Raw genomic sequence first — 135,473 nt, forward strand, 5'->3', positions numbered from 1 at the left:
CTTTACCACAGCTTTTCAGTAGTTTGCCACTACTTTTCAGCACTTTACCACAACTTTGCAGTACTTTGCCACACTTTTCAGTACTTTGCTACTGCTTTTCAGTACTTTGCCACACTTTTCACTACTTTGCCACTACTTTTCAGCACTTTGCCACACTTTTCAGTACTTTGCACTACTTTTCACCACTTTGCCACAACTTTTCAGTACTTTGCCACACTTTTGAGCACTTTGCCACTGCTTTTCAGTAGTTTGCCACTACTTTTCAGCACTTTGCCACACTTTTCAGTACTTTGCACTACTTTTCACCACTTTGCCACAACTTTTCAGTACTTTGCCACACTTTTGAGCACTTTGCCACTGCTTTTCAGTAGTTTGCCACTACTTTTCAGCACTTTGCCACAATTTTTCAGTACTTTGCCACACTTTTCAGTGCTTTGCCTCTACTTTGCCACAACTTGTCAGTACTTTGCCACACTTTTCAGCACTTTGACACTACGTTTCAGTACTTTGCCACAACTTTTCAGCACTTTGCCACAACTTTTCTGTACTTTGCCACTACTTTTCAGCACTTTGCCACAACTTTTCAGTACTTTGCCACATTTTTCAGTACACTGCCACAACTTTTCAGTACTGTGCCACACTTTTCTTCACTTTGCCACACTTTTCATTACTTTGCCACGACTTTGCCACAAGTTTTCAGTACTTTGCAACACATTCCAGTGCTTTGCCACTAATTTGGAACAACTTTTCAGTACTTTGCCACACTTTTCAGCACTTTGCCACAACTTTTTAGTACTTTGCCACACTTTTCAGTACTTTGCCACGACTTTGCCACAACTTTTCAGTACTTTGCCACACATTTCAGTGCTTTGCCACTACTTTGCAACAACTTTTCTGTACTTTGACACAATTCTCAGTACTTTGCCACCACTTTTCAGCACTTTGCCACAACTTTTCAGTACTTTGCCACACTTTTCAGTGCTTTGCCACCACTTTGCCACAATTTTTCAGTGCTTTGCCACACTTTTGAGCACTTTGCCACTGCTTTTCAGTAGTTTGCCAGTACTTTTCAGCACTTTGCCACAATTTTTCAGTACTTTGCCACACTTTTCAGTGCTTTGCCACTACTTTGCCACAACTTGTCAGTACTTTGCCACACTTTTCAGCACTTTGACACTACGTTTCAGTACTTTGCCACTACTTTTCAGCACTTTTCCACAACTTGTTTGTACTTTGCCACTACTTTTCAGTACTGTGCCACACTTTTCTTCACTTTGCCACTACTTTTCATTACTTTGCCACTACTTTTCAGCACTTTGCCGCACTTTTCAGTACTTTGCCACGACTTTGCCACAACGTTTCAGTACTTTGCCACACTTTTCAGCAATTTGCCACTGCTTTTCAGTAGTTTGCCACCACTTTTCAGCACTTTGCCTTAACTTTTCAGTACGGTAGTGGCAAATTACTGAAAAGTAGTGGCAAAGTGCTGAAGAGTGTGGCGAAGTACTGAAAAGTAGTGGCAAAGTAGTGGCAAAGTACTGAAAAGTGTGGCAAAGTACTGAAACGTTGTGGCAAAGTACTGAAAAGTAGTGGCAAAGTTCTGAAAAGTGCGGCAAAGTGCTGAAAAGTGTGGCAAAGAACTGGAAAGTAGTGGCAAAGTGCTGAAAAGTAGTGGCAAAGTACTGAAAAGTAGTGGCAAAGTGTGAAAAGTGTGGCAAAGTACTTAAAAGCAGTGGCAAAGTACTGAAAAGTGTGACAAAGTTCTGAAAAGTTGTGGCAAAGTGCTGAAAAGTAGTGGCAAAGTACTGAAAAGTAGTAGCAACGTGGTGAAAAGTGCGGCAAAGTGCTGAAAAGTAGTGGCAAATTACTGAAAAGTAGTGGCAAAGAACTGAAAAGTAGTGGCAAATTAGTGGCAAAGTGCTGAAAAGTAGTGGTAAAGCACTGAAAAGTAGTGGCAAAGTGCTGAAAAGTGTGGCAAAGTACTGAAAAGTAGTGGCAAAAAAGTGGCAAAGTACTGAAAAGTGTGGCAAATTACTGAAAGATTGTTGCAAAATTCTGAAAAGTAATGGCAAAGTGCTGAAAAGTGTGGCAAAGTACTGAAAAGTTGTGGCAAAGTGCTGAAAAGTAGTGGCAAAGTACTGAAAAGTAGTGGCAAAGTGTGAAAAGTGTGAAAAGTGTGAAAAGTGTGGCGAAGTACTGAAAAGTAGTGGCAAAGTACTGAAAAGTGTGACAACGTTCTGAAAAGTTGTGGCAAAGTGCTGAAAAGTAGTGGCAAAGTACTGAAAAGTAGTGGCAAAGTGGTGAAAAGTGTGGCAAAGTACTGAAAAGTAGTGGCAAAGTATTAGCAAAGTACTGAAAATTGTGGCAAAGTACTGAAAAGTTGTGTCAAAGAATTGAAAATTAGTGGCAAAGTGCTGAAGAGTGCGGCAAAGTGCTGAAAAGTAGTGGCAAATTACTGAAAAGTTGTGGCAAAGTGCTGAAAAGCAGTGGCAAAATAGTGGCAAAGAACTGAAAAGTTGTGGCAAAGTGCTGAAAAGTTGTGGCAAAGAAATGAAAATTAGTGGCAAAGTGCTGAAAAGTGCAGCAAAGTGCTGAAAAGTAGTGGCAAAGTACTGAAAAGTTGTGGCAAAGTGCTGGAAAGTAGTGATAAAGTACTGAAAAGTAGTGGCATAGTGCTGAAAAGTGTGGCAAAGTGCTGAAAAGTAGTGGTAAAGTACTGAAAGGTAGTGGCAAAATGCTGGAAAGTAGTGGCAAAATACTGAAAAGTAGTGGCAAACTGCTGAAAAGTATGGCAAAGTATTGAAAAATAGTGGCAAAGTAGTGGCAGATTACTGAAAAGTATGGCAAAGTACTGAAAAGTTGTGGCAAAGTGCTGAAAAGTGGTAGCAAATTATTGAAAATTAGTGGCAAAGTGCTGAAAAGTGTGGCAAAGTGTTGAAAAGTAGTGGCAAAGTAGTGGCAAAGTACTGAGAAATGTGGCAAAGTACTGAAAAGTTGTGGCAAAGTGCTGAAAAGTGGTGGCAAAGTGCTGAAAAGAGTGACAAAGTAGTGGGAAAGTACTGAAAAGTGCGGCAAAATACTGAAAAGTAGTGGCAAAGTGCTGAAAAATGTGGCAAAGCTCTGAAAAGTAGTGGCAAAGTACTGAAAAGTGTGCAAAGTACTGAAAAATTGTGGCAAAGTGCTGAAAAATAGTGGCAAAGTAGTGAAAAGTAGTGGCAAAGTACTGAAACGTTGTGGCGAAGTGCTGAAAAGTAGTGGCAAAGTACTGAAAAATAGTGGCAAAGTGCTGAAAAGTGTGGCAAAGTACTGAAAAGTTGTGGCAAAGTGCTGAAAAGGTGTAGCAAAATAGTGAAAAGTAGTGGCAAAGTGCTGAAAAGTAGTGGCAAAGTGCTGAATAGTGTGGCAAAGTACTGAAAAGAAGTGGCGAAATAGTGGCAAAGTACTGAAAAGTGTGGCAAAGTACTGACAAGTTGTGGCAAATTAGTGGCAAAGCAATTAAAAGTGTGGCAAAGTACTGAAAAGTTGTGGCAAAGTGCTGAAAAGGTGTAGCAAAATAGTGAAAAGTAGTGGCAAAGTGCTGAAAAGTAGTGGCAAAGTGCTGAAAAGTGTGGCAAAGTACTGAAAAGTAGTGGCAAAGTGCTGAAAAGTAGTGGCAAAGTGCTGAAAAGAGTGGCAAAGTAGTGGGAAAGTACTGAAAAGTGCGGCAAAATACTGAAAAGTAGTGGCAAAGTGCTGAAAAATGTGGCAAAGCGCTGGAAAGTAGTGGCAAAGTACTGAAAAGTGTGCAAAGTACTGAAAAATTGTGGCAAAGTACTGAAAAATAGTGGCAAAGTGCTGAAAAGTGTTGCAAAGTACTGAAAAGTAGTGGCAAAGTACTGAAAAGTGAGGCAAAGTACTGAAAAGTTGTGGCAAAGTGCTGAAAAGTATTGGCGAAATTGTGGCAAAGTACTGAAAAGTGTGGCAAAGTACTGACAAGTTGTGGCAAATTAGTGGCAAAGCAATTAAAAGTGTGGCAAAGTACTGAAAAGTTGTGGCAAAGTGCTGAAAAGGTGTAGCAAAATAGTGAAAAGTAGTGGCAAAGGGCTGAAAAGTAGTGGCAATGTGCTTAAAAGTGTGGCAAAGTACTGAAAAGTAGTGGCAAAATAGTGGCAAAGTACTGAAAAGTTGTGGCAAAGTGCTGAAAAGTATTGGCGAAATAGTGGCAAAGTACTGAAAAGTGTGGCAAAGTACTGACAAGTTGTGGCAAATTAGTGGCAAAGCAATTAAAAGTGTGGCAAAGTACTGAAAAGTTGTGGCAAAGTGCTGAAAAGGTGTAGCAAAATAGTGAAAAGTAGTGGCAAAGGGCTGAAAAGTAGTGGCAATGTGCTGAAAAGTATGGCAAAGTACTGAAAAGTAGTGGGAAAGTGCTGAAAAGTGTGGCAAAGTACTGACAAGTTGTGGCAAATTAGTGGCAAAGCAATTAAAAGTGTGGCAAAGTACTGAAAAGTTGTGGCAAAGTGCTGAAAAGGTGTAGCAAAATAGTGAAAAGTAGTGGCAAAGTGCTGAAAAGTAGTGGCAAAGTGCTGAAAAGTGTGGCAAAGTACTGAAAAGTAGTGGCAAAGTGCTGAAAAGTAGTGGCAAAGTGCTGAAAAGAGTGGCAAAGTAGTGGGAAAGTACTGAAAAGTGCGGCAAAATACTGAAAAGTAGTGGCAAAGTGCTGAAAAATGTGGCAAAGCGCTGGAAAGTAGTGGCAAAGTACTGAAAAGTGTGCAAAGTACTGAAAAATTGTGGCAAAGTACTGAAAAATAGTGGCAAAGTGCTGAAAAGTGTTGCAAAGTACTGAAAAGTAGTGGCAAAGTACTGAAAAGTGAGGCAAAGTACTGAAAAGTTGTGGCAAAGTGCTGAAAAGTATTGGCGAAATTGTGGCAAAGTACTGAAAAGTGTGGCAAAGTACTGACAAGTTGTGGCAAATTAGTGGCAAAGCAATTAAAAGTGTGGCAAAGTACTGAAAAGTTGTGGCAAAGTGCTGAAAAGGTGTAGCAAAATAGTGAAAAGTAGTGGCAAAGGGCTGAAAAGTAGTGGCAATGTGCTTAAAAGTGTGGCAAAGTACTGAAAAGTAGTGGCAAAATAGTGGCAAAGTACTGAAAAGTTGTGGCAAAGTGCTGAAAAGTATTGGCGAAATAGTGGCAAAGTACTGAAAAGTGTGGCAAAGTACTGACAAGTTGTGGCAAATTAGTGGCAAAGCAATTAAAAGTGTGGCAAAGTACTGAAAAGTTGTGGCAAAGTGCTGAAAAGGTGTAGCAAAATAGTGAAAAGTAGTGGCAAAGGGCTGAAAAGTAGTGGCAATGTGCTGAAAAGTATGGCAAAGTACTGAAAAGTAGTGGGAAAGTGCTGAAAAGTGTGGCAAAGTACTGAAAAGTAGTGGCAAAGTACTTAAAATTAGTGTCAAACTAGTGGCAAAGTACTGAAAAGTAGTGGCAAAATACTGAAAAGTAGTGGCAAACTGCTGTAAAGTAGTGGCAAAGTACTGAAAAGTAGTGGCAAACTGCTGAAAGGTATGGCAAAGTATTGAAAAATAGTGGCAAAGTAGTGGCAAAGTACTGAAAAGTTGTGGCAAAGTGCTGAAAAGTTGTGGCAAAGTGCTGAAAGTGGTAGCAAAGTATTGAAAATTAGTGGCAAAGTGCTGAAAAGTGTGGCAAAGTGCTGAAAAGTAGTGGCAAAGTAGTGGCAAAGTACTGAGAAATGTGGCAAAGTACTGAAAAGTTTTGGCAAAGTTCTGAAAAGTAGTGGCAAAGTGCTGAAAAGTGTGGCAAAGTGCTGAAAAATAGTGGCAAAGTAGTGGGAAAGTACTGAAAAGTGTGGCAAAGAACTGAAAAGTGTGCAAAGTACTGAAAAATTGTGGCAAAGTGCTGGAAAATAGTGGCAAAGTAGTGAAAAGTAGTGGCAAAGTACTGAAAAGTTGCGGCGAAGTGCAGAAAAGTAGTGGCAAAGTACTGAAAAGTAGTGGCAAAACGCTGAAAAGTAGTGGCAAAGTACTGAAAAGTGTGCAAAGTACTGAAAAATTGTGGCAAAGTGCTGAAAAAGAGTGGAAAAGTAGTGAAAAGTAATGGCAAAGTACTGAAAAGTTGTGGCGAAGTGCTGAAAAGTAGTGGCAAAGTACTGAAAAATAGTAGCAAAGTGCTGAAAAGTGTGGCAAAGTACTGAAAAGTAGTGGCAAAGTGCTGAAAAGTTGTGGCGAAATAGTGGCAAAGTACTAAAAAGTGTGGCAAAGTACTGACAAGTTGTGGCAAATTAGTGGCAAAGCAATTAAAAGTGTGGCAAAGTACTGAAAAGTTGTGGTAAAGTGCTGAAAAGTTGTAGCAAAGTAGTGAAAAGTAGCGGCAAAGTGCTGAAAAGTAGTGGCAAAGTGCTGAAAAGTGTGGCAAAGTACTGAAAAGTAGTGGCAAAATAGTGGCAAAGTACTGAAAAGTGAGGCAAAGTAATGAAACGTTGTGGCAAAGTGCTGAAAAGTAGTGGCAAAGTGCTGAAAAGTATGGCAAAGTCCTGAAAAGTAGTGGCAAAGTAGTGGCAAAGTACTGAAAAGTGTGGCAAAGTACTGAAAAGTGTGGCAAAGTACTGAAAATTTGTGGCGAAGTGCTGAAAAGTAGTGGCAAAGTGCTGAAAAGTGTGGCAAAGTACTGAAAAGTAGTGGGAAAGTGCTGAAAAGTGTGGCAAAGTACTGAAAAGTAGTGGCAAATTAAGGGCAAAGTACTTAAAATTAGTGGCAAACTAGTGGCAAAGTACTGAAAAGTAGTGGCAAAATACTGAAAAGTAGTGGCAAACTGCTGTAAAGTAGTGGCAAAGTACTGAAAAGTAGTGGCAAACTGCTGAAAGGTATGGCAAAGTATTGAAAAATAGTGGCAAAGTAGTGGCAAAGTACTGAAAAGTTGTGGCAAAGTGCTGAAAAGTTGTGGCAAAGTGCTGAAAAGTGGTAGCAAAGTATTGAAAATTAGTGGCAAAGTGCTGAAAAGTGTGGCAAAGTGCTGAAAAGTAGTGCCAAAGTAGTGGCAAAGTACTGAGAAATGTGGCAAAGTGCTGAAAAGTGTGGCAAAGTGCTGAAAAATAGTGGCAAAGTAGTGGGAAAGTACTGAAAAGTGTGGCAAAGTACTGAAAAGTGTGCAAAGTACTGAAAAATTGTGGCAAAGTGCTGAAAATTAGTGGCAAAGTAGTGAAACGTAGTGGCAAAGTACTGAAAAGTTGTGGCGAAGTGCAGAAAAGTAGTGGCAAAGTACTGAAAAGTAGTGGCAAAGTGCTGAAAAGTGCGGCAAAGCGCTGAAAAGTAGTGGCACAGTACTGAAAAGTGTGCAAAGTACTGAAAAATTGTGGCAAAGTGCTGAAAAATAGTGGCAAAGTAGTGAAAAGTAGTGGCAAAGTACTGAAAAGTTGTGGCGAAGTGCTGAAAAGTAGTGGCAAAGTACTGAAAAATAGTAGCAAAGTGCTGAAAAGTGTGGCAAAGTACTGAAAAGTAGTGGCAAAGTACTGAAAAGTGAGGCAAAGTACTGAAAAGTTGTGGCAAAGTGCTGAAAAGTTGTGGCGAAATAGTGGCAAAGTACTGAAAAGTGTGGCAAAGTACTGACAAGTTGTGGCAAATTAGTGGCAAAGCAATTAAAAGTGTGGCAAAGTACTGAAAAGTTGTGGTATAGTGCTGAAAAGTTGTAGCAAAGTAGTGAAAAGTAGCGGCAAATTAAGGGCAAAGTACTTAAAATTAGTGGCAAACTAGTGGCAAAGTACTGAAAAGTAGTGGCAAAATACTGAAAAGTAGTGGCAAAGTGCTGAAAAGTAGTGGCAAAGTACTGAAAAGTAGTGGTAAACTGCTGAAATTGTATGGCAAAGTATTGAAAAATAGTGGCAAAGTAGTGCAAAGTACTGAAAAGTATGGCAAAGTACTGAAAAGTTGTGGCAAAGTGCTGAAATGTGGTAGCAAAGTATTGAAAATTAGTGGCAAAGTGCTGAAAAGTGTGGCAAAGTGCTGAAAAGTAGTGGCAAAGTAGTGGCAAAGTAATGAGAAATGTGGCAAAGTACTGAAAAGTTGTGGCAAAGTGCTGAAAAATAGTGGCAAAGTAGTGGGAAAGTACGGAAAAGTGCGGCAAAGTACTGAAAAGTTGTGGCAAAGTGCTGAAAATTAGTGGCAAAATACTGAAAAGTAGTGGCAAAGTATTAGCAAAGTACTGAAAAGTTGTGGCAAAGTACTGAAAAGTTGTGGCAAAGAATTGAAAATTAGTGGCAAAGTGCTGAAAAGTGCGGCAAAGTGCTGAAAAGTAGTGGCAAATTACTGAAAAGTTGTGGCAAAGTGCTGAAAAGCAGTGGCAAAATAGTGGCAAAGAACTGAAAAGTTGTGGCAAAGTGCTGAAAAGTTGTGGCAAAGAAATGAAAATTAGTGGCAAAGTGCTGAAAAGTGCGGCAAAGTGCTGAAAAGTAGTGGCAAAGTACTGAAAAGTTGTGGCAAAGTGCTGAAAAGTAGTGATAAAGTACTGAAAAGTAGTGGCATAGTGCTGAAAAGTGTGGCAAAGTGCTGAAAAGTAGTGGTAAAGTACTGAAAGGTAATGGCAAAGTGCTGGAAAGTAGTGGCAAAATACTGAAAAGTAGTGGCAAACTGCTGAAAAGTATGGCAAAGTATTGAAAAATAGTGTCAAAGTAGTGGCAGATTACTGAAAAGTATGGCAAAGTACTGAAAAGTTGTGGCAAAGTAGTGGCAAAGTAATGAGAAATGTGGCAAAGTACTGAAAAGTTGTGGTAAAGTGCTGAAAAATAGTGGCAAAGTAGTGGGAAAGTACAGAAAAGTGCGGCAAAGTACTGAAAAGTTGTATCAAAGTGCTGAAAATTAGTGGCAAAATACTGAAAAGTAGTGGCAAAGTATTAGCAAAGTACTGAAAAGTGTGGCAAAGTACTGAAAAGTGTGGCAAAGTAGTGAAAAGTTGTGGCAAAGTACTGAAACGTTGTGGCGAAGTGCTGAAAAGTAGTGGCAAAGTACTGAAAAATAGTGGCAAAGTGCTGAAAAGTGTGGCAAAGTATTGAAAATTAGTGGCAAAGTGCTGAAAAGTGTGGCAAAGTGCTGAAAAGTAGTGGCAAAGTAGTGGCAAAGTAATGAGAAATGTGGCAAAGTACTGAAAAGTAGTGGCAAAGTACTGAAAAGTGAGGCAAAGTACTGAAAAATTGTGGCAAAGTGCTGAAAAGTTGTGGCGAAATAGTGGCAAAGTACTGAAAAGTGTGGCAAAGTACTGACAAGTTGTGGCAAATTAGTGGCAAAGCATTTAAAAGTGTGGCAAAGTACTGAAAAGTTGTGGTATAGTGCTGAAAAGTTGTAGCAAAGTAGTGAAAAGTAGCGGCAAATTAAGGGCAAAGTACTTAAAATTAGTGGCAAACTAGTGGCAAAGTACTGAAAAGTAGTGGCAAAATACTGAAAAGTAGTGGCAAAGTGCTGAAAAGTAGTGGCAAAGTACTGAAAAGTAGTGGTAAACTGCTGAAATTGTATGGCAAAGTATTGAAAAATAGTGGCAAAGTAGTGCAAAGTACTGAAAAGTATGGCAAAGTACTGAAAAGTTGTGGCAAAGTGCTGAAATGTGGTAGCAAAGTATTGAAAATTAGTGGCAAAGTGCTGAAAAGTGTGGCAAAGTGCTGAAAAGTAGTGGCAAGTAGTGGCAAAGTAATGAGAAATGTGGCAAAGTACTGAAAAGTTGTGGCAAAGTGCTGAAAAATAGTGGCAAAGTAGTGGGAAAGTACAGAAAAGTGCGGCAAAGTACTGAAAAGTTGTGGCAAAGTGCTGAAAATTAGTGGCAAAATACTGAAAAGTAGTGGCAAAGTATTAGCAAAGTACTGAAAAGTGTGGCAAAGTACTGAAAAGTTGTGGCAAAGAATTGAAAATTAGTGGCAAAGTGCTGAAAAGTGCGTCAAAGTGCTGAAAAGTAGTGGCAAATTACTGAAAAGTTGTGGCAAAGTGCTGAAAAGCAGTGGCAAAATAGTGGCAAAGAACTGAAAAGTTGTGGCAAAGTGCTGAAAAGTTGTGGCAAAGAAATGAAAATTAGTGGCAAAGTGCTGAAAAGTGCGGCAAAGTGCTGAAAAGTAGTGGCAAAGTACTGAAAAGTTGTGGCAAAGTGCTGAAAAGTAGTGATAAAGTACTGAAAAGTAGTGGCATAGTGCTGAAAAGTGTGGCAAAGTGCTGAAAAGTAGTGGTAAAGTACTGAAAGGTAATGGCAAAGTGCTGGAAAGTAGTGGCAAAATACTGAAAAGTAGTGGCAAACTGCTGAAAAGTATGGCAAAGTATTGAAAAATAGTGTCAAAGTAGTGGCAGATTACTGAAAAGTATGGCAAAGTACTGAAAAGTTGTGGCAAAGTAGTGGCAAAGTAATGAGAAATGTGGCAAAGTACTGAAAAGTTGTGGCAAAGTGCTGAAAAATAGTGGCAAAGTAGTGGGAAAGTACAGAAAAGTGCGGCAAAGTACTGAAAAGTTGTGGCAAAGTGCTGAAAATTAGTGGCAAAATATTGAAAAGTAGTGGCAAAGTATTAGCAAAGTACTGAAAAGTGTGGCAAAGTACTGAAAAGTTGTGGCAAAGAATTGAAAATTAGTGGCAAAGTGCTGAAAAGTGCGGCAAAGTGCTGAAAAGTAGTGGCAAATTACTGAAAAGTTGTGGCAAACTGCTGAAAAGCAGTGGCAAAATAGTGGCAAAGAACTGAAAAGTTGTGGCAAAGTGCTGAAAAGTTGTGGCAAAGAAATGAAAATTAGTGGCAAAGTGCTGAAAAGTGCGGCAAAGTGCTGAAAAGTAGTGGCAAAGTACTGAAAAGTTGTGGCAAAGTGCTGAAAAGTAGTGATAAAGTACTGAAAAGTAGTGGCATAGTGCTGAAAAGTGTGGCAAAGTGCTGAAAAGTAGTGGTAAAGTACTGAAAGATAGTGGCACAGTGCTGGAAAGTAGTGGCAAAATACTGAAAAGTAGTGGCAAACTGCTGAAAAGTATGCCAAAGTATTGAAAAATAGTGGCAAAGTAGTGGCAGATTACTGAAAAGTATGGCAAAGTACTGAAAAGTTGTGGCAAAGTGCTGAAATGTGGTAGCAAAGTATTGAAAATTAGTGGCAAAGTGCTGAAAAGTGTGGCAAAGTGCTGAAAAGTAGTGGCAAAGTAGTGGCAAAGTAATGAGAAATGTGGTAAAGTACTGAAAAGTTGTGGCAAAGTGCTGAAAAATAGTGGCAAAGTAGTGTGAAAGTACAGAAAAGTGCGGCAAAGTACTGAAAAGTTGTGGCAAAGTGCTGAAAATTAGTGGCAAAATACTGAAAAGTAGTGGCAAAGTATTAGCAAAGTACTGAAAAGTGTGGCAAAGTATTGAAAAGTTGTGGCAAAGTACTGAAACGTTGTGGCGAAGTGCTGAAAAGTAGTGGCAAAGTACTGAAAAATAGTGGCAAAGTGCTGAAAAGTGTGGCAAAGTACTGAAAAGTAGTGGCAAAGTACTGAAAAGTGAGGCAAAGTACTGAAAAGTTGTGGCAAATTAGTGGCAAAGCAATTAAAAGTGTGGCAAAGTACTGAAAAGTTGTGGTATAGTGCTGAAAAATTGTTGCAAAGTAGTGTAATGTAGCGGCAAATTAAGGGCAAAGTACTTAAAATTAGTGGCAAACTAGTGGCAAAGTACTGAAAAGTAGGGGCAAAATACTGAAAAGTAGTGGCAAAGTGCTGAAAAGTGTGGCAAAGTACTGAAAAGTAGTGGGAAAGTGCTGAAAAGTGTGGCAAAGTACTGAAAAGTAGTGGCACATTAAGGGCAAAGTACTTAAAATTAGTGGCAAACTAGTGGCAATGTACTGAAAAGTAGTGGCAAAATACTGAAAAGTAGTGGCAAAGTGCTGAAAAGTAGTGGCAAAGTACTGAAAAGTAGTGGTAAACTGCTGAAAGGTATGGCAAGGTATTGAAAAATAGTGGCAAAGTAGTGCAAAGTACTGAAAAGTATGGCAAAGTACTGAAAAGTTGTGGCAAAGTGCTGAAATGTGGTAGCAAAGTATTGAAAATTAGTGGCAAAGTGCTGAAAAGTGTGGCAAAGTGCTGAAAAGTAGTGGCAAAGTAGTGGCAAAGTAATGAGAAATGTGGCAAAGTACTGAAAAGTTGTGGCAAAGTGCTGAAAAATAGTGGCAAAGTAGTGGGAAAGTACAGAAAAGTGCGGCAAAGTACTGAAAAGTTGTGGCAAAGTGCTGAAAATTAGTGGCAAAATACTGAAAAGTAGTGGCAAAGTATTAGCAAAGTACTGAAAAGTGTGGCAAAGTACTGAAAAGTTGTGGTGAAGAATTGAAAATTAGTGGCATTGTGTGAAAAGTGCGGGCAAAGTGCAGAAAAGTAGTGGCAAATTACTGAAAAGTTGTGGCAAAGTGCTGAAAAGCAGTGGCAAAATAGTGGCAAAGAACTGAAAAGTTGTGGCAAAGTGCTGAAAAGTTGTGGCAAAGAAATGAAAATTAGTGGCAAAGTGCTGAAAAGTGCGGCAAAGTGCTGAAAAGTAGTGGCAAAGTCCTGAAAAGTTGTGGCAAAGTGCTGAAAAGTAGTGATAAAGTACTGAAAAGTAGTGGCATAGTGCTGAAAAGTGTGGCAAAGTGCTGAAAAGTAGTGGTAAAGTACTGAAAGGTAGTGGCAAAGTGCTGGAAAGTAGTGGCAAAACACTGAAAAGTAGTGGCAAACTGCTGAAAAGTATGGCAAAGTATTGAAAAATAGTGGCAAAGTAGTGGCAGATTACTGAAAAATATGGCAAAGTACTGAAAAGTTGTGGCAAAGTACTGAAAAGTGTGGCAAAGTACTGAAAAGTTGTGGCAAAGTGCGGAAAATTAGTGGCAAAGTGCTGAAAAGTGTGGCAAAGTACTGAAAAGTAGTGGGAAAGTGCTGAAAAGTGTGGCAAAGTACTGAAAAGTAGTGGCAAATTAAGGGCAAAGTACTTAAAATTAGTGGCAAACTAGTGGCAAAGTACTGAAAAGTAGTGGCAAAATACTGAAAAGTAGTGGCAAAGTGCTGAAAAGTAGTGGCAAAGTATTGAAAAGTAGTGGTAAACTGCTGAAAGGTATGGCAAAGTATTGAAAAATAGTGGCAAAGTAGTGCAAAGTACTGAAAAGTATGGCAAAGTACTGAAAAGTTGTGGCAAAGTGCTGAAATGTGGTAGCAAAGTATTGAAAATTAGTGCAAAGTGCTGAAAAGTGTGGCAAAGTGCTGAAAAGTAGTGGCAAAGTAGTGGCAAAGTAATGAGAAATGTGGCAAAGTACTGAAAAGTTGTGGCAAAGTGCTGAAAAATAGTGGCAAAGTAGTGGGAAAGTACAGAAAAGTGCGGCAAAGTACTGAAAAGTTGTGGCAAAGTGCTGAAAATTAGTGGCAAAATACTGAAAAGTAATGGCAAAGTATTAGCAAAGTACTGAAAAGTATGGCAAAGTACTGAAAAGTTGTGGCAAAGAATTGAAAATTAGTGGCAAAGTGCTGAAAAGTGCGGCAAAGTGCTGAAAAGTAGTGGCAAATTACTGAAAAGTTGTGGCAAAGTGCTGAAAAGCAGTGGCAAAATAGTGGCAAAGAACTGAAAAGTTGTGGCAAAGTGCTGAAAAGTTGTGGCAAAGAAATGAAAATTAGTGGCAAAGTGCTGAAAAGTGCGGCAAAGTGCTGAAAAGTAGTGGCAAAGTACTGAAAAGTTGTGGCAAAGTGCTGAAAAGTAGTGATAAAGTACTGAAAAGTAGTGGCATAGTGCTGAAAAGTGTGGCAAAGTGCTGAAAAGTAGTGGTAAAGTACTGAAAGGTAGAGGCAAAGTGCTGGAAAGTAGTGGCAAAATACTGAAAAGTAGTGGCAAACTGCTGAAAAGTATGGCAAAGTATTGAAAAATAGTGGCAAAGTAGTGGCAGATTACTGAAAAATATGGCAAAGTACTAAAAAGTTGTGGCAAAGTGCTGAAAAGTGGTAGCAAAGTATTGAAAATTAGTGGCAAAGTGCTGAAAAGTGTGGCAAAGTGTTGAAAAGTAGTGGCAAAGTACTGAGAAATGTGGCAAAGTACTGAAAAGTTGTGGCAAAGTGCTGAAAAGTGGTAGCAAAGTATTGAAAATTAGTGGCAAAGTGCTGAAAAGTTGTGGCAAAGTGCTGAAAAGGAGTGGCAAAGTGCTGAAAAGAGTGACAAAGTAGTGGGAAAGTACTGAAAAGTGCGGCAAAATACTGAAAAGTAGTGGCAAAGTGCTGAAAAATGTGGCAAAGCGCTGAAAAGTAGTGGCAAAGTACTGAAAAGTGTGCAAAGTACTGAAAAATTGTGGCAAAGTGCTGAAAAATAGTGGCAAAGTAGTGAAAAGTAGTGGCAAAGTACTGAAACGTTGTGGCGAAGTGCTGAAAAGTAGTGGCAAAGTACTGAAAAATAGTGGCAAAGTGCTGAAAAGTGTGGCAAAGTACTGAAAAGTAGTGGCAAAGTACTGATAAGTGAGGCAAAGTACTGAAAAGTTGTGGCAAATTAGTGGCAAAGCAATTAAAAGTGTGGCAAAATACTGAAAAGTTGTGGCAAAGTGCTGAAAAGTGGTAGCAAAGTATTGAAAATTAGTGGCAAAGTGCTGAAAAGTGTGGCAAAGTGCTGAAAAGTAGTGGCGAAATAGTGGCAAAGTACTGAAAAGTGTGGCAAAGTACTGACAAGTTGTGGCAAATTAGTGGCAAAGCATTTAAAAGTGTGGCAAAATACTGAAAAGTTGTGGCAAAGTGCTGAAAAGGTGTAGCAAAATAGTGAAAAGTAGTGGCAAAGTGCTGAAAAGTAGTGGCAATGTGCTGAAAAGTGTGGCAAAGTACTGAAAAGTAGTGGCAAAATAGTGGCAAAGTACTGAAAAGTGAGGCAAAGTAATGAAACGTTGTGGCAAAGTGCTGAAAAGTAGTGGCAAAGTGCTGAAAAGTATGGCAAAGTACTGAAAAGTAGTGGGAAAGTACTGAAAAGTTGTGGCAAAGTGCTGAAAAGGTGTAGCAAAATAGTGAAAAGTAGTGGCAAAGTGCTGAAAAGTAGTGGCAATGTGCTGAAAAGTGTGGCAAAGTACTAAAAAGTAGTGGCAAAATAGTGGCAAAGTAATGAAAAGTGAGGCAAAGTAATGAAACGTTGTGGCAAAGTGCTGAAAAGTAGTGGCAAAGTGCTGAAAAGTATGGCAAAGTACTGAAAAGTAGTGGGAAAGTGCTGAAAAGTGTGGCAAAGTACTGACAAGTTGTGGCAAATTAGTGGCAAAGCAATTAAAAGTGTGGCAAAGTACTGAAAAGTTGTGGCAAAGTGCTGAAAAGGTGTAGCAAAATAGTGAAAAGTAGTGGCAAAGTGCTGAAAAGTAGTGGCAAAGTGCTGAAAAGTGTGGCAAAGTACTGAAAAGTAGTGGCGAAATAGTGGCAAAATACTGAAAAGTGTGGCAAAGTACTGACAAGTTGTGGCAAATTAGTGGCAAAGCAATTAAAAGTGTGGCAAAGTACTGAAAAGTTGTGGCAAAGTGCTGAAAAGGTGTAGCAAAATAGTGAAAAGTAGTGGCAAAGTGCTGAAAAGTCGTGGCAAAGTGCTGAAAAGTGTGGCAAAGTACTGAAAAGTAGTGGCAAAGTGCTGAAAAGTAGTGGCAAAGTGCTGAAAAGAGTGGCAAAGTAGTGGGAAAGTACTGAAAAGTGCGGCAAAATAATGAAAAGTAGTGGCAAAGTGCTGAAAAATGTGGCAAAGCGCTGAAAAGTAGTGGCAAAGTACTGAAAAGTGTGCAAAGTACTGAAAAATTGTGGCAAAGTGCTGAAAAATAGTGGCAAAGTAGTGAAAAGTAGTGGCAAAGTACTGAAACGTTGTGGCGAAGTGCTGAAAAGTAGTGGCAAAGTACTGAAAAATAGTGGCAAAGTGCTGAAAAGTGTGGCAAAGTACTGAAAAGTAGTGGCAAAGTACTGATAAGTGAGGCAAAGTACTGAAAAGTTGTGGCAAATTAGTGGCAAAGCAATTAAAAGTGTGGCAAAGTACTGAAAAGTTGTGGCAAAGTGCTGAAAAGGTGTAGCAAAATAGTGAAAAGTAGTGGCAAAGTGCTGAAAAGTAGTGGCAAAGTGCTGAAAAGTGTGGCAAAGTACTGAAAAGTAGTGGCGAAATAGTGGCAAAGTACTGAAAAGTGTGGCAAAGTACTGACAAGTTGTGGCAAATTAGTGGCAAAGCAATTAAAAGTGTGGCAAAGTACTGAAAAGTTGTGGCAAAGTGCTGAAAAGTTGTAGCAAAATAGTGAAAAGTAGTGGCAAAGTGCTGAAAAGTAGTGGCAAAGTGCTGAAAAGTGTGGCAAAGTACTGAAAAGTAGTGGCAAAGTGCTGAAAAGTAGTGGCAAAGTGCTGAAAAGAGTGGCAAAGTAGTGGGAAAGTACTGAAAAGTGCGGCAAAATAATGAAAAGTAGTGGCAAAGTGCTGAAAAATGTGGCAAAGCGCTGAAAAGTAGTGGCAAAGTACTGAAAAGTGTGCAAAGTACTGAAAAATTGTGGCAAAGTGCTGAAAAATAGTGGCAAAGTAGTGAAAAGTAGTGGCAAAGTACTGAAACGTTGTGGCGAAGTGCTGAAAAGTAGTGGCAAAGTACTGAAAAATAGTGGCAAAGTGCTGAAAAGTGTTGCAAAGTACTGAAAAGTAGTTGCAAAGTACTGAAAAGTGAGGCAAAGTACTGAAAAGTTGTGGCAAAGTGCTGAAATGTAGTGGCGAAATAGTGGCAAAGTACTGAAAAGTGTGGCAAAGTACTGACAAGTTGTGGCAAATTAGTGGCAAAGCAATTAAAAGTGTGGCAAAATACTGAAAAGTTGTGGTAAAGTGCTGAAAAGGTGTAGCAAAATAGTGAAAAGTAGTGGCAAAGTGCTGAAAAGTAGTGGCAATGTGCTGAAAAGTGTGGCAAAGTACTGAAAAGTAGTGGCAAAATAGTGGCAAAGTACTGAAAAGTGAGGCAAAGTAATGAAACGTTGTGGCAAAGTGCTGAAAAGTAGTGGCAAAGTGCTGAAAAGTATGGCAAAGTACTGAAAAGTAGTGGGAAAGTACTGAAAAGTTGTGGCAAAGTGCTGAAAAGGTGTAGCAAAATAGTGAAAAGTAGTGGCAAAGTGCTGAAAAGTAGTGGCAATGTGCTGAAAAGTGTGGCAAAGTACTGAAAAGTAGTGGCAAAATAGTGGCAAAGTAATGAAAAGTGAGGCAAAGTAATGAAACGTTGTGGCAAAGTGCTGAAAAGTAGTGGCAAAGTGCTGAAAAGTATGGCAAAGTACTGAAAAGTAGTGGGAAAGTGCTGAAAAGTGTGGCAAAGTACTGACAAGTTGTGGCAAATTAGTGGCAAAGCAATTAAAAGTGTGGCAAAGTACTGAAAAGTTGTGGCAAAGTGCTGAAAAGGTGTAGCAAAATAGTGAAAAGTAGTGGCAAATTGCTGAAAAGTAGTGGCAAAGTGCTGAAAAGTGTGGCAAAGTACTGAAAAGTAGTGGCGAAATAGTGGCAAAGTACTGAAAAGTGTGGCAAAGTACTGACAAGTTGTGGCAAATTAGTGGCAAAGCAATTAAAAGTGTGGCAAAGTACTGAAAAGTTGTGGCAAAGTGCTGAAAAGGTGTAGCAAAATAGTGAAAAGTAGTGGCAAAGTGCTGAAAAGTAGTGGCAAAGTGCTGAAAAGTGTGGCAAAGTACTGAAAAGTAGTGGCAAAGTGCTGAAAAGTAGTGGCAAAGTGCTGAAAAGAGTGGCAAAGTAGTGGGAAATTACTGAAAAGTGCGGCAAAATAATGAAAAGTAGTGGCAAAGTGCTGAAAAATGTGGCAAAGCGCTGACAAGTAGTGGCAAAGTACTGAAAAGTGTGCAAAGTACTGAAAAATTGTGGCAAAGTGCTGAAAAATAGTGGCAAAGTAGTGAAAAGTAGTGGCAAAGTACTGAAACGTTGTGGCGAAGTGCTGAAAAGTAGTGGCAAAGTACTGAAAAATAGTGGCAAAGTGCTGAAAAGTGTTGCAAAGTACTGAAAAGTAGTTGCAAAGTACTGAAAAGTGAGGCAAAGTACTGAAAAGTTGTGGCAAAGTGCTGAAAAGTAGTGGCGAAATAGTGGCAATGTACTGAAAAGTGTGGCAAAGTACTGACAAGTTGTGGCAAATTAGTGGCAAAGCAATTAAAAGTGTGGCAAAGTACTGAAAAGTTGTGGCAAAGTGCTGAAAAGGTGTAGCAAAATAGTGAAAAGTAGTGGCAAAGTGCTGAAAATTAGTGGCAATGTGCTGAAAAGTGTGGCAAAGTACTGAAAAGTAGTGGCAAAATAGTGGCAAAGTACTGAAAATTGAGGCAAAGTAATGAAACGTTGTGGCAAAGTGCTGAAAAGTAGTGGCAAAGTGCTGAAAAGTATGGCAAAGTACTGAAAAGTAGTGGGAAAGTGCTGAAAAGTGTGGCAAAGTACTGAAAAGTAGTGGCAAAGTAGGGGCAAAGTACTTAAAATTAGTGGCAAACTAGTGGCAAAGTACTGAAAAGTAGTGGCAAACTGCTGAAAAGTAGTGGCAAAGTACTGAAAAGTAGTGGCAAACTGCCGATAGGTATGGCAAAGTATTGAAAAATAGTGGCAAAGTAGTGGCAAAGTACTGAAAAGTTGTGGCAAAGTGCTGAAAAGTTGTGGCAAAGTGCTGAAAAGTGGTAGCAAAGTATTGAAAATTAGTGGCAAAGTGCTGAAAAGTGTGGCAAAGTGCTGAAAAGTAGTGGCAAAGTAGTGGCAAAGTACTGAGAAATGTGGCAAAGTACTGAAAAGTTGTGGCAAAGTGCTGAAAAGTAGTGGCAAAGTGCTGAAAAGTGTGGAAAAGTGCTGAAAAATAGTGGCAAAGTAGTGGGAAAGTACTGAAAAGTGTGGCAAAGTACTGAAAAGTGTGCAAAGTACTGAAAAATTGTGGCAAAGTGCTGAAAAATAGTGGCAAAGTAGTGAAAAGTAGTGGCAAAGTACTGAAAAGTTGTGGCGAAGTGCTGAAAAGTAGTGGCAAAGTACTGAAAAATAGTAGCAAAGTGCTGAAAAGTGTGGCAAAGTACTGAAAAGTAGTGGCAAAGTACTGAAAAGTGAGGCAAAGTACTGAAAAGTTGTGGCAAAGTGCTGAAAAGTTGTGGCGAAATAGTGGCAAAGTACTGAAAAGTGTGGCAAAGTACTGACAAGTTGTGGCAAATTAGTGGCAAAGCAATTCAAAGTGTGGCAAAGTACTGAAAAGTTGTGGTAAAGTGCTGAAAAGTTGTAGCAAAGTAGTGAAAAGTGGCGGCAAAGTGCTGAAAAGTAGTGGCAAAGTGCTGAAAAGTGTGGCAAAGTACTGAAAAGTAGTGGCAAAATAGTGGCAAAGTACTGAAAAGTGAGGCAAAGTAATGAAACGTTGTGGCAACGTGCTGAAAAAGTAGTGGCCAAGTGCTGAAAAGTATGGCAAAGTGCTGAAAAGTAGTGGCAAAGTAGTGGCAAAGTACTGAAAAGTGTGGCAAAGTACTGAAAAGTGTGGCAAAGTACTGAAAAGTTGTGGTAAAGTGCTGAAAACTAGTGGCAAAGTGCTGAAAAGTTTGGCAAAGTACTGAAAAGTAGTGGGAAAGTGCTGAAAAGTGTGGCAAAGTACTGAAAAGTAGTGGCAAATTAAGGGCAAAGTACTTAAAATTAGTGGCAAAGTACTGAAAAGTAGTGGCAAAATACTGAAAAGTAGTGGCAAACTGCTGTAAAGTAGTGGCAAAGTACTGAAAAGTAGTGGCAAACTGCTGTAAAGTAGTGGCAAAGTGCTGAAAAGTGTGGCAAAGTAGTGGCAAAGTACTGAGAAATGTGGCAAAGTACTGAAAAGTTGTGGCAAAGTACTGAAAAGTGTGGCAAAGTACTGAAAAGTGTGCAAAGTACTGAAAAATTGTGGCAAAGTGCTGAAAAATAGTGGCAAAGTAGTAAAAAGTAGTGGCAAAGTACTGAAAAGTTGTGGCGAAGTGCAGCAAAGTAGTGGCAAAGTACTGAAAAGTAGTGGCAAAGTGCTGAAAAGTGCGGCAAAGCGCTGAAAAGTAGTGGCAAAGTACTGAAAAGTGTGCAAAGTACTGAAAAATTGTGGCAAAGTACTGAAAAATTGTGGCAAAGTAGTGAAAAGTAGTGGCAAAGTACTGAAACGTTGTGGCGAAGTGCTGAAAAGTGTGGCAAAGTACTGAAAAGTAGTGGCAAAGTACTGAAAAGTGAGGCAAAGTACTGAAAAGTTGTGGCAAAGTGCTGAAAAGTAGTGGCGAAATAGTAGCAAAGTACTGAAAAGTGTGGCAAAGTACTGACAAGTTGTGGCAAATTAGTGGCAAAGCAATTAAAAGTGCGGCAAAGTACTGAAAAGTTGTGACAAAGTGCTGAAACATTGTAGCAAATTAGTGAAAAGTAGTGGCAAAGTGCTGAAAAGTAGTGGCAAAGTGCTGAAAAGTGTGGCAAAGTACTGAAAAGTAGTGGCAAAATAGTAGCAAAGTACTGAAAAGTGAGGCAAAGTAATGAAACGTTGTGGCAAAGTGCTGAAAAGTATGGCAAAGTGCTGAAAAGTAGTGGCAAAGTACTGAAAAGTTGTGGCAAAGTACTGAAAAGTAGTGGCAAAGTGCTGAAAAGTGCGTTAAAGTGCTGAAAAGTAGTGGCAAAGTACTGAAAAGTTGTGGCAAATTGCGGAAAAGTAGTGGCAAATTACTGAAAAGTAGTGGCAAAGAACTGAAAAGTAGTGGCAAATTAGTGGCAAAGTACTGAAAAATGTGGCAAAGTACTGAAAAGTTGTGGCAAAGTGCTGAAAAGTAGTGGTAAAGTACCTAAAAGTAGTGGCAAAGTGCTGAAAAGTGTGGCAAAGTACTGAAAAGTTGTGGCAAAGTTCTGAAAAGCAGTGGCAAAGTACTGAAAAGTAGTGGCAAAGTGCTTAAGAGTGGTGTGTCGAAGCACTGAAAAGTTGTGGCAAAGTAGTGGCAAAGTACTGAAAAGTAGTGGCAAAGTGCTGAAGAGTGTGGCGAAGTACTGAAAAGTAGTGGCAAAGTAGTGGCAAAGTACTGAAAAGTGTGGCAAAGTACTGAAACGTTGTGGCAAAGTACTGAAAAGTAGTGGCAAAGTGCTGAAAAGTGCGGCAAAGTGCTGAAAAGTGTGGCAAAGAACTGGAAAATAGTGGCAAAGTGCTGAAAAGTAGTGGCAAAGTACTGAAAAGTAGTGGCAAAGTGATGAAAAGTGTGGCAAAGTACTGAAAAGTTGTGGCAAAGTTGTGGCAAAGTTCGGAAAATTGTGGCAAAGTACTGAAAAGTTGTGGCAAAGTACTGAAAAGTAGTGGCAAAGTGCTGAAAAGTGCGTTAAAGTGCTGAAAAGTAGTGGCAAAGTACTGAAAAGTTGTGGCAAAATGCTGAAAAGTAGTGGCAAATTACTGAAAAGTAGTGGCAAAGAACTGAAAAGTAGTGGCAAATTAGTGGCAAAGTACTGAAAAGTTGTGGCAAAGTACTGAAAAGTGTGGCAAAGTACTGAAAAGTGTGCAAAGTACTGAAAAATTGTGGCAAAGTGCTGAAAAATAGTGGCAAAGTAGTAAAAAGTAGTGGCAAAGTACTGAAAAGTTGTGGCGAAGTGCAGCAAAGTAGTGGCAAAGTACTGAAAAGTAGTGGCAAAGTGCTGAAAAGTGCGGCAAAGCGCTGAAAAGTAGTGGCAAAGTACTGAAAAGTGTGCAAAGTACTGAAAAATTGTGGCAAAGTACTGAAAAATTGTGGCAAAGTAGTGAAAAGTAGTGGCAAAGTACTGAAACGTTGTGGCAAAGTGCTGAAAAGTGCGTTAAAGTGCTGAAAAGTAGTGGCAAAGTACTGAAAAGTTGTGGCAAAATGCTGAAAAGTAGTGGCAAATTACTGAAAAGTAGTGGCAAAGAACTGAAAAGTAGTGGCAAATTAGTGGCAAAGTACTGAAAATTGTGGCAAAGTACTGAAAAGTTGTGGCAAAGTGCTGAAAAGTAGTGGTAAAGTACCTAAAAGTAGTGGCAAAGTGCTGAAAAGTGTGGCAAAGTACTGAAAAGTTGTGGCAAAGTTCTGAAAAGCAGTGGCAAAGTACTGAAAAGTAGTGGCAAAGTGCTGAAAAGTGCGTTAAAGTGCTGAAAAGTAGTGGCAAAGTACTGAAAAGTTGTGGCAAAAATGCTGAAAAGTAGTGGCAAATTACTGAAAAGTAGTGGCAAAGAAACTGAAAAAGTAGTGGCAAATTAGTGGCAAAGTACTGAAAATTGTGGCAAAGTACTGAAAAGTTGTGGCAAAGTGCTGAAAAGTAGTGGTAAAGTACCTAAAAGTAGTGGCAAAGTGCTGAAAAGTGTGGCAAAGTACTGAAAAGTTGTGGCAAAGTTCTGAAAAGCAGTGGCAAAGTACTGAAAAGTAGTGGCAAAGTGCTTAAGAGTGGTGTCGAAGCACTGAAAAGTTTGTGGCAAAGTAGTGGCAAAGTACTGAAAAGTAGTGGCAAAGTGCTGAAGAGTGTGGCGAAGTACTGAAAAGTAGTGGCAAAGTAGTGGCAAAGTACTGAAAAGTGTGGCAAAGTACTGAAACGTTGTGGCAAAGTACTGAAAAGTAGTGGCAAAGTGCTGAAAAGTGCGGCAAAGTGCTGAAAAGTGTGGCAAAGAACTGGAAAATAGGGCAAAGTGCTGAAAAGTAGTGGCAAAGTACTGAAAAGTAGTGGCAAAGTGTGAAAAGTGTGGCAAAGTACTGAAAAGTGTGACAAAGTTCTGAAAAGTTGTGGCAAAGTGCTGAAAGTAGTGGCAAAGTACTGAAAAGTAGTAGCAAAGAACTGAAAAAGTAGTGGCAAATTAGTGGCAAAGTGCTGAAAAGTAGTGGTAAAGCACTGAAAAGTAGTGGCAAAGTGCTGAAAAGTGTGGCAAGTACTGAAAGTAGTGGCAAAAAGTGGCAAGTACTGAAAAGTGTGGCAAAGTACTGAAAAGTTGTGGCAAAGTGCTGAAAAGTGTGGCAAAGTGCTGCAAAGTCGTGGCAAAGTGCTGAAAAGTGTGGCAAAGTACTGAAAGTTGTGGCGAGTGCTGAAAAGTAGTGGCAATGTACTGAAAAGTGTGGCAAAGTTCTGAAAAGTTGTGGCAAAGTGCTGAAAAGTCGTGGCAAAGTAGTGGCAAAGTACTGAAAAGTGTGGCAAAGTACTGAAAAGTGTGGCAAAGTGCTGAAAAGTAGTGGGCACTGAAAAGTTGTGGCAAAGTAGTGGCAAAGTACTGAAAAGTAGTGGCAAAGTGCTGAAGAGTGTGGCGAAGTACTGAAAAGTACTGGCAAAGTAGTGGCAAAGTACTGAAAAGTGTGGCAAAGTACTGAAACGTTGTGGCAAAGTACTGAAAAGTAGTGGCAAAGTGCTGAAAAGTGCGGCAAAGTGCTGAAAAGTATGGCAAAGAACTGGAAAATAGTGGCAAAGTGCTGAAAAGTAGTGGCAAAGTACTGAAAAGTAGTGGCAAAGTGTGAAAAGTGTGGCAAAGTACTGAAAAGTGTGACAAAGTTCTGAAAAGTTGTGGCAAAGTGCTGAAAGTAGTGGCAAAGTACTGAAAAGTAGTAGCAAAGAACTGAAAAGTAGTGGCAAATTAGTGGCAAAGTGCTGAAAAGTAGTGGTAAAGCACTGAAAAGTAGTGGCAAAGTGCTGAAAAGTGTGGCAAAGTACTGAAAAGTAGTGGCAAAAAAGTGGCAAAGTACTGAAAAGTGTGGCAAATTACTGAAAGATTGTGGCAAAATGCTGAAAAGTAGTGGCAAAGTGCTCAAAAGTGTGGCAAAGTACTGAAAAGTTGTGGCAAAGTGCTGAAAAGTAGTGGCAAAGTACTGAAAAGTAGTGGCAAAGTGTGAAAAGTGTGAAAAGTGCGGCGAAGTACTGAAAAGTAGTGGCATAGTACTGAAAAGTGTGACAAAGTTCTGAAAAGTTGTGGCAAAGTGCTGAAAAGTAGTGGCAAAGTAGTGGCAAAGTAGTGGCAAAGTGGTGAAAAGTGTGGCAAAGTACTGAAAAGTAGTGGCAAAGTATTAGCAAAGTACTGAAAAGTGTGGCAAAGTACTGAAAAGTTGTGGCAAAGAAATGGAAATTAGTGGCAAAGTGCTGAAAAGTGCGGCAAAGTGCTGAAAAGTAGTGGCAAAGTACTGAAAAATTGTGGCAAAGTGCTGAAAAGCAGTGGCAAAATAGTGCCAAAGAACTGAAAAGTTGTGGCAAAGAAATGAAAATTAGTGGCAAAGTGCTGAAAAGTGCGGCAAAGTGCTGAAAAGTGTGGCAAAGAACTGGAAAATAGTGGCAAAGTGCTGAAAAGTAGTGGCAAAGTACTGAAAAGTAGTGGCAAAGTGTGAAAAGTGTGGCAAAGTACTGAAAAGTAGTGGCAAAGTACTGAAAAGTGTGACAAAGTTCTGAAAAGTTGTGGCAAAGTGCTAAAAAGTAGTGGCAAAGTACTGAAAAGTAGTAGCAAAGAACTGAAAAGTAGTGGCAAATTAGTGGCAAAGTGCTGAAAAGTAGTGGTAAAGCACTGAAAAGTAGTGGCAAAGTGCTGAAAAGTGTGGCAAAGTACTGAAAAGTAGTGGCAAAAAAGTGGCAAAGTACTGAAAAGTGTGGCAAATTACTGAAAGATTGTGGCAAAATGCTGAAAAGTAGTGGCAAAGTGCTCAAAAGTGTGGCAAAGTACTGAAAAGTTGTGGCAAAGTGCTGAAAAGTAGTGGCAAAGTACTGAAAAGTAGTGGCAAAGTGTGAAAAGTGTGAAAAGTGCGGCGAAGTACTGAAAAGTAGTGGCATAGTACTGAAAAGTGTGACAAAGTTCTGAAAAGTTGTGGCAAAGTGCTGAAAAGTAGTGGCAAAGTACTGAAAAGTAGTGGCAAATTGGTGAAAAGTGTGGCAAAGTACTGAAAAGTAGTGGCAAAGTATTAGCAAAGTACTGAAAAGTGTGGCAAAGTACTGAAAAGTTGTGGCAAAGTGCTGAAAAGTAGTGGCAAAGTGCTGAAAAGAGTGACAAAGTAGTGGCAAAGTACTGAAAAGAGCGGCAAAATACTGAAAAGTAGTGGCAAAGTGCTGAAAAATGTGGCAAAGCGCTGAAAAGTAGTGGCAAAGTACTGAAAAGTGTGCAAAGTACTGAAAAATTGTGGCAAAGTGCTGAAAAGTAGTGGCAAAGTACTGAAAAGTAGTGGCAAAGTGGTGAAAAGTATGGCAAAGTACTGAAAAGTAGTGGCAAAGTATTAGCAAAGTACTGAAAAGTGTGGCAAAATACTGAAAAGTTGTGGCAAAGAAATGAAAATTAGTGGCAAAGTGCTGAAAAGTGCGGCAAAGTGCTGAAAAGTAGTGGCAAAGTACTGAAAAGTTGTGGCAAAGTGCTGAAAAGCAGTGGAAAAATAGTGGCAAAGAACTGAAAAGTTGTGGCAAAGTGCTGAAAAGTAGTGATAAAGTACTGAAAAGTAGTGGCATAGTGCTGAAAAGTGTGGCAAAGTGCTGAAAAGTAGTGGTACAGTACTGAAAGTTAGTGGCAAAGTGCTGGAAAGTAGTGGCAAAATACTGAAAAGTAGTGGCAAACTGCTGAAAAGTATGGCAAAGTATTGAAAAATAGTGGCAAAGTAGTGGCAGATTATTGAAAATTATGGCAAAGTACTGAAAAGTTGTGGCAAAGTGCTGAAAAGTGGTAGCAAAGTATTGAAAATTAGTGGCAAAGTGCTGAAAAGTGTGGCAAAGTGTTGAAAAGTAGTGGCAAAGTAGTGGCAAAGTACTGAGAAATGTGGTAAAGTACTGAAAAGTAGTGGCAAAGTGTGAAAAGTGTGAAAAGTGCGGCGAAGTACTGAAAAGTAGTGGCATAGTACTGAAAAGTGTGACAAAGTTCTGAAAAGTTGTGGCAAAGTGCTGAAAAGTAGTGGCAAAGTACTGAAAAGTAGTGGCAAATTGGTGAAAAGTGTGGCAAAGTACTGAAAAGTAGTGGCAAAGTATTAGCAAAGTACTGAAAAGTGTGGCAAAGTACTGAAAAGTTGTGGCAAAGTGCTGAAAAGTAGTGGCAAAGTGCTGAAAAGAGTGACAAAGTAGTGGCAAAGTACTGAAAAGAGCGGCAAAATACTGAAAAGTAGTGGCAAAGTGCTGAAAAATGTGGCAAAGCGCTGAAAAGTAGTGGCAAAGTACTGAAAAGTGTGCAAAGTACTGAAAAATTGTGGCAAAGTGCTGAAAAGTAGTGGCAAAGTACTGAAAAGTAGTGGCAAAGTGGTGAAAAGTATGGCAAAGTACTGAAAAGTAGTGGCAAAGTATTAGCAAAGTACTGAAAAGTGTGGCAAAATACTGAAAAGTTGTGGCAAAGAAATGAAAATTAGTGGCAAAGTGCTGAAAAGTGCGGCAAAGTGCTGAAAAGTAGTGGCAAAGTACTGAAAAGTTGTGGCAAAGTGCTGAAAAGCAGTGGAAAAATAGTGGCAAAGAACTGAAAAGTTGTGGCAAAGTGCTGAAAAGTAGTGATAAAGTACTGAAAAGTAGTGGCATAGTGCTGAAAAGTGTGGCAAAGTGCTGAAAAGTAGTGGTACAGTACTGAAAGTTAGTGGCAAAGTGCTGGAAAGTAGTGGCAAAATACTGAAAAGTAGTGGCAAACTGCTGAAAAGTATGGCAAAGTATTGAAAAATAGTGGCAAAGTAGTGGCAGATTATTGAAAATTATGGCAAAGTACTGAAAAGTTGTGGCAAAGTGCTGAAAAGTGGTAGCAAAGTATTGAAAATTAGTGGCAAAGTGCTGAAAAGTGTGGCAAAGTGTTGAAAAGTAGTGGCAAAGTAGTGGCAAAGTACTGAGAAATGTGGTAAAGTACTGAAAAGTTGTGGCAAAGTGCTGAAAAGTAGTGGCAAAGTGCTGAAAAGAGTGACAAAGTAGTGGGAAAGTACTGAAAAGTGCGGCAAAATACTGAAAAATTGTGGCAAAGTGCTGAAAAATGTGGCAAAGCGCTGAAAAGTAGTGGCAAAGTACTGAAACGTTGTGGCGAAGTACTGAAAAGTAGTGGCAAAGTACTGAAAAATAGTGGCAAAGTGCTGAAAAGTGTGGCAAAGTACTGAAAAGTAGTGGCAAAGTACTGAAAAGTGAGGCAAAGTACTGAAAAGTTGTGGCAAATTAGTGGCAAAGCAATTAAAAGTGTGGCAAAGTACTGAAAAGTTGTGGCTAAGTGCTGAAAATGTGTAGCAAAATAGTGAAAAGTAGTGGCAAAGTACTGAAAAGTTGTGGCAAAGTGCTGAAAAGTAGTGGCAAAGTGCTGAAAAGTGTGGCAAAGTGCTGAAAAATAGTGGCAAAGTAGTGGGAAAGTACTGAAAAGTGTGGCAAAGTACTGAAAAGTGTGCAAAGTACTGAAAAATTGTGGCAAAGTGCTGAAAAATAGTGGCAAAGTAGTGAAAAGTAGTGGCAAAGCACTGAAAAGTTGTGGCGAAGTGCAGAAAAGTAGTGGCAAAGTACTGAAAAGTAGTGGCAAAGTGCTGAAAAGTAGTGGCAAAGTACTGAAACGTTGTGGCGAAGTACTGAAAAGTAGTGGCAAAGTACTGAAAAATAGTGGCAAAGTGCTGAAAAGTGTGGCAAAGTACTGAAAAGTAGTGGCAAAGTACTGAAAAGTGAGGCAAAGTACTGAAAAGTTGTGGCAAATTAGTGGCAAAGCAATTAAAAGTGTGGCAAAGAACTGAAAAGTTGTGGCTAAGTGCTGAAAATGTGTAGCAAAATAGTGAAAAGTAGTGGCAAAGTGCTGAAAAGTAGTGGCAAAGTGCTGAAAAGTGTGGCAAAGTACTGAAAAGTAGTGGCGAAATAGTGGCAAAGTACTGAAAAGTGTGGCAAAGTACTGACAAGTTGTGGCAAATTAGTGGCAAAGCAATTAAAAGTGTGGCAAAGTACTGAAAAATTGTGGCAAAGTGCTGAAAAGGTGTAGCAAAATAGTGAAAAGTAGTGGCAAAGTACTGAAAAGTAGTGGCAAAGTGCTGAAAAGTGTGGCAAAGTACTGAAAAGTAGTGGCAAAGTGCTGAAAAGTAGTGGCAAAGTGCTGAAAAGAGTGGCAAAGTAGTGGGAAAGTACTGAAAAGTGCGGCAAAATACTGAAAAGTAGTGGCAAAGTGCTGAAAAATGTGGCAAAGCGCTGAAAAGTAGTGGCAAAGTACTGAAAAGTGTGCAAAGTACTGAAAAATTGTGGCAAAGTGCTGTAAAATAGTGGCAAAGTAAAGAAAAGTAGTGGCAAAGTACTGAAACGTTGTGGCGAAGTGCTGAAAAGTAGTGGCAAAGTACTGAAAAATAGTGGCAAAGTGCTGAAAAGTGTTGCAAAGTACTGAAAAGTAGTGGCAAAGTACTGAAAAGTGAGGCAAAGTACTGAAAAGTTGTGGCAAAGTGCTGAAAAGTAGTGGCGAAATAGTGGCAAAGTACTGAAAAGTGTGGCAAAGTACTGACAAGTTGTGGCAAATTTGTGGCAAAGCAATTAAAAGTGTGGCAAAGTACTGAAAAGTTGTGGCAAAGTGCTGAAAAGGTGTAGCAAAATAGTGAAAAGTAGTGGCAAAGTGCTGAAAAGTAGTGGCAAAATAGTGGCAAAGTACTGAAAAGTGAGGCAAAGTAATGAAACGTTGTGGCAAAGTGCTGAAAAGTAGTGGCAAAGAGCTGAAAAGTATGGCAAAGTAATGAAAAGTAGTGGGAAAGTGCTGAAAAGTGTGGCAAAGTACTGAAAAGTAGTGGCAATGTAGGGGCAAAGTACTTAAAATTAGTGGCAAACTAGTGGCAAAGTACTGAAAAGTAGAGGCAAAATACTGAAAAGTAGTGGCAAACTGCTGTAAAGTAGTGGCAAAGTACTGAAAAGTAGTGGCAAACTGCTGAAAGGTATGGCAAAGTATTGAAAAATAGTGGCAAAGTAGTGGCAAAGTACTGAAAAGTTGTGGCAAAGTGCTGAAAAGTTGTGGCAAAGTGCTGAAAAGTGGTAGCAAAGTATTGAAAATTAGTGGTAAAGTGCTGAAAAGTGTGGCAAAGTGCTGAAACGTAGTGGCAAAGTAGTGGCAAAGTACTGAGAAATGTGGCAAAGTACTGAAAAGTTGTGGCAAAGTGCTGAAAAGTAGTGGCAAAGTGCTGAAAAGTGTGGCAAAGTGCTGAAAAATAGTGGCAAAGTAGTGGGAAAGTACTGAAAAGTGTGGCAAAGTACTGAAAAGTGTGCAAAGTACTGAAAAATTGAGGCAAAGTGCTGAAAAATAGTGGCAAAGTAGTGAAAAGTAGTGGCAAAGCACTGAAAAGTTGTGGCGAAGTGCAGAAAAGTAGTGGCAAAGTACTGAAAAGTAGTGGCAAAGTGCTGAAAAGTGCGACAAAGCGCTGAAAAGTAGTGGCAAAGTACTGAAAAGTGTGCAAAGTACTGAAAAATTGAGGCAAAGTGCTGAAAAGTAGTGGCGAAATAGTGGCAAAGTACTGAAAAGTGTGGCAAAGTACTGACAAGTTGTGGCAAATTAGTGGCAAAGCAATTAAAAGTGTGGCAAAGTACTGAAAAGTTGTGGCAAAGTGCTGAAAAGGTGTAGCAAAATAGTGAAAAGTAGTGGCAAAGTGCTGAAAAGTAGTGGCAATGTGCTGAAAAGTGTGGCAAAGTACTGAAAAGTAGTGGCAAAATAGTGGCAAAGTACTGAAAAGTGAGGCAAAGTAATGAAACGTTGTGGCAAAGTGCTGAAAAGTAGTGGCAAAGAGCTGAAAAGTATGGCAAAGTACTGAAAAGTAGTGGGAAAGTGCTGAAAAGTGTGGCAAAGTACTGAAAAGTAGTGGCAAAGTAGGGGCAAAGTACTTAAAATTAGTGGCAAACTAGTGGCAAAGAACTGAAAAGTAGTGGCAAAATACTGAAAAGTAGTGGCAAACTGCTGTAAAGTAGTGGCAAAGTACTGAAAAGTAGTGGCAAACTGCTGAAAGGTATGGCAAAGTATTGAAAAATAGTGGCAAAGTAGTGGCAAAGTACTGAAAAGTTGTGGCAAAGTGCTGAAAAGTTGTGGCAAAGTGCTGAAAAGTGGTAGCAAAGTATTGAAAATTAGTGGTAAAGTGCTGAAAAATGTGGCAAAGTGCTGAAACGTAGTGGCAAAGTAGTGGCAAAGTACTGAGAAATGTGGCAAAGTACTGAAAAGTTGTGGCAAAGTGCTGAAAAGTAGTGGCAAAGTGCTGAAAAGTGTGGCAAAGTGCTGAAAAATAGTGGCAAAGTAGTGGGAAAGTACTGAAAATTGTGGCAAAGTACTGAAAAGTGTGCAAAGTACTGAAAAATTGTGGCAAAGTTCTGAAAAATAGTGGCAAAGTAGTGAAAAGTAGTGGCAAAGCACTGAAAAGTTGTGGCGAATGCAGAAAAGTAGTGGCAAAGTACTGAAAAGTAGTGGCAAAGTGCTGAAAAGTGCGACAAAGCGCTGAAAAGTAGTGGCAAAGTACTGAAAAGTGTGCAAAGTACTGAAAAATTGAGGCAAAGTGCTGAAAAATAGTGGCGAAATAGTGGCAAAGTACTGACAAGTGTGGCAAAGTACTGACAAGTTGTGGCTAATTAGTGGCAAAGCAATTAAAAGTGTGGCAAAGTACTGAAAAGTTGTGGCAAAGTGCTGAAAAGGTGTAGCAAAATAGTGAAAAGTAGTGGCAAAGTGCTGAAAAGTAGTGGCAATGTGCTGAAAAGTGTGGCAAAGTACTGAACAGTAGTGGCAAAATAGTGGCAAAGTACTGAAAAGTGAGGCAAAGTAATGAAACGTTGTGGCAAAGTGCTGAAAAGTAGTGGCAAAGAGCTGAAAAGTATGGCAAAGTACTGAAAAGTAGTGGGAAAGTGCTGAAAAGTGTGGCAAAGTACTGAAAAGTAGTGGCAAAGTAGGGGCAAAATACTTAAAATTAGTGGCAAACTAGTGGCAAAGTACTGAAAAGTAGTGGCAAAATACTGAAAAGTAGTGGCAAACTGCTGTAAAGTAGTGGCAAAGTACTGAAAAGTAGTGGCAAACTGCTGAAAGGTATGGCAAAGTATTGAAAAATAGTGGCAAAGTAGTGGCAAAGTACTGAAAAGTTGTGGCAAAGTGCTGAAAAGTTGTGGCAAAGTGCTGAAAAGTGGTAGCAAAGTATTGAAAATTAGTGGTAAAGTGCTGAAAAGTGTGGCAAAGTGCTGAAACGTAGTGGCAAAGTAGTGACAAAGTACTGAGAAATGTGGCAAAGTACTGAAAAGTTGTGGCAAAGTGCTGAAAAGTAGTGGCAAAGTGCTGAAAAGTGTGGCAAAGTGCTGAAAAATAGTGGCAAAGTAGTGGGAAAGTACTGAAAAGTGTGGCAAAGTACTGAAAAGTGTGCAAAGTACTGAAAAATTGTGGCAAAGTGCTGAAAAATAGTGGCAAAGTAGTGAAAAGTAGTGGCAAAGCACTGAAAAGTTGTGGCGAAGTGCAGAAAAGTAGTGGCAAAGTACTGAAAAGTAGTGGCAAAGTGCTGAAAAGTGCGACAAAGCGCTGAAAAGTAGTGGCAAAGTACTGAAAAGTGTGCAAAGTACTGAAAAATTGAGGCAAAGTGCTGAAAAATAGTGGCAAAGTAGTGAAAAGTAGTGGCAAAGTACTGAAAAGTTGTGGCGAAGTGCTGAAAAGTAGTGGCAAAGTACTGAAAAATAGTTGCAAAGTGCTGAAAAGTGTGGCAAAGTACTGAAAAGTAGTGGCAAAGTACTGAAAAGTGAGGCAAAGTACTGAAAAGTTGTGGCAAAGTGCTGAAAAGTTGTGGCGAAATAGTGGCAAAGTACTGAAAAGTGTGGCAAAGTACTGACAAGTTGTGGCAAATTAGTGGCAAAGCAATTAAAAGTGTGGCAAAGTACTGAAAAGTTGTGGTAAAGTGCTGAAAAGTTGTAGCAAAGTAGTGAAAAATAGCGGCAAAGTGCTGAAAAGTAGTGGCAAAGTGCTGAAAAGTGTGGCATAGTACTGAAAAGTAGTGGCAAAATAGTGGCAAAGTACTGAAAAGTGAGGCAAAGTAATGAAACGTTGTGGCAAAGTGCTGAAAAGTAGTGGCAAAGTGCTGAAAAGTATGGCAAAGTGCTGAAAAGTTGTGGCAAAGTAGTGGCAAAGTACTGAAAAGTGTGGCAAAGTACTGAAAAGTGTGGCAAAGTACTGAAAAGTTGTGGCAAAGTGCTGAAAATTAGTGGCAAAGTGCTGAAAAGTGTGGCAATGTACTGAAAAGTAGTGGGAAAGTGCTGAAAAGTGTGGCAAAGTACTGAAAAGTAGTGGCAAATTAAGGACAAGGTACTTAAAATTAGTGGCAAACTAGTGGCAAAGTACCGAAAAGTAGTGGCAAAATACTGAAAAGTAGTGGCAAAGTGCTGAAAAGTAGTGGCAAAGTACTGAAAAGTAGTGGTAAACTGCTGAAAGGTATGGCAAAGTATTGAAAAATAGTGGCAAAGTAGTGCAAAGTACTGAAAAGTATGGCAAAGTACTGAAAAGTTGTGGCAAAGTGCTGAAATGTGGTAGCAAAGTATTGAAAATTAGTGGCAAAGTGCTGAAAAGTGTGGCAAAGTGCTGAAAAGTAGTGGCAAAGTAGTGGCAAAGTAATGAGAAATGTGGCAAAGTACTGAAAAGTTGTGGCAAAGTGCTGAAAAATAGTGGCAAAGTAGTGGGAAAGTACAGAAAAGTGCGGCAAAGTACTGAAAAGTTGTGGCAAAGTGCTGAAAATTAGTGGCACAATACTGAAAAGTAGTGGCAAAGTATTAGCAAAGTACTGAAAAGTGTGGCAAAGTACTGAAAATTTGTGGCAAAGTACTGAAAAGTAGTGGCAAAGTACTGAAAAGTTGTGGCAAAGAGTTGAAAAGTAGTGGCAAAGTGCTGAAAAGTTGTGGCAAAGTGCTGAAAAGTAGTGGTAAAGTACCTAAAAGTAGTGGCAAAGTGCTGGAAAGTGTGGCAAAGTACTGAAAAGTTGTGGCAAAGTTCTGAAAAGCAGTGGCAAAGTACTGAAAAGTAGTGGCAAAGTGCTGAAGAGTGTGGCGAAGCACTGAAAAGTTGTGGCAAAGTAGTGGCAAAGTACTGAAAAGTAGTGGCAAAGTGCTGTAGAGTGTGGCGAAGTACTGAAAAGTAGTGGCAAAGTAGTGGCAAAGTACTGAAAAGTAGTGGCAAAGTGCTGAAAAGTGGGGCAAAGTGCTGAAAAGTGTGGCAAAGAACTGGAAAGTTGTGGCAAAGTGCTGAAAAGTACTGAAAAGTAGTGGCAAAGTGTGAAAAGTGTGGCAAAGTACTGAATAGTAGTGGCAAATTACTGAAATGTGTGACAAAGTTCTGAAAAGTTGTGGCAAAGTGGTGAAAAGTAGTGGCAAAGTACTGAAAAGTAGTAGCAAAGGGGTGAAAAATGCGGCAAAGTGCTGAAAAGTAGTGGCAAATTACTGAAAAGCAGTGGCAAAGAACTGAAAAGTAGTGGCAAAGTACTGACATAGTGCTGAAAAGTAGTGGTAAAGCACTGAAAAGTAGTGGCAAAGTGCTGAAAAGTGTAGCAAAGTACTGAAAAGTAGTGGCAAAAAAGTGGCAAAGTACTGAAAAGTGTGGCAAATTACTGAAAGATTGTGGCAAAATGCTGAAAAGTAGTGGCAAAGTGCTCTAAAGTGTGGCAAAGTACTGAAAAGTTGTGGCAATGTACTGAAAAGTAGTGGCAAAGTAGTGGCAAAGTACTGAAAAGTAGTGGCAAAGTGCTGAAAAGTGCGGCAAAGTGCTGAAAAGTGTGGCAAAGAACTGGAAAGTTGTGGCAAAGTGCTGAAAAGTAGTGGCAAAGTACTGAAAAGTAGTGGCAAAGTGTGAAAAGTGTGGCAAAGTACTGAAAAGTAGTGGCAAAGTACTGAAAAGTACTGGCAAAGTACTGAAAAGTTGTGGCAAAGTGCTGAAAAGTTGTGGTAAAGTACCTAAAAGTAGTGGCAAAGTGCTGAAAAGTTGTGGCAAAGTGCTGAAAAGTAGTGGTAAAGTACCTAAAAGTAGTGGCAAAGTGCTGAAAAGTGTGGCAAAGTACTGAAAAGTTGTGGCAAAGTTCTGAAAAGCAGTGGCAAAGTACTGACAAGTAGTGGCAAAGTGCTGAAGAGTGTGGCGAAGCACTGAAAAGTTGTGGCAAAGTAGTGGCAAAGTACTGAAAAGTAGTGGCAAAGTGCTGTAGAGTGTGGCAAAGTGCTGAAAATTGCGGCAAAGTGCAGACAAGTGTGGCAAAGAACTGGAAAGTTGTGGCAAAGTGCTGAAAAGTAGTGGCAAAATACTGAAAAGTAGTGGCAAAGTGTGAAAAGTGTGGCAAAGTACTGAAAAGTAGTGGCAAAGTACTGAAAAGTGTGACAAAGTTCTGAAAAGTTGTGGCAAAGTGGTGAAAAGTAGTGGCAAAGTACTGAAAAGTAGTAGCAAAGGGGTGAAAAGTGCGGCAAAGTGCTGAAACGTAGTGGCAAATTACTGAAAAGTAGTGGCAAAGAACTGAAAAGTAGTGGCAAATTAGTGGCAAAGTGCTGAAAAGTAGTGGTAAAGCACTGAAAAGTAGTGGCAAAGTGCTGAAAAGTGTGGCAAAGTACTGAAAAGTAGTGGCAAAAAAGTGGCAAAGTTCTGAAAAGTGTGGCAAATTACTGAAAGATTGTGGCAAAATGCTGAAAAGTAGTGGCAAAGTGCTCAAAAGTGTGGCAAAGTACTGAAAAGTTGTGGCAATGTACTGAAAAGTAGTGGCAAAGTGTGAAAAGTGTGAAAAGTGCGGCGAAGTACTGAAAAGTAGTGGCAAAGTACTGAAAAGTGTGACAAAGTTCTGAAAAGTTGTGCAAAGTGCTGAAAAGTCGTGGCAAAGTACTGAAAAGTAGTGGCAAAGTGGTGAAAAGTGTGGCAAAGTACTGAAAAGTAGTGGCAAAGTATTAGCAAAGTACTGAAAAGTGTGGCAAAGTACTGAAAAGTTGTGGCAAAGAAATGAAAATTAGTGGCAAAGTGCTGAAAAGTGCGGCAAAGTGCTGAAAAGTAGTGGCAAAGTACTGAAAAGTTGTGGCAAAGTGCTGAAAAGCAGTGGCAAAATAGTGGCAAAGAACTGAAAAGTTGTGGCAAAGTGCTGAAAAGTAGTGATAAAGTACTGAAAAGTAGTGGCATAGTGCTGAAAAGTGTGGCAAAGTGCTGAAAAGTAGTGGTAAAGTACTGAAAGGTAGTGGCAAAGTGCTGGAAAGTAGTGGCAAAATACTGAAAAGTAGTGGCAAACTGCTGAAAAGTATGGCAAAGTATTGAAAAATAGTGGCAAAGTAGTGGCAGATTAATGAAAAGTATGGCAAAGTACTGAAAAGTTGTGGCAAAGTGCTGAAAAGTGGTAGCAAAGTATTGAAAATTAGTGGCAAAGTACTGAAAAGTAGTGGCAAAGTACTGAGAAATGTGGCAAAGTACTGAAAAGTTGTGGCAAAGTGCTGAAAAGAGTGGCAAAGTAGTGGGAAAGTACTGAAAAGTGCAGCAAAATACTGAAAAGTAGTGGCAAAGTGCTGAAAAATGTGGCAAAGCGCTGAAAAGTAGTGGCAAAGTACTGAAAAGTGTGCAAAGTACTGAAAAATAGAGGCAAAGTGCTGAAAAATGTGGCAAAGCGCTGAAAAGTAGTGGCAAAGTACTGAGAAATGTGGGAAAGTACTGAAAAGTTGTGGCAAAGTGCTGAAAAGTAGTGGCAAAGTAGTGGGAAAGTACTGAAAAGTGCGGCAAAATACTGAAAAGTAGTGGCAAAGTGCTGAAAAATGTGGCAAAGCGCTGAAAAGTAGTGGCAAAGTACTGAAAAGTGTGCAAAGTACTGAAAAATAGTGGCAAAGTGCTGAAAAGTGTGGCAAAGTACTGAAAAGTAGTGGCAAAGTACTGAAAAGTGAGGCAAAGTACTGAAAAGTTGTGGCAAATTAGTGGCAAAGTAATTAAAAGTGTGGCAAAGTACTGAAAAGTTGTGGCAGAGTGCTGAAAAGGTGTAGCAAAATAGTGAAAAGTAGTGGCAAAGTGCTGAAAAGTAGTGGCAAAGTGCTGAAAAGTGTGGCAATGTACTGAAAAGTAGTGGCGAAATAGTGGCAAAGTACTGAAAAGTGTGGCAAAGTACTGACAAGTTGTGGCAAATTAGTGGCAAAGCAATTAAAAGTGTGGCAAAGTACTGAAAAGTTGTGGCAAAGTGCTGAAAAGGTGTAGCAAAGTAGTGAAAAGTAGTGGCAAAGTGCTGAAAAGTAGTGGCAAAGTGCTGAAAAGTGTGGCAAAGTACTGAAAAGTAGTGGCAAAATAGTGGCAAAGTACTGAAAAGGGAGGCAAAGTAATGAAACGTTGTGGCAAAGTGCTGAAAAGTAGTGGCAAAGTGCTGAAAAGTATGGCAAAGTACTGAAAAGTAGTGGGAAAGTGCTGAAAAGTGTGGCAAAGTACTGAAAAGTAGTGGCAAAGTAGGGGCAAAGTACTTAAAATTAGTGGCAAACTAGTGAAAAGTAGTGGGAAAATACTGAAAATTAGTGGCAAAGTGCTGTAAAGTAGTGGCAAAGTACTGAAAAGTAGTGGCAAACTGCTGAAAGGTATGGCAAAGTATTGAAAAATAGTGGCAAAGTAGTGGCAAAGTACTGAAAAGTTGTGGCAAAGTGCTGAAAAGTTGTGGCAAAGTGCTGAAAAGTGGTAGCAAAGTATTGAAAATTAGTGGCAAAGTGCTGAAAAGTGTGGCAAAGTGTTGAAAAGTAGTGGCAAAGTAGTGGCAAAGTACTGAGAAATGTGGCAAAGTACTGAAAAGTTGTGGCAAAGTGCTGAAAAGTAGTGGCAAAGTGCTGAAAAGAGTGGCAAAGTAGTGGGAAAGTACTGAAAAGTGCGGCAAAATACTGAAAAGTAGTGGCAAAGTGCTGAAAAATGTGGCAAAGCGCTGAAAAGTAGTGGCAAAGTACTGAAAAGTGTGCAAAGTACTGAAAAATTGTGGCAAAGTGCTGAAAAGTGTGGCAAAGTACTGAAAAGTAGTGGCAAAGTACTGAAAAGTGAGGCAAAGTACTGAAAAGTTGTGGCAAATTAGTGGCAAAGCAATTAAAAGTGTGGCAAAGTACTGAAAAGTTGTGGCAAAGTGCTGAAAAGGTGTAGCAAAATAGTGAAAAGTAGTGGCAAAGTGCTGAAAAGTAGTGGCAAAGTGCTGAAAAGTGTGGCAATGTACTGAAAAGTAGTGGCGAAATAGTGGCAAAGTACTGAAAAGTGTGGCAAAGTACTGACAAGTTGTGGCAAATTAGTGGCAAAGCAATTAAAAGTGTGGCAAAGTACTGAAAAGTTGTGGCAAAGTGCTGAAAAGGTGTAGCAAAATAGTGAAAAGTAGTGGCAAAGTGCTGAAAAGTAGTGGCAAAGTGCTGAAAAGTGTGGCAAAGTACTGAAAAGTAGTGGCAAAATAGTGGCAAAGTACTGAAAAGGGAGGCAAAGTAATGAAACGTTGTGGCAAAGTGCTGAAAAGTAGTGGCAAAGTGCTGAAAAGTATGGCAAAGTACTGAAAACTAGTGGGAAAGTGCTGAAAAGTGTGGCAAAGTACTGAAAAGTAGTGGCAAAGTAGGGGCAAAGTACTTAAAATTAGTGGCAAACTAGTGGCAAAGTACTGAAAAGTAGTGGCAAAATACTGAAAAGTAGTGCCAAACTGCTGTAAAGTAGTGGCAAAGTACTGAAAAGTAGTGGCAAACTGCTGAAAGGTATGGCAAAGTATTGAAAAATAGTGGCAAAGTAGTGGCAAAGTACTGAAAAGTTGTGGCAAAGTGCTGAAAAGTTGTGGCAAAGTGCTGAAAAGTGGTAGCAAAGTATTGAAAATTAGTGGCAAAGTGCTGAAAAGTGTGGCAAAGTACTGAAAAGTAGTGGCAAAGTAGTGGCAAAGTACTGAGAAATGTGGCAAAGTACTGAAAAGTTGTGGCAAATTGCTGAAAAGTAGTTGCAAAGTGCTGAAAAGAGTGACAAAGTAGTGGGAAAGTACTGAAAAGAGCGGCAAAATACTGAAAAGTAGTGGCAAAGTGCTGAAAAATGTGGCAAAGCGCTGAAAAGTAGTGGCAAAGTACTGAAAAGTGTGCAAAGTACTGAAAAATTGTGGCAAAGTGCTGAAAAGTAGTGGCAAAGTACTCAAAAGTAGGGGCAAAGTGGTGAAAAGTGTGGCAAAGTACTGAAAAGTAGTGGCAAAGTATTAGCAAAGTACTGAAAAGTGTGGCAAAGTACTGAAAAGTTGTGGCAAAGAAATGAAAATTAGTGGCAAAGTGCTGAAAAGTGCGGCAAAGTGCTGAAAAGTAGTGGCAAAGTACTGAAAAGTTGTGGCAAAGTGCTGAAAAGCAGTGGCAAAATAGTGGCAAAGAACTGAAAAGTTGTGGCAAAGTGCTGAAAAGTTGTGGCAAAGAAATGAAAATTAGTGGCAAAGTGCTGAAAAGTGCGGCAAAGTACTGAAAAGTAGTGGCAAAGTACTGAAAAGTTGTGGCAAAGTGCTGAAAAGCAGTGGCAAAATAGTGGCAAAGATCTGAAAAGTTGTGGCATAGTGCTGAAAAGTAGTGATAAAGTACTGAAAAGTAGTGGCATAGTGCTGAAAAGTGTGGCAAAGTGCTGAAAAGTAGTGGTAAAGTACTGAAAGGTAGTGGCAAAGTGCTGGAAAGTAGTGGCAAAATACTGAAAAGTAGTGGCAAACTGCTGAAAAGTATGGCAAAGTATTGAAAAATAGTGGCAAAATAGTGGCAGATTACTGAAAAGTATGGCAAAGTACTGAAAAGTTGTGGCAAAGTGCTGAAAAGTGGTAGCAAAGTATTGAAAATTAGTGGCAAAGTGCTGAAAAGTGTGGCAAAGTGTTGAAAAGTAGTGGCAAAGTAGTGGCAAAGTACTGAGAAATGTGGCAAAGTACTGAAAAGTTGTGGGAAAGTGCTGAAAAGTGGTAGCAAAGTATTGAAAATTAGTGGCAAAGTGCTGAAAAGTGTGGCAAAGTGCTGAAAAGTAGTGGCAAAGTAGTAGCAAAGTACTGAGAAATGTGGCAAAGTACTGAAAAGTTGTGGCAAAGTGCTGAAAAGTAGTGGCAAAGTGCTGAAAAGAGTGACAAAGTAGTGGGAAAGTACTGAAAAGAGCGGCAAAATACTGAAAAGTAGTGGCAAAGTGCTGAAAAATGTGGCAAAGCGCTGAAAAGTAGTGGCAAAATACTGAAAAGTGTGCAAAGTACTGAAAAATTGTGGCAAAGTGCTGAAAAGTAGTGGCAAAGTACTCAAAAGTAGTGGCAAAGTGGTGAAAAGTGTGGCAAAGTACTGAAATGTAGTGGCAAAGTATTAACAAAGTACTGAAAAGTGTGGCAAAGTACTGAAAAGTTGTGGCAAAGAAATGAAAATTAGTGGCAAAGTGCGGAAAAGTGCGGCAAATTACTGAAAAGTAGTGGCAAAGTACTGAAAAGTTGTGGCAAAGTGCTGAAAAGCAGTGGCAAAATAGTGGCAAAGAACTGAAAAGTTGTGGCAAAGTGCTGAAAAGTTGTGGCAAAGAAATAAAAATTTGTGGCAAAGTGCTGAAAAGTGCGGCAAAGTGCTGAAAAGTAGTGGCAAAGTACTGAAAAGTTGTGGCAAAGTGCTGAAAAGCAGTGGCAAAATAGTGGCAAAGAACTGAAAAGTTGTGGCAAAGTGCTGAAAAGTAGTGATAAAGTACTGAAAAGTAGTGGCATAGTGCTGAAAAGTGTGGCAAAGTGCTGAAAAGTAGTGGTAAACTACTGAAAGGTAGTGGCAAAGTGCTGGAAAGTAGTGGCAAAATACTGAAAAGTAGTGGCAAACTGCTGAAAAGTATGGCAAAGTATTGAAAAATAGTGGCAAAATAGTGGCAGATTACTGAAAAGTATGGCAAAGTACTGAAAAGTTGTGGCAACGTGCTGAAAAGTGGTAGCAAAGTATTGAAAATTAGTGGCAAAGTGCTGAAAAGTGTGGCAAAGTGCTGAAAAGTAGTGGCAAAGTAGTAGCAAAGTACTGAGAAATGTGGCAAAGTACTGAAAAGTTGTGGCAAAGTGCTGAAAAGTAGTGGCAAAGTGCTGAAAAGAGTGACAAAGTAGTGGGAAAGTACTGAAAAGAGCGGCAAAATACTGAAAAGTAGTGGCAAAGTGCTGAAAAATGTGGCAAAGCGCTGAAAAGTAGTGGCAAAGTACTGAAAAGTGTGCAAAGTACTGAAAAATTGTGGCAAAGTGCTGAAAAGTAGTGGCAAAGTACTCAAAAGTAGTGGCAAAGTGGTGAAAAGTGTGGCAAAGTACTGAAATATAGTGGCAAAGTATTAACAAAGTACTGAAAAGTGTGGCAAAGTACTGAAAAGTTGTGGCAAAGAAATGAAAATTAGTGGCAAAGTGCGGAAAAGTGCGGCAAATTACTGAAAAGTAGTGGCAAAGTACTGAAAAGTTGTGGCAAAGTGCTGAAAAGCAGTGGCAAAATAATGGCAAAGAACTGAAAAGTTGTGGCAAAGTGCTGAAAAGTTGTGGCAAAGAAATAAAAATTTGTGGCAAAGTGCTGAAAAGTGCGGCAAAGTGCTGAAAAGTAGTGGCAAAGTACTGAAAAGTTGTGGCAAAGTGCTGAAAAGCAGTGGCAAAATAGTGGCAAAGAACTGAAAAGTTGTGGCAAAGTGCTGAAAAGTAGTGATAAAGTACTGAAAAGTAGTGGCATAGTGCTGAAAAGTGTGGCAAAGTGCTGAAAAGTAGTGGTAAACTACTGAAAGGTAGTGGCAAAGTGCTGGAAAGTAGTGGCAAAATACTGAAAAGTAGTGGCAAACTGCTGAAATGTATGGCAAAGTATTGAAAAATAGTGGCAAAATAGTGGCAGATTACTGAAAAGTATGGCAAAGTACTGAAAAGTTGTGGCAAAGTGCTGAAAAGTGGTAGCAAAGTATTGAAAATTAGTGGCAAAGTGCTGAAAAGTGTGGCAAAGTTTTGAAAAGTAGTGGCAAAGTAGTGGCAAAGTACTGAGAAATGAGGCAAAGTACTGAAAAGTTGTGGCAAAGTGCTGAAAAGTAGTGGCAAAGTGCTGAAAAGAGTGACAAAGTAGTGGGAAAGTACTGAAAAGAGCGGCAAAATACTGAAAAGTAGTGGCAAAGTGCTGAAAAATGTGGCAAAGCGCTGAAAAGTAGTGGCAAAGTACTGAAAAGTGTGCAAAGTACTGAAAAATTGTGGCAAAGTGCTGAAAAGTAGTGGCAAAGTACTGAAAAGTAGTGGCAAAGTGGTGAAAAGTGTGGCAAAGTACTGAAAAGTAGTGGCAAAGTATTAGCAAAGTACTGAAAAGTGTGGCAAAGTACTGAAAAGTTGTGGCAAAGAAATGAAAATTAGTGGCAAAGTGCTGAAAAGTGCGGCAAAGTGCTGAAAAGTAGTGGCAAGGTACTGAAAAGTTGTGGCAAAGTGCTGAAAAGCAGTGGCAAAATAGTGGCAAAGAACTGAAAAGTTGTGGCAAAGTGCTGAAAAGTAGTGATAAAGTAGTGAAAAGTAGTGGCATAGTGCTGAAAAGTGTGGCAAAGTACTGAAAAGTAGTGGTAAAGTACTGAAAGGTAGTGGCAAAGTGCAGGAAAGTAGTGGCAAAATACTGAAAAGTAGTGGCAAACTAATGAAAAGTATGGCAAAGTATTGAAAAATAGTGGCAAAGTAGTGGCAGATTACTGAAAAGTATGGCAAAGTACTGAAAAGTTGTGGCAAAGTGCTGAAAAGTAGTGATAAAGTACTGAAAAGTAGTGGCATAGTGCTGAAAAGTGTGGCAAAGTGCTGAAAAGTAGTGGTAAACTACTGAAAGGTAGTGGCAAAGTGCTGGAAAGTAGTGGCAAAATACTGAAAAGTAGTGGCAAACTGCTGAAATGTATGGCAAAGTATTGAAAAATAGTGGCAAAATAGTGGCAGATTACTGAAAAGTATGGCAAAGTACTGAAAAGTTGTGGCAAAGTGCTGAAAAGTGGTAGCAAAGTATTGAAAATTAGTGGCAAAGTGCTGAAAAGTGTGGCAAAGTTTTGAAAAGTAGTGGCAAAGTAGTGGCAAAGTACTGAGAAATGAGGCAAAGTACTGAAAAGTTGTGGCAAAGTGCTGAAAAGTAGTGGCAAAGTGCTGAAAAGAGTGACAAAGTAGTGGGAAAGTACTGAAAAGAGCGGCAAAATACTGAAAAGTAGTGGCAAAGTGCTGAAAAATGTGGCAAAGCGCTGAAAAGTAGTGGCAAAGTACTGAAAAGTGTGCAAAGTACTGAAAAATTGTGGCAAAGTGCTGAAAAGTAGTGGCAAAGTACTGAAAAGTAGTGGCAAAGTGGTGAAAAGTGTGGCAAAGTACTGAAAAGTAGTGGCAAAGTATTAGCAAAGTACTGAAAAGTGTGGCAAAGTACTGAAAAGTTGTGGCAAAGAAATGAAAATTAGTGGCAAAGTGCTGAAAAGTGCGGCAAAGTGCTGAAAAGTAGTGGCAAGGTACTGAAAAGTTGTGGCAAAGTGCTGAAAAGCAGTGGCAAAATAGTGGCAAAGAACTGAAAAGTTGTGGCAAAGTGCTGAAAAGTAGTGATAAAGTAGTGAAAAGTAGTGGCATAGTGCTGAAAAGTGTGGCAAAGTGCTGAAAAGTAGTGGTAAAGTACTGAAAGGTAGTGGCAAAGTGCAGGAAAGTAGTGGCAAAATACTGAAAAGTAGTGGCAAACTAATGAAAAGTATGGCAAAGTATTGAAAAATAGTGGCAAAGTAGTGGCAGATTACTGAAAAGTATGGCAAAGTACTGAAAAGTTGTGGCAAAGTGCTGAAAAGAGTGGCAAAGTAGTGGGAAAGTACTGAAAAGTGCGGCAAAATACTGAAAAGTAGTGGCAAAGTGCTGAAAAATGTGGCAAAGCGCTGAAAAGTAGTGGCAAAGTACTGAAAAGTGTGCAAAGTACTGAAAAATTGTGGCAAAGTGCTGAAAAATAGTGGCAAAGTAGTGAAAAGTAGTGGCAAAGTACTGAAACGTTGTGGCGAAGTGCTGAAAAGTAGTGGCAAAGTACTGAAAAATAGTGGCAAAGTGCTGAAAAGTGTTGCAAGGTACTGAAAAGTAGTGGCAAAGTACTGAAAAGTGAGGCAAAGTACTGAAAAGTTGTGGCAAAGTGCTGAAAAGTAGTGGCGAAATAGTGGCAAAGTACTGAAAAGTGTGGCAAAGTACTGACAAGTTGTGGCAAATTAGTGGCAAAGCAATTAAAAGTGTGGCAAAGTACTGAAAAGTTGTGGCAAAGTGCTGAAAAGGTGTAGCAAAATAGTGAAAAGTAGTGGCAAAGTGCTGAAAAGTAGTGGCAATGTGCTGAAAAGTGTGGCAAAGTACTGAAAAGTAGTGGCAAAATAGTGGCAAAGTACTGAAAAGTGAGGCAAAGTAATGAAACGTTGAGGCAAAGTGCTGAAAAGTAGTGGCAAAGTGCTGAAAAGTATGGCAAAGCACTGAAAAGTAGTGGGAAAGTGCTGAAAAGTGTGGCAAAGTACTGAAAAGTAGTGGCAAAGTAGGGGCAAAGTACTTAAAATTAGTTGCAAACTAGTGGCAAAGTGCTGAAAAGTTGTGGCAAAGTGCTGAAAAGTGGTAGCAAAGTATTGAAAAGTAGTGGTAAAGTGCTGAAAAGTGTGGCAAAGTGCTGAAAAGTAGTGGCAAAGTACTGGCAAAGTACTGAGAAATGTGGCAAAGTACTGAAAAGTTGTGGCAAAGTGCTGAAAAGTAGTGGCAAAGTGCTGAAAAATAGTGGCAAAGTAGTGGGAAAGTACTGCAAAGTGTGGCAAAGTACTGAAAAGTGTGCAAAGTACTGAAAAATTGTGGCAAAGTGCTGAAAAATAGTGGCAAAGTAGTGAAAAGTAGTGGCAAAGTACTGAAAAGTTGTGGCGAAGTGCAGAAAAGTAGTGGCAAAGTACTGAAAAGTAGTGGCAAAGTGCTGAAAAGTGCGGCAAAGCGCTGAAAAGTAGTGGCAAAGTACTGAAAAGTGTGCAAAGTACTGAAAAATTGAGGCAATGTGCTGAAAAATAGTGGTAAAGTAGTGAAAAGTAGTGGCAAAGTACTGAAAAGTTGTGGCGAAGTGCTGAAAAGTAGTTGCAAAGTACTGAAAAATAGTAGCAAAGTGCTGAAAAGTGTGGCAAAGTACTGAAAAGTAGTGACAAAGTACTGAAAAGTAGTGGCAAAGTGCTGAAAAGTGCGGCAAAGCGCTGAAAAGTAGTGGCAAAGTACTGAAAAGTGGTGGCAAAGTACTGAAAAATTGAGGCAAAGTACTGAAAAATTGAGGCAAAGTGCTGAAAAATAGTGGCAAAGTAGTGAAAAGTAGTGGCAAAGTACTGAAAAGTTGTGGCGAAGTGCTGAAAAGTTGTGGCGAAATAGTGGCAAAGTACTGAAAAATGTGGCAAAGTACTGACAAGTTGTGGCAAATTAGTGGCAAAGCAATTAAAAGTGTGGCAAAGTACTGAAAAGTTGTGGTAAAGTGCTGAAAAGTTGTAGCAAAGTAGTGAAAAGTAGCGGCAAAGTGCTGAAAAGTAGTGGCAAAGTGCTGAAAAGTGTGGCATAGTACTGAAAAGTAGTGGCAAAATAGTGGCAAAGTATTGAAAAGTGAGGCAAAGTAATGAAACGTTGTGGCAAAGTGCTGAAAAGTAGTGGCAAAGTGCTGAAAAGTATGGCAAAGTGCTGAAAAGTAGTGGCAAAGTAGTGGCAAAGTACTGAAAAGTGTGGCAAAGTACTGAAAAGTGTGGCAAAGTACTGACAAGTTGTGGCAAAGTGCTGAAAATTAGTGGCAAAGTGCTGAAAAGTGTGGCAAAGTACTGAAAAGTAGTGGGAAAGTGCTGAAAAGTGTGGCAAAGTACTGAAAAGTAGTGGCAAATTAAGGGCAAAGTACTTAAAGTTAGTGGCAAACTAGTGGCAAAGTACTGAAAAGTAGTGGCAAAATACAGAAAAGTAGTGTCAAAGTGCTGAAAAGTAGTGGCAAAGTACTGAAAAGTAGTGGTAAACTGCTGAAAGTTATGGCAAAGTATTGAAAAATAGTGGCAAAGTAGTGCAAAGTACTGAAAAGTATGGCAAAGTACTGAAAAGTTGTGGCAAAGTGCTGAAATGTGGTAGCAAAGTATTGAAAATTAGTGGCAAAGTGCTGAAAAGTGTGGCAAAGTGCTGAAAAGTAGTGGCAAAGTAGTGGCAAAGTAATGAGAAATGTGGCAAAGTACTGAAAAGTTGTGGCAAAGTGCTGAAAAATAGTGGCAAAGTAGTGGGAAAGTACAGAAAAGTGCGGCAAAGTACTGAAAAGTTGTGGCAAAGTGCTGAAAATTAGTGGCAAAATACTGAAAAGTAGTAGCAATGTATTAGCAAAGCACTGAAAAGTGTGGCAAAGTACTGAAAAGTAGTGGCAAAGTACTGAAAAGTAGTGGCAACGTACTGAAAAGTAGTGGTAAAGTACCTAAAAGTAGTGGCGAAGCACTGACAAGTTGTGGCAAAGTAGTGGCAAAGTACTGAAAAGTAGTGGCAAAGTGCTGTAGAGTGTGGCGAAGTACTGAAAAGTAGTGGCAAAGTAGTGGCAAAGTACTGAAAAGTAGTGGCAAAGTGCTGAAAAGTGTGGCAAAGTACTGAAAAGTAGTGGCAAATTAAGGGCAAAGTACTTAAAATTAGTGGCAAACTAGTGGCAAAGTACTGAAAAGTAGTGGCAAAATACAGAAAAGTAGTGGCAAAGTGCTGAAAACTAGTGGCAAAGTACTGAAAAGTAGTGGTAAACTGCTGAAAGGTATGGCAAAGTATTGAAAAATAGTGGCAAAGTAGTGCAAAGTACTGAAAAGTATGGCAAAGTACTGAAAAGTTGTGGCAAAGTGCTGAAATGTGGTAGCAAAGTATTGAAAATTAGTGGCAAAGTGCTGAAAAGTGTGGCAAAGTGCTGAAAAGTAGTGGCAAAGTAGTGTCAAAGTAATGAGAAATGTGGCAAAGTACTGAAAAGTTGTGGCAAAGTGCTGAAAAATAGTGGCAAAGTAGTGGGGAAGTACAGAAAAGTGCGGCAAAGTACTGAAAAGTTGTGGCAAAGTGCTGAAAATTAGTGGCAAAATACTGAAAAGTAGTGGCAAAGTATTAGCAAAGTACTGAAAAGTGTGGCAAAGTACTGAAAAGTAGTGGCAAAGTACTGAAAACTAGTGGCAAAGTACTGAAAAGTAGTGGTAAAATACCTAAAAGTAGTGGCGAAGCACTGAAAAGTTGTGGCAAAGTAGTGGCAAAGTACTGAAAAGTAGTGGCAAAGTGCTGTAGAGTGTGGCGAAGTACTGAAAAGTAGTGGCAAAGTAGTGGCAAAGTACTGAAAAGTAGTGGCAAAGTGCTGAAAAGTGCGGCAAAGTGCTGAAAAGTGTGGCAAAGAACTGGAAAGTTGTGGCAAAGTGCTGAAAAGTAGTGGCAAAGTATTGAAAAGTAGTGGCAAAGTGTGAAAAGTGTGGCAAAGTACTGAAAAGTAGTGGCAAAGTACTGAAAAGTCTGACAAAGTTCTGAAAAGTTGTGGCAAAGTGGTGAAAAGTAGTGGCAAAGTACTGAAAAGTAGTAGCAAAGGGGTGAAAAGTGCGGCAAAGTGCTGAAAAGTAGTGGCAAATTACTGAAAAGTAGTGGCAAAGAACTGAAAAGTAGTGGCAAATTAGTGGCAAAGTGCTGAAAAGTAGTGGTAAAGCACTGAAAAGTAGTGGCAAAGTGCTGAAAAGTGTGGCAAAGTACTGAAAAGTAGTGGCAAAAAGTGGCAAAGTACTGAAAAGTGTGGCAAATTACTGAAAGATTGTGGCAAAATGCTGAAAAGTAGTGGCAAAGTGCTGAAAAGTAGTGGCAAAGTACTGAAAAGTTGTGGCAATGTACTGAAAATTAGTGGCAAAGTGTGAAAAGTGTGAAAAGTGTGGCAAAGTACTGAAAAGTAGTGGCAAAGTACTGAAAAGTAGTGGCAACGTACTGAAAAGTAGTGGTAAAGTACCTAAAAGTAGTGGCGAAGCACTGAAAAGTTGTGGCAAAGTAGTGGCAAAGTACTGAAAAGTAGTGGCAAAGTGCTGTAGAGTGTGGCGAAGTACTGAAAAGTAGTGGCAAAGTAGTGGCAAAGTACTGAAAAGTAGTGGCAAAGTGCTGAAAAGTGTGGCAAAGTAATGAAAAGTAGTGGCAAATTAAGGGCAAAGTACTTAAAATTAGTGGCAAACTAGTGGCAAAGTACTGAAAAGTAGTGGCAAAATACAGAAAAGTAGTGGCAAAGTGCTGAAAACTAGTGGCAAAGTACTGAAAAGTAGTGGTAAACTGCTGAAAGGGATGGCAAAGTATTGAAAAATAGTGGCAAAGTAGTGCAAAGTACTGAAAAGTATGGCAAAGTACTGAAAAGTTGTGGCAAAGTGCTGAAATGTGGTAGCAAAGTATTGAAAATTAGTGGCAAAGTGCTGAAAAGTGTGGCAAAGTGCTGAAAAGTAGTGGCAAAGTAGTGGCAAAGTAATGAGAAATGTGGCAAAGTACTGAAAAGTTGTGGCAAAGTGCTGAAAAATAGTGGCAAAGTAGTGGGAAAGTACAGAAAAGTGCGGCAAAGTACTGAAAAGTTGTGGCAAAGTGCTGAAAATTAGTGGCAAAATACTGAAAAGTAGTAGCAAAGTATTAGCAAAGCACTGAAAAGTGTGGCAAAGTACTGAAAAGTAGTGGCAAAGTACTGAAAACTAGTGGCAACGTACTGAAAAGTAGTGGTAAAGTACCTAAAAGTAGTGGCGAAGCACTGAAAAGTTGTGGCAAAGTAGTGGCAAAGTACTGAAAAGTAGTGGCAAAGTGCTGTAGAGTGTGGCGAAGTACTGAAAAGTAGTGGCAAAGTAGTGGCAAAGTACTGAAAAGTAGTGGCAAAGTGCTGAAAAGTGTGGCAAAGTACTGAAAAGTAGTGGCAAATTAAGGGCAAAGTACTTAAAATTAGTGGCAAACTAGTGGCAAAGTACTGAAAAGTAGTGGCAAAATACAGAAAAGTAGTGGCAAAGTGCTGAAAACTAGTGGCAAAGTACTGAAAAGTAGTGGTAAACTGCTGAAAGGTATGGCAAAGTATTGAAAAATAGTGGCAAAGTAGTGCAAAGTACTGAAAAGTATGGCAAAGTACTGAAAAGTTGTGGCAAAGTGCTGAAATGTGGTAGCAAAGTATTGAAAATTAGTGGCAAAGTGCTGAAAAGTGTGGCAAAGTGCTGAAAAGTAGTGGCAAAGTAGTGTCAAAGTAATGAGAAATGTGGCAAAGTACTGAAAAGTTGTGGCAAAGTGCTGAAAAATAGTGGCAAAGTAGTGGGGAAGTACAGAAAAGTGCGGCAAAGTACTGAAAAGTTGTGGCAAAGTGCTGAAAATTAGTGGCAAAATACTGAAAAGTAGTGGCAAAGTATTAGCAAAGTACTGAAAAGTGTGGCAAAGTACTGAAAAGTAGTGGCAAAGTACTGAAAAGTAGTGGCAAAGTACTGAAAAGTAGTGGTAAAATACCTAAAAGTAGTGGCGAAGCACTGAAAAGTTGTGGCAAAGTAGTGGCAAAGTACTGAAAAGTAGTGGCAAAGTGCTGTAGAGTGTGGCGAAGTACTGAAAAGTAGTGGCAAAGTAGTGGCAAAGTACTGAAAAGTAGTGGCAAAGTGCTGAAAAGTGCGGCAAAGTGATGAAAAGTGTGGCAAAGAACTGGAAAGTTGTGGCAAATTGCTGAAAAGTAGTGGCAAAGTACTGAAAAGTAGTGGCAAAGTGTGAAAAGTGTGGCAAAGTACTGAAAAGTAGTGGCAAAGTACTGAAAAGTCTGACAAAGTTCTGAAAAGTTGTGGCAAAGTGGTGAAAAGTAGTGGCAAAGTACTGAAAAGTAGTAGCAAAGGGGTGAAAAGTGCGGCAAAGTGCTGAAAAGTAGTGGCAAATTAATGAAAAGTAGTGGCAAAGAACTGAAAAGTAGTGGCAAATTAGTGGCAAAGTGCTGAAAAGTAGTGGTAAAGCACTGAAAAGTAGTGGCAAAGTGCTGAAAAGTGTGGCAAAGTACTGAAAAGTAGTGGCAAAAAGTGGCAAAGTACTGAAAAGTGTGGCAAATTACTGAAAGATTGTGGCAAAATGCTGAAAAGTAGTGGCAAAGTGCTGAAAAGTAGTGGCAAAGTACTGAAAAGTTGTGGCAATGTACTGAAAATTAGTGGCAAAGTGTGAAAAGTGTGAAAAGTGTGGCAAAGTACTGAAAAGTAGTGGCAAAGTACTGAAAAGTAGTGGCAACGTACTGAAAAGTAGTGGTAAAGTACCTAAAAGTAGCGGCGAAGCACTGAAAAGTTGTGGCAAAGTAGTGGCAAAGTACTGAAAAGTAGTGGCAAAGTGCTGTAGAGTGTGGCGAAGTACTGAAAAGTAGTGGCAAAGTAGTGGCAAAGTACTGAAAAGTAGTGGCAAAGTGCTGAAAAGTGTGGCAAAGTACTGAAAAGTAGTGGCAAATTAAGGGCAAAGTACTTAAAATTAGTGGCAAACTAGTGGCAAAGTACTGAAAAGTAGTGGCAAAATACAGAAAAGTAGTGGCAAAGTGCTGAAAACTAGTGGCAAAGTACTGAAAAGTAGTGATAAACTGCTGAAAGGTATGGCAAAGTATTGAAAAATAGTGGCAAAGTAGTGCAAAGTACTGAAAAGTATGGCAAAGTACTGAAAAGTTGTGGCAAAGTGCTGAAATGTGGTAGCAAAGTATTGAAAATTAGTGGCAAAGTGCTGAAAAGTGTGGCAAAGTGCTGAAAAGTAGTGGCAAAGTAGTGTCAAAGTAATGAGAAATGTGGCAAAGTACTGAAAAGTTGTGGCAAAGTGCTGAAAAATAGTGGCAAAGTAGTGGGGAAGTACAGAAAAGTGCGGCAAAGTACTGAAAAGTTGTGGCAAAGTGCTGAAAATTAGTGGCAAAATACTGAAAAGTAGTGGCAAAGTATTAGCAAAGTACTGAAAAGTGTGGCAAAGTACTGAAAAGTAGTGGCAAAGTACTGAAAAGTAGTGGCAAAGTACTGAAAAGTAGTGGTAAAATACCTAAAAGTAGTGGCGAAGCACTGAAAACTTGTGGCAAAGTAGTGGCAAAGTACTGAAAAGTAGTGGCAAAGTGCTGTAGAGTGTGGCGAAGTACTGAAAAGTAGTGGCAAAGTGCTGAAAAGTGCGGCAAAGTGCTGAAAAGTGTGGCAAAGAACTGGAAAGTTGTGGCAAAGTGCTGAAAAGTAGTGGCAAAGTACTGAAAAGTAGTGGCAAAGTGTGAAAAGTGTGGCAAAGTACTGAAAAGTAGTGGCAAAGTACTGAAAAGTCTGACAAAGTTCTGAAAAGTTGTGGCAAAGTGGTGAAAAGTAGTGGCAAAGTACTGAAAAGTAGTAGCAAAGGGGTGAAAAGTGCGGCAAAGTGCTGAAAAGTAGTGGCAAATTACTGAAAAGTAGTGGCAAAGAACTGAAAAGTAGTGGCAAATTAGTGGCAAAGTGCTGAAAAGTAGTGGTAAAGCACTGAAAAGTAGTGGCAAAGTACTGAAAAATGTGGCAAATTACTGAAAGATTGTGGCAAAATGCTGAAAAGTAGTGGCAAAGTGCTGAAAAGTAGTGGCAAAGTACTGAAAAGTTGTGGCAATGTACTGAAAATTAGTGGCAAAGTGTGAAAAGTGTGAAAAGTGCGGCGAAGTACTGAAAAGTAGTGGCAAAGTACTGAAAAGTGTGACAAAGTTCTGAAAAGTTGTGGCAAAGTGCTGAAAAGTCGTGGCAAAGTACTGAAAAGTAGTGGCAAAGTGGTGAAAAGTGTGGCAAAGTACTGAAAAGTAGTGGCAAAGTATTAGCAAAGTACTGAAAAGTGTGGCAAAGTACTGAAAAGTTGTGGCAAAGAAATGAAAATTAGTGGCAAAGTGCTGAAATGTGGTAGCAAAGTATTGAAAATTAGTGGCAAAGTGCTGAAAAGTGTGGCAAAGTGCTGAAAAGTAGTGGCAAAGTAGTGTCAAAGTAATGAGAAATGTGGCAAAGTACTGAAAAGTTGTGGCAAAGTGCTGAAAAATAGTGGCAAAGTAGTGGGGAAGTACAGAAAAGTGCGGCAAAGTACTGAAAAGTTGTGGCAAAGAAATGAAAATTAGTGGCAAAGTGCTGAAAAGTGCGGCAAAGTGCTGAAAAGTAGTGGCAAAGTACTGAAAAGTTGTGGCAAAGTGCTGAAAAGCAGTGGCAAAATAGTGGCAAAGAACTGAAAAGTTGTGGCAAAGTGCTGAAAAGTAGTGATAAAGTACTGAAAAGTAGTGGCATAGTGCTGAAAAGTGTGGCAAAGTGCTGAAAAGTAGTGGTAAAGTACTGAAAGGTAGTGGCAAAGTGCTGGAAAGTAGTGGCAAAATAATGAAAAGTAGTGGCAAACTGCTGAAAAGTATGGCAAAGTACTGAAAAGTTGTGGCAAAGTGCTGAAAAGTGGTAGCAAAGTATTGAAAATTAGTGGCAAAGTGCTGAAAAGTGTGGCAAAGTGCTGAAAAGTAGTAGCAAAGTAGTGTCAAAGTAATGAGAAATGTGGCAAAGTGCTGAAAAGTAGTGGCAAAGTGCTGAAAAGAGTGGCAAAGTAGTGGAAAGTACTGAAAAGTGCAGCAAAATACTGAAAAGTAGTGGCAAAGTGCTGAAAAATGTGGCAAAGCGCTGAAAAGTAGTGGCAAAGTACTGAAAAGTGTTCAAAGTACTGAAAAATAGTGGCAAAGTGCTGAAAAGTGTGGCAACGTACTGAAAAGTAGTGGCAAAGTACTGAAAAGTGAGGCAAAGTACTGAAAAGTTGTGGCAAATTAGTGGCAAAGCAATTAAAAGTGTGGCAAAGTAAAGAAAAGTTGAGGCAAAGTGCTGAAAAGGTGTAGCAAAATAGTGAAAAGTAGTGGCAAAGTGGTGAAAAGTAGTGACAAAGTGCTGAAAAGTGCGGCAATGTACTGAAAAGTAGTGGCGAAATAGTGGCAAAGTACTGAAAAGTGTGGCAAAGTACTGACAAGTTGTGGCAAATTAGTGGCAAAGCAATAAAAAGTGTGGCAAAGTACTGAAAAGTTGTGGCAAAGTGCTGAAAAGGTGTAGCAAAATAGTGAAAAGTAGTGGCAAAGTGCTGAAAAGTAGTGGCAAAGTAGTGGCAAAGTGCTGAAAAGTGTGGCAAAGTACTGAAAAGTAGTGGCAAAATAGTGGCAAAGTACGGAAAAGGGAGGCAAAGTAATGAAACGTTGTGGCAAAGTGCTGAAAAGTAGTGGCAAAGTGCTGAAAAGTATGGCAAAGTACTGAAAAGTAGTGGCAAAGTAGGGGCAAAGTACTTAAAATTAGTGGCAAACTAGTGGCAAAGTACTGAAAAGTAGTGGCAAAATACTGAAAAGTAGTGGCAAACTGCTGTAAAGTAGTGGCAAAGTACTGAAAAGTAGTGGCAAACTGCTGAAAGGTATGGCAAAGTATTGAAAAATAGTGGCAAAGTAGTGGCAAAGTACTGAAAAGTTGTGGCAAAGTACTGAAAAGTTGTGGCAAAGTGCTGAAAAGTGGTAGCAAAGTATTGAAAATTAGTGGCAAAGTGCTGAAAAGTGTGGCAAAGTGCTGAAAAGTAGTGGCAAAGTAGTGGCAAAGAACTGAGAAATGTGGCAATGTACTGAAAAGTTGTGGCAAAGTGCTGAAAAGTAGTGGCAAAGTGCTGAAAAGAGTGACAAAGTAGTGGCAAAGTACTGAAAAGTGCGGCAAAATACTGAAAAATAGTGGCAAAGTGCTGAAAAATGTGGCAAAGCGCTGACAAGTAGTGGCAAAGTTCTGAAAAGTGTGCAAAGTACTGAAAAATAGTGGCAAAGTGCTGAAAAGTGTGGCAAAGTACTGAATAGTAGTGGCAAAGTACTGAAAAGTGAGGCAAAGTACTGAAAAGATGTGGTAAATTAGTGGCAAAGCAATTAAAAGTGTGGCAAAGTACTGAAAAGTTGTGGCAAAGTGCTGAAAAGGTGTAGCAAAATAGTGAAAAGTAGTGGCAAAGTGCTGAAAAGTAGTGGCAAAGTGCTGAAAAGTGTGGCAATGTACTGAAAAGTAGTGGCGAAATAGTGGCAAAGTACTGAAAAGTGTGGCAAAGTACTGACAAGTTGTGGCAAATTAGTGGCAAAGCAATTAAAAGTGTGGCAAAGTACTGAAAAGTTGTGGCAAAGTGCTGAAAAGGTGTAGCAAAATAGTGAAAAGTAGTGGCAAAGTGCTGAAAAGTAGTGGCAAAGTGCTGAAAAGTGTGGCAAAGTACTGAAAAGTAGTGGCAAAATAGTGGCAAAGTACTGAAAAGGGAGGCAAAGTAATGAAACGTTGTGGCAAAGTGCTGAAATGTAGTGGCAAAGTGCTGAAAAGTATGGCAAAGTACTGAAAAGTAGTGGGAAAGTGCTGAAAAGTGTGGCAAAGTACTGAAATGTAGTGGCAAAGTTGGGGCAAAGTACTTAAAATTAGTGGCAAACTAGTGGCAAAGTACTGAAAAGTAGTGGCAAAATACTGAAAAGTAGTGGCAAACTGCTGTAAAGTAGTGGCAAAGTACTGAAAAGTAGTGGCAAACTGCTGAAAGGTATGGCAAAGTATTGAAAAATAGTGGCAAAGTAGTGGCAAAGTACTGAAAAGTTGTGGCAAAGTGCTGAAAAGTTGTGGCAAAGTGCTGAAAAGTGGTAGCAAAGTATTGAAAATTAGTGGCAAAGTGCTGAAAAGTGTGGCAAAGTGCTGAAAAGTAGTGGCAAAGTAGTGGCAAAGTACTGAGAAATGTGGCAAAGTACTGAAAAGTTGTGGCAAAGTGCTGAAAAGTAGTGGCAAAGTGCTGAAAAGTGTGGCAAAGTGCTGAAAAATAGTGGCAAAGTAGTGGGAAAGTACTGAAAAGTGTGGCAAAGTACTGAAAAGTGTGAAAGTACTGAAAAATTGTGGCAAAGTGCTGAAAAATAGTGGCAAAGTAGTGAAAAGTAGTGGCAAAGTAGTGAAAAGTTGTGGCGAAGTGCAGAAAAGTAGTGGCAAAGTACTGAAAAGTAGTGGCAAAGTGCTGAAATGTATGGCAAAGTAATGAAAAGTAATGGGAAAGTGCTGAAAAGTGTGGCAAAGTACTGAAAAGTAGTGGCAAAGTAGGGGCAAAGTACTTAAAATTAGTGGCAAACTAGTGGCAAAGTACTGAAAAGTAGTGGCAAAATACTGAAAAGTAGTGGCAAACTGCTGTAAAGTAGTGGCAAAGTACTGAAAAGTAGTGGCAAACTGCTGAAAGGTATGGCAAAGTATTGAAAAATAGTGGCAAAGTAGTGGCAAAGTACTGAAAAGTTGTGGCAAAGTGCTGAAAAGTTGTGGCAAAGTGCTGAAAAGTGGTAGCAAAGTATTGAAAATTAGTGGCAAAGTGCTGAAAAGTGTGGCAAAGTGCTGAAAAGTAGTGGTAAAGTAGTGGCAAAGTACTGAGAAATGTGGCAAAGTACTGAAAAGTGTGGCAAAGTACTGAAAAGTAGTGGCAAAGTACTGAAAAGTGAGGCAAAGTACTGAAAAGATGTGGCAAATTAGTGGCAAAGCAATTAAAAGTGTGGCAAAGTACTGAAAAGTTGTGGCAAAGTGCTGAAAAGGTGTAGCAAAATAGTGAAAAGTAGTGGCAAAGTGCTGAAAAGTAGTGGCAAAGTGCTGAAAAGTGTGGCAATGTACTGAAAAGTAGTGGCGAAATAGTGGCAAAGTACTGAAAAGTGTGGCAAAGTACTGACAAGTTGTGGCAAATTAGTGGCAAAGCAATTACAAGTGTGGCAAAGTACTGAAAAGTTGTGGCAAAGTGCTGAAAAGGTGTAGCAAAATAGTGAAAAGTAGTGGCAAAGTGCTGAAAAGTAGTGGCAAAGTGCTGAAAAGTGTGGCAAAGTACTGAAAAGTAGTGGCAAAATAGTGGCAAAGTACTGAAAAGGGAGGCAAAGTAATGAAACGTTGTGGCAAAGTGCTGAAATGTAGTGGCAAAGTGCTGAAAAGTATGGCAAAGTACTGAAAAGTAGTGGGAAAGTGCTGAAAAGTGTGGCAAAGTACTGAAAAGTAGTGGCATAGTAGGGGCAAAGTACTTAAAATTAGTGGCAAACTAGTGGCAAAGTTGAAAAGTAGTGGCAAACTGCTGTAAAGTAGTGGCAAAGTACTGAAAAGTAGTGGCAAACTGCTGAAAGGTATGGCAAAGTATTGAAAAATAGTGGCAAAGTAGTGGCAAAGTACTGAAAAGTTGTGGCAAAGTACTGAAAAGTTGTGGCAAAGTGCTGAAAAGTAGTGGCAAAGTGCTGAAAAGTGTGGCAAAGTGCTGAAAAATAGTGGCAAAGTAGTGGGGAAAGTACTGAAAAGTGTGGCAAAGTACTGAAAAGTGTGCAAAGTACTGAAAAATTGTGGCAAAGTGCTGAAAAATAGTGGCAAAGTAGTGAAAAGTAGTGGCAAAGTACTGAAAAGTTGTGGTGAAGTGCAGAAAAGTAGTGGCAAAGTACTGAAAAGTAGTGGCAAAGTGCTGAAAAGTGCAGCAAAGCGCTGAAAAGTAGTGGCAAAGTACTGAAAAGTGTGCAAAGTACTGAAAAATTGTGGCAAAGTGCTGAAAAGTAGTGGCAAAATAGTGGCAAAGTACTGAAAAGGGAGGCAAAGTAATGAAACGTTGTGGCAAAGTGCTGAAATGTAGTGGCAAAGTGCTGAAAAGTATGGCAAAGTACTGAAAAGTAGTGGGAAAGTGCTGAAAAGTGTGGCAAAGTACTGAAATGTAGTGGCAAAGTTGGGGCAAAGTACTTAAAATTAGTGGCAAACTAGTGGCAAAGTACTGAAAAGTAGTGGCAAAATACTGAAAAGTAGTGGCAAACTGCTGTAAAGTAGTGGCAAAGTACTGAAAAGTAGTGGCAAACTGCTGAAAGGTATGGCAAAGTATTGAAAAATAGTGGCAAAGTAGTGGCAAAGTACTGAAAAGTTGTGGCAAAGTGCTGAAAAGTTGTGGCAAAGTGCTGAAAAGTGGTAGCAAAGTATTGAAAATTAGTGGCAAAGTGCTGAAAAGTGTGGCAATGTACTGAAAAGTAGTGGCGAAATAGTGGCAAAGTACTGAAAAGTGTGGCAAAGTACTGACAAGTTGTGGCAAATTAGTGGCAAAGCAATTACAAGTGTGGCAAAGTACTGAAAAGTTGTGGCAAAGTGCTGAAAAGTTGTGGCAAAGTGCTGAAAAGTGGTAGCAAAGTATTGAAAATTAGTGGCAAAGTGCTGAAAAGTGTGGCAAAGTGCTGAAAAGTAGTGGCAAAGTAGTGGCAAAGTACTGAGAAATGTGGCAAAGTACTGAAAAGTTGTGGCAAAGTGCTGAAAAGTAGTGGCAAAGTGCTGAAAAGTGTGGCAAAGTGCTGAAAAAGAGTGGCAAAGTAGTGGGAATGTACTGAAAAGTGTGGCAAAGTACTGAAAAGTGTGCAAAGTACTGAAAAATTGTGGCAAAGTGCTGAAAAATAGTGGCAAAGTAGTGAAAAGTAGTGGCAAAGTAGTGAAAAGTTGTGGCGAAGTGCAGAAAAGTAGTGGCAAAGTACTGAAAAGTAGTGGCAAAGTGCTGAAATGTATGGCAAAGTAATGAAAAGTAATGGGAAAGTGCTGAAAAGTGTGGCAAAGTACTGAAAAGTAGTGGCAAAGTAGGGGCAAAGTACTTAAAATTAGTGGCAAACTAGTGGCAAAGTACTGAAAAGTAGTGGCAAAATACTGAAAAGTAGTGGCAAACTGCTGTAAAGTAGTGGCAAAGTACTGAAAAGTAGTGGCAAACTGCTGAAAGGTATGGCAAAGTATTGAAAAATAGTGGCAAAGTAGTGGCAAAGTACTGAAAAGTTGTGGCAAAGTGCTGAAAAGTTGTGGCAAAGTGCTGAAAAGTGGTAGCAAAGTATTGAAAATTAGTGGCAAAGTGCTGAAAAGTGTGGCAAAGTGCTGAAAAGTAGTGGTAAAGTAGTGGCAAAGTACTGAGAAATGTGGCAAAGTACTGAAAAGTGTGGCAAAGTACTGAAAAGTAGTGGCAAAGTACTGAAAAGTGAGGCAAAGTACTGAAAAGATGTGGCAAATTAGTGGCAAAGCAATTAAAAGTGTGGCAAAGTACTGAAAAGTTGTGGCAAAGTGCTGAAAAGGTGTAGCAAAATAGTGAAAAGTAGTGGCAAAGTGCTGAAAAGTAGTGGCAAAGTGCTGAAAAGTGTGGCAATGTACTGAAAAGTAGTGGCGAAATAGTGGCAAAGTACTGAAAAGTGTGGCAAAGTACTGACAAGTTGTGGCAAATTAGTGGCAAAGCAATTACAAGTGTGGCAAAGTACTGAAAAGTTGTGGCAAAGTGCTGAAAAGGTGAAGCAAAATAGTGAAAAGTAGTGGCAAAGTGCTGAAAAGTAGTGGCAAAGTGCTGAAAAGTGTGGCAAAGTACTGAAAAGTAGTGGCAAAATAGTGGCAAAGTACTGAAAAGGGAGGCAAAGTAATGAAACGTTGTGGCAAAGTGCTGAAATGTAGTGGGAAAGTGCTGAAAAGTATGGCAAAGTACTGAAAAGTAGTGGGAAAGTGCTGAAAAGTGTGGCAAAGTACTGAAAAGTAGTGGCATAGTAGGGGCAAAGTACTTAAAATTAGTGGCAAACTAGTGGCAAAGTTGAAAAGTAGTGGCAAACTGCTGTAAAGTAGTGGCAAAGTACTGAAAAGTAGTGGCAAACTGCTGAAAGGTATGGCAAAGTATTGAAAAATAGTGGCAAAGTAGTGGCAAAGTACTGAAAAGTTGTGGCAAAGTACTGAAAAGTTGTGGCAAAGTGCTGAAAAGTAGTGGCAAAGTGCTGAAAAGTGTGGCAAAGTGCTGAAAAATAGTGGCAAAGTAGTGGGAAAGTACTGAAAAGTGTGGCAAAGTACTGAAAAGTGTGCAAAGTACTGAAAAATTGTGGCAAAGTGCTGAAAAATAGTGGCAAAGTAGTGAAAAGTAGTGGCAAAGTACTGAAAAGTTGTGGTGAAGTGCAGAAAAGTAGTGGCAAAGTACTGAAAAGTAGTGGCAAAGTGCTGAAAAGTGCAGCAAAGCGCTGAAAAGTAGTGGCAAAGTACTGAAAAGTGTGCAAAGTACTGAAAAATTGTGGCAAAGTGCTGAAAAATAGTTTCAAAGTAGTGAAAAGTAGTGGCAAAGTACTGAAAGTTGTGGCGAAGTGCTGAAAAGTAGTGGCAAAGTACTGAAAAATAGTGGCAAAGTGCTGAAAAGTGTGGCAAAGTACTGAAAAGTAGTGGCAAAGTACTGAAAAGTGAGGCAAAGTACTGAAAAGTTGTGGCAAATTAGTGGCAAAGCAATTAAAAGTGTAGCAAAGTACTGAAAAGTTGTGGCAAAGTGCTGAAAAGGAGTAGCAAAATAGTGAAAAGTAGTGGCAAAGTGCTGAAAAGTAGTGGCAAAGTGCTGAAAAGTGTGGCAATGTACTGAAAAGTAGTGGCGAAATAGTGGCAAAGTACTGAAAAGTGAGGCAAAGTACTGAAAAGTAGTGGCAAAGTACTGAAAAGTGTGACAAAGTTCTGAAAAGTGTGGCAAAGTACTGAAAAGTAGTGGCAAAGTATTAGCAAAGTACTGAAAAGTGTGGCAAAGTACTGAAAAGTTGTGGCAAAGAAATGAAAATTAGTGGCAAAGTGCTGAAAAGTGCGGCAAAGTGCTGAAAAGTAGTGGCAAAGTACTGAAAAGTTGTGGCAAAGTGCTGAAAAGCAGTGGCAAAATAGTGGCAAAGAACTGAAAAGTTGTGGCAAAGTGCTGAAAAGTAGTGATAAAGTACTGAAAAGTAGTGGCATAGTGCTGAAAAGTGTGGCAAAGTGCTGAAAAGTAGTGGTAAAGTACTGAAAGGTAGTGGCAAACTGCTGAAAAGTATGGCAAAGTATTGAAAAATAGTGGCAAAGTAGTGGTAGATTACTGAAAAGTATGGCAAAGTACTGAAAAGTTGTGGCAAAGTGCTGAAAAGTGGTAGCAAAGTATTGAAAATTAGTGGCAAAGTGCTGAAAAGTGTGGCAAAGTGTTGAAAAGTAGTGGCAAAGTAGTGGCAAAGTACTGAGAAATGTGGCAAAGTACTGAAAAGTTGTGGCAAAGTGCTGAAAAGTAGTGGCAAAGTGCTGAAAAGTGTGGCAAAGTAGTGGGAAAGTACTGAAAAGTGCGGCAAAATACTGAAAAGTAGTGGCAAAGTGGTTAAAAATGTGGCAAAGTGCTGAAAAGTAGTGGCAAAGTACTGAAAAGTGTGCAAAGTACTGAAAAATAGTGGCAAAGTGCTGAAAAGTGTGGCAAAGTACTGAAAAGTAGTGGCAAAGTACTGAAAAGTGAGGCAAAGTACTGAAAAGTTGTGGCAAATTAGTGGCAGAGCAATTAAAAGTGTGGCAAAGTACTGAAAAGTAGTGGCAAAGTGATGAAAAGTAGTGGCAAAGTGCTGAAAAGTGTGGCAATGTACTGAAAAGTACTGGCGAAATAGTGGCAATGTACTGAAAAGTGTGGCAAAGTACGGACAAGTTGTGGCAAATTAGTGGCAAAGCAATTAAAAGTGTGGCAAAGTACTGAAAAGTTGTGGCAAAGTGCTGAATAGTAGTGGCAAAGTGCTGAAAAGTATGGCAAAGTACAGAAAAGTAGTGGGAAAGTGCTGAAAAGTGTGGCAAAGTACTGAAAAGTAGTGGCAAAGTAGGGGCAAAGTACTTAAAATTAGTGGCAAACTAGTGGCAAAGTACTGAAAAGTAGTGGCAAAATACTGAAAAGTAGTGGCAAACTGCTGTAAAGTATTGGCAAAGTACTGAAAAGTAGTGGCAAACTGCTGAAAGGTATGGCAAAGTATTGAAAAATAGTGGCAAAGTAGTGGCAAAGTACTGAAAAGTATAGCAAAGTACCGAAAAGTTGTGGCAAAGTGCTGAAAAGTTGTAGCAAAGTATTGAAAATTAGTGGCAAAGTGCTGAAAAGTGTGGCAAAGTGCTGAAAAGTAGTGGCAAAGTAGTGACAAAGTAATGAGAAATGTGGCAAAGTACTGAAAAGTTGTGGCAAAGTGCTGAAAAGTAGTGGCAAAGTGCTGAAAAGTGTGGCAAGGGTGTTGAAAAATAGTGGCAACGTAGTGGGAAAGTACAGAAAAGTGTGGCAAAGTACTGAAAAGTTATGGCAAAGTGCTGAAAATTAGTGGCAAAATACTGAAGAGTAGTGGCAAACTATTAGCAAAGTAATGAAAAGTGTGGCAAAGTACTGAAAAGTTGTGGCAAAGTACTGAAAATTAGTGGCAAAGTGCTGAAAAGTGCGGCAAAGTGCTGAAAAGAAGTGGCAAAGTACTGAAAAGTTGTTGCAAAGTACTGAAAATTAGTGGCAAAGTGCTGAAAAGTGCGGCAAAGTGCTGAAAAGTAGTGGCAAAGTACTGAAAAGTTGTTGCAAAGTGCTGAAAAGAAGTGGCAAATTACTGAAAAATAGTGGCAAAGTGCTGAAAAGTGTGGCAAAGTACTGACAAGTTGTGGCGAAATAGTGGCAAAGTACTGAAAAGTGTGGCAAAGTACTGACAAGTTGTGGCAAATTGCTGAAAAGTGCGGCAAAGTGCTGAAAAGTAGTGGCAAAGTACTGAAAAGTTGTTGCAAAGTACTGAAAATTAGTGGCAAAGTGCTGAAAAGTGCGGCAAATTGCTGAAAAGTAGTGGCAAAGTACTGAAAAGTTGTTGCAAAGTGCTGAAAAGAAGTGGCAAATTACTGAAAAATAGTGGCAAAGTGCTGAAAAGTGTGGCAAAGTACTGACAAGTTGTGGCGAAATAGTGGCAAAGTACTGAAAAGTGTGGCAAAGTACTGACAAGTTGTGGCAAATTGCTGAAAATTAGTGGCAAAGTACTGAAAAGTAGTGGCAAAGTGCTGAAAAGTGTGGCAAAGTACTGAAAAGTAGCGGCAAATTAGTGGCAAAGCAATTAAAAGTGAGGCAAAGTACTGAAAAGTTGGGGAAAAGTGCTGAAAAGTAGTGGCGAAATAGTGGCAAAGTAATGACAAGTTGTGGCAAATTGCTGAAAAGTAGTGGCAAAGTACTGAAAAGTAGTGGGAAAGTGCTGAAAAGTATGGCAAAGTACTGAAAAGTTGTGGCAAAGTGATGAAAAGTTGTAGCAAAGTAGTGAAAAGTAGTGGCAAAGTGCTGAAAAGTAGTGGCAAAGTGATGAAAAGTGTGGCAAAGTACTGAAAAGTAGTGGCAAAATAGCGGCAAAGTACTGAAAAGTGAGGCAAAGTAATGAAACGTTGTGGCAAAGTGCTGAAAAGTAGTGGCAAAGTGCTGAAAAGTATGGCAAAGTGCTGAAAAGTAGTGGCAAAGTCGTGGCAAAGTACTGAAAATTGTGGCAAAGTACTGAAAAGTTGTGGCAAAGTGCTGAAAAGTGTGGCAAAGTACTGAAAAGTAGTGGCAAAATAGTGGCAAAGTACTGAAAAGTGAGGCAAAGTAATGAAACGTTGTGGCAAAGTGCTGAAAAATAGTGGCAAAGTGCTGAAAAGCGTGGCAAAGTACTGAAAAGTAGTGGTAATGTACTGAAAAGTGAGGCAAAGTACTGAAAATTTGTGGCAAAGTGCTGAAAAGTAATGGCGAAATAGTGGCAAAGTACTGAAAAGTGTGGCAAAGTACTGACAAGTTGTGGCAAATTAGTGGCAAAGCAATTAAAAGTGTGGCAAAGTACTGAAAAGTTGTGGCAAAGTGCTGAAAAGTTGTAGCAAAATAGTGAAAAGTAGTGGCAAAGTGCTGAAAAGTAGTAGCAAAGTGCTGAAAAGTGTGGCAAAGTACTGAAAAGAAGTGGCAAAATAGTGGCAAAGTATTGAAAAGTGAGGCAAAGTAATGAAACGTTGTGGCAAAGTGCTGAAAAGTAGTGGCAAAGTGCTGAAAAGTATGGCAAAGTGCTGAAAAGTAGTGGCAAAGTAGTGGCAAAGCACTGAAAAGTGTGGCAAAGTACCGAAAAGTGTGGCAAAGTACTGAAAAGTTGTGGCAAAGTGCTGAAAAGTAGTGGCAAAGTGCTGAAAAGTGTGGCAAAGTACTGAAAAGTAGTGGGAAAGTGCTGAAAAGTGTGGCAAAGTACTGAAAAGTAGTGGCAAATAAGGGGCAAAGTACTTAAAATTAGTGGCAAACTAGTGGCAAAGTACTGAAAAGTAGTGGCAAAATACTGAAAAGTAGTGGCAAAGTGCTGAAAAGTAGTGGCAAAGTACTGAAAAGTAGTGGTAAACTGCTGAATGGTATGGCAAAGTATTGAAAAATAGTGGCAAAGTAGTGGCAAAGTACTGAAAAGTATGGCAAAGTGCTGAAAAGTGTGGCAAAGTACTGAAAAGTAGCGGCAAATTAGTGGCAAAGCAATTAAAAGTGAAGCAAAGTACTGAAAAGTTGTGGCAAATTGCTGAAATGTAGTGGCAAAGTACTGAAAAGTAGTGGCAAAGTGCTGAAAAGTGTGGCAAAGTACTGAAAAGTAGCGGCAAATTAGTGGCAAAGCAATTAAAAGTGAGGCAAAGTACTGAAAAGTTGGGGCAAAGTGCTGAAAAGTAGTGGCGAAATAGTGGCAAAGTACTGAAAAGTGTGGCAAAGTACTGACAAGTTGTGGCAAATTGCTGAAATGTAGTGGCAAAGTACTGAAAAGTAGTGGCAAAGTGCTGAAAAGTGTGGCAAAGTACTGAAAAGTAGCGGCAAATTAGTGGCAAAGCAATTAAAAGTGAGGCAAAGTACTGAAAAGTTAAGGCAAAGTGCTGAAAAGTAGTGGCAAACTAGTGGCAAAGTACTGAAAAGTAGTGGCAAAATACTGAAAAGTAGTGGCAAACTACTGTAAAGTAGTGGCAAAGTACTGAAAAGTAGTGGCAAACTGCTGAAAGGTATGGCAAAGTATTGAAAAATAGTGGCAAAGTAGTGGCAAAGTACTGAAAAGTATAGCAAAGTACTGAAAAGTTGTGGCAAAGTGCTGAAAAGTGGTAGCAAAGTATTGAAAATTAGTGGCAAAGTGCTGAAAAGTGTGGCAAAGTGCTGAAAAGTAGTGGCAAAGTAGTGACAAAGTAATGAGAAATGTGGCAAAGTACTGAAAAGTTGTGGCAAAGTGCTGAAAGGTAGTGGCAAAGTACTGAAAAGTGTGGCAAGGGTGTTGAAAAATAGTGGCAAAGTAGTGGGAAAGTACAGAAAAGTGTGGTAAAGTACTGAAAAGTTGTGGCAAAGTGCTGAAAATTAGTGGCAAAATACTGAAGAGTAGTGGCAAACTATTAGCAATGTACTGAAAAGTGTGGCAAAGTACTGAAATGTTGTGGCAAATTGCTGAAATGTAGTGGCAAAGTACTGAAAAGTAGTGGCAAAGTGCTGAAAAGTGTGGCAAAGTACTGAAAAGTAGCGGCAAATTAGTGGCAAAGCAATTAAAAGTGAGGCAAAGTACTGAAAAGTTGGGGCAAAGTGCTGAAAAGTAGTGGCGAAATAGTGGCAAAGTACTGAAAAGTGTGGCAAATTGCTGAAATGTAGTGGCAAAGTACTGAAAAGTAGTGGCAAAGTGCTGAAAAGTGTGGCAAAGTACTGAAAAGTAGCGGCAAATTAGTGGCAAAGCAATTAAAAGTGAGACAAAGTACTGAAAAGTTGGGGCAAAGTGCTGAAAAGTATTGGCAAACTAGTGGCAAAGTACTGAAAAGTAGTGGCAAAATACTGAAAAGTAGTGGCAAACTGCTGTAAAGTAGTGGCAAAGTACTGAAAAGTAGTGGCAAACTGCTGAAAGGTATGGCAAAGTATTGAAAAATAGTGGCAAAGTAGTGGCAAAGTACTGAAAAGTATAGCAAAGTACTGAAAAGTTGTGGCAAAGTGCTGAAAAGTGGTAGCAAAGTATTGAAAATTAGTGGCAAAGTGCTGAAAAGTGTGGCAAAGTGCTGAAAAGTAGTGGCAAAGTAGTGACAAAGTAATGAGAAATTTGGCAAAGTACTGAAAAGTTGTGGCAAAGTGCTGAAAGGTAGTGGCAAAGTACTGAAAAGTGTGGCAAGGGTGTTGAAAAATAGTAGCAAAGTAGTGGGAAAGTACAGAAAAGTGTGGCAAAGTACTGAAAAGTTGTGGCAAAGTGCTGAAAATTAGTGGCAAAATACTGAAGAGTAGTGGCAAACTATTAGCAATGTACTGAAAAGTGTGGCAAAGTACTGAAAAGTTGTGGCAAAGTACTGAAAATTAGTGGCAAAGTGCTGAAAAGTGCGGCAAAGTGCTGAAAAGTAGTGGCAAAGTACTGAAAAGTTGTTGCAAAGTGCTGAAAAGAAGTGGCAAATTACTGAAAAATAGTGGCAAAGTGCTGAAAAGTGTGGCAAAGTACTGAAAAGTAGTGGCAAAGTACTGAAAAGTGAGGCAAAGTACTGAAAAGTTGGGGCAAAGTGCTGAAAAGTAGTGGCGAAATAGTGGCAAAGTACTGAAAAGTGTGGCAAAGTACTGACAAGTTGTGGCAAATTGCTGAAAAGTAGTGGCAAAGTACTGAAAAGTAGTGGCAAAGTGCTGAAAAGTGTGGCAAAGTACTGAAAAGTAGCGGCAAATTAGTGGCAAAGCAATTAAAAGTGAGGCAAAGTACTGAAAAGTTGGGGCAAAGTGCTGAAAAGTAGTGGCGAAATAGTGGCAAAGTACTGACAAGTTGTGGCAAATTGCTGAAAAGTAGTGGCAAAGTACTGAAAAGTAGTGGCAAAGTACTGAAAAGTAGTGGCAAACTGCTGAAAGGTATGGCAAAGTATTGAAAAATAGTGGCAAAGTAGTGGCAAAGTACTGAAAAGTATAGCAAAGTACTGAAAAGTTGTGGCAAAGTGCTGAAAAGTGGTAGCAAAGTATTGAAAATTAGTGGCAAAGTGCTGAAAAGTGTGGCAAAGTGCTGAAAAGTAGTGGCAAAGTAGTGACAAAGTAATGAGAAATGTGGCAAAGTACTGAAAAGTTGTGGCAAAGTGCTGAAAGGTAGTGGCAAAGTACTGAAAAGTGTGGCAAGGGTGTTGAAAAATAGTGGCAAAGTAGTGGGAAAGTACAGAAAAGTGTGGCAAAGTACTGAAAAGTTGTGGCAAAGTGCTGAAAATTAGTGGCAAAATACTGAAGAGTAGTGGCAAACTATTAGCAATGTACTGAAAAGTGTGGCAAAGTACTGAAAAGTTGTGGCAAAGTACTGAAAATTAGTGGCAAAGTGCTGAAAAGTGCGGCAAAGTGCTGAAAAGTAGTGGCAAAGTACTGAAAAGTTGTTGCAAAGTGCTGAAAAGTTGTTGCAAAGTGCTGAAAAGAAGTGGCAAATTACTGAAAAATAGTGGCAAAGTGCTGAAAAGTGTGGCAAAGTACTGAAAAGTAGTGGCAAAGTACTGAAAAGTGAGGCAAAGTACTGAAAAGTTGGGGCAAAGTGCTGAAAAGTAGTGGCGAAATAGTGGCAAAGTACTGAAAAGTGTGGCAAAGTACTGACAAGTTGTGGCAAATTGCTGAAAAGTAGTGGCAAAGTACTGAAAAGTAGTGGCAAAGTGCTGAAAAGTGTGGCAAAGTACTGAAAAGTAGCGGCAAATTAGTGGCAAAGCAATTAAAAGTGAGGCAAAGTACTGAAAAGTTGGGGCAAAGTGCTGAAAAGTAGTGGCGAAATAGTGGCAAAGTACTGACAAGTTGTGGCAAATTGCTGAAAAGTAGTGGCAAAGTACTGAAAAGTAGTGGCAAAGTGCTGAAAAGTGTGGCAAAGTACTGAAAAGTTGTGGCAAAGTGATGAAAAGTTGTAGCAAAGTAGTGAAAAGTAGTGGCAAAGTGCTGAAAAGTAGTGGCAAAGTGATGAAAAGTGTGGCAAAGTACTGAAAAGTAGTGGCAAAATAGCGGCAAAGTACTGAAAAGTGAGGCAAAGTAATGAAACGTTGTGGCAAAGTGCTGAAAAGTAGTGGCAAAGTGCTGAAAAGTGTGGCAAAGTACTGAAAAGTAGTGGCAAAATAGAGGCAAAGTACTGAAAAGTGAGGCAAAGTAATGACACGTTGTGGCAAAGTGCTGAAAAATAGTGGCAAAGTGCTGAAAAGCGTGGCAAAGTACTGAAAAGTAGTGGTAATGTACTGAAAAGTGAGGCAAAGTACTGAAAATTTGTGGCAAAGTGCTGAAAAGTAGTGGCGAAATAGTGGCAAAGTACTGAAAAGTGTGGCAAAGTACTGACAAGTTGTGGCAAATTAGTGGCAAAGCAATTAAAAGTGTGGCAAAGTACTGAAAAGTTGTGGCAAAGTGCTGAAAAGTTGTAGCAAAATAGTGAAAAGTAGTGGCAAAGTGCTGAAAAGTAGTGGCAAAGTGCTGAAAAGTGTGGCAATGTACTGAAAAGTAGTGGCAAAATAGTGGCAAAGTATTGAAAAGTGAGGCAAAGTAATGAAAAGTGTGGCAAAGTACTGAAAAGTTGTGGCAAAGTGCTGAAAAGTAGTGGCAAAGTGTTGAAAAGTGTGGCAAAGTACTGAAAAGTAGTGGGAAAGTGCTGACAAGTTGTGGCAAATTAGTGGCAAAGCAATTAAAAGTGTGGCAAAGTACTGAAAAGTTGTGGCAAAGTGCTGAAAAGTTGTAGCAAAATAGTGAAAAGTAGTGGCAAAGTGCTGAAAAGTAGTGGCAAAGTGCTGAAAAGTGTGGCAATGTACTGAAAAGTAGTGGCAAAGTAGTGGCAAAGTACTGAAAAGTGTGGCAAAGTACCGAAAAGTGTGGCAAAGTACTGAAAAGTTGTGGCAAAGTGCTGAAAAGTAGTGGCAAAGTGTTGAAAAGTGTGGCAAAGTACTGAAAAGTAGTGGGAAAGTGCTGAAAAGTGTGGCAAAGTACTGAAAAGTAGTGGCAAATAAGGGGCAAAGTACTTAAAATTAGTGGCAAACTAGTGGCAAAGTACTGAAAAGTAGTGGCAAAATACTGAAAAGTAGTGGCAAAGTGCTGAAAAGTAGTGGCAAAGTACTGAAAAGTAGTGGTAAACTGCTGAATGGTATAGCAAAGTATTGAAAAATAGTGGCAAAGTAGTGGCAAAGTACTGAAAAGTATGGCAAAGTACTGAAAAGTTGTGGCAAAGTGCTGAAAAGTGGTAGCAAAGTATTGAAAATTAGTGGCAAAGTGCTGAAAAGTTTGGCAAAGTGCTGAAAAGTAGTGGCAAAGTGCTGAAAAGTGTGGCAAAGTGCTGAAAAATAGTGGCAAAGTAGTGGGAAAGTACAGAAAAGTGTGGCAAAGTACTGAAAAGTTGTGGCAAAGTGCTGAAAATTAGTGGCAAAATACTGAAGAGTAGTGGCAAACTATTAGCAAAGTACTGAAAAGTGTGGCAAAGTACTGAAAAGTTGTGGCAAAATAGTGGCAAAGTACTGAAAAGTGAGGCAAAGTAATGAAACGTTGTGGCAAAGTGCTGAAAAATAGTGGCAAAGTGCTGAAAAGCGTGGCAAAGTACTGAAAAGTAGTGGCAAAGTACTGAAAAGTGAGGCAAAGTACTGAAAAGTTGTGGCAAAGTGCTGAAAAGTAGTGGCGAAATAGTGAAGAGTAGTGGCAAACTATTAGCAAAATACTGAAAAGTGTGGCAAAGTACTGAAAAGTTGTGGCAAAGTACTGAAAAGTAGTGGCAAAGTGCTGAAAAGTGCGGCAAAGTGCTGAAAAGTAGTAGCAAAGTACGGAAAAGTTGTTGCAAAGTGCTGAAAAGAAGTGGCAAATTACTGAAAAATAGTGGCAAAGTGCTGAAAAGTGTGGCAAAGTACTGAAAAGTAGTGGCAAAGTAATGAAAAGTGAGGCAAAGTACTGAAAAGTTGGGGCAAAGTGCTGAAAAGTAGTGGCGAAATAGTGGCAAAGTACTGAAAAGTGTGGCAAAGTACTGACAAGTTGTGGCAAATTGCTGAAATGTAGTGGCAAAGTACTGAAAAGTAGTGGCAAAGTGCTGAAAAGTGTGGCAAAGTACTGAAAAGTAGCGGCAAATTAGTGGCAAAGCAATTAAAAGTGAGGCAAAGTACTGAAAAGTTGGGGCAAAGTGCTGAAAAGTAGTGGCAAACTAGTGGCAAAGTACTGAAAAGTAGTGGCAAAATACTGAAAAGTAGTGGCAAACTGCTGTAAAGTAGTGGCAAAGTACTGAAAAGTAGTGGCAAACTGCTGAAAGGTATGGCAAAGTATTGAAAAAAATTGGCAAAGTAGTGGCAAAGTACTGAAAAGTATAGCAAAGTACTGAAAAGTTGTGGCAAAGTGCTGAAAAGTGGTAGCAAAGTATTGAAAATTAGTGGTAAAGTGCTGAAAAGTGTGGCAAAGTGCTGAAAAGTAGTGGCAAAGTAGTGACAAAGTAATGAGAAATGTGGCAAAGTACTGAAAAGTTGTGGCAAAGTGCTGAAAAGTAGTGGCAAAGTACTGAAAAGTGTGGCAAGGGTGTTGAAAAATAGTGGCAAAGTAGTGGGAAAGTACAGAAAAGTGTGGCAAAGTACTGAAAAGTTGTGGCAAAGTGCTGAAAATTAGTGGCAAAATACTGAAGAGTAGTGGCAAACTATTAGCAATGTACTGAAAAGTGTGGCAAAGTACTGAAAAGTTGTGGCAAAGTACTGAAAATTAGTGGCAAAGTGCTGAAAAGTGCGGCAAAGTGCTGAAAAGTAGTGGCAAAGTACTGAAAAGTTGTTGCAAAGTGTTGAAAAGAAGTGGCAAATTACTGAAAAATAGTGGCAAAGTGCTGAAAAGTGTGGCAAAGTACTGAAAAATAGTGGCAAAGTACTGAAAAGTGAGGCAAAGTACTGAAAAGTTGGGGCAAAGTGCTGAAAAGTAGTGGCGAAATAGTGGCAAAGTACTGAAAAGTGTGGCAAAGTACTGACAAGTTGTGGCAAATTGCTGAAAAGTAGTGGCAAAGTACTGAAAAGTAGTGGCAAAGTGCTGAAAAGTGTGGCAAAGTACTGAAAAGTAGCGGCAAATTAGTGGCAAAGCAATTAAAAGTGAGGCAAAGTACTGAAAAGTTGGGGCAAAGTGCTGAAAAGTAGTGGCGAAATAGTGGCAAAGTACTGACAAGTTGTGGCAAATTGCTGAAAAGTAGTGGCAAAGTACTGAAAAGTAGTGGCAAAGTGCTGAAAAGTGTGGCAAAGTACTGAAAAGTTGTGGCAAAGTGATGAAAAGTTGTAGCAAAGTAGTGAAAAGTAGTGGCAAAGTGCTGAAAAGTAGTGGCAAAGTGATGAAAAGTGTGGCAAAGTACTGAAAAGTAGTGGCAAAATAGCGGCAAAGTACTGAAAAGTGAGGCAAAGTAATGAAACGTTGTGGCAAAGTGCTGAAAAGTAGTGGCAAAGTGCTGAAAAGTATGGCAAAGTGCTGAAAAGTAGTGGCAAAGTCGTGGCAAAGTAGTGAAAATTGTGGCAAAGTACTGAAAAGTTGTGGCAAAGTGCTGAAAAGTGTGGCAAAGTACTGAAAAGTAGTGGCAAAATAGTGGCAAAGTACTGAAAAGTGAGGCAAAGTAATGAAACGTTGTGGCAAAGTGGTGAAAAATAGTGGCAAAGTGCTGAAAAGTGTGGCAAAGTACTGACAAGTTGTGGCAAATTAGTGGCAAAGCAATTAAAAGTGTGGCAAAGTACTGAAAAGTTGTGGCAAAGTGCTGAAAAGTTGTAGCAAAGTAGTGAAAAGTAGTGGCAAAGTGCTGAAAAGTAGTGGCAAAGTGCTGAAAAGTGTGGCAAAGTACTGAAAAGTAGTGGCAAAATAGTGGCAAAGTATTGAAAAGTGAGGCAAAGTAATGAAACGTTGTGGCAAAGTGCTGAAAAGTAGTGGCAAAGTGCTGAAAAGTATGGCAAAGTGCTGAAAAGTAGTGGCAAAGTAGTGGCAAAGTACTGAAAAGTGTGGCAAAGTACCGAAAAGTGTGGCAAAGTACTGAAAAGTTGTGGCAAAGTGCTGAAAAGTAGTGGCAAAGTGCTGAAAAGTGTGGCAAAGTACTGAAAAGTAGTGGGAAAGTGCTGAAAAGTGTGGCAAAGTACTGAAAAGTAGTGGCAAATAAGGGGCAAAGTCCTTAAAATTAGTGGCAAACTAGTGGCAAAGTACTGAAAAGTAGTGGCAAAATACTGAAAAGTAGTGGCAAAGTGCTGAAAAGTAGTGGCAAAGTACTGAAAAGTAGTGGTAAACTGCTGAAAGGTATGGCAAAGTATAGAAAAATAGTGGCAAAGTAGAGGCAAAGTACTGAAAAGTATGGCAAAGTACTGAAAAGTTGTGGCAAAGTGCTGAAAAGTGGTAGCAAAGTATTGAAAATTAGTGGAAAGTGCTGAAAAGTTTGGCAAAGTGCTGAAAAGTAGTGGCAAAGTGCTGAAAAGTGTGGCAAAGTGCTGAAAAATAGTGGCAAAGTAGTGGGAAAGTACAGAAAAGTGTGGCAAAGTACTGAAAAGTTGTGGCAAAGTGCTGAAAATTAGTGTCAAAATACTGAAGAGTAGTGGCAAACTATTAGCAAAGTACTGAAAAGTGTGGCAAAGTACTGAAAAGTTGTGGCAAAATAGTGGCAAAGTACTGAAAAGTGAGGCAAAGTAATGAAACGTTGTGGCAAAGTGCTGAAAAATAGTGGCAAAGTGCTGAAAAGCGTGGCAAAGTACTGAAAAGTAGTGGCAAAGTACTGAAAAGTGAGGCAAAGTACTGAAAAGTTGTGGCAAAGTGCTGAAAAGTAGTGGCGAAATAGTGAAGAGTAGTGGCAAACTATTAGCAAAGTACTGAAAAGTGTGGCAAAGTACTGAAAAGTTGTGGCAAAGTACTGAAAAGTAGTGGCAAAGTGCTGAAGAGTGCGGCAAAGTGCTGAAAAGTAGTAGCAAAGTACGGAAAAGTTGTTGCAAAGTGCTGAAAAGAAGTGGCAAATTACTGAAAAATAGTGGCAAAGTGCTGAAAAGTGTGGCAAATTACTGAAAAGTAGTGGCAAAGTACTGAAAAGTGAGGCAAAGTACTGAAAAGTTGGGGCAAAGTGCTGAAAAGTAGTGGCGAAATAGTGGCAAAGTACTGAAAAGTGTGGCAAAGTACTGACAAGTTGTGGCAAATTGCTGAAAAGTAGTGGCAAAGTACTGAAAAGTAGTGGCAAAGTGCTGAAAAGTGTGGCAAAGTACTGAAAAGTAGCGGCAAATTAGTGGCAAAGCAATTAAAAGTGAGGCAAAGTACTGAAAAGTTGGGGCAAAGTGCTGAAAAGTAGTGGCGAAATAGTGGCAAAGTACTCAAAAGTGTGGCAAAGTACTGACAAGTTGTGGCAAATTGCTGAAAAGTAGTGGCAAAGTACTGAAAAGTAGTGGCAAAGTGCTGAAAAGTGTGACAAAGTACTGACAAGTTGTGGCAAATTGCTGAAAAGTAGTGGCAAAGTACTGAAAAGTTGGGGCAAAGTGCTGAAAAGTAGTGGCGAAATAGTGGCAAAGTACTCAAAAGTGTGGCAAAGTACTGACAAGTTGTGGCAAATTGCTGAAAAGTAGTGGCAAAGTGCTGAAAAGTAGTGGCAAAATAGCGGCAAAGTACTGAAAAGTGAGGCAAAGTAATGAAACGTTGTGGCAAAGTGCTGAAAAGTATGGCAAAGTGCTGAAAAGTAGTGGCAAAGACGTGGCAAAGTACTGAAAATTGTGGCAAAGTACTGAAAAGTTGTGGCAAAGTGCTGAAAAGTAGTGGCAAAGTGCTGAAAAGTGTGGCAAAGTACTGAAAAGTGAGGCAAAGTGCTGAAAAGTTGTAGCAAAGTAGTGAAAAGTAGTGGCAAAGTACTGAAAAGTAGTGGCAAAGTACTGAAAAGTAGTGGCAAAGTGCTGAAAAGTGTGGCAAAGTACTGAAAAGTAGTAGCAAAATAGTGGCAAAGTACTGAAAAGTGAGGCAAAGTAATGAAACGTTGTGGCAAAGTGGTGAAAAATAGTGGCAAAGTGCTGAAAAGCATGGCAAAGTACTGAAAAGTAGTGGCAAAGTACTGAAAAGTGAGGCAAAGTAATGAAAAGTTGTGGCAAAGTGCTGAAAAGTAGTGGCGAAATAGTGGCAAGGTACTGAAAAGTGTGGCAAAGTACTTACAAGTTGTGGCAAATTAGTGGCAAAGCAATTAAAAGTGTGGCAAAGTACTGAAAAGTTGTGGCAAAGTGCTGAAAAGTTGTAGCAAAGTAGTGAAAAGTAGCGGCAAAGTGCTGAAAAGTAGTGGCAAAGTGCTGAAAAGTGTGGCAAAGTACTGAAAAGTAGTGGCAAAATAGTGGCAAAGTACTGAAAAGTGAGGCAAAGTAATGAAACGTTGTGGCAAAGTGCTGAAAAGTAGTGGCAAAGTGCTGAAAAGTATGGCAAAGTGTTGAAAAGTAGCGGCAAAGTAGTGGCAAAGTACTGAAAAGTGTGGCAAAGTACTGAAAAGTGTGGCAAAGTACTGAAAAGTTGTGGCAACGTGCTGAAAAGTAGTGGGAAAGTACTGAAAAGTGTGGCAAAGTACTGAAAAGTAGTGGCAAATAAGGGACAAAGTACTTAAAATTAGTGGCAAACTAGTGGAAAAGTACTCAAAAGTAGTGGCAAAATATTGAAAAGTAGTGGCAAAGTGCTGAAAAGTAGTGGCAAAGTACTGAAAAGTAGTGGTAAACTGCTGAAAGGTATGGCAAAGTATTGAAAAATAGTGGCAAAGTAGTGGCAAAGTACTGAAAAGTATGGCAAAGTACTGAAAAGTTGTGGCAAAGTGCTGAAAAGTGGTAGCAAAGTATTGAAAATTAGTGGCAAAGTGCTGAAAAGTTTGGCAAAGTGCTGAAAAGTAGTGGCAAAGTGCTGAAAAGTGTGGCAAAGTGCTGAAAAATAGTGGCAAAGTAGCGGCAAAGTACTGAAAAGTGAGGCAAAGTAATGAAACGTTGTGGCAAAGTGCTGAAAAGTGTGGCAAAGTACTGAAAAGTAGTGGCAAAATAGCGGCAAAGTACTGAAAAGTGAGGCAAAGTAATGAAACGTTGTGGCAAAGTACTGAAAAGTGAGGCAAAGTAATGAAACGTTGTGGCAAAGTGCTGAAAAGTAGTGGCAAAGTGCTGAAAAATTATGGCAAAGTGCTGAAAAGTAGTGGCAAAATAGTGGCAATGTACTGAAAAGTGTGGCAAAATACCGAAAAGTGTGGCAAAGTACTGAAAAGTTGTGGCAAAGTGCTGAAAAATAGTGGCAAAGTGCTGAAAAGTGTGGCAAATGCTGAAAAGTAGTGGGAAAGTGCTGAAAAGTGTTGCAAAGTACTGAAAAGTAGTGGCAAATAAGGCGCAAAGTATTTAAAATTAGTGGCAAACTAGTGGCAAAGTACTGAAAAGTAGTGGCAAAATACTGAAAAGTAGTGGCAAAGTGCTGAAAAGTAGTGGCAAAGTACTGAAAAGTAGTGGTAAACTGCTGAAAGGTATGGCAAAGTATTGAAAAATAGTGGCAAAGTAGTGGCAAAGTACTGAGAAGTATGATAAATTACTGAAAAGTTGTGGCAAAGTGCTGAAAAGTGGTAGCAAAGTATTGAAAATTAGTGGAAAGTGCTGAAAAGTTTGGCAAAGTGCTGAAAAGTAGTGGCAAAGTGCTGAAAAGTGTGGCAAAGTGCTGAAAAATAGTGGCAAAGTAGTGGGAAAGTACAGAAAAGTGTGGCAAAGTACTGAAAAGTTGTGGCAAAGTGCTGAAAATTAGTGGCAAAATACTGAAGAGTAGTGGCAAACTATTAGCAAAGTACTGAAAAGTGTGGCAAAGTACTGAAAAGTTGTGGCAAAATAGTGGCAAAGTACTGAAAAGTGAGGCAAAGTAATGAAACGTTGTGGCAAAGTGCTGAAAAATAGTGGCAAAGTGCTGAAAAGCGTGGCAAAGTACTGAAAAGTAGTGGCAAAGTACTGAAAAGTGAGGCAAAGTACTGAAAAGTTGTGGCAAAGTGCTGAAAAGTAGTGGCGAAATAGTGAAGAGTAGTGGCAAACTATTAGCAAAGTACTGAAAAGTGTGGCAAAGTACTGAAAAGTTGTGGCAAAGTACTGAAAAGTAGTGGCAAAGTGCTGAAAAGTGCGGCAAAGTGCTGAAAAGTAGTAGCAAAGTACGGAAAAGTTGTTGCAAAGTGCTGAAAAGAAGTGGCAAATTACTGAAAAATAGTGGCAAAGTGCTGAAAAGTGTGGCAAATTACTGAAAAGTAGTGGCAAAGTACTGAAAAGTGAGGCAAAGTACTGAAAAGTTGGGGCAAAGTGCTGAAAAGTAGTGGCGAAATAGTGGCAAAGTACTGAAAAGTGTGGCAAAGTACTGACAAGTTGTGGCAAATTGCTGAAAAGTAGTGGCAAAGTACTGAAAAGTAGTGGCAAAGTGCTGAAAAGAGTGGCAAAGTACTGAAAAGTAGCGGCAAATTAGTGGCAAAGCAATTAAAAGTGAGGCAAAGTACTGAAAAGTTGGGGCAAAGTGCTGAAAAGTAGTGGCGAAATAGTGGCAAAGTACTCAAAAGTGTGGCAAAGTACTAACAAGTTGTGGCAAATTGCTGAAAAGTAGTGGCAAAGTACTGAAAAGTAGTGGCAAAGTGCTGAAAAGTGTGACAAAGTACTGACAAGTTGTGGCAAATTGCTGAAAAGAAGTGGCAAAGTACTGAAAAGTTGGGGCAAAGTGCTGAAAAGTAGTGGCGAAATAGTGGCAAAGTACTCAAAAGTGTGGCAAAGTACTGACAAGTTGTGGCAAATTGCTGAAAAGTAGTGGCAAAGTGCTGAAAAGTAGTGGCAAAATAGCGGCTAAGTACTGAAAAGTGAGGCAAAGTAATGAAACGTTGTGGCAAAGTGCTGAAAAGTATGGCAAAGTGCTGAAAAGTAGTGGCAAAGACGTGGCAAAGTACTGAAAATTGTGGCAAAGTACTGAGAAGTTGTGGCAAAGTGCTGAAAAGTAGTGGCAAAGTGCTGAAAAGTGTGGCAAAGTACTGAAAAGTGAGGCAAAGTGCTGAAAAGTTGTAGCAAAGTAGAGAAAAGTAGTGGCAAAGTACTGAAAAGTAGTGGCAAAGTACTGAAAAGTAGTGGCAAAGTGCTAAAAAGTGTGGCAAAGTACTGAAAAGTAGTAGCAAAATAGTGGCAAAGTACTGAAAAGTGAGGCAAAGTAATGAAACGTTGTGGCAAAGTGCTGAAAAATAGTGGCAAAGTGCTGAAAAGCGTGGCAAAGTACTGAAAAGTAGTGGCAAAGTACTGAAAAGTGAGGCAAAGTACTGAAAAGTTGTGGCAAAGTGCTGAAAAGTAGTGGCGAAATAGTGGCAAGGTACTGAAAAGTGTGGCAAAGTACTTACAAGTTGTGGCAAATTAGTGGCAAAGCAATTAAAAGTGTGGCAAAGTACTGAAAAGTTGTGGCAAGGTGCTGAAAAGTTGTAGCAAAGTAGTGAAAAGTAGCGGCAAAGTGCTGAAAAGTAGTGGCAAAGTACTGAAAAGTAGTGGCAAAGTGCTGAAAAGTGCGGCAAAGTGCTGAAAAGTAGTAGCAAAGTACGGAAAAGTTGTTGCAAAGTGCTGAAAAGAAGTGGCAAATTACTGAAAAATAGTGGCAAAGTGCTGAAAAGTGTGGCAAATTACTGAAAAGTAGTGGCAAAGTACTGAAAAGTGAGGCAAAGTACTGAAAAGTTGGGGCAAAGTGCTGAAAAGTAGTGGCGAAATAGTGGCAAAGTACTGAAAAGTGTGGCAAAGTACTGACAAGTTGTGGCAAATTGCTGAAAAGTAGTGGCAAAGTACTGAAAAGTAGTGGCAAAGTGCTGAAAAGAGTGGCAAAGTACTGAAAAGTAGCGGCAAATTAGTGGCAAAGCAATTAAAAGTGAGGCAAAGTACTGAAAAGTTGGGGCAAAGTGCTGAAAAGTAGTGGCGAAATAGTGGCAAAGTACTCAAAAGTGTGGCAAAGTACTAACAAGTTGTGGCAAATTGCTGAAAAGTAGTGGCAAAGTACTGAAAAGTAGTGGCAAAGTGCTGAAAAGTGTGACAAAGTACTGACAAGTTGTGGCAAATTGCTGAAAAGAAGTGGCAAAGTACTGAAAAGTTGGGGCAAAGTGCTGAAAAGTAGTGGCGAAATAGTGGCAAAGTACTCAAAAGTGTGGCAAAGTACTGACAAGTTGTGGCAAATTGCTGAAAAGTAGTGGCAAAGTGCTGAAAAGTAGTGGCAAAATAGCGGCTAAGTACTGAAAAGTGAGGCAAAGTAATGAAACGTTGTGGCAAAGTGCTGAAAAGTATGGCAAAGTGCTGAAAAGTAGTGGCAAAGACGTGGCAAAGTACTGAAAATTGTGGCAAAGTACTGAGAAGTTGTGGCAAAGTGCTGAAAAGTAGTGGCAAAGTGCTGAAAAGTGTGGCAAAGTACTGAAAAGTGAGGCAAAGTGCTGAAAAGTTGTAGCAAAGTAGAGAAAAGTAGTGGCAAAGTACTGAAAAGTAGTGGCAAAGTACTGAAAAGTAGTGGCAAAGTGCTAAAAAGTGTGGCAAAGTACTGAAAAGTAGTAGCAAAATAGTGGCAAAGTACTGAAAAGTGAGGCAAAGTAATGAAACGTTGTGGCAAAGTGCTGAAAAATAGTGGCAAAGTGCTGAAAAGCGTGGCAAAGTACTGAAAAGTAGTGGCAAAGTACTGAAAAGTGAGGCAAAGTACTGAAAAGTTGTGGCAAAGTGCTGAAAAGTAGTGGCGAAATAGTGGCAAGGTACTGAAAAGTGTGGCAAAGTACTTACAAGTTGTGGCAAATTAGTGGCAAAGCAATTAAAAGTGTGGCAAAGTACTGAAAAGTTGTGGCAAGGTGCTGAAAAGTTGTAGCAAAGTAGTGAAAAGTAGCGGCAAAGTGCTGAAAAGTAGTGGCAAAGTGCTGAAAAGTGTGGCAAAGTACTGAAAAGTAGTGGCAAAATAGTGGCAAAGTACTGAAAAGTGAGGCAAAGTAATGAAACGTTGTGGCAAAGTGCTGAAAAGTAGTGGCAAAGTGCTGAAAAGTATGGCAAAGTGTTGAAAAGTAGCGGCAAAGTAGTGGCAAAGTACTGAAAAGTGTGGCAAAGTACTGAAAAGTGTGGCAAAGTACTGAAAAGTTGTGGCAAAGTACTGAAAAGTAGTGGCAAATAAGGGGCAAAGTACTTAAAATTAGTGGCAAACTAGTGGAAAAGTACTGAAAAGTAGTGGCAAAATATTGAAAAGTAGTGACAAAGTGCTGAAAAGTAGTGGCAAAGTACTGAAAAGTAGTGGTAAACTGCTGAAAGGTATGGCAAAGTATTGAAAAATAGTGGCAAAGTAGTGGCAAAGTACTGAAAAGTATGGCAAAGTACTGAAAAGTTGTGGCAAAGTGCTGAAAAGTGGTAGCAAAGTATTGAAAATTAGTGGCAAAGTGCTGAAAAGTTTGGCAAAGTGCTGAAAAGTAGTGGCAAAGTGCTGAAAAGTGTGGCAAAGTGCTGAAAAATAGTGGCAAAGTAGTGGGAAAGTACAGAAAAGTGTGGCAAAGTACTGAAAAGTTGTGGCAAAGTGCTGAAAATTAGTGGCAAAATACTGAAGAGTAGTGGCAAACTATTAGCAAAGTACTGAAAAGTGTGGCAAAGTACTGAAAAGTTGTGGCAAAATAGTGGCAAAGTACTGAAAAGTGAGGCAAAGTAATGAAACGTTGTGGTAAAGTGCTGAAAAATAGTGGCAAAGTGCTGAAAAGCGTGGCAAAGTACTGAAAAGTAGTGGCAAAGTACTGAAAAGTGAGGCAAAGTACTGAAAAGTTGTGGCAAAGTGCTGAAAAGTAGTGGCGAAATAGTGAAGAGTAGTGGCAAACTATTAGCAAAGTACTGAAAAGTGTGGCAAAGTACTGAAAAGTTGTGGCAAAGTACTGAAAAGTAGTGGCAAATTGCTGAAAAGTGCGGCAAAGTGCTGAAAAGTAGTAGCAAAGTACGGAAAAGTTGTTGCAAAGTGCTGAAAAGAAGTGGCAAATTACTGAAAAATAGTGGCAAAGTGCTGAAAAGTGTGGCAAAGTACTGAAAAGTAGTGGCAAAGTACTGAAAAGTGAGGCAAAGTACTGAAAAGTTGGGGCAAAGTGCTGAAAAGTAGTGGCGAAATAGTGGCAAAGTACTGAAAAGTGTGGCAAAGTACTGACAAGATGTGGCAAATTGCTGAAAAGTAGTGGCAGAGTACTGAAAAGTAGTGGCAAAGTGCTGAAAAGTGTGGCAAAGTACTGAAAAGTAGCGGCAAATTAGTGGCAAAGCAATTAAAAGTCAGGCAAAGTACTGACAAGTTGGAGCAAAGTGCTGAAAAGTAGTGGCGAAATAGTGGCAAAGTACTCAAAAGTGTGGCAAAGTACTGACAAGTTGTGGCAAATTGCTGAAAAGTAGTGGCAAAGTACTGAAAAGTAGTGGCAAAGTGCTGAAAAGTGTGGCAAAGTACTGAAAAGTGTGGCAAAGTACTGAAAAGTTGTGGCAAAGTGCTGAAAAGTGGTAGCAAAGTATTGAAAATTAGTGGCAAAGTGCTGAAAAGTTTGGCAAAGTGCTGAAAAGTAGTGGCAAATTAGTGGCAAAGTGCTGAAAAGTAGTGGCAAAGTGCTGAAAAGTGTGGCAAAGTTCTGAAAAGTAGTAGCAAAATAGTGGCAAAGTACTGAAAAGTGAGGCAAAGTAATGAAACGTTGTGGCAAAGTGCTGAAAAATAGTGGCAAAGTGCTGAAAAGCGTGGCAAAGTACTGAAAAGTAGTGGCAAAGTACTGAAAAGTGAGGCAAAGTACTGAAAAGTTGTGGCAACGTGCTGAAAAGTAGTGGCGAAATAGTGGCAAAGTACTGAAAAGTGTGGCAAAGTACTGACAAGTTGTGGCAAATTGCTGAAATGTAGTGGCAAAGTACTGAAAAGTAGTGGCAAAGTGCTGAAAAGTGTGGCAAAGTACTGACAAGTTGTGGCAAATTGCTGAAAAGTAGTGGCAAAGTACTGAAAAGTTGGGGCAAAGTGCTGAAAAGTAGTGTCAAAGTGCTGAAAAGTAGTTTCAAAATAGCGGCAAAGTACTGAAAAGTGAGGCAAAGTAATGAAACGTTGTGGCAAAGTGCTGAAAACTATGGCAAAGTGCTGAAAAGTAGTGGCAAAGACGTGGCAAAGTACTGAAAATTGTGGCAAAGTACTGAAAAGTTGTGGCAAAGTGCTGAAAAGTAGTGGCAAAGTGCTGAAAAGTGTGGCAAAGTACTGAAAAGTGAGGCAAAGTGCTGAAAAGTTGTAGCAAAGTAGTGAAAAGTAGTGGCAAAGTACTGAAAAGTAGTGGCAATGTACTGAAAAGTGTGGCAAAGTACCGAAAAGTGTGGCAAAGTACTGAAAAGTTGTGGCAAAGTGCTGAAAAATAGTGGCAAAGTGCTGAAAAGTGTGGCAAATGCTGAAAAGTAGTGGGAAAGTGCTGAAAAGTGTTGCAAAGTACTGAAAAGTAGTGGCAAATAAGGCGCAAAGTATTTAAAATTAGTGGCAAACTAGTGGCAAAGTACTGAAAAGTAGTGGCAAAATACTGAAAAGTAGTGGCAAAGTGCTGAAAAGTAGTGGCAAAGTACTGAAAAGTAGTGGTAAACTGCTGAAAGGTATGGCAAAGTATTGAAAAATAGTGGCAAAGTAGTGGCAAAGTACTGAAAAGTATGATAAATTACTGAAAAGTTGTGGCAAAGTGCTGAAAAGTGGTAGCAAAGTATTGAAAATTAGTGGAAAGTGCTGAAAAGTTTGGCAAAGTGCTGAAAAGTAGTGGCAAAGTGCTGAAAAGTGTGGCAAAGTGCTGAAAAATAGTGGCAAAGTAGTGGGAAAGTACAGAAAAGTGTGGCAAAGTACTGAAAAGTTGTGGCAAAGTGCTGAAAATTAGTGGCAAAATACTGAAGAGTAGTGGCAAACTATTAGCAAAGTACTGAAAAGTGTGGCAAAGTACTGAAAAGTTGTGGCAAAATAGTGGCAAAGTACTGAAAAGTGAGGAAAAGTGCTGAAACGTTGTGGCAAAGTGCTGAAAAATAGTGGCAAAGTGCTGAAAAGCGTGGCAAAGTACTGAAAAGTAGTGGCAAAGTACTGAAAAGTGAGGCAAAGTACTGAAAAGTTGTGGCAAAGTGCTGAAAAGTAGTGGCGAAATAGTGAAGAGTAGTGGCAAACTATTAGCAAAGTACTGAAAAGTGTGGCAAAGTACTGAAAAGTTGTGGCAAAGTACTGAAAAGTAGTGGCAAAGTGCTGAAAAGTGCGGCAAAGTGCTGAAAAGTAGTAGCAAAGTACGGAAAAGTTGTTGCAAAGTGCTGAAAAGAAGTGGCAAATTACTGAAAAATAGTGGCAAAGTGCTGAAAAGTGTGGCAAATTACTGAAAAGTAGTGGCAAAGTACTGAAAAGTGAGGCAAAGTACTGAAAAGTTGGGGCAAAGTGCTGAAAAGTAGTGGCGAAATAGTGGCAAAGTACTGAAAAGTGTGGCAAAGTACTGACAAGTTGTGGCAAATTGCTGAAAAGTAGTGGCAAAGTACTGAAAAGTAGTGGCAAAGTGCTGAAAAGAGTGGCAAAGTACTGAAAAGTAGCGGCAAATTAGTGGCAAAGCAATTAAAAGTGAGGCAAAGTACTGAAAAGTTGGGGCAAAGTGCTGAAAAGTAGTGGCGAAATAGTGGCAAAGTACTCAAAAGTGTGGCAAAGTACTAACAAGTTGTGGCAAATTGCTGAAAAGTAGTGGCAAAGTACTGAAAAGTAGTGGCAAAGTGCTGAAAAGTGTGACAAAGTACTGACAAGTTGTGGCAAATTGCTGAAAAGAAGTGGCAAAGTACTGAAAAGTTGGGGCAAAGTGCTGAAAAGTAGTGGCGAAATAGTGGCAAAGTACTCAAAAGTGTGGCAAAGTACTGACAAGTTGTGGCAAATTGCTGAAAAGTAGTGGCAAAGTGCTGAAAAGTAGTGGCAAAATAGCGGCTAAGTACTGAAAAGTGAGGCAAAGTAATGAAACGTTGTGGCAAAGTGCTGAAAAGTATGGCAAAGTGCTGAAAAGTAGTGGCAAAGACGTGGCAAAGTACTGAAAATTGTGGCAAAGTACTGAGAAGTTGTGGCAAAGTGCTGAAAAGTAGTGGCAAAGTGCTGAAAAGTGTGGCAAAGTACTGAAAAGTGAGGCAAAGTGCTGAAAAGTTGTAGCAAAGTAGAGAAAAGTAGTGGCAAAGTACTGAAAAGTAGTGGCAAAGTACTGAAAAGTAGTGGCAAAGTGCTAAAAAGTGTGGCAAAGTACTGAAAAGTAGTAGCAAAATAGTGGCAAAGTACTGAAAAGTGAGGCAAAGTAATGAAACGTTGTGGCAAAGTGCTGAAAAATAGTGGCAAAGTGCTGAAAAGCGTGGCAAAGTACTGAAAAGTAGTGGCAAAGTACTGAAAAGTGAGGCAAAGTACTGAAAAGTTGTGGCAAAGTGCTGAAAAGTAGTGGCGAAATAGTGGCAAGGTACTGAAAAGTGTGGCAAAGTACTTACAAGTTGTGGCAAATTAGTGGCAAAGCAATTAAAAGTGTGGCAAAGTACTGAAAAGTTGTGGCAAGGTGCTGAAAAGTTGTAGCAAAGTAGTGAAAAGTAGCGGCAAAGTGCTGAAAAGTAGTGGCAAAGTACTGAAAAGTAGTGGCAAAGTGCTGAAAAGTGCGGCAAAGTGCTGAAAAGTAGTAGCAAAGTACGGAAAAGTTGTTGCAAAGTGCTGAAAAGAAGTGGCAAATTACTGAAAAATAGTGGCAAAGTGCTGAAAAGTGTGGCAAATTACTGAAAAGTAGTGGCAAAGTACTGAAAAGTGAGGCAAAGTACTGAAAAGTTGTGGCAAAGTGCTGAAAAGTGGTAGCAAAGTATTGAAAATTAGTGGCAAAGTGCTGAAAAGTTTGGCAAAGTGCTGAAAAGTAGTGGCAAAGTGCTGAAAAGTGTGGCAAAGTGCTGAAAAATAGTGGCAAAGTAGTGGGAAAGTACAGAAAAGTGTGGCAAAGTACTGAAAAGTTGTGGCAAAGTGCTGAAAATTAGTGGCAAAATACTGAAGAGTAGTGGCAAACTATTAGCAAAGTACTGAAAAGTGTGGCAAAGTACTGAAAAGTTGTGGCAAAATAGTGGCAAAGTACTGAAAAGTGAGGCAAAGTAATGAAACGTTGTGGCAAAGTGCTGAAAAATAGTGGCAAAGTGCTGAAAAGCGTGGCAAAGTACTGAAAAGTAGTGGCAAAGTACTGAAAAGTGAGGCAAAGTACTGAAAAGTTGTGGCAAAGTGCTGAAAAGTAGTGGCGAAATAGTGAAGAGTAGTGGCAAACTATTAGCAAAGTACTGAAAAGTGTGGCAAAGTAATGAAAAGTTGTGGCAAAGTACTGAAAAGTAGTGGCAAAGTGCTGAAAAGTGCGGCAAAGTGCTGAAAAGTAGTAGCAAAGTACGGAAAAGTTGTTGCAAAGTGCTGAAAAGAAGTGGCAAATTACTGAAAAATAGTGGCAAAGTGCTGAAAAGTGTGGCAAAGTACTGAAAAGTAGTGGCAAAGTACTGAAAAGTGAGGCAAAGTACTGAAAAGTTGGGGCAAAGTGCTGAAAAGTAGTGGCGAAATAGTGGCAAAGTACTGAAAAGTGTGGCAAAGTACTGACAAGATGTGGCAAATTGCTGAAAAGTAGTGGCAGAGTACTGAAAAGTAGTGGCAAAGTGCTGAAAAGTGTGGCAAAGTACTGAAAAGTAGCGGCAAATTAGTGGCAAAGCAATTAAAAGTCAGGCAAAGTACTGAAAAGTTGGAGCAAAGTGCTGAAAAGTAGTGGCGAAATAGTGGCAAAGTACTCAAAAGTGTGGCAAAGTACTGACAAGTTGTGGCAAATTGCTGAAAAGTAGTGGCAAAGTACTGAAAAGTAGTGGCAAAGTGCTGAAAAGTGTGGCAAAGTACTGAAAAGTGTGGCAAAGTACCGAAAAGTTGTGGCAAAGTGCTGAAAAGTGGTAGCAAAGTATTGAAAATTAGTGGCAAAGTGCTGAAAAGTTTGGCAAAGTGCTGAAAAGTAGTGGCAAATTAGTGGCAAAGTGCTGAAAAGTAGTGGCAAAGTGCTGAAAAGTGTGGCAAAGTTCTGAAAAGTAGTAGCAAAATAGTGGCAAAGTACTGAAAAGTGAGGCAAAGTAATGAAACGTTGTGGCAAAGTGCTGAAAAATAGTGGCAAAGTGCTGAAAAGCGTGGCAAAGTACTGAAAAGTAGTGGCAAAGTACTGAAAAGTGAGGCAAAGTACTGAAAAGTTGTGGCAACGTGCTGAATAGTAGTGGCGAAATAGTGGCAAAGTACTGAAAAGTGTGGCAAAGTACTGACAAGTTGTGGCAAATTGCTGAAATGTAGTGGCAAAGTACTGAAAAGTAGTGGCAAAGTGCTGAAAAGTGTGGCAAAGTACTGACAAGTTGTGGCAAATTGCTGAAAAGTAGTGGCAAAGTACTGAAAAGTTGGGGCAAAGTGCTGAAAAGTAGTGTCAAAGTGCTGAAAAGTAGTTTCAAAATAGCGGCAAAGTACTGAAAAGTGAGGCAAAGTAATGAAACGTTGTGGCAAAGTGCTGAAAACTATGGCAAAGTGCTGAAAAGTAGTGGCAAAGACGTGGCAAAGTACTGAAAATTGTGGCAAAGTACTGAAAAGTTGTGGCAAAGTGCTGAAAAGTAGTGGCAAAGTGCTGAAAAGTGTGGCAAAGTACTGAAAAGTGAGGCAAAGTGCTGAAAAGTTGTAGCAAAGTAGTGAAAAGTAGTGGCAAAGTACTGAAAAGTAGTGGCAAAGTACTGAAAAGTAGTGGCAAAGTGCTGAAAAGTGTGGCAAAGTACTGAAAAGTAGTAGCAAAATAGTGGCAAAGTACTGAAAAGTGAGGCAAATTATTGAAACGTTGTGGCAAAGTGCTGAAAAATAGTGGCAAAGTGCTGAAAAGCGTGGCAAAGTACGGAAAAGTAGTGGCAAAGTACTGAAAAGTGAGGCAAAGTACTGAAAAGTTGTGGCAAAGTGCTGAAAAGTAGTGGCGAAATAGTGGCAAGGTACTGAAAAGTGTGGCAAAGTACTGACAAGTTGTGGCAAATTAGTGGCAAAGCAATTAAAAGTGTGGCAAAGTACTGAAAAGTTGTGGCAAAGTGCTGACAAGTTGTAGCAAAGTAGTGAAAAGTAGCGGCAAAGTGCTGAAAAGTAGTGGCAAAGTGCTGAAAAGTGTGGCAAAGTAATGAAAAGTAGTGGCAAAATAGTGGCAAAGTACTGAAAAGTGAGGCAAAGTAATGAAACGTTGTGGCAAAGTCCTGAAAAGTAGTGGCAAAGTGCTGAAAAGTATGGCAAAGTGCTGAAAAGTAGCGGCAAAGTAGTGGCAAAGTACTGAAAAGTGTGGCAAAGTACTGAAAAGTGTGGCAAAGTACTGAAAAGTTGTGGCAACGTGCTGAAAAGTAGTGGCAAAGTGCTGAAAAGTGTGGCAAAGTACTGAAAAGTAGTGGGAAAGTGCTGAAAAGTGTGGCAAAGTACTGAAAAGTAGTGGCAAATAAGGGGCAAAGTACTTAAAATTAGTGGCAAACTAGTGGAAAAGTACTGAAAAGTAGTGGCAAAATATTGAAAATTAGTGGCAAAGTGCTGAAAAGTAGTGGCAAAATACTGAAAAGTAGTGGTAAACTGCTGAAAGGTATGGCAAAGTATTGAAAAATAGTGGCAAAGTAGTGGCAAAGTACTGAAAAGTATGGCAAAGTACTGAAAAGTTGTGGCAAAGTGCTGAAAAGTGGTAGCAAAGTATTGAAAATTAGTGGCAAAGTGCTGAAAAGTTTGGCAAAGTGCTGAAAAGTAGTGGCAAAGTAGTGGCAAAGTGCTGAAAAGTAGTGGCAAAGTGCTGAAAAGTGTGGCAAAGTACTGAAAAGTTGTAGCAAAATAGTGGCAAAGTACTGAAAAGTGAGGCAAAGTAATGAAACGTTGTGGCAAAGTGCTGAAAAATAGTGGCAAAGGGCTGAAAAGCGTGGCAAAGTACTGAAAAGTAGTGGCAAAGTACTGAAAATTGAGGCAAAGTACTGAAAAGTTGTGGCAACGTGCTGAAAAGTAGTGGCGAAATAGTGGCAAAGTACTGAAAAGTGTGGCAAAGTACTGACAAGTTGTGGCAAATTAGTGGCAAAGCAATTAAAAGTGTGGCAAAGTACTGAAAAGTTGTGGCAAAGTGATGAAAAGTTGTAGCAAAGTAGTGAAAAGTAGCGGCAAAGTGATGAAAAGTAGTGGCAAAGTGCTGAAAAGTGTGGCAAAGTACTGAAAAGTTGTGGCAAAGTGCTGAAAAGTGGTAGCAAAGTATTGAAAATTAGTGGCAAAGTGCTGAAAAGTTTGGCAAAGTGCTGAAAAGTAGTTGCAAATTAGTGGCAAAGTGCTGAAAAGTAGTGGCAAAGTGCTGAAAAGTATGGCAACGTTCTGAAAAGTAGTAGCAAAATAGTGGCAAAGTACTGAAAAGTGAGGCAAAGTAATGAAACGTTGTGGCAAAGTGCTGAAAAATAGTGGCAAAGTGCTGAAAAGCGTGGCAAAGTACTGAAAAGTAGTGGCAAAGTACTGAAAAGTGAGGCAAAGTACTGAAAAGTTGTGGCAACGTGCTGAAAAGTAGTGGCGAAATAGTGGCAAAGTACTGAAAACTGTGGCAAAGTACTGACAAGTTTTGGCAAATTAGTGGCAAAGCAATTAAAAGTGTGGCAAAGTACTGAAAAGTTGTGGCAAAGTGCTAAACAGTTGTAGCAAAGTAGTGAAAAGTAGCGGCAAAGTGCTGAAAAGTAGTGGCAAAGTGCTGAAAAGTGTGGCAAAATACTGAAAAGTAGTGGCAAAATAGTGGCAAAGTACTGAAAAGTGAGGCAAAATAATGAAACGTTGTGGCAAAGTGCTGAAAAGTAGTTGCAAAGTGCTGAAAAGTGTGGCAAAGTACTGAAAAGTAGTGGGAAAGTGCTGAAAGTGTGGCAAAGTACTGAAAAGTAGTGGCAAATAAGAAGCAAAGTACTTAAAATTAGTGGCAAACTAGTGGCAATGTACAGAAAAGTAGTGGCAAAATACTGAAAAGTGGTGGCAAAGGGCTGAAAAGTAGTGGAAAAGTACTGAAAAGTAGTGGTAAACTGCTGAAAGGTATGGCAAAGTATTGAAAAATAGTGGCAAAGTAGTGGCAAAGTACTGAAAAGTATGGCAAAGTACTGAAAAGTTGTGGCAAAGTGCTGAAAAGTGGTAGCAAAGTATAGAAAATTAGTGGCAAAGTGCTGAAAAGTTTGGCAAAGTAGTGGCAAAGTAATGAGAAATGTGGCAAAGTACTGAAAAGTTGTCGCAAAGTGCTGAAAAGTGTGGCAAAGTGCTGAAAAGTTGTGGCAAAGTGCTGAAAATTAGTGGCAAAATACTGAAGAGTAGTGGCAAACAATTAGCAAAGTACTGAAAAGTGTGGCAAAGTACTGAAAAGTCGTGGCAAAGTACTGAAAAGTAGTGGCAAAGTGCTGAAAAGTGCGGCAAAGCGCTGAAAAGTAGTGGCAAAGTACTGAAAAGTTGCTGCAAAGTGCTGAAAAGAAGTGGCAAATTGCTGAAAAATAGTGGCAAAGTGCTGAAAAGTGTATCAAAGTACTGAAAAGTAGTGGCAAAGTACTGAAAAGTGAGGCAAAGTACTGAAAAGTTGGGGCAAAGTGCTGAAAAGTTGTGGCGAAATAGTGACAAAGTACTGAAAAGTGTGGCAAAGTACTGACAAGTTGTGGCAAATTGCTGAAAAGTAGTGGCAAAGTAATGAAAAGTAGTGGCAAAGTGCTGAAAAGTGTGGCAAAGTACTGAAAAGTAGCGGCAAATTAGTGGCAAAGCAATTAAAAGTGTGGCAAAATACTGAAAAGTTGTGGCAAAGTGATGAAAAGTTGTAGCAAAGTAGTGAAAAGTAGTGGCAAAGTGCTGAAAAGTAGTGGCAAAGTGCTGAAAAGTGTGGCAAAATACTGAAAAGTAGTGGCAAAATAGTGGCAAAGTACTGAAAAGTGAGGCAAAATAATGAAACGTTGTGGCAAAGTGCTGAAAAGTAGTTGCAAAGTGCTGAAAAGTGTGGCAAAGTACTGAAAAGTAGTGGGAAAGTGCTGAAAGTGTGGCAAAGTACTGAAAAGTAGTGGCAAATAAGAAGCAAAGTACTTAAAATTAGTGGCAAACTAGTGGCAATGTACAGAAAAGTAGTGGCAAAATACTGAAAAGTGGTGGCAAAGGGCTGAAAAGTAGTGGAAAAGTACTGAAAAGTAGTGGTAAACTGCTGAAAGGTATGGCAAAGTATTGAAAAATAGTGGCAAAGTAGTGGCAAAGTACTGAAAAGTATGGCAAAGTACTGAAAAGTTGTGGCAAAGTGCTGAAAAGTGGTAGCAAAGTATAGAAAATTAGTGGCAAAGTGCTGAAAAGTTTGGCAAAGTAGTGGCAAAGTAATGAGAAATGTGGCAAAGTACTGAAAAGTTGTCGCAAAGTGCTGAAAAGTGTGGCAAAGTGCTGAAAAGTTGTGGCAAAGTGCTGAAAATTAGTGGCAAAATACTGAAGAGTAGTGGCAAACAATTAGCAAAGTACTGAAAAGTGTGGCAAAGTACTGAAAAGTTGTGGCAAAGTACTGAAAAGTAGTGGCAAAGTGCTGAAAAGTGCGGCAAAGCGCTGAAAAGTAGTGGCAAAGTACTGAAAAGTTGCTGCAAAGTGCTGAAAAGAAGTGGCAAATTGCTGAAAAATAGTGGCAAAGTGCTGAAAAGTGTATCAAAGTACTGAAAAGTAGTGGCAAAGTACTGAAAAGTGAGGCAAAGTACTGAAAAGTTGGGGCAAAGTGCTGAAAAGTTGTGGCGAAATAGTGGCAAAGTACTGAAAAGTGTGGCAAAGTACTGACAAGTTGTGGCAAATTGCTGAAAAGTAGTGGCAAAGTAATGAAAAGTAGTGGCAAAGTGCTGAAAAGTGTGGCAAAGTACTGAAAAGTAGCGGCAAATTAGTGGCAAAGCAATTAAAAGTGTGGCAAAATACTGAAAAGTTGTGGCAAAGTGATGAAAAGTTGTAGCAAAGTAGTGAAAAGTAGTGGCAAAGTGCTGAAAAGTAGTGGCAAAATGATGAAAAGTGTGGCAAAGTACTGAAAAGTAGTGGCAAAATAGCGGCAAAGTACTGAAAAGTGAGGCAAAGTAATGAAACGTTGTGGCAAAGTGCTGAAAAGTAGTGGCAAAGTGCTGAAAAGTATGGCAAAGTGCTGAAAAGTAGTGGCAAAGTCGTGGCAAAGTACTGAAAAGTGTGGCAAAGTACTGAAAAGTTGTGGCAAAGTGCTGAAAAGTAGTGGCAAAGTGCTGAAAAGTGTGGCAAAGTACTGAAAAGTAGCGGCAAATTAGTGGCAAAGCAATTAAAAGTGAGGCAAAGTACTGAAAAGTTGGGGCAAAGTGCTAAAAAGTAATGGCGAAATCGTGGCAAAGTACTGAAAAATGTGGCAAAGTACTGACAAGATATGGCAAATTGCTGAAAAGTTGTGGCAAAGTGCTGAAAAGTAGTGGCGAAATAGTGGCAAAGTACTGAAAAGTGTGGCAAAATACTGACAAGTTGTGGCAAATTAGTGGCAAAGCAATTAAAAGTGTGGCAAAGTACTGAAAAGTTGTGGCAAAGTGCTGAAAAGTTGTAGCAAAGTAGTGAAAAGTAGCGGCAAAGTGCTGAAAAGTAGTGGCAAAGTGCTGAAAAGTGTGGCAAAGTACAGAAAAGTAGTGGCAAAATAGTGGCAAAGTACTGAAAAGTGAGGCAAATTAATGAAACGTTGTGGCAAAGTGCTGAAAAATAGTGGCAAAGTGCTGAAAAGTATGGCAAAGTGCTGAAAAGTAGTGGCAAAGTAGTGGCAAAGTACTGAAAAGTGTGGCAAAGTACCCAAAAGTGTGGCAAAGTACTGAAAAGTTGTGGCAAAGTGCTGAAAAGTAGTGGCAAAGTGCTGAAAAGTGTGGCAAAGTACTGAAAAGTAGTGGGAAAGTGCTGAAAAGTGTTGCAAAGTACTGAAAAGTAGTGGCAAATAAGGGGCAAAGTACTTAAAATTAGTGGCAAACTAGTGGCAAAGTACTGAAAAGTAGTGGCAAAATACTGAAAAGTAGTGGCAAAGTGCTGAAAAGCAGTGGCAAAGTAATAAAAAGTAGTGGTAAACTGCTGAAAGGTATGGCAAAGTATTGAAAAATAGTGGCAAAGTAGTGGCAAAGTACTGAAAATTATGGCAAAGTACTGAAAAGTTGTGGCAAAGTGCTGAAAAGTGGTAGCAAAGTATTGAACATTAGTGGCAAAGTGCTGAAAAGTTTGGCAAAGTGCTGAAAAGTAGTGGCAAAGTAGTGGCAAAGTAATGAGAAATGTGGCAAAGTACTGAAAAGTTGTCGGAAAGTGCTGAAAAGTAGTGGCAAAGTGCTGAAAAGTGTGGCAAAGTGCTGAAAAATAGTGGCAAAGTAGTGGGAAAGTACAGAAAAGTGTGGCAAAGTACTGAAAAGTTGTGGCAAAGTGCTGAAAATTAGTGGCAAAATACTGAAGAGTAGTGGCAAACTATTGGCAAAGTACTGAAAAGTGTGGCAAAGTACTGAAAAGTTGTGGCAAAATAGTGGCAAAGTACTGAAAAGTGAGGCAAAGTAATGAAACGTTGTGGCAAAGTGCTGAAAAATAGTGGCAAAGAACTGACAAGTTGTGGCTAATTGCTGAAAAGTAGTGGCAAAGTACTGAAAAGTAGTGGCAAAGTGCTGAAAAGTGTGGCAAAGTACTGAAAAGTAGCGGCAAATTAGTGGCAAAGCAATTAAAAGTGTGGCAAAGTACTGAAAAGTTGTGGCAAAGTGATTAAAAGTTGTAGCAAAATAGTGAAAAGTAGTGGCAAAGTGCTGAAAAGTAGTGGCAAAGTGATGAAAAGAGTGGCAAAGTACAGAAAAGTAGTGGCAAAATAGCGGCAAAGTACTGAAAAGTGAGGCAAAGTAATGAAACGTTGTGGCAAAGTGCTGAAAAGTAGTGGCAAAGTGCTGAAAAGTATGGCAAAGTGCTGAAAAGTAGTGGCAAAGTCGTGGCAAAGTACTGAAAATTGTGGCAAAGTACTGAAAAGTTGTGGCAAAGTGATGAAAAGTAGTGGCAAAGTGCTGAAAAGTGTGGCAAAGTACTGAAAAGTGAGGCAAAGTGCAGAAAAGTTGTGGCAAAGTAGTGAAAAGTAGTGGCAAAGTGCTGAAAAGTAGTGGCAAAGTGCTGAAAAGTGTGGCAAAGTACTGAAAAGTAGTGGCAAAATAGTGGCAAAGTACTGAAAAGTGAGGCAAAGTAATGAAACGTTGTGGCAAAGTGCAGAAAAATAGTGGCAAAGTGCTGAAAAGCGTGGCAAAGTACTGAAAAATAGTGGCAATGTACTGAAAAGTGAGGCAAAGTACTGAAAAGTTGTGGCAAAGTGCTGAAAAGTAGTGGCGAAATAGTGGCAAAGTATTGAAAAGTGTGGCAAAGTACTGACAAGTTGTGGCAAATTAGTGGCAAAGCAATTAAAAGTGTGGCAAAGTACTGAAAAGTTGTGGCAAAGTGCTGAAAAGTTGTAGCAAAGTAGTGAAAAGTAGCGGCAAAGTGATGAAAAGTAGTGGCAAAGTGCTGAAAAGTGTGGCAAAGTACTGAAAAGTAGTGGCAAAATAGTGGCAAAGTACTGAAAAGTGAGGCAAAGTAATGAAACGTTGTGGCAAAGTGCTGAAAAGTAGTGGCAAAGTGCTGAAAAGTAGTGGCAAAATAGTGGCAAAGTACTGAAAAGTGAGGCAAAGTAATGAAACGTTGTGGCAAAGTGCTGAAAAGTAGTGGCAAAGTGCTGAAAAGTATGGCAAAGTGCTGAAAAGTAGTGGCAAAGTAGTGGCAAAGGACTGAAAAGTGTGGCAAAGTACCCAAAAGTGTGGCAAAGTACTGAAAAGTTGTGGCAAAGTGCTGAAAAGTAGTGGCTTAGTGCTGAAAAGTGTGGCAAAGTACTGAAAAGTAGTGGGAAAGTGCTGAAAAGTGTTGCAAAGTACTGAAAAGTAGTGGCAAATATGGGGCAAAGTACTTAAAATTAGTGGCAAACTAGTGGCAAAGTACTGAAAAATAGTGGCAAAGTACTGAAAAGTAGTGGCAAAGTACTGAAAAGCAGTGGCAAAGTGCTGGAAATTAGTGGCAAAATACTGAAGAGTAGTGGCAAACTATTGGCAAAGTACTGAAAAGTGTGGCAAAGTACTGAAAAGTTGTGGCAAAATAGTGGCAAAGTACTGAAAAGTGAGGCAAAGTAATGAAACGTTGTGGCAAAGTGCTGAAAAATAGTGGCAAAGTGCTGAAAAGCGTGGCAAAGTACTGAAAAGTAGTGGCAAAGTGCTGAAAAGTGTGGCAAAGAACTGACAAGTTGTGGCTAATTGCTGAAAAGTAGTGGCAAAGTACTGAAAAGTAGTGGCAAAGTGCTGAAAAGTGTGGCAAAGTACTGAAAAGTAGTGGGAAAGTGCTGAAAAGTGTTGCAAAGTACTGAAAAGTAGTGGCAAATAAGGGGCAAAGTACTTAAAATTAGTGGCAAACTAGTGGCAAAGTACTGAAAAGTAGTGGCAAAATACTGAAAAGTAGTGGCAAAGTGCTGAAAAGCAGTGGCAAAGTAATAAAAAGTAGTGGTAAACTGCTGAAAGGTATGGCAAAGTATTGAAAAATAGTGGCAAAGTAGTGGCAAAGTACTGAAAATTATGGCAAAGTACTGAAAAGTTGTGGCAAAGTGCTGAAAAGTGGTAGCAAAGTATTGAACATTAGTGGCAAAGTGCTGAAAAGTTTGGCAAAGTGCTGAAAAGTAGTGGCAAAGTAGTGGCAAAGTAATGAGAAATGTGGCAAAGTACTGAAAAGTTGTCGGAAAGTGCTGAAAAGTAGTGGCAAAGTGCTGAAAAGTGTGGCAAAGTGCTGAAAAATAGTGGCAAAGTAGTGGGAAAGTACAGAAAAGTGTGGCAAAGTACTGAAAAGTTGTGGCAAAGTGCTGAAAATTAGTGGCAAAATACTGAAGAGTAGTGGCAAACTATTGGCAAAGTACTGAAAAGTGTGGCAAAGTACTGAAAAGTTGTGGCAAAATAGTGGCAAAGTACTGAAAAGTGAGGCAAAGTAATGAAACGTTGTGGCAAAGTGCTGAAAAAATAGTGGCAAAGAACTGACAAGTTGTGGCTAATTGCTGAAAAGTAGTGGCAAAGTACTGAAAAGTAGTGGCAAAGTGCTGAAAAGTGTGGCAAAGTACTGAAAAGTAGCGGCAAATTAGTGGCAAAGCAATTAAAAGTGTGGCAAAGTACTGAAAAGTTGTGGCAAAGTGATTAAAAGTTGTAGCAAAATAGTGAAAAGTAGTGGCAAAGTGCTGAAAAGTAGTGGCAAAGTGATGAAAAGAGTGGCAAAGTACAGAAAAGTAGTGGCAAAATAGCGGCAAAGTACTGAAAAGTGAGGCAAAGTAATGAAACGTTGTGGCAAAGTGCTGAAAAGTAGTGGCAAAGTGCTGAAAAGTATGGCAAAGTGCTGAAAAGTAGTGGCAAAGTCGTGGCAAAGTACTGAAAATTGTGGCAAAGTACTGAAAAGTTGTGGCAAAGTGATGAAAAGTAGTGGCAAAGTGCTGAAAAGTGTGGCAAAGTACTGAAAAGTGAGGCAAAGTGCAGAAAAGTTGTGGCAAAGTAGTGAAAAGTAGTGGCAAAGTGCTGAAAAGTAGTGGCAAAGTGCTGAAAAGTGTGGCAAAGTACTGAAAAGTAGTGGCAAAATAGTGGCAAAGTACTGAAAAGTGAGGCAAAGTAATGAAACGTTGTGGCAAAGTGCAGAAAAATAGTGGCAAAGTGCTGAAAAGCGTGGCAAAGTACTGAAAAATAGTGGCAATGTACTGAAAAGTGAGGCAAAGTACTGAAAAGTTGTGGCAAAGTGCTGAAAAGTAGTGGCGAAATAGTGGCAAAGTATTGAAAAGTGTGGCAAAGTACTGACAAGTTGTGGCAAATTAGTGGCAAAGCAATTAAAAGTGTGGCAAAGTACTGAAAAGTTGTGGCAAAGTGCTGAAAAGTTGTAGCAAAGTAGTGAAAAGTAGCGGCAAAGTGATGAAAAGTAGTGGCAAAGTGCTGAAAAGTGTGGCAAAGTACTGAAAAGTAGTGGCAAAATAGTGGCAAAGTACTGAAAAGTGAGGCAAAGTAATGAAACGTTGTGGCAAAGTGCTGAAAAGTAGTGGCAAAGTGCTGAAAAGTAGTGGCAAAATAGTGGCAAAGTACTGAAAAGTGAGGCAAAGTAATGAAACGTTGTGGCAAAGTGCTGAAAAGTAGTGGCAAAGTGCTGAAAAGTATGGCAAAGTGCTGAAAAGTAGTGGCAAAGTAGTGGCAAAGGACTGAAAAGTGTGGCAAAGTACCCAAAAGTGTGGCAAAGTACTGAAAAGTTGTGGCAAAGTGCTGAAAAGTAGTGGCTTAGTGCTGAAAAGTGTGGCAAAGTACTGAAAAGTAGTGGGAAAGTGCTGAAAAGTGTTGCAAAGTACTGAAAAGTAGTGGCAAATATGGGGCAAAGTACTTAAAATTAGTGGCAAACTAGTGGCAAAGTACTGAAAAATAGTGGCAAAGTACTGAAAAGTAGTGGCAAAGTACTGAAAAGCAGTGGCAAAGTGCTGGAAATTAGTGGCAAAATACTGAAGAGTAGTGGCAAACTATTGGCAAAGTACTGAAAAGTGTGGCAAAGTACTGAAAAGTTGTGGCAAAATAGTGGCAAAGTACTGAAAAGTGAGGCAAAGTAATGAAACGTTGTGGCAAAGTGCTGAAAAATAGTGGCAAAGTGCTGAAAAGCGTGGCAAAGTACTGAAAAGTAGTGGCAAAGTGCTGAAAAGTGTGGCAAAGAACTGACAAGTTGTGGCTAATTGCTGAAAAGTAGTGGCAAAGTACTGAAAAGTAGTGGCAAAGTGCTGAAAAGTGTGGCAAAGTACTGAAAAGTAGCGGCAAATTAGTGGCAAAGCAATTAAAAGTGAGGCAAAGTACTGAAAAGTTGGGGCAAAGTGCTGAAAAGTAGTGGCGAAATAGTGGCAAAGTACTGACAAGTTGTGGCAAATTGCTGAAAAGTAGTGGCAAAGTACTGAAAAGTAGTGGCAAAGTGCTAAAAAGTGTGGCAAAGTACTGAAAAGTAGCGGCAAATTAGTGGCAAAGCAATTAAAAGTGTGGCAAAGTACTGAAAAGTTGTGGCAAAGTGATGAAAAGTTGTAGCAAAGTAGTGAAAAGTAGTGGCAAAGTGCTGAAAAGTAGTGGCAAAGTGATGAAAAGTGTGGCAAAGTACAGAAAAGTAGGGCAAAATAGCGGCAATGTACTGAAAAGTGAGGCAAAGTAATGAAACGTTGTGGCAAAGTAATGAAAAGTAGTGGCAAAGTGCTGAAAAGTATGGCAAAGTGCTGAAAAGTAGTGGCAAAGTCGTGGCAAAGTACTGAAAAATGTGGCAAAGTACTGAAAAGTTGTGGCAAAGTGCTGAAAAGTAGTGGCAAAGTGCTGAAAAGTGTGGCAAAGTACTGAAAAGTGAGGCAAAGTGCTGAACAGTTGTAGCAAAGTAGTGAAAAGTAGTGGCAAAGTGCTGAAAAGTAGTGGCAAAGTGCTGAAAAGTGTGGCAAAGTACTGAAAAGTAGTGGCAAAATAGTGGCAAAGTACTGAAAAGTGAGGCAAAGTAATGAAACGTTGTGGCAAAGTGCAGAAAAATAGTGGCAAAGTGCTGAAAAGCGTGGCAAAGTACTGAAAAGTAGTGGCAATGTACTGAAAAGTGAGGCAAAGTACTGAAAAGTTGTGGCAAAGTGCTGAAAAGTAGTGGCGAAATAGTGGCAAAGTACTGAAAAGTGTGGCAAAGTACTGACAAGTTGTGGCAAATTAGTGGCAAAGCAATTAAAAGTGTGGCAAAGTACTGAAAAGTTGTGGCAAAGTGCTGAAAAGTTGTAGCAAAGTAGTGAAAAGTAGCGGCAAAGTGCTGAAAAGTAGTGGCAAAGTGCTGAAAAGTGTGGCAAAGTACTGAAAAGTAGTGGCAAAATAGTGGCAAAGTACTGAAAAGTGAGGCAAAGTAATGAAACGTTGTGGCAAAGTGCTGAAAAGTAGTGGCAAAGTGCTGAAAAGTGTGGCAAAGTACTGAAAAGTGTGGCAAAGTACTGACAAGTTGTGGCAAATTAGTGGCAAAGCAATTAAAAGTGTGGCAAAGTACTGAAAAGTTGTGGCAAAGTGATGAAAAGTTGTAGCAAAGTAGTGAAAAGTAGCGGCAAAGTGATGAAAAGTAGTGGCAAAGTGCTGAAAAGTGTGGCAAAGTACTGAAAAGTCGTGGCAAAGTGCTGAAAAGTGGTAGCAAAGTATTGAAAATTAGTGGCAAAGTGCTGAAAAGTTTGGCAAAGTGCTGAAAAGTAGTTGCAAATTAGTGGCAAAGTGCTGAAAAGTAGTGGCAAAGTGCTGAAAAGTATGGCAAAGTTCTGAAAAGTAGTAGCAAAATAGTGGCAAAGTACTGAAAAGTGAGGCAAAGTAATGAAACGTTGTGGCAAAGTGCTGAAAAATAGTGGCAAAGTGCTGAAAAGCGTGGCAAAGTACTGAAAAGTAGTGGCAAAGTACTGAAAAGTGAGGCAAAGTACTGAAAAGTTGTGGCAACGTGCTGAAAAGTAGTGGCGAAATAGTGGCAAAGTACTGAAAAGTGTGGCAAAGTACTGACAAGTTTTGGCAAATTAGTGGCAAAGCAATTAAAAGTGTGGCAAAGTACTGAAAAGTTGTCGCAAAGTGCTGAAAAGTGTGGCAAAGTGCTGAAAAGTTGTGGCAAAGTGCTGAAAATTAGTGGCAAAATACTGAAGAGTAGTGGCAAACAATTAGCAAAGTACTGAAAAGTGTGGCAAAGTACTGAAAAGTTGTGGCAAAGTACTGAAAAGTAGTGGCAAAGTGCTGAAAAGTGCGGCAAAGCGCTGAAAAGTAGTGGCAAAGTACTGAAAAGTTGCTGCAAAGTGCTGAAAAGAAGTGGCAAATTGCTGAAAAATAGTGGCAAAGTGCTGAAAAGTGTATCAAAGTACTGAAAAGTAGTGGCAAAGTACTGAAAAGTGAGGCAAAGTACTGAAAAGTTGGGGCAAAGTGCTGAAAAGTTGTGGCGAAATAGTGGCAAAGTACTGAAAAGTGTGGCAAAGTACTGACAAGTTGTGGCAAATTGCTGAAAAGTAGTGGCAAAGTAATGAAAAGTAGTGGCAAAGTGCTGAAAAGGTTGGCAAAGTACTGAAAAGTAGCGGCAAATTAGTGGCAAAGCAATTAAAAGTGTGGCAAAATACTGAAAAGTTGTGGCAAAGTGATGAAAAGGTGTAGCAAAGTAGTGAAAAGTAGTGGCAAAGTGCTGAAAAGTAGTGGCAAAGTGCTGAAAAGTGTGGCAAAATACTGAAAAGTAGTGGCAAAATAGTGGCAAAGTACTGAAAAGTGAGGCAAAATAATGAAACGTTGTGGCAAAGTGCTGAAAAGTAGTTGCAAAGTGCTGAAAAGTGTGGCAAAGTACTGAAAAGTAGTGGGAAAGTGCTGAAAGTGTGGCAAAGTACTGAAAAGTAGTGGCAAATAAGAAGCAAAGTACTTAAAATTAGTGGCAAACTAGTGGCAATGTACAGAAAAGTAGTGGCAAAATACTGAAAAGTGGTGGCAAAGGGCTGAAAAGTAGTGGAAAAGTACTGAAAAGTAGTGGTAAACTGCTGAAAGGTATGGCAAAGTATTGAAAAATAGTGGCAAAGTAGTGGCAAAGTACTGAATAGTATGGCAAAGTACTGAAAAGTTGTGGCAAAGTGCTGAAAAGTGGTAGCAAAGTATAGAAAATTAGTGGCAAAGTGCTGAAAAGTTTGGCAAAGTAGTGGCAAAGTAATGAGAAATGTGGCAAAGTACTGAAAAGTTGTCGCAAAGTGCTGAAAAGTGTGGCAAAGTGCTGAAAAGTTGTGGCAAAGTGCTGAAAATTAGTGGCAAAATACTGAAGAGTAGTGGCAAACAATTAGCAAAGTACTGAAAAGTGTGGCAAAGTACTGAAAAGTTGTGGCAAAGTACTGAAAAGTAGTGGCAAAGTGCTGAAAAGTGCGGCAAAGCGCTGAAAAGTAGTGGCAAAGTACTGAAAAGTTGCTGCAAAGTGCTGAAAAGAAGTGGCAAATTGCTGAAAAATAGTGGCAAAGTGCTGAAAAGTGTATCAAAGTACTGAAAAGTAGTGGCAAAGTACTGAAAAGTGAGGCAAAGTACTGAAAAGTTGGGGCAAAGTGCTGAAAAGTTGTGGCGAAATAGTGGCAAAGTACTGAAAAGTGTGGCAAAGTACTGACAAGTTGTGGCAAATTGCTGAAAAGTAGTGGCAAAGTAATGAAAAGTAGTGGCAAAGTGCTGAAAAGTGTGGCAAAGTACTGAAAAGTAGCGGCAAATTAGTGGCAAAGCAATTAAAAGTGTGGCAAAATACTGAAAAGTTGTGGCAAAGTGATGAAAAGTTGTAGCAAAGTAGTGAAAAGTAGTGGCAAAGTGCTGAAAAGTAGTGGCAAAATGATGAAAAGTGTGGCAAAGTACTGAAAAGTAGTGGCAAAATAGCGGCAAAGTACTGAAAAGTGAGGCAAAGTAATGAAACGTTGTGGCAAAGTGCTGAAAAGTAGTGGCAAAGTGCTGAAAAGTATGGCAAAGTGCTGAAAAGTAGTGGCAAAGTCGTGGCAAAGTACTGAAAAGTGTGGCAAAGTACTGAAAAGTTGTGGCAAAGTGCTGAAAAGTAGTGGCAAAGTGCTGAAAAGTGTGGCAAAGTACTGAAAAGTAGCGGCAAATTAGTGGCAAAGCAATTAAAAGTGAGGCAAAGTACTGAAAAGTTTGGGCAAAGTGCTAAAAAGTAATGGCGAAATCGTGGCAAAGTACTGAAAAATGTGGCAAAGTACTGACAAGTTATGGCAAATTGCTGAAAAGTTGTGGCAAAGTGCTGAAAAGTAGTGGCGAAATAGTGGCAAAGTACTGAAAAGTGTGGCAAAATACTGACAAGTTGTGGCAAATTAGTGGCAAAGCAATTAAAAGTGTGGCAAAGTACTGAAAAGTTGTGGCAAAGTGCTGAAAAGTTGTAGCAAAGTAGTGAAAAGTAGCGGCAAAGTGCTGAAAAGTAGTGGCAAAGTGCTGAAAAGTGTGGCAAAGTACTGAAAAGTAGTGGCAAAATAGTGGCAAAGTACTGAAAAGTGAGGCAAATTAATGAAACGTTGTGGCAAAGTGCTGAAAAATAGTGGCAAAGTGCTGAAAAGTATGGCAAAGTGCTGAAAAGTAGTGGCAAAGTAGTGGCAAAGTACTGAAAAGTGTGGCAAAGTACCCAAAAGTGTGGCAAAGTACTGAAAAGTTGTGGCAAAGTGCTGAAAAGTAGTGGCAAAGTGCTGAAAAGTGTGGCAAAGTACTGAAAAGTAGTGGGAAAGTGCTGAAAAGTGTTGCAAAGTACTGAAAAGTAGTGGCAAATAAGGGGCAAAGTACTTAAAATTAGTGGCAAACTAGTGGCAAAGTACTGAAAAGTAGTGGCAAAATACTGAAAAGTAGTGGCAAAGTGCTGAAAAGCAGTGGCAAAGTAATGAAAAGTAGTGGTAAACTGCTGAAAGGTATGGCAAAGTATTGAAAAATAGTGGCAAAGTAGTGGCAAAGTACTGAAAATTATGGCAAAGTACTGAAAAGTTGTGGGAAAGTGCTGAAAAGTGGTAGCAAAGTATTGAACATTAGTGGCAAAGTGCTGAAAAGTTTGGCAAAGTGCTGAAAAGTAGTGGCAAAGTAGTGGCAAAGTAATGAGAAATGTGGCAAAGTACTGAAAAGTTGTCGGAAAGTGCTGAAAAGTAGTGGCAAAGTGCTGAAAAGTGTGGCAAAGTGCTGAAAAATAGTGGCAAAGTAGTGGGAAAGTACAGAAAAGTGTGGCAAAGTACTGAAAAGTTGTGGCAAAGTGCTGAAAATTAGTGGCAAAATACTGAAGAGTAGTGGCAAACTATTGGCAAAGTACTGAAAAGTGTGGCAAAGTACTGAAAAGTTGTGGCAAAATAGTGGCAAAGTACTGAAAAGTGAGGCAAAGTAATGAAACGTTGTGGCAAAGTGCTGAAAAATAGTGGCAAAGAACTGACAAGTTGTGGCTAATTGCTGAAAAGTAGTGGCAAAGTACTGAAAAGTAGTGGCAAAGTGCTGAAAAGTGTGGCAAAATACTGAAAAGTAGCGGCAAATTAGTGGCAAAGCAATTAAAAGTGTGGCAAAGTACTGAAAAGTTGTGGCAAAGTGATTAAAAGTTGTAGCAAAATAGTGAAAAGTAGTGGCAAAGTGCTGAAAAGTAGTGGCAAAGTGATGAAAAGAGTGGCAAAGTACAGAAAAGTAGTGGCAAAATAGCGGCAAAGTACTGAAAAGTGAGGCAAAGTAATGAAACGTTGTGGCAAAGTGCTGAAAAGTAGTGGCAAAGTGCTGAAAAGTATGGCAAAGTGCTGAAAAGTAGTGGCAAAGTCGTGGCAAAGTACTGAAAATTGTGGCAAAGTACTGAAAAGTTGTGGCAAAGTGATGAAAAGTAGTGGCAAAGTGCTGAAAAGTGTGGCAAAGTACTGAAAAGTGAGGCAAAGTGCAGAAAAGTTGTGGCAAAGTAGTGAAAAGTAGTGGCAAAGTGCTGAAAAGTAGTGGCAAAGTGCTGAAAAGTGCGGCAAAGTACTGAAAAGTAGTGGCAAAATAGTGGCAAAGTACTGAAAAGTGAGGCAAAGTAATGAAACGTTGTGGCAAAGTGCTGAAAAGCGTGGCAAAGTACTGAAAAGTAGTGGCAATGTACTGAAAAGTGAGGCAAAGTACTGAAAAGTTGTGGCAAAGTGCTGAAAAGTAGTGGCGAAATAGTGGCAAAGTATTGAAAAGTGTGGCAAAGTACTGACAAGTTGTGGCAAATTAGTGGCAAAGCAATTAAAAGTGTGGCAAAGTACTGAAAAGTTGTGGCAAAGTGCTGAAAAGTTGTAGCAAAGTAGTGAAAAGTAGCGGCAAAGTGATGAAAAGTAGTGGCAAAGTGCTGAAAAGTGTGGCAAAGTACTGAAAAGTAGTGGCAAAATAGTGGCAAAGTACTGAAAAGTGAGGCAAAGTAATGAAACGTTGTGGCAAAGTGCTGAAAAGTAGTGGCAAAGTGCTGAAAAGTAGTGGCAAAATAGTGGCAAAGTACTGAAAAGTGAGGCAAAGTAATGAAACGTTGTGGCAAAGTGCTGAAAAGTAGTGGCAAAGTGCTGAAAAGTATGGCAAAGTGCTGAAAAGTAGTGGCAAAGTAGTGGCAAAGTACTGAAAAGTGTGGCAAAGTACCCAAAAGTGTGGCAAAGTACTGAAAAGTTGTGGCAAAGTGCTGAAAAGTAGTGGCTTAGTACTGAAAAGTGTGGCAAAGTACTGAAAAGTAGTGGGAAAGTGCTGAAAAGTGTTGCAAAGTACTGAAAAGTAGTGGCAAATATGGGGCAAAGTACTTAAAATTAGTGGCAAACTAGTGGCAAAGTACTGAAAAGTAGTGGCAAAGTACTGAAAAGTAGTGGCAAAGTACTGAAAAGCAGTGGCAAAGTGCTGAAAATTAGTGGCAAAATACTGAAGAGTAGTGGCAAACTATTGGCAAAGTACTGAAAAGTGTGGCAAAGTACTGAAAAGTTGTGGCAAAATAGTGGCAAAGTACTGAACAGTGAGGCAAAGTAATGAAACGTTGTGGCAAAGTGCTGAAAAATAGTGGCAATGTGCTGAAAAGCGTGGCAAAGTACTGAAAAGTAGTGGCAAAGTGCTGAAAAGTGTGGCAAAGAACTGACAAGTTGTGGCTAATTGCTGAAAAGTAGTGGCAAAGTACTGAAAAGTAGTGGCAAAGTGCTGAAAAGTGTGGCAAAGTACTGAAAAGTAGCGGCAAATTAGTGGCAAAGCAATTAAAAGTGAGGCAAAGTACTGAAAAGTTGGGGCAAAGTGCTGAAAAGTAGTGGCGAAATAGTGGCAAAGTACTGACAAGTTGTGGCAAATTGCTGAAAAGTAGTGGCAAAGTACTGAAAAGTAGTGGCAAAGTGCTAAAAAGTGTGGCAAAGTACTGAAAAGTAGCGGCAAATTAGTGGCAAAGCAATTAAAAGTGTGGCAAAGTACTGAAAAGTTGTGGCAAAGTGATGAAAAGTTGTAGCAAAGTAGTGAAAAGTAGTGGCAAAGTGCTGAAAAGTAGTGGCAAAGTGATGAAAAGTGTGGCAAAGTACAGAAAAGTAGGGCAAAATAGCGGCAAAGTACTGAAAAGTGAGGCAAAGTAATGAAACGTTGTGGCAAAGTAATGAAAAGTAGTGGCAAAGTGCTGAAAAGTATGGCAAAGTGCTGAAAAGTAGTGGCAAAGTCGTGGCAAAGTACTGAAAATTGTGGCAAAGTACTGAAAAGTTGTGGCAAAGTGCTGAAAAGTAGTGGCAAAGTGCTGAAAAGTGTGGCAAAGTACTGAAAAGTGAGGCAAAGTGCTGAACAGTTGTAGCAAAGTAGTGAAAAGTAGTGGCAAAGTGCTGAAAAGTAGTAGCAAAGTGCTGAAAAGTGTGGCAAAGTACTGAAAAGTAGTGGCAAAATAGTGGCAAAGTACTGAAAAGTGAGGCAAAGTAATGAAACGTTGTGGCAAAGTGCAGAAAAATAGTGGCAAAGTGCTGAAAAGCGTGGCAAAGTACTGAAAAGTAGTGGCAATGTACTGAAAAGTGAGGCAAAGTACTGAAAAGTTGTGGCAAAGTGCTGAAAAGTAGTGGCGAAATAGTGGCAAAGTACTGAAAAGTGTGGCAAAGTACTGACAAGTTGTGGCAAATTAGTGGCAAAGCAATTAAAAGTGTGGCAAAGTACTGAAAAGTTGTGGCAAAGTGCTGAAAAGTTGTAGCAAAGTAGTGAAAAGTAGCGGCAAAGTGCTGAAAAGTAGTGGCAAAGTGCTGAAAAGTGTGGCAAAGTACTGAAAAGTAGTGGCAAAATAGTGGCAAAGTACTGAAAAGTGAGGCAAAGTAATGAAACGTTGTGGCAAAGTGCTGAAAAGTAGTGGCAAAGTGCTGAAAAGTGTGGCAAAGTACTGAAAAGTAGTGGGAAAGTGCTGAAAAGTGTTGCAAAGTACTGAAAAGTAGTGGCAAATAAGGGGCAAAGTACTGAAAAGTGTGGCAAAGTACCCAAAAGTGTGGCAAAGTACTGAAAAGTTGTGGCAAAATGCAGAAAAGTAGTGGCAAAGTGCTGAAAAGTGTGGCAAAGTGCTGAAAAGTGTGGCAAAGTACTGAAAAGTAGTGGCAAAGTGCTGAAAAGCAGTGGCAAAGTAATGAAAAGTAGTGGTAAACTGCTGAAAGGTATGGCAAAGTATTGAAAAATAGTGGCAAAGTAGTGGCAAAGTACTGAAAAGTATGGCAAAGTGCTGAAAAGTTGTGGCAAAGTGCTGAAAAGTGGTAGCAAAGTATTGAACATTAGTGGCAAAGTGCTGAAAAGTTTGGCAAAGTGCTGAAAAGTAGTGGCAAAGTAGTGGCAAAGTAATGAGAAATGTGGCAAAGTACTGAAAAGTTGTCGCAAAGTGCTGAAAAGTAGTGGCAAAGTGCTGAAAAATGTGGCAAAGTGCTGAAAAATAGTGGCAAAGTAGTGGGAAAGTACAGAAAAGTGTGGCAAAGTACTGAAAAGTTGTGGCAAAGTGCTGAAAATTAGTGGCAAAATACTGAAGAGTAGTGGCAAACTATTGGCAAAGTACTAAAAAGTGTGGCAAAGTACTGAAAAGTTGTGGGAAAATAGTGGCAAAGTACTGAAAAGTGAGGCAAAGTAATGAAACGTTGTGGCAAAGTGCTGAAAAATAGTGGCAAAGTGCTGAAAAGCGTGGCAAAGTACTGAAAAGTAGTGGCAAAGTACTGAAAAGTGAGGCAAAGTACTGAAAAGTTGTGGCACAGTGCTGAAAAGTAGTGGCGAAATAGTGAAGAGTAGTGGCAAACTATTAGCAAAGTAGTGAAAAGTGTGGCAAAGTACTGAAAAGTTGTGGCAAAGTACTGAAAAGTAGTGGCAAAGTGCTGAAAAGTGCGGCAAAGTGCTGAAAAGTAGTGGCAAAGTACGGAAAAGTTGTTACAAAGTGCTGAAAAGAAGTGGCAAATTACTGAAAAATAGTGGCAAAGTGCTGAAAAGTGTGGCAAAGTACTGAAAAGTAGTGGCAAAGTACTGAAAAGTGGGGCAAAGTACTGAAAAGTTGGGGCAAAGTGCTGAAAAGTAGTGGCGAAATAGTGGCAAAGTACTGAAAAGTGTGGCAAAGTACTGACAAGTTGTGGCAAATTGCTGAAAAGTAGTGGCAAAGTACTGAAAAGTAGTGGCAAAGTGCTGAAAAGTGTGGCAATGTACTGAAAAGTACCGGCAAATTAGTGGCAAAGCAATTAAAAGTGAGGCAAAGTACTGAAAAGTTGGGGCAAAGTGCTGAAAAGTAGTGGCAAAGTACTGAAAAGTAGTGGCAAAGTGCTGAAAAGTGTGGCCAAGTACTGAAAAGTAGCGGCAAATTAGTGGCAAAGCAATTAAAAGTGTGGCAAAGTACTGAAAAGTTGTGGCAAAGTGATGAAAAGTTGTAGCGAAGTAGTGAAAAGTAGTGGCAAAGTGCTGAAAAGTAGTGGCAAAGTGATGAAAAGTGTGGCAAAGTACTGAAAAGTAGTGGCAAAATAGCGGCAAAGTACTGAAAAGTGAGGCAAAGTAATGAAACGTTGTGGCAAAGTGCTGAAAAGTATGGCAAAGTGCTGAAAAGTAGTGGCAAAGTCGTGGCAAAGTACTGAAAATTGTGGCAAAGTACTGAAAAGTTGTGGCAAAGTGCTGAAAAGTAGTGGCAAAGTGCTGAAAAGTGTGGCAAAGTACTGAAAAGTGAGGCAAAGTGCTGAAAAGTTGTAGCAAAGTAGTGAAAAGTTGTGGCAAAGTACTGAAAAGTAGTGGCAAAGTACTGAAAAGTAGTGGCAAAGTGCTGAAAAGTGTGGCAAAGTACTGAAAAGTAGTAGCAAAATAGTGGCAAAGTACTGAAAAGTGAGGCAAAGTAATGAAACGTTGTGGCAAAGTGCTGAAAAATAGTGGCAAAGTGCTGAAAAGCGTGGCAAAGTACTGAAAAGTAGTGGCAAAGTACTGAAAAGTGAGGCAAAGTACTGAAAAGTTGTCGCAAATTAGTGGCAAAGCAATTAAAAGTGTGGCAAAGTACTGAAAAGTTGTGGCAAAGTGCTGAAAAGTTGTAGCAAAGTAGTGAAAAGTAGCGGCAAAGTGCTGAAAAGTAGTGGCAAAGTGCTGAAAAGTAGTGGCAAAATAGTGGCAAAATAGTGGCAAAGTAATGAAACGTTGTGGCAAAGTAATGAAACGTTGTGGCAAAGTGCTGAAAAGTAGTGGCAAAGTGCTGAAAAGTATGGCAAAGTGCTGAAAAGTAGTGGCGAAATAGTGGCAAAGTACTGAAAAGTGTGGCAAAGTACTGACAAGTTGTCGCAAATTAGTGGCAAAGCAATTAAAAGTGTGGCAAAGTACTGAAAAGTTGTGGCAAAGTGCTGAAAAGTTGTAGCAAAGTAGTGAAAAGTAGCGGCAAAGTGCTGAAAAGTAGTGGCAAAGTGCTGAAAAGTAGTGGCAAAATAGTGGCAAAATAGTGGCAAAGTAATGAAACGTTGTGGCAAAGTAATGAAACGTTGTGGCAAAGTGCTGAAAAGTAGTGGCAAAGTGCTGAAAAGTATGGCAAAGTGCTGAAAAGTAGCGGCAAAGTAGTGGCAAAGTACTGAAAAGTGTGGCAAAGTACTGAAAAGTGTGGCAAAGTACTGAAAAGTTGTGGCAAAGTGCTGAAAAGTAGTGGCAAAGTGCTAAAAAGTGTGGCAAAGTACTGAAAAGTAGTGGGAAAGTGCTGAAAAGTGTGGCAAAGTACTGAAAAGTAGTGGCAAATAAGGGGCAAAGTACTTAAATTAGTGGCAAACTAGTGGAAAAGTACTGAAAAGTAGTGGCAAAATACTGAAAAGTAGTGGCAAAGTGCTGAAAAGTAGTGGCAAAGTACTGAAAAGTAGTGGTAAACTGCTGAAAGGTATGGCAAAGTATTGAAAAATAGTGGTAAAGTAGTGGCAAAGTACTGAAAAGTATGGCAAAGTACTGAAAAGTTGTGGCAAAGTGCTGAAAAGTGGTAGCAAAGTATTGAAAATTAGTGGCAAAGTGCTGAAAAGTTTGGCAAAGTGCTGAAAAGTAGTGGCAAAGTAGTGGCAAAGTGCTGAAAAGTAGTGGCAAAGTGCTGAAAAGTGTGGCAAAGTACTGAAAAGTAGTAGCAAAATAGTGGCAAAGTACTGAAAAGTGAGGCAAAGTAATGAAACGTTGTGGCAAAGTGCTGAAAAATAGTGGCAAAGTGCTGAAAAGCGTGGCAAAGTACTGAAAAGTAGTGGCAAAGTACTGAAAAGTGAGGCAAAGTACTGAAAAGTTGTGACACAGAGCTGAAAAGTAGTGGCGAAATAGTGAAGAGTAGTGGCAAACTATTAGCAAAGTAGTGAAAAGTGTGGCAAAGTACTGAAAAGTTGTGGCAAAGTACTGAAAAGTAGTGGCAAAGTGCTGAAAAGTGCGGCAAAGTGCTGAAAAGTAGTGGCAAAGTACGGAAAAGTTGTTACAAAGTGCTGAAAAGAAGTGGCAAATTACTGAAAAATAGTGGCAAAGTACTGAAAAGTGGGGCAAAGTACTGAAAAGTTGGGGCAAAGTACTGAAACGTGAGGCAAAGTACTGAAAAGTTGTGGCAAAGTGCTGAAAAGTAGTGGCGAAATAGTGGCAAAGTACTGAAAAGTGTGGCAAAGTACTGACAAGTTGTGGCAAATTAGTGGCAAAGCAATTAAAAGTGTGGCAAAGTATCGAAAAGTTGTGGCAAAGTGCTGAAAAGTAGTGGCAAAGTGCTGAAAAGTGTGGCAAAGTACTGAAAAGTAGTGGGAAAGTGCTGAAAAGTGTTGCAAAGTACTGAAAAGTAGTGGCAAATAAGGGACAAAGTACTTAAAATTAGTGGCAAACTAGTGGCAAAGTACTGAAAAGTAGTGGCAAAATACTGAAAAGTAGTGGCAAAGTGCTGAAAAGAAGTGGCAAAGTACTGAAAAGTGTGGCAAAGTACTGACAAGTTGTCGCAAATTAGTGGCAAAGCAATTAAAAGTGTGGCAAAGTACTGAAAAGTTGTGGCAAAGTGCTGAAAAGTTGTAGCAAAGTAGTTAAAATTAGCGGCAAAGTGCTGAAAAGTAGTGGCAAAGTGCTGAAAAGTAGTGGCAAAATAGTGGCAAAATAGTGGCAAAGTAATGAAACGTTGTGGCAAAGTAATGAAACGTTGTGGCAAAGTGCTGAAAAGTAGTGGCAAAGTGCTGAAAAGTATGGCAAAGTGCTGAAAAGTAGCGGCAAAGTAGTGGCAAAGTACTGAAAAGTGTGGCAAAGTAATGAAAAGTGTGGCAAAGTACTGAAAAGTTGTGGCAAAGTGCTGAAAAGTAGTGGCAAAGTGCTAAAAAGTGTGGCAAAGTACTGAAAAGTAGTGGGAAAGTGCTGAAAAGTGTGGCAAAGTACTGAAAAGTAGTGGCAAATAAGGGGCAAAGTACTTAAAATTAGTGGCAAACTCGTGGAAAAGTACAGAAAAGTAATGGCAAAATACTGAAAAGTAGTGGCAAAGTGCTGAAAAGTAGTGGCAAAGTACTGAAAAGTAGTGGTAAACTGCTGAAAGGTATGGCAAAGTATTGAAAAATAGTGGTAAAGTAGTGGCAAAGTAGTGAAAAGTATGGCAAAGTACTGAAAAGTTGTGGCAAAGTGCTGAAAAGTGGTAGCAAAGTATTGAACATTAGTGGCAAAGTGCTGAAAAGTTTGGCAAAGTGCTGAAAAGTAGTGGCAAAGTAGTGGCAAAGTAATGAGAAATGTGGCAAAGTACTGAAAAGTTGTCGCAAAGTGCTGAAAAGTAGTGGCAAAGTGCTGAAAAATGTGGCAAAGTGCTGAAAAATAGTGGCAAAGTAGTGGGAAAGTACAGAAAAGTGTGGCAAAGTACTGAAAAGTTGTGGCAAAGTGCAGAAAATTAGTGGCAAAATACTGAAGAGTAGTGGCAAACTATTGGCAAAGTACTGAAAAGTGTGGCAAAGTACTGAAAAGTTGTGGCAAAATAGTGGCAAAGTACTGAAAAGTGAGGCAAAGTAATGAAACGTTGTGGCAAAGTGCTGAAAAATAGTGGCAAAGTGCTGAAAAGCGTGGCAAAGTAATGAAAAGTAGTGGCAAAGTACTGAAAAGTGAGGCTGAGTACTGAAAAGTTGGGGCAAAGTACTGAAACGTGAGGCAAAGTACTGAAAAGTTGTGGCAAAGTGCTGAAAAGTAGTGGCGAAATAGTGGCAAAGTACTGAAAAGTGTGGCAAAGTACTGACAAGTTGTGGCAAATTAGTGGCAAAGCAATTAAAAGTGTGGCAAAGTATCGAAAAGTTGTGGCAAAGTGCTGAAAAGTAGTGGCAAAGTGCTGAAAAGTGTGGCAAAGTACTGAAAAGTAGTGGGAAAGTGCTGAAAAGTAGTGGCAAAGTGCTGAAAAGAAGTGGCAAAGTACTGAAAAGTGTGGCAAAGTACTGACAAGTTGTCGCAAATTAGTGGCAAAGCAATTAAAAGTGTGGCAAAGTACTGAAAAGTTGTGGCAAAGTGCTGAAAAGTTGTAGCAAAGTAGTTAAAATTAGCGGCAAAGTGCTGAAAAGTAGTGGCAAAGTGCTGAAAAGTAGTGGCAAAATAGTGGCAAAATAGTGGCAAAGTAATGAAACGTTGTGGCAAAGTAATGAAACGTTGTGGCAAAGTGCTGAAAAGTAGTGGCAAAGTGCTGAAAAGTATGGCAAAGTGCTGAAAAGTAGCGGCAAAGTAGTGGCAAAGTACTGAAAAGTGTGGCAAAGTAATGAAAAGTGTGGCAAAGTACTGAAAAGTTGTGGCAAAGTGCTGAAAAGTAGTGGCAAAGTGCTAAAAAGTGTGGCAAAGTACTGAAAAGTAGTGGGAAAGTGCTGAAAAGTGTGGCAAAGTACTGAAAAGTAGTGGCAAATAAGGGGCAAAGTACTTAAAATTAGTGGCAAACTCGTGGAAAAGTACAGAAAAGTAATGGCAAAATACTGAAAAGTAGTGGCAAAGTGCTGAAAAGTAGTGGCAAAGTACTGAAAAGTAGTGGTAAACTGCTGAAAGGTATGGCAAAGTATTGAAAAATAGTGGTAAAGTAGTGGCAAAGTAGTGAAAAGTATGGCAAAGTACTGAAAAGTTGTGGCAAAGTGCTGAAAAGTGGTAGCAAAGTATTGAACATTAGTGGCAAAGTGCTGAAAAGTTTGGCAAAGTGCTGAAAAGTAGTGGCAAAGTAGTGGCAAAGTAATGAGAAATGTGGCAAAGTACTGAAAAGTTGTCGCAAAGTGCTGAAAAGTAGTGGCAAAGTGCTGAAAAATGTGGCAAAGTGCTGAAAAATAGTGGCAAAGTAGTGGGAAAGTACAGAAAAGTGTGGCAAAGTAATGAAAAGTTGTGGCAAAGTGCAGAAAATTAGTGGCAAAATACTGAAGAGTAGTGGCAAACTATTGGCAAAGTACTGAAAAGTGTGGCAAAGTACTGAAAAGTTGTGGCAAAATAGTGGCAAAGTACTGAAAAGTGAGGCAAAGTAATGAAACGTTGTGGCAAAGTGCTGAAAAATAGTGGCAAAGTGCTGAAAAGCGTGGCAAAGTAATGAAAAGTAGTGGCAAAGTACTGAAAAGTGAGGCTGAGTACTGAAAAGTTGTGGCACAGTGCTGAAAAGTAGTGGCGAAATAGTGAAGAGTGGTGGCAAACTATTAGCAAAGTAATGAAAAGTGTGGCAAAGTACTGAAAAGTTGTGGCAAAGTACTGAAAAGTAGTGGCAAAGTGCTGAAAAGTGCGGCAAAGTGCTGAAAAGTAGTGGCAAAGTACGGAAAAGTTGTTACAAATTGCTGAAAAGAAGTGGCAAATTACTGAAAAATAGTGGCAAAGTGCTGAAAAGTGTGACAAAGTACTGAAAAGTAGTGGCAAAGTACTGAAAAGTGGGGCAAAGTACTGAAAAGTTGGGGCAAAGTGCTGAAAAGTAGTGGCGAAATAGTGGCAAAGTACTGAAAAGTGTGGCAAAGTACTGACAAGTTGTGGCAAATTGCTGAAAAGTAGTGGCAAAGTACTGAAAAGTAGTGGCAAAGTGCTGAAAAGTGTGGCAAAGTACTGAAAAGTAGCGGCAAATTAGTGGCAAAGCAATTAAAAGTGAGGCAAAGTACTGAAAAGTTGGGGCAAAGTGCTGACAAGTAGTGGCGAAATAGTGGCAAAGTATTGAAAAGTGTGGCAAAGTACTGACAAGTTGTGGCAAATTGCTGAAAAGTAGTGGCAAAGTACTGAAAAGTAGTGGCAAAGTGCTGAAAAGTGTGGCAAAGTACTGAAAAGTAGCGGCAAATTAGTGGCAAAGCAATTAAAAGTGTGGCAAAGTACTGAAAAGTTGTGGCAAAGTGATGAAAATTTGTAGCAAAGTAGTGAAAAGTAGTGGCAAAGTGCTGAAAAGTAGTGGCAAAGTGATGAAATGTGTGGCAAAGTACTGAAAAGTAGTGGCAAAATAGCGGCAAAGTACTGAAAAGTGAGGCAAAGTAATGAAACGTTGTGGCAAAGTGCTGAAAAGTATGGCAAAGTGCTGAAAAGTAGTGGCAAAGTCGTGGCAAAGTACTGAAAATTGTGGCAAAGTACTGAAAAGTTGTGGCAAAGTGCTGAAAAGTAGTGGCAAAGTGCTGAAAAGTGTGGCAAAGTACTGAAAAGTGAGGCAAAGTGCTGAAAAGTTGTAGCAAAGTAGTGAAAAGTAGTGGCAAAGTACTGAAAAGTAGTGGCAAAGTACTGAAAAGTAGTGGCAAAGTGCTGAAAAGTTTGGCAAAGAACTGAAAAGTAGTAGCAAAATAGTGGCAAAGTACTGAAAAGTGAGGCAAAGTAATGAAACGTTGTGGCAAAGTGCTGAAAAATAGTGGCAAAGTGCTGAAAAGCGTGGCAAAGTACTGAAAAGTAGTGGCAAAGTACTGAAAAGTGAGGCAAAGTACTGAAAAGTTGTGGCAAAGTGCTGAAAAGTAGTGGCGAAATAGTGGCAAAGTACTGAAAAGTGTGGCAAAGTACTGACAAGTTGTCGCAAATTAGTGGCAAAGCAATTAAAAGTGTGGCAAAGTGCTGAAAAGTAGTGGCAAAGTGCTGAAAAGTGTGGCAAAGTACTGAAAAGTGAGGCAAAGTGCTGAAAAGTTGTAGCAAAGTAGTGAAAAGTAGTGGCAAAGTACTGAAAAGTAGTGGCAAAGTACTGAAAAGTAGTGGCAAAGTGCTGAAAAGTTTGGCAAAGTACTGAAAAGTAGTAGCAAAATAGTGGCAAAGTACTGAAAAGTGAGGCAAAGTAATGAAACGTTGTGGCAAAGTGCTGAAAAATAGTGGCAAAGTGCTGAAAAGCGTGGCAAAGTACTGAAAAGTAGTGGCAAAGTACTGAAAAGTGAGGCAAAGTACTGAAAAGTTGTGGCAAAGTGCTGAAAAGTAGTGGCGAAATAGTGGCAAAGTACTGAAAAGTGTGGCAAAGTTCTGACAAGTTGTCGCAAATTAGTGGCAAAGCAATTAAAAGTGTGGCAAAGTACTGAAAAGTTGTGGCAAAGTGCTGAAAAGTTGTAGCAAAGTAGTGAAAAGTAGCGGCAAAGTGCTGAAAAGTAGTGGCAAAGTGCTGAAAAGTGTGGCAAAGTACTGAAAAGTAGTGGCAAAATAGTGCAAAGTACTGAAAAGTGAGGCAAAGTAATGAAACGTTGTGGCAAAGTGCTGAAAAGTAGTGGCAAAGTGCTGAAAAGTATGGCAAAGTGCTGAAAAGTAGCGGCAAAGTAGTGGCAAAGTACTGAAAAGTGTGGCAAAGTACTGAAAAGCGTGGCAAAGTACTGAAAAGTTGTGGCAAAGTGCTGAAAAGTAGTGGCAAAGTGCTAAAAAGTGTGGCAAAGTACTGAAAAGTAGTGGGAAAGTGCTGAAAAGTGTGGCAAAGTACTGAAAAGTAGTGGCAAATAAGGCGCAAAGTACTTAAAATTAGAGGCAAACTAGTGGAAAAGTACTGAAAATTAGTGGCAAAATACTGAAAAGTAGTGGCAAAGTGCTGAAAAGTAGTGGCAAAGTACTGAAAAGTAGTGGTAAACTGCTGAAAGGTATGGCAAAGTATTGAAAAATAGTGGTAAAGTAGTGGCAAAGTACTGAAAAGTATGGCAAAGTACTGAAAAGTTGTGGCAAAGTGCTGAAAATTGGTAGCAAAGTATTGAAAATTAGTGGCAAAGTGCTGAAAAGATTGGCGAAGTGCTGAAAAGTAGTGGCAAAGTAGTGGCAAAGTGCTGAAAAGTAGTGGCAAAGTGCTGAAAAGTGTGGCAAAGTACTGAAAAGTAGTAGCAAAATAGTGGCAAAGTACTGAAAAGTGAGGCAAAGTAATGAAACGTTGTGGCAAAGTGCTGAAAAATAGTGGCAAAGTGCTGAAAAGCGTGGCAAAGTACTGAAAAGTAGTAGCAAAGTACTGAAAAGTGAGGCAAAGTACTGAAAAGTTGTAGCAAAGTGCTGAAAAGTAGTGGCGAAATAGTGGCAAAGTACTGAAAAGTGTGCCAAAGTATCAAAAAGTTGTGGCAAAGTGCTGAAAAGTTGTAGCAAAGTAGTGAAAAGTAGCGGCAAAGTGCTGAAAAGTAGTGGCAAAGTGCTGAAAAGTGTGGCAAAGTACTGAAAACTTGTGGCAAAGTGCTGAAAAGTGGTAGCAAAGTATTGAAAATTAGTGGCAAAGTGCTGAAAAATTTGGCAAAGTGCTGAAAAGTAGTGGCAAAGTAGTGGCAAAGTGCTGAAAAGTGAGGCAAAGTAATGAAACGTTGTGGCAAAGTGCTGAAAAGTAGTGGCAAAGTGCTGAAAAGTATGGCAAAGTGCTGAAAAGTAGTGGCAAAGTCGTGGCAAAGTACTGAAAAGTGTGGCAAAGTACTGAAAAGTTGTGGCAAAGTGCTGAAAAGTAGTGGCAGAGTGCTGAAAAGTGTGGCAAAGTACTGAAAAGTAGCGGCAAATTAGTGGCAAAGCAATTAAAAGTGAGGCAAAGTACTGAAAAGTTGGGGCAAAGTGCTGAAAAGTAGTGGCGAAATCGTGGCAAAGTACTGAAAAATGTGGCAAAGTACTGACAAGTTGTGGCAAATTGCTGAAAAGTAGTGGCAAAGTGCTGAAAAGTGTGGCAAAGTACTGAAAAGTAGTGGGAAAGTGCTGAAAAGTGTGGCAAAGTACTGAAAAGTAGTGGCAACTAAGGGGCAAAGTACTTAAAATTAGTGGCAAACTAGTGGCAAAGTACTGAAAAGTAGTGGCAAAATACTGAAAAGTAGTGGCAAAGTGCTGAAAAGTAGTGGCAAAGTACTGAAAAGTAGTGGTAAACTGCTGAAAGGTATGGCAAAGTATTGAAAAATAGTGGCAAAGTAGTGGCAAAGTACTGAAAAGTATAGCAAAGTACTGAAAAGTTGTGGCAAAGTGCTGAAAAGTGGTAGCAAAGTATTGAAAATTACTGTCAAAGTGCTGAAAAGTTTGGCAAAGTGCTGAAAAGTAGTGGCAAAGTAGTGACAAAGTAATGAGAAATGTGGCAAAGTACTGAAAAGTTGTGGCAAAGTCCTGAAAATTAGTGGCAAAGTGCTGAAAAGTGTGGCAAGGGTGTTGAAAAATAGTGGCAAAGTAGTGGGAAAGTACAGAAAAGTGTGGCAAAGTACTGAAAAGTTGTGGCAAAGTGCTGAAAATTAGTGGCAAAATACTGAAGAGTAGTGGCAAACTATTAGCAAAGTACTGAAAAGTGTGGCAAAGTACTGAAAATTTGTGTCAAAGTACTGAAAATTTGTGGCAAAGTGCTGAAAAGTGCGGCAAAGTGCTGAAAAGTAGTGGCAAAGTACTGAAAAGTTGTTGCAAAGTGCTGAAAAGAAGTGGCAAAGAACTGAAAAGTGAGGCAAAGTACTGAAAAGTTGGGGCAAAGTGCTGAAAAGTAGTGGCGAAATAGTGGCAAAGTACTGAAAAGTGTGGCAAAAACTGACAAGTTGTGGCTAATTGCTGAAAAGTAGTGGCAAAGTACTGAAAAGTAGTGGCAAAGTGCTGAAAAGTGTGGCAAAGTACTGAAAAGTAGCGGCAAATTAGTGGCAAAGCAATTAAAAGTGAGGCAAAGTACTGAAAAGTTGGGGCAAAGTGATGAAAAGTAGTGGCGAAATAGTGGCAAAGTACTGACAAGTTGTGACAAATTGCTGAAAAGTAGTGGCAAAGTACTGAAAAGTAGTGGCAAAGTGCTGAAAAGTGTGGCAAGTACTGAAAAGTAGCGGCAAATTAGTGGCAAAGCAATTAAAAGTGTGGCAAAGTAATGAAAAGTTGTGGCAAAGTGATGAAAAGTTGTAGCAAAGTAGTGAAAAGTAGTGGCAAAGTGCTGAAAAGTAGTGGCAAAGTGATGAAAAGTGTGGCAAAGTACAGAAAAGTAGTGGCAAAATAGCGGCAAAGTACTGAAAAGTGAGGCAAAGTAATGAAACGTTGTGGCAAAGTGCTGAAAAGTATTGGCAAAGTGCTGAAAAGTATGGCAAAGTGCTGAAAAGTAGTGGCAAAGTCGTGGCAAAGAACTGAAAATTGTGGCAAAGTACTGAAAAGTTGTGTCAAAGTGCTGAAAAGTAGTGGCAAAGTGCTGAAAAGTGTGGCAAAGTACTGAAAAGTGAGGCAAAGTGCTGAAAAGTTGTAGCAAAGTAGTGAAAAGTAGTGGCAAAGTGCTGAAAAGTAGTGGCAAAGTGCTGAAAATTGTGGCAAAGTATTGAAAAGTAGAGGCAAAATAGTGGCAAAGTACTGAAAAGTGAGGCAAAGTAATGAAACGTTGTGGCAAAGTGCTGAAAAATAGTGGCAAAGTGATGAAAAGCGTGGCAAAGTACTGAAAAGTAGTGGCAATGTACTGAAAAGTGAGGCAAAGTATCGAAAAGTTGTGGCAAAGTGCTGAAAAGTTGTAGCAAAGTAGTGAAAAGTAGCGGCAAAGTGCTGAAAAGTAGTGGCAAAGTGCTGAAAAGTGTGGCAAAGTACTGAAAACTTGTGGCAAAGTGCTGAAAAGTGGTAGCAAAGTATTGAAAATTAGTGGCAAAGTGCTGAAAAGTTTGGCAAAGTGCTGAAAAGTAGTGGCAAAGTAGTGGCAAAGTGCTGAAAAGTGAGGCAAAGTAATGAAACGTTGTGGCAAAGTGCTGAAAAGTAGTGGCAAAGTGCTGAAAAGTATGGCAAAGTGCTGAAAAGTAGTGGCAAAGTCGTGGCAAAGTACTGAAAAGTGTGGCAAAGTACTGAAAAGTTGTGGCAAAGTGCTGAAAAGTAGTGGCAGAGTGCTGAAAAGTGTGGCAAAGTACTGAAAAGTAGCGGCAAATTAGTGGCAAAGCAATTAAAAGTGAGGCAAAGTACTGAAAAGTTGGGGCAAAGTGCTGAAAAGTAGTGGCGAAATCGTGGCAAAGTACTGAAAAATGTGGCAAAGTACTGACAAGTTGTGGCAAATTGCTGAAAAGTAGTGGCAAAGTGCTGAAAAGTGTGGCAAAGTACTGAAAAGTAGTGGGAAAGTGCTGAAAAGTGTGGCAAAGTACTGAAAAGTAGTGGCAAATAAGGGGCAAAGTACTTAAAATTAGTGGCAAACTAGTGGCAAAGTACTGAAAAGTAGTGGCAAAATACTGAAAAGTAGTGGCAAAGTGCTGAAAAGTAGTGGCAAAGTACTGAAAAGTAGTGGGAAAGTGCTGAAAAGTGTGGCAAAGTACTGAAAAGTAGTGGCAAATAAGGGGCAAAGTACTTAAAATTAGTGGCAAAGTAGTGGCAAAGTACTGAAAAGTATAGCAAAGTACTGAAAAGTTGTGGCAAAGTGCTGAAAAGTGGTAGCAAAGTATTGAAAATTACTGTCAAAGTGCTGAAAAGTTTGGCAAAGTGCTGAAAAGTAGTGGCAAAGTAGTGACAAAGTAATGAGAAATGTGGCAAAGTACTGAAAAGTTGTGGCAAAGTCCTGAAAATTAGTGGCAAAGTGCTGAAAAGTGTGGCAAGGGTGTTGAAAAATAGTGGCAAAGTAGTGGGAAAGTACAGAAAAGTGTGGCAAAGTACTGAAAAGTTGTGGCAAAGTGCTGAAAATTAGTGGCAAAATACTGAAGAGTAGTGGCAAACTATTAGCAAAGTACTGAAAAGTGTGGCAAAGTACTGAAAAGTTGTGGCAAAGTACTGAAAATTTGTGGCAAAGTGCTGAAAAGTGCGGCAAAGTGCTGAAAAGTAGTGGCAAAGTACTGAAAAGTTGTTGCAAAGTGCTGAAAAGAAGTGGCAAAGTACTGAAAAGTGAGGCAAAGTACTGAAAAGTTGGGGCAAAGTGCTGAAAAGTAGTGGCGAAATAGTGGCAAAGTACTGAAAAGTGTGGCAAAAACTGACAAGTTGTGGCTAATTGCTGAAAAGTAGTGGCAAAGTACTGAAAAGTAGTGGCAAAGTGCTGAAAAGTGTGGCAAAGTACTGAAAAGTAGCGGCAAATTAGTGGCAAAGCAATTAAAAGTGAGGCAAAGTACTGAAAAGTTGGGGCAAAGTGATGAAAAGTAGTGGCGAAATAGTGGCAAAGTACTGACAAGTTGTGACAAATTGCTGAAAAGTAGTGGCAAAGTACTGAAAAGTAGTGGCAAAGTGCTGAAAAGTGTGGCAAGTACTGAAAAGTAGCGGCAAATTAGTGGCAAAGCAATTACAAGTGTGGCAAAGTAATGAAAAGTCGTGGCAAAGTGATGAAAAGTTGTAGCAAAGTAGTGAAAAGTAGTGGCAAAGTGCTGAAAAGTAGTGGCAAAGTGATGAAAAGTGTGGCAAAGTACAGAAAAGTAGTGGCAAAATAGCGGCAAAGTACTGAAAAGTGAGGCAAAGTAATGAAACGTTGTGGCAAAGTGCTGAAAAGTAGTGGCAAAGTGCTGAAAAGTATGGCAAAGTGCTGAAAAGTAGTGGCAAAGTCGTGGCAAAGAACTGAAAATTGTGGCAAAGTACTGAAAAGTTGTGTCAAAGTGCTGAAAAGTAGTGGCAAAGTGCTGAAAAGTGTGGCAAAGTACTGAAAAGTGAGGCAAAGTGCTGAAAAGTTGTAGCAAAATAGTGAAAAGTAGTGGCAAAGTGCTGAAAAGTAGTGGCAAAGTGCTGAAAATTGTGGCAAAGTACTGAAAAGTAGAGGCAAAATAGTGGCAAAGTACTGAAAAGTGAGGCAAAGTAATGAAACGTTGTGGCAAAGTGCTGAAAAATAGTGGCAAAGTGCTGAAAAGCGTGGCAAAGTACTGAAAAGTAGTGGCAATGTACTGAAAAGTGAGGCAAAGTACTGAAAAGTTGTGGCAAAGTGCTGAAAAGTAGTGGCGAAATAGTGGCAAAGTACTGAAAAGTGTGGCAAAGTACTGACAAGTTGTGGCAAATTAGTGGCAAAGCAATTAAAAGTGTGGCAAAGTACTGAAAAGTTGTGGCAAAGTGCTGAAAAGTTGTAGCAAAGTAGTGAAAAGTAGCGGCAAAGTGCTGAAAAGTAGTGGCAACGTGCTGAAAAGTGTGGCAAAGTACAGAAAAGTAGTGGCAAAATAGTGGCAAAGTACTGAAAAGTGAGGCAAAGTAATGAAACGTTGTGGCAAAGTGCTGAAAAGTAGTGGCAAAGTGCTGAAAAGTATGGCAAAGTGCTGAAAAGTAGTGGCAAAGTAGTGGCAAAGTACTGAAAAGTGTGGCAAAGTACCCAAAAGTGTGGCAAAGTACTGAAAAATTGTGGCAAAGTGCTGAAAAGTAGTGGCAAAGTGCTGAAAAGTGTGGCAAAGTACTGAAAAGTAGTGGGAAAGTGCTGAAAAGTGTTGCAAAGTACTAAAAAGTAGTGGCAAATAAGAGGCAAAGTACTTAAAATTAGTGGCAAACTAGTGGCAAAGTACTGAAAAGTAGTGGCAAAATACTGAAAAGTAGTGGCAAAGTGCTGAAAAGCAGTGGCAAAGTAATGAAAAGTAGTGGTAAGCTGCTGAAAGGTATGGCAAAGTATTGAAAAAGAGTGGCAAAGTAGTGGCAAAGTACTGAAAATTATGGCAAAGTACTGAAAAGTTGTGGCAAAGTGCTGAAAAGTGGTAGCAAAGTATTGAACATTAGTGGCAAAGTGCTGAAAAGTTTGGCAAAGTGCTGAAAAGTAGTGGCAAAGTAGTGGCAAAGTAATGAGAAATGTGGCAAAGTACTGAAAAGTTGTCGCAAAGTGCTGAAAAGTAGTGGCAAAGTGCTGAAAAGTGTGGCAAAGTGCTGAAAAATAGTGGCAGAGTAGTGGGAAAGTACAGAAAAGTGTGGCAAAGTACTGAAAAGTTGTGGCAAAGTGCTGAAAATTAGTGGCAAAATACTGAAGAGTAGTGGCAAACTATTGGCAAAGTACTGAAAAGTGTGGCAAAGTACTGAAAAGTTGTGGCAAAATAGTGGCAAAGTACTGAAAAGTTGGGGCAAAGTAATGAAACGTTGTGGCAAAGTGCTGAAAAATAGTGGCAAAGTGCTGAAAAGCGTGGCAAAGTACTGAAAAGTAGTGGCAAAGTACTGAAAAGTGAGGCAAAGTACTGAAAAGTTGTGGCAAAGTGCTGAAAAGTGTGGCAAAGAACTGACAAGTTGTGGCTAATTGCTGAAAAGTAGTGGCAAAGTACTGAAAAGTAGTGGCAAAGTGCTGAAATGTGTGGCAAAGTACTGAAAAGTAGCGGCAAATTAGTGGCAAAGCAATTAAAAGTGAGGCAAAGTACTGAAAAATTGGGGCAAAGTGCTGAAAAGTAGTGGCGAAATAGTGGCAAAGTACTGACAAGTTGTGGCAAATTGCTGAAAAGTAGTGGCAAAGTACTGAAAAGTAGTGGCAAAGTGCTGAAAAGTGTGGCAAAGTACTGAAAAGTAGCGGCAAATTAGTGGCAAAGCAATTAAAAGTGTGGCAAAGTACTGAAAAGTTGTGGCAAAGTGATGAAAAGTTGTAGCAAAGTAGTGAAAAGTAGTGGCAAAGTGCTGAAAAGTAGTGGCAAAGTGATGAAAAGTGTGGCAAAGTACAGAAAAGTAGTGGCAAAATAGCGGCAAAGTACTGAAAATTGTGGCAAAGTACTGAAAAGTTGTGGCAAAGTGCTGAAAAGTAGTGGCAAAATAGTGGCAAAGTAATGAGAAATGTGGCAAAGTACTGAAAAGTTGTCGCAAAGTGCTGAAAAGTAGTGGCAAAGTGCTGAAAAGTATGGCAAAGTGCTGAAAAGTAGTGGCAAAGTCGTGGCAAAGTACTGAAAATTGTGGCAAAGTACTGAAAAGTTGTGGCAAAGTGCTGAAAAGTTGTGGCAAAGTGCTGAAAAGAGTGGCAAAGTACTGAAAAGTGAGGCAAAGTGCTGAAAAGTTGTAGCAAAGTAGTGAAAAGTAGTGGCAAAGTGCTGAAAAGTAGTGGCAAAGTGCGGAAAAGTGTGGCAAAGTACTGAAAAGTAGTGGCAAAATAGTGGCAAAGTACTGAAAAGTTGTGGCAAAATAGTGACAAAGTACTGAAAAGTTGGGGCAAAGTAATGAAACGTTGTGGCAAAGTGCTGAAAAGCGTGGCAAAGTACTGAAAAGTAGTGGCAAAGTACTGAAAAGTGAGGCAAAGTACTGAAAAGTTGTGGCAAAGTGCTGAAAAGTGTGGCAAAGAACTGACAAGTTGTGGCTAATTGCTGAAAAGTAGTGGCAAAGTACTGAAAAGTAGTGGCAAAGTGCTGAAAAGTGTGGCAAAGTACTGAAAAGTAGCCGCAAATTAGTGGCAAAGCAATTAAAAGTGAGGCAAAGTACTGAAAAGTTGGGGCAAAGTGCTGAAAAGTAGTGGCGAAATAGTGGCAAAGTACTGACAAATTGTGGCGAATTGCTGAAAAGTAGTGGCAAAGTACTGAAAAGTAGTGGCAAAGTGCTGAAAAGTGTGGCAAAGTACTGAAAAGTAGCGGCAAATTAGTGGCAAAGCAATTAAAAGTGTGGCAAAGTACTGAAAAGTTGTGGCAAAGTGATGAAAAGTTGTAGCAAAGTGCTGAAAAGTAGTGGCAAAGTGATGAAAAGTGTGGCAAAGTACAGAAAAGTAGTGGCAAAATAGCGGCAAAGTACTGAAAATTGTGGCAAAGTACTGAAAAGTTGTGGCAAAGTGCTGAAAAGTAGTGGCAAAATAGTGGCAAAGTAATGAGAAATGTGGCAAAGTACTGAAAAGTTGTCGCAAAGTGCTGAAAAGTAGTGGCAAAGTGCTGAAAAGTATGGCAAAGTGCTGAAAAGTAGTGGCAAAGTCGAGGCAAAGTACTGAAAATTGTGGCAAAGTACTGAAAAGTTGTGGCAAAGTGCTGAAAAGTTGTGGCAAAGTGCTGAAAAGAGTGGCAAAGTACTGAAAAGTGAGGCAAAGTGCTGAAAAGTTGTAGCAAAGTAGTGAAAAGTAGTGGCAAAGTGCTGAAAAGTAGTGGCAAAGTGCTGAAAAGTGTGGCAAAGTACTGAAAAGTAGTGGCAAAATAGTGGCAAAGTACTGAAAAGTGAGGCAAAGTAATGAAACGTTGTGGCAAAGTGCTGAAAAATAGTGGCAAAGTGCTGAAAAGCGTGGCAAAGTACTGAAAAGTAGTGGCAATGTACTGAAAAGTGAGGCAAAGTACTGAAAAGTTGTGGCAAAGTGCTGAAAAGTAGTGGCGAAATAGTGGCAAAGTACTGAAAAGTGTGGCAAAGTACTGACAAGTTGTGGCAAATTAGTGGCAAAGCAATTAAAAGTGTGGCAAAGTACTGAAAAGTTGTGGCAAAGTGCTGAAAAGTTGTAACAAAGTAGTGAAAAGTAGCGGCAAAGTGCTGAAAAGTAGTGGCAAAGTGCTGAAAAGTGTGGCAAAGTACTGAAAAGTAGTGGCAAAATAGTGGCAAAGTACTGAAAAGTGAGGCAAAGTAATGAAACGTTGTGGCAAAGTGCTGAACATTAGTGGCAAAGTGCTGAAAAGTTTGGCAAAGTGCTGAAAAGTAGTGGCAAAGTAGTGGCAAAGTAATGAGAAATGTGGCAAAGTACTGAAAAGTTGTCGCAAAGTGCTGAAAAGTAGTGGCAAAGTGCTGAAAAGTGTGGCAAAGTGCTGAAAAATAGTGGCAAAGTAGTGGGAAAGTACAGAAAAGTGTGGCAAAGTGCTGAAAAGTAGTGGCAAAGTGCTGAAAATTGTGGCAAAGTACTGAAAAGTAGAGGCAAAATAGTGGCAAAGTACTGAAAAGTGAGGCAAAGTAATGAAACGTTGTGGCAAAGTGCTGAAAAATAGTGGCAAAGTGCTGAAAAGCGTGGCAAAGTACTGAAAAGTAGTGGCAATGTACTGAAAAGTGAGGCAAAGTACTGAAAAGTTGTGGCAAAGTGCTGAAAAGTAGTGGCGAAATAGTGGCAAAGTACTGAAAAGTGTGGCAAAGTACTGACAAGTTGTGGCAAATTAGTGGCAAAGCAATTAAAAGTGTGGCAAAGTACTGAAAAGTTGTGGCAAAGTGCTGAAAAGTTGTAGCAAAGTAGTGAAAAGTAGCGGCAAAGTGCTGAAAAGTAGTGGCAACGTGCTGAAAAGTGTGGCAAAGTACAGAAAAGTAGTGGCAAAATAGTGGCAAAGTACTGAAAAGTGAGGCAAAGTAATGAAACGTTGTGGCAAAGTGCTGAAAAGTAGTGGCAAAGTGCTGAAAAGTATGGCAAAGTGCTGAAAAGTAGTGGCAAAGTAGTGGCAAAGTACTGAAAAGTGTGGCAAAGTACCCAAAAGTGTGGCAAAGTACTGAAAAATTGTGGCAAAGTGCTGAAAAGTAGTGGCAAAGTGCTGAAAAGTGTGGCAAAGTACTGAAAAGTAGTGGGAAAGTGCTGAAAAGTGTTGCAAAGTACTGAAAAGTAGTGGCAAATAAGAGGCAAAGTACTTAAAATTAGTGGCAAACTAGTGGCAAAGTACTGAAAAGTAGTGGCAAAATACTGAAAAGTAGTGGCAAAGTGCTGAAAAGCAGTGGCAAAGTAATGAAAAGTAGTGGTAAGCTGCTGAAAGGTATGGCAAAGTATTGAAAAAGAGTGGCAAAGTAGTGGCAAAGTACTGAAAATTATGGCAAAGTACTGAAAAGTTGTGGCAAAGTGCTGAAAAGTGGTAGCAAAGTATTGAACATTAGTGGCAAAGTGCTGAAAAGTTTGGCAAAGTGCTGAAAAGTAGTGGCAAAGTAGTGGCAAAGTAATGAGAAATGTGGCAAAGTACTGAAAAGTTGTCGCAAAGTGCTGAAAAGTAGTGGCAAAGTGCTGAAAAGTGTGGCAAAGTGCTGAAAAATAGTGGCAAAGTAGTGGGAAAGTACAGAAAAGTGTGGCAAAGTACTGAAAAGTTGTGGCAAAGTGCTGAAAATTAGTGGCAAAATACTGAAGAGTAGTGGCAAACTATTGGCAAAGTACTGAAAAGTGTGGCAAAGTACTGAAAAGTTGTGGCAAAATAGTGGCAAAGTACTGAAAAGTTGGGGCAAAGTAATGAAACGTTGTGGCAAAGTGCTGAAAAATAGTGGCAAAGTGCTGAAAAGCGTGGCAAAGTACTGAAAAGTAGTGGCAAAGTACTGAAAAGTGAGGCAAAGTACTGAAAAGTTGTGGCAAAGTGCTGAAAAGTGTGGCAAAGAACTGACAAGTTGTGGCTAATTGCTGAAAAGTAGTGGCAAAGTACTGAAAAGTAGTGGCAAAGTGCTGAAATGTGTGGCAAAGTACTGAAAAGTAGCGGCAAATTAGTGGCAAAGCAATTAAAAGTGAGGCAAAGTACTGAAAAATTGGGGCAAAGTGCTGAAAAGTAGTGGCGAAATAGTGGCAAAGTACTGACAAGTTGTGGCAAATTGCTGAAAAGTAGTGGCAAAGTACTGAAAAGTAGTGGCAAAGTGCTGAAAAGTGTGGCAAAGTACTGAAAAGTAGCGGCAAATTAGTGGCAAAGCAATTAAAAGTGTGGCAAAGTACTGAAAAGTTGTGGCAAAGTGATGAAAAGTTGTAGCAAAGTAGTGAAAAGTAGTGGCAAAGTGCTGAAAAGTAGTGGCAAAGTGATGAAAAGTGTGGCAAAGTACAGAAAAGTAGTGGCAAAATAGCGGCAAAGTACTGAAAATTGTGGCAAAGTACTGAAAAGTTGTGGCAAAGTGCTGAAAAGTAGTGGCAAAATAGTGGCAAAGTAATGAGAAATGTGGCAAAGTACTGAAAAGTTGTCGCAAAGTGCTGAAAAGTAGTGGCAAAGTGCTGAAAAGTATGGCAAAGTGCTGAAAAGTAGTGGCAAAGTCGTGGCAAAGTACTGAAAATTGTGGCAAAGTACTGAAAAGTTGTGGCAAAGTGCTGAAAAGTTGTGGCAAAGTGCTGAAAAGAGTGGCAAAGTACTGAAAAGTGAGGCAAAGTGCTGAAAAGTTGTAGCAAAGTAGTGAAAAGTAGTGGCAAAGTGCTGAAAAGTAGTGGCAAAGTGCGGAAAAGTGTGGCAAAGTACTGAAAAGTAGTGGCAAAATAGTGGCAAAGTACTGAAAAGTTGTGGCAAAATAGTGACAAAGTACTGAAAAGTTGGGGCAAAGTAATGAAACGTTGTGGCAAAGTGCTGAAAAGCGTGGCAAAGTACTGAAAAGTAGTGGCAAAGTACTGAAAAGTGAGGCAAAGTACTGAAAAGTTGTGGCAAAGTGCTGAAAAGTGTGGCAAAGAACTGACAAGTTGTGGCTAATTGCTGAAAAGTAGTGGCAAAGTACTGAAAAGTAGTGGCAAAGTGCTGAAAAGTGTGGCAAAGTACTGAAAAGTAGCCGCAAATTAGTGGCAAAGCAATTAAAAGTGAGGCAAAGTACTGAAAAGTTGGGGCAAAGTGCTGAAAAGTAGTGGCGAAATAGTGGCAAAGTACTGACAAATTGTGGCGAATTGCTGAAAAGTAGTGGCAAAGTACTGAAAAGTAGTGGCAAAGTGCTGAAAAGTGTGGCAAAGTACTGAAAAGTAGCGGCAAATTAGTGGCAAAGCAATTAAAAGTGTGGCAAAGTACTGAAAAGTTGTGGCAAAGTGATGAAAAGTTGTAGCAAAGTGCTGAAAAGTAGTGGCAAAGTGATGAAAAGTGTGGCAAAGTACAGAAAAGTAGTGGCAAAATAGCGGCAAAGTACTGAAAATTGTGGCAAAGTACTGAAAAGTTGTGGCAAAGTGCTGAAAAGTAGTGGCAAAATAGTGGCAAAGTAATGAGAAATGTGGCAAAGTACTGAAAAGTTGTCGCAAAGTGCTGAAAAGTAGTGGCAAAGTGCTGAAAAGTATGGCAAAGTGCTGAAAAGTAGTGGCAAAGTCGAGGCAAAGTACTGAAAATTGTGGCAAAGTACTGAAAAGTTGTGGCAAAGTGCTGAAAAGTTGTGGCAAAGTGCTGAAAAGAGTGGCAAAGTACTGAAAAGTGAGGCAAAGTGCTGAAAAGTTGTAGCAAAGTAGTGAAAAGTAGTGGCAAAGTGCTGAAAAGTAGTGGCAAAGTGCTGAAAAGTGTGGCAAAGTACTGAAAAGTAGTGGCAAAATAGTGGCAAAGTACTGAAAAGTGAGGCAAAGTAATGAAACGTTGTGGCAAAGTGCTGAAAAATAGTGGCAAAGTGCTGAAAAGCGTGGCAAAGTACTGAAAAGTAGTGGCAATGTACTGAAAAGTGAGGCAAAGTACTGAAAAGTTGTGGCAAAGTGCTGAAAAGTAGTGGCGAAATAGTGGCAAAGTACTGAAAAGTGTGGCAAAGTACTGACAAGTTGTGGCAAATTAGTGGCAAAGCAATTAAAAGTGTGGCAAAGTACTGAAAAGTTGTGGCAAAGTGCTGAAAAGTTGTAACAAAGTAGTGAAAAGTAGCGGCAAAGTGCTGAAAAGTAGTGGCAAAGTGCTGAAAAGTGTGGCAAAGTACTGAAAAGTAGTGGCAAAATAGTGGCAAAGTACTGAAAAGTGAGGCAAAGTAATGAAACGTTGTGGCAAAGTGCTGAACATTAGTGGCAAAGTGCTGAAAAGTTTGGCAAAGTGCTGAAAAGTAGTGGCAAAGTAGTGGCAAAGTAATGAGAAATGTGGCAAAGTACTGAAAAGTTGTCGCAAAGTGCTGAAAAGTAGTGGCAAAGTGCTGAAAAGTGTGGCAAAGTGCTGAAAAATAGTGGCAAAGTAGTGGGAAAGTACAGAAAAGTGTGGCAAAGTACTGAAAAGTTGTGGCAAAGTGCTGAAAATTAGTGGCAAAATACTGAAGGGTAGTGGCAAACTATTGGCAAAGTACTGAAAAGTGTGGCAAAGTACTGAAAAGTTGTGGCAAAATAGTGGCAAAGTACTGAAAAGTGAGGCAAAGTAATGAAACGTTGTGGCAAAGTGCTGAAAAATAGTGGCAAAGTGCTGAAAAGCGTGGCAAAGTACTGAAAAGTAGTGGCAAAGTACTGAAAAGTGAGGCAAAGTACTGAAAAGTTGTGGCAAAGTGCTGAAAAGTAGTGGCGAAATAGTGAAGAGTAGTGGCAAACTATTAGCAAAGTACTGAAAAGTGTGGCAAAGTACTGAAAAGTTGTGGCAAAGTACTGAAAAGTAGTGGCAAAGTGCTGAAAAGTGCGGCAAAGTGCTGAAAAGTAGTGCAAAGTACGGAAAAGTTGTTACAAAGTGCTGAAAAGAAGTGGCAAATTACTGAAAAATAGTGGCAAAGTGCTGAAAAGTGTGGCAAAGTACTGAAAAGTAGTGGCAAAGTACTGAAAAGTGAGGCAAAGTACTGAAAAGTTGGGGCAAAGTGCTGAAAAGTAGTGGCGAAATAGTGGCAAAGTACTGAAAAGTGTGGCAAAGTACTGACAAGTTGTGGCAAATTGCTGAAAAGTAGTGGCAAAGTACTGAAAAGTAGTGGCAAAGTGCTGAAAAGTGTGGCAAAGTACTGAAAAGTAGCGGCAAATTAGAGGCAAAGCAATTAAAAGTGAGGCAAAGTTCTGAAAAGTTGGGGCAAAGTGCTGAAAAGTAGTGGCGAAATAGTGGCAAAGTACTGAAAAGTGTGGCAAAGTACTGACAAGTTGTGGCAAATTGCTGAAAAGTAGTGGCAAAGTACTGAAAAGTAGTGGCAAAGTGCTGAAAAGTGTGGCAAAGTACTGAAAAGTAGCGGCAAATTAGTGGCAAAGCAATTAAAAGTGTGGCAAAGTACTGAAAAGTTGTGGCAAAGTGATGAAAAGTTGTAGCAAAGTAGTGAAAAGTAGTGGCAAAGTGCTGAAAAGTAGTGGCAAAGTGATGAAAAGTGTGGCAAAGTACTGAAAAGTAGTGGCAAAATAGCGGCAAAGTACTGAAAACTGAGGCAAAGTAATGAAACGTTGTGGCAAAGTGCTGAAAAGTATGGCAAAGTGCTGAAAAGTCGTGGCAAAGTCGTGGCAAAGTACTGAAAATTGTGGCAAAGCACTGAAAAGTTGTGGCAAAGTGCTGAAAAGTAGTGGCAAAATGCTGAAAAGGGTGGCAAAGTACTGAAAAGTGAGGCAAAGTGCTGAAAAGTTGTAGCAAAGTAGTGAAAAGTAGTGGCAAAGTACTGAAAAGTAGTGGCAAAGTACTGAAAAGTAGTGGCAAAGTGCTGAAAAGTGTGGCAAAGTACTGAAAAGTAGTAGCAAAATAGTGGCAAAGTACTGAAAAGTGAGGCAAAGTAATGAAAAGTTGTGGCAAAGTGCTGAAAAATAGTGGCAAAGTGCTGAAAAGCGTGGCAAAGTACTGAAAAGTAGTGGCAAAGTACTGAAAAGTGAGGCAAAGTACTGAAAAGTTGTGGCAAAGTGCTGAAAAGAAGTGGCGAAATAGTGGCAAAATACTGAAAAGTGTGGCAAAGTACTGACAAGTTGTCGCAAATTAGTGCAAAGCAATTAAAAGTGTGGCAAAGTACTGAAAAGTTGTGGCAAAGTGCTGAAAAGTTGTAGCAAAGTAGTGAAAAGTAGCGGCAAAGTGCTGAAAAGTAGTGGCAAAGTGCTGAAAAGTGTGGCAAAGTACTGAAAAGTAGTGGCAAAATAGTGCAAAGTACTGAAAAGTGAGGCAAAGTAATGAAACGTTGTGGCAAAGTGCTGAAAAGTAGTGGCAAAGTGCTGAAAAGTATGGCAAAGTGCTGAAAAGTAGCGGCAAAGTAGTGGCAAAGTACTGAAAAGTGTGGCAAAGTACTGAAAAGCGTGGCAAAGTACTGAAAAGTTGTGGCAAAGTGCTGAAAAGTAGTGGCAAAGTGCTAAAAAGTGTGGCAAAGTACTGAAAAGTAGTGGGAAAGTGCTGAAAAGTGTGGCAAAGTACTGAAAAGTAGTGGCAAATAAGGCGCAAAGTACTTAAAATTAGAGGCAAACTAGTGGAAAAGTACTGAAAATTAGTGGCAAAATACTGAAAAGTAGTGGCAAAGTGCTGAAAAGTAGTGGCAAAGTACTGAAAAGTAGTGGTAAACTGCTGAAAGGTATGGCAAAGTATTGAAAAATAGTGGTAAAGTAGTGGCAAAGTACTGAAAAGTATGGCAAAGTACTGAAAAGTTGTGGCAAAGTGCTGAAAATTGGTAGCAAAGTATTGAAAATTAGTGGCAAAGTGCTGAAAAGATTGGCGAAGTGCTGAAAAGTAGTGGCAAAGTAGTGGCAAAGTGCTGAAAAGTAGTGGCAAAGTGCTGAAAAGTGTGGCAAAGTACTGAAAAGTAGTAGCAAAATAGTGGCAAAGTACTGAAAAGTGAGGCAAAGTAATGAAACGTTGTGGCAAAGTGCTGAAAAATAGTGGCAAAGTGCTGAAAAGCGTGGCAAAGTACTGAAAAGTAGTAGCAAAGTACTGAAAAGTGAGGCAAAGTACTGAAAAGTTGTAGCAAAGTGCTGAAAAGTAGTGGCGAAATAGTGGCAAAGTACTGAAAAGTGTGCCAAAGTATCAAAAAGTTGTGGCAAAGTGCTGAAAAGTTGTAGCAAAGTAGTGAAAAGTAGCGGCAAAGTGCTGAAAAGTAGTGGCAAAGTGCTGAAAAGTGTGGCAAAGTACTGAAAACTTGTGGCAAAGTGCTGAAAAGTGGTAGCAAAGTATTGAAAATTAGTGGCAAAGTGCTGAAAAATTTGGCAAAGTGCTGAAAAGTAGTGGCAAAGTAGTGGCAAAGTGCTGAAAAGTGAGGCAAAGTAATGAAACGTTGTGGCAAAGTGCTGAAAAGTAGTGGCAAAGTGCTGAAAAGTATGGCAAAGTGCTGAAAAGTAGTGGCAAAGTCGTGGCAAAGTACTGAAAAGTGTGGCAAAGTACTGAAAAGTTGTGGCAAAGTGCTGAAAAGTAGTGGCAGAGTGCTGAAAAGTGTGGCAAAGTACTGAAAAGTAGCGGCAAATTAGTGGCAAAGCAATTAAAAGTGAGGCAAAGTACTGAAAAGTTGGGGCAAAGTGCTGAAAAGTAGTGGCGAAATCGTGGCAAAGTACTGAAAAATGTGGCAAAGTACTGACAAGTTGTGGCAAATTGCTGAAAAGTAGTGGCAAAGTGCTGAAAAGTGTGGCAAAGTACTGAAAAGTAGTGGGAAAGTGCTGAAAAGTGTGGCAAAGTACTGAAAAGTAGTGGCAACTAAGGGGCAAAGTACTTAAAATTAGTGGCAAACTAGTGGCAAAGTACTGAAAAGTAGTGGCAAAATACTGAAAAGTAGTGGCAAAGTGCTGAAAAGTAGTGGCAAAGTACTGAAAAGTAGTGGTAAACTGCTGAAAGGTATGGCAAAGTATTGAAAAATAGTGGCAAAGTAGTGGCAAAGTACTGAAAAGTATAGCAAAGTACTGAAAAGTTGTGGCAAAGTGCTGAAAAGTGGTAGCAAAGTATTGAAAATTACTGTCAAAGTGCTGAAAAGTTTGGCAAAGTGCTGAAAAGTAGTGGCAAAGTAGTGACAAAGTAATGAGAAATGTGGCAAAGTACTGAAAAGTTGTGGCAAAGTCCTGAAAATTAGTGGCAAAGTGCTGAAAAGTGTGGCAAGGGTGTTGAAAAATAGTGGCAAAGTAGTGGGAAAGTACAGAAAAGTGTGGCAAAGTACTGAAAAGTTGTGGCAAAGTGCTGAAAATTAGTGGCAAAATACTGAAGAGTAGTGGCAAACTATTAGCAAAGTACTGAAAAGTGTGGCAAAGTACTGAAAATTTGTGTCAAAGTACTGAAAATTTGTGGCAAAGTGCTGAAAAGTGCGGCAAAGTGCTGAAAAGTAGTGGCAAAGTACTGAAAAGTTGTTGCAAAGTGCTGAAAAGAAGTGGCAAAGAACTGAAAAGTGAGGCAAAGTACTGAAAAGTTGGGGCAAAGTGCTGAAAAGTAGTGGCGAAATAGTGGCAAAGTACTGAAAAGTGTGGCAAAAACTGACAAGTTGTGGCTAATTGCTGAAAAGTAGTGGCAAAGTACTGAAAAGTAGTGGCAAAGTGCTGAAAAGTGTGGCAAAGTACTGAAAAGTAGCGGCAAATTAGTGGCAAAGCAATTAAAAGTGAGGCAAAGTACTGAAAAGTTGGGGCAAAGTGATGAAAAGTAGTGGCGAAATAGTGGCAAAGTACTGACAAGTTGTGACAAATTGCTGAAAAGTAGTGGCAAAGTACTGAAAAGTAGTGGCAAAGTGCTGAAAAGTGTGGCAAGTACTGAAAAGTAGCGGCAAATTAGTGGCAAAGCAATTAAAAGTGTGGCAAAGTAATGAAAAGTTGTGGCAAAGTGATGAAAAGTTGTAGCAAAGTAGTGAAAAGTAGTGGCAAAGTGCTGAAAAGTAGTGGCAAAGTGATGAAAAGTGTGGCAAAGTACAGAAAAGTAGTGGCAAAATAGCGGCAAAGTACTGAAAAGTGAGGCAAAGTAATGAAACGTTGTGGCAAAGTGCTGAAAAGTATTGGCAAAGTGCTGAAAAGTATGGCAAAGTGCTGAAAAGTAGTGGCAAAGTCGTGGCAAAGAACTGAAAATTGTGGCAAAGTACTGAAAAGTTGTGTCAAAGTGCTGAAAAGTAGTGGCAAAGTGCTGAAAAGTGTGGCAAAGTACTGAAAAGTGAGGCAAAGTGCTGAAAAGTTGTAGCAAAGTAGTGAAAAGTAGTGGCAAAGTGCTGAAAAGTAGTGGCAAAGTGCTGAAAATTGTGGCAAAGTATTGAAAAGTAGAGGCAAAATAGTGGCAAAGTACTGAAAAGTGAGGCAAAGTAATGAAACGTTGTGGCAAAGTGCTGAAAAATAGTGGCAAAGTGATGAAAAGCGTGGCAAAGTACTGAAAAGTAGTGGCAATGTACTGAAAAGTGAGGCAAAGTATCGAAAAGTTGTGGCAAAGTGCTGAAAAGTTGTAGCAAAGTAGTGAAAAGTAGCGGCAAAGTGCTGAAAAGTAGTGGCAAAGTGCTGAAAAGTGTGGCAAAGTACTGAAAACTTGTGGCAAAGTGCTGAAAAGTGGTAGCAAAGTATTGAAAATTAGTGGCAAAGTGCTGAAAAGTTTGGCAAAGTGCTGAAAAGTAGTGGCAAAGTAGTGGCAAAGTGCTGAAAAGTGAGGCAAAGTAATGAAACGTTGTGGCAAAGTGCTGAAAAGTAGTGGCAAAGTGCTGAAAAGTATGGCAAAGTGCTGAAAAGTAGTGGCAAAGTCGTGGCAAAGTACTGAAAAGTGTGGCAAAGTACTGAAAAGTTGTGGCAAAGTGCTGAAAAGTAGTGGCAGAGTGCTGAAAAGTGTGGCAAAGTACTGAAAAGTAGCGGCAAATTAGTGGCAAAGCAATTAAAAGTGAGGCAAAGTACTGAAAAGTTGGGGCAAAGTGCTGAAAAGTAGTGGCGAAATCGTGGCAAAGTACTGAAAAATGTGGCAAAGTACTGACAAGTTGTGGCAAATTGCTGAAAAGTAGTGGCAAAGTGCTGAAAAGTGTGGCAAAGTACTGAAAAGTAGTGGGAAAGTGCTGAAAAGTGTGGCAAAGTACTGAAAAGTAGTGGCAAATAAGGGGCAAAGTACTTAAAATTAGTGGCAAACTAGTGGCAAAGTACTGAAAAGTAGTGGCAAAATACTGAAAAGTAGTGGCAAAGTGCTGAAAAGTAGTGGCAAAGTACTGAAAAGTAGTGGGAAAGTGCTGAAAAGTGTGGCAAAGTACTGAAAAGTAGTGGCAAATAAGGGGCAAAGTACTTAAAATTAGTGGCAAAGTAGTGGCAAAGTACTGAAAAGTATAGCAAAGTACTGAAAAGTTGTGGCAAAGTGCTGAAAAGTGGTAGCAAAGTATTGAAAATTACTGTCAAAGTGCTGAAAAGTTTGGCAAAGTGCTGAAAAGTAGTGGCAAAGTAGTGACAAAGTAATGAGAAATGTGGCAAAGTACTGAAAAGTTGTGGCAAAGTCCTGAAAATTAGTGGCAAAGTGCTGAAAAGTGTGGCAAGGGTGTTGAAAAATAGTGGCAAAGTAGTGGGAAAGTACAGAAAAGTGTGGCAAAGTACTGAAAAGTTGTGGCAAAGTGCTAAAAATTAGTGGCAAAATACTGAAGAGTAGTGGCAAACTATTAGCAAAGTACTGAAAAGTGTGGCAAAGTACTGAAAAGTTGTGGCAAAGTACTGAAAATTTGTGGCAAAGTGCTGAAAAGTGCGGCAAAGTGCTGAAAAGTAGTGGCAAAGTACTGAAAAGTTGTTGCAAAGTGCTGAAAAGAAGTGGCAAAGTACTGAAAAGTGAGGCAAAGTACTGAAAAGTTGGGGCAAAGTGCTGAAAAGTAGTGGCGAAATAGTGGCAAAGTACTGAAAAGTGTGGCAAAAACTGACAAGTTGTGGCTAATTGCTGAAAAGTAGTGGCAAAGTACTGAAAAGTAGTGGCAAAGTGCTGAAAAGTGTGGCAAAGTACTGAAAAGTAGCGGCAAATTAGTGGCAAAGCAATTAAAAGTGAGGCAAAGTACTGAAAAGTTGGGGCAAAGTGATGAAAAGTAGTGGCGAAATAGTGGCAAAGTACTGACAAGTTGTGACAAATTGCTGAAAAGTAGTGGCAAAGTACTGAAAAGTAGTGGCAAAGTGCTGAAAAGTGTGGCAAGTACTGAAAAGTAGCTGCAAATTAGTGGCAAAGCAATTACAAGTGTGGCAAAGTAATGAAAAGTCGTGGCAAAGTGATGAAAAGTTGTAGCAAAGTAGTGAAAAGTAGTGGCAAAGTGCTGAAAAGTAGTGGCAAAGTGATGAAAAGTGTGGCAAAGTACAGAAAAGTAGTGGCAAAATAGCGGCAAAGTACTGAAAAGTGAGGCAAAGTAATGAAACGTTGTGGCAAAGTGCTGAAAAGTAGTGGCAAAGTGCTGAAAAGTATGGCAAAGTGCTGAAAAGTAGTGGCAAAGTCGTGGCAAAGAACTGAAAATTGTGGCAAAGTACTGAAAAGTTGTGTCAAAGTGCTGAAAAGTAGTGGCAAAGTGCTGAAAAGTGTGGCAAAGTACTGAAAAGTGAGGCAAAGTGCTGAAAAGTTGTAGCAAAATAGTGAAAAGTAGTGGCAAAGTGCTGAAAAGTAGTGGCAAAGTGCTGAAAATTGTGGCAAAGTACTGAAAAGTATAGGCAAAATAGTGGCAAAGTACTGAAAAGTGAGGCAAAGTAATGAAACGTTGTGGCAAAGTGCTGAAAAATAGTGGCAAAGTGCTGAAAAGCGTGGCAAAGTACTGAAAAGTAGTGGCAATGTACTGAAAAGTGAGGCAAAGTACTGAAAAGTTGTGGCAAAGTGCTGAAAAGTAGTGGCGAAATAGTGGCAAAGTACTGAAAAGTGTGGCAAAGTACTGACAAGTTGTGGAAAATTAGTGGCAAAGCAATTAAAAGTGTGGCAAAGTACTGAAAAGTTGTGGCAAAGTGCTGAAAAGTTGTAGCAAAGTAGTGAAAAGTAGCGGCAAAGTGCTGAAAAGTAGTGGCAACGTGCTGAAAAGTGTGGCAAAGTACAGAAAAGTAGTGGCAAAATAGTGGCAAAGTACTGAAAAGTGAGGCAAAGTAATGAAACGTTGTGGCAAAGTGCTGAAAAGTAGTGGCAAAGTGCTGAAAAGTATGGCAAAGTGCTGAAAAGTAGTGGCAAAGTAGTGGCAAAGTACTGAAAAGTGTGGCAAAGTACCCAAAAGTGTGGCAAAGTACTGAAAAATTGTGGCAAAGTGCTGAAAAGTAGTGGCAAAGTGCTGAAAAGTGTGGCAAAGTACTGAAAAGTAGTGGGAAAGTGCTGAAAAGTGTTGCAAAGTACTGAAAAGTAGTGGCAAATAAGAGGCAAAGTACTTAAAATTAGTGGCAAACTAGTGGCAAAGTACTGAAAAGTAGTGGCAAAATACTGAAAAGTAGTGGCAAAGTGCTGAAAAGCAGTGGCAAAGTAATGAAAAGTAGTGGTAAGCTGCTGAAAGGTATGGCAAAGTATTGAAAAAGAGTGGAAAAGTAGTGGCAAAGTACTGAAAATTATGGCAAAGTACTGAAAAGTTGTGGCAAAGTGCTGAAAAGTGGTAGCAAAGTATTGAACATTAGTGGCAAAGTGCTGAAAAGTTTGGCAAAGTGCTGAAAAGTAGTGGCAAAGTAGTGGCAAAGTAATGAGAAATGTGGCAAAGTACTGAAAAGTTGTCGCAAAGTGCTGAAAAGTAGTGGCAAAGTGCTGAAAAGTGTGGCAAAGTGCTGAAAAATAGTGGCAAAGTAGTGGGAAAGTACAGAAAAGTGTGGCAAAGTACTGAAAAGTTGTGGCAAAGTGCTGAAAATTAGTGGCAAAATACTGAAGAGTAGTGGCAAACTATTGGCAAAGTACTGAAAAGTGTGGCAAAGTACTGAAAAGTTGTGGCAAAATAGTGGCAAAGTACTGAAAAGTTGGGGCAAAGTAATGAAACGTTGTGGCAAAGTGCTGAAAAATAGTGGCAAAGTGCTGAAAAGCGTGGCAAAGTACTGAAAAGTAGTGGCAAAGTACTGAAAAGTGAGGCAAAGTACTGAAAAGTTGTGGCAAAGTGCTGAAAAGTGTGGCAAAGAACTGACAAGTTGTGGCTAATTGCTGAAAAGTAGTGGCAAAGTACTGAAAAGTAGTGGCAAAGTGCTGAAATGTGTGGCAAAGTACTGAAAAGTAGCGGCAAATTAGTGGCAAAGCAATTAAAAGTGAGGCAAAGTACTGAAAAATTGGGGCAAAGTGCTGAAAAGTAGTGGCGAAATAGTGGCAAAGTACTGACAAGTTGTGGCAAATTGCTGAAAAGTAGTGGCAAAGTACTGAAAAGTAGTGGCAAAGTGCTGAAAAGTGTGGCAAAGTACTGAAAAGTAGCGGCAAATTAGTGGCAAAGCAATTAAAAGTGTGGCAAAGTACTGAAAAGTTGTGGCAAAGTGATGAAAAGTTGTAGCAAAGTAGTGAAAAGTAGTGGCAAAGTGCTGAAAAGTAGTGGCAAAGTGATGAAAAGTGTGGCAAAGTACAGAAAAGTAGTGGCAAAATAGCGGCAAAGTACTGAAAATTGTGGCAAAGTACTGAAAAGTTGTGGCAAAGTGCTGAAAAGTAGTGGCAAAATAGTGGCAAAGTAATGAGAAATGTGGCAAAGTACTGAAAAGTTGTCGCAAAGTGCTGAAAAGTAGTGGCAAAGTGCTGAAAAGTATGGCAAAGTGCTGAAAAGTAGTGGCAAAGTCGTGGCAAAGTACTGAAAATTGTGGCAAAGTACTGAAAAGTTGTGGCAAAGTGCTGAAAAGTTGTGGCAAAGTGCTGAAAAGAGTGGCAAAGTACTGAAAAGTGAGGCAAAGTGCTGAAAAGTTGTAGCAAAGTAGTGAAAAGTAGTGGCAAAGTGCTGAAAAGTAGTGGCAAAGTGCGGAAAAGTGTGGCAAAGTACTGAAAAGTAGTGGCAAAATAGTGGCAAAGTACTGAAAAGTTGTGGCAAAATAGTGACAAAGTACTGAAAAGTTGGGGCAAAGTAATGAAACGTTGTGGCAAAGTGCTGAAAAGCGTGGCAAAGTACTGAAAAGTAGTGGCAAAGTACTGAAAAGTGAGGCAAAGTACTGAAAAGTTGTGGCAAAGTGCTGAAAAGTGTGGCAAAGAACTGACAAGTTGTGGCTAATTGCTGAAAAGTAGTGGCAAAGTACTGAAAAGTAGTGGCAAAGTGCTGAAAAGTGTGGCAAAGTACTGAAAAGTAGCCGCAAATTAGTGGCAAAGCAATTAAAAGTGAGGCAAAGTACTGAAAAGTTGGGGCAAAGTGCTGAAAAGTAGTGGCGAAATAGTGGCAAAGTACTGACAAATTGTGGCGAATTGCTGAAAAGTAGTGGCAAAGTACTGAAAAGTAGTGGCAAAGTGCTGAAAAGTGTGGCAAAGTACTGAAAAGTAGCGGCAAATTAGTGGCAAAGCAATTAAAAGTGTGGCAAAGTACTGAAAAGTTGTGGCAAAGTGATGAAAAGTTGTAGCAAAGTGCTGAAAAGTAGTGGCAAAGTGATGAAAAGTGTGGCAAAGTACAGAAAAGTAGTGGCAAAATAGCGGCAAAGTACTGAAAATTGTGGCAAAGTACTGAAAAGTTGTGGCAAAGTGCTGAAAAGTAGTGGCAAAATAGTGGCAAAGTAATGAGAAATGTGGCAAAGTACTGAAAAGTTGTCGCAAAGTGCTGAAAAGTAGTGGCAAAGTGCTGAAAAGTATGGCAAAGTGCTGAAAAGTAGTGGCAAAGTCGAGGCAAAGTACTGAAAATTGTGGCAAAGTACTGAAAAGTTGTGGCAAAGTGCTGAAAAGTTGTGGCAAAGTGCTGAAAAGAGTGGCAAAGTACTGAAAAGTGAGGCAAAGTGCTGAAAAGTTGTAGCAAAGTAGTGAAAAGTAGTGGCAAAGTGCTGAAAAGTAGTGGCAAAGTGCTGAAAAGTGTGGCAAAGTACTGAAAAGTAGTGGCAAAATAGTGGCAAAGTACTGAAAAGTGAGGCAAAGTAATGAAACGTTGTGGCAAAGTGCTGAAAAATAGTGGCAAAGTGCTGAAAAGCGTGGCAAAGTACTGAAAAGTAGTGGCAATGTACTGAAAAGTGAGGCAAAGTACTGAAAAGTTGTGGCAAAGTGCTGAAAAGTAGTGGCGAAATAGTGGCAAAGTACTGAAAAGTGTGGCAAAGTACTGACAAGTTGTGGCAAATTAGTGGCAAAGCAATTAAAAGTGTGGCAAAGTACTGAAAAGTTGTGGCAAAGTGCTGAAAAGTTGTAACAAAGTAGTGAAAAGTAGCGGCAAAGTGCTGAAAAGTAGTGGCAAAGTGCTGAAAAGTGTGGCAAAGTACTGAAAAGTAGTGGCAAAATAGTGGCAAAGTACTGAAAAGTGAGGCAAAGTAATGAAACGTTGTGGCAAAGTGCTGAACATTAGTGGCAAAGTGCTGAAAAGTTTGGCAAAGTGCTGAAAAGTAGTGGCAAAGTAGTGGCAAAGTAATGAGAAATGTGGCAAAGTACTGAAAAGTTGTCGCAAAGTGCTGAAAAGTAGTGGCAAAGTGCTGAAAAGTGTGGCAAAGTGCTGAAAAATAGTGGCAAAGTAGTGGGAAAGTACAGAAAAGTGTGGCAAAGTACTGAAAAGTTGTGGCAAAGTGCTGAAAATTAGTGGCAAAATACTGAAGGGTAGTGGCAAACTATTGGCAAAGTACTGAAAAGTGTGGCAAAGTACTGAAAAGTTGTGGCAAAATAGTGGCAAAGTACTGAAAAGTGAGGCAAAGTAATGAAACGTTGTGGCAAAGTGCTGAAAAATAGTGGCAAAGTGCTGAAAAGCGTGGCAAAGTACTGAAAAGTAGTGGCAAAGTACTGAAAAGTGAGGCAAAGTACTGAAAAGTTGTGGCAAAGTGCTGAAAAGTAGTGGCGAAATAGTGAAGAGTAGTGGCAAACTATTAGCAAAGTACTGAAAAGTGTGGCAAAGTACTGAAAAGTTGTGGCAAAGTACTGAAAAGTAGTGGCAAAGTGCTGAAAAGTGCGGCAAAGTGCTGAAAAGTAGTGCAAAGTACGGAAAAGTTGTTACAAAGTGCTGAAAAGAAGTGGCAAATTACTGAAAAATAGTGGCAAAGTGCTGAAAAGTGTGGCAAAGTACTGAAAAGTAGTGGCAAAGTACTGAAAAGTGAGGCAAAGTACTGAAAAGTTGGGGCAAAGTGCTGAAAAGTAGTGGCGAAATAGTGGCAAAGTACTGAAAAGTGTGGCAAAGTACTGACAAGTTGTGGCAAATTGCTGAAAAGTAGTGGCAAAGTACTGAAAAGTAGTGGCAAAGTGCTGAAAAGTGTGGCAAAGTACTGAAAAGTAGCGGCAAATTAGAGGCAAAGCAATTAAAAGTGAGGCAAAGTTCTGAAAAGTTGGGGCAAAGTGCTGAAAAGTAGTGGCGAAATAGTGGCAAAGTACTGAAAAGTGTGGCAAAGTACTGACAAGTTGTGGCAAATTGCTGAAAAGTAGTGGCAAAGTACTGAAAAGTAGTGGCAAAGTGCTGAAAAGTGTGGCAAAGTACTGAAAAGTAGCGGCAAATTAGTGGCAAAGCAATTAAAAGTGTGGCAAAGTACTGAAAAGTTGTGGCAAAGTGATGAAAAGTTGTAGCAAAGTAGTGAAAAGTAGTGGCAAAGTGCTGAAAAGTAGTGGCAAAGTGATGAAAAGTGTGGCAAAGTACTGAAAAGTAGTGGCAAAATAGCGGCAAAGTACTGAAAACTGAGGCAAAGTAATGAAACGTTGTGGCAAAGTGCTGAA

The sequence above is a fragment of the Saccoglossus kowalevskii genome, unplaced genomic scaffold, assembly GCF_978046115.1.
Source record: "Saccoglossus kowalevskii unplaced genomic scaffold, keSacKowa6.1 SCAFFOLD_24, whole genome shotgun sequence".
Classification (NCBI taxonomy): domain Eukaryota; kingdom Metazoa; phylum Hemichordata; class Enteropneusta; family Harrimaniidae; genus Saccoglossus; species Saccoglossus kowalevskii.